This window comes from Cavia porcellus, unplaced genomic scaffold (genome assembly GCF_034190915.1).
Source record: "Cavia porcellus strain 051 isolate PalLab524CR breed Dunkin Hartley unplaced genomic scaffold, mCavPor4.1 scaffold_22, whole genome shotgun sequence".
In the NCBI taxonomy this organism is placed as follows: domain Eukaryota; kingdom Metazoa; phylum Chordata; class Mammalia; order Rodentia; family Caviidae; genus Cavia; species Cavia porcellus.
The window spans coordinates 64237954-64382132 of NW_026947505.1; the positions used below are offsets into that span (position 1 = coordinate 64237954).

The 144179-nt window shown below is 36.7% G+C and overlaps 1 protein-coding gene and 2 long non-coding RNA genes across 6 annotated transcripts in view; 1 reads left to right on the plus strand and 2 right to left on the minus strand.

The window, feature by feature from the left end:
- Positions 1-11026: 11026 nt before the first annotated feature.
- On the minus strand, positions 11027-104844 carry Fbxl4 (F-box and leucine rich repeat protein 4). Of its 4 annotated transcripts, none has more exons than XM_063233282.1 (10): positions 104704-104844; positions 97606-97674; positions 93097-93214; positions 91895-92476; positions 86304-86649; positions 66854-67098; positions 59175-59388; positions 34456-34527; positions 29414-29726; positions 11027-19632 (listed from the first exon to the last, which is right to left on the minus strand). In XM_063233282.1, the coding sequence occupies exons 4-10, from the start codon at positions 92404-92406 to the stop codon at positions 19469-19471; spliced, it is 1866 nt and encodes a 621-aa protein (XP_063089352.1). In that variant the 5' UTR covers positions 92407-92476; positions 93097-93214; positions 97606-97674; positions 104704-104844; the 3' UTR covers positions 11027-19468. The 4 variants fall into 4 exon arrangements, 3 of the variants coding, with proteins under 3 accessions (XP_063089352.1, XP_005002684.2, XP_063089353.1); XR_010042027.1 differs by lacking the exon at positions 97606-97674 and adding an exon at positions 19997-20116 and having other exon boundaries at positions 19487-19632; positions 104704-104836; XM_005002627.4 differs by lacking the exon at positions 97606-97674 and having other exon boundaries at positions 104704-104836.
- On the minus strand, positions 60318-66847 carry LOC134472145 (uncharacterized). Its single transcript, XR_010042028.1, has 2 exons — positions 63459-66847; positions 60318-62570 (listed from the first exon to the last, which is right to left on the minus strand). It is a non-coding gene; the product is annotated as an uncharacterized LOC134472145 (long non-coding RNA).
- A 33557-nt stretch (positions 104845-138401) lies between the features above and the next one.
- The window catches only part of LOC134472146 (uncharacterized), a 16839-nt gene continuing 11061 nt past the window's right edge, over positions 138402-144179 (plus strand). The window contains exons 1-2 of the long non-coding RNA XR_010042029.1: positions 138402-138470; positions 141685-141819. This is a non-coding gene — a long non-coding RNA (uncharacterized LOC134472146). The remainder of the gene's footprint in view (positions 138471-141684; positions 141820-144179) is intronic.

The window sequence follows — 144179 nt, forward strand, 5'->3', positions numbered from 1 at the left end:
TCAACCTGTCAGCTTGGTGCATGCAACTACCTGGTCAAGGTAGCTTGCATGAGAAAAGCAGAACTGCCCAAATCACAGAATCATGCCAAGTAGTAAGCCATTATTAGGTAACAACACACTGTTGACGTGTCTACAATGCAGCAATAAATAACTGTAATAAGCAGTAAAATGTGAATGAGTTTGTGCTATAGGTTTGGCTCAAGGCAAAATCATAAGAAAATTTTCACAGAAAGATTTTACTGGTTAAGCATCAGTAAAACTCAACACTTAAAGATTCTTGGAGTGTCACTGCCACCCAACTTAGTCCTTTGAGGTATGTCAAATAACAGTGAAGGGATGAAAAATTTCAAATGCCAAATTATTTTAATGCTTACTTGTAAATGTATGGAAGATCTGAAATATACCAATATGAATTTATAAGGATTTTATAATCCATAAATGCAATTATATACCAATTTCCAAAATGTAAGCATATGAATAGTATGAAACTCTAACTGTATTAAAGTTTTTAGTTGGAAAAGAACCCAAAGGGAGGAGAAATGACATAAGAAAAACTTACTAGAATTTAGTAAAAGGAGAAGTCCAGTAAGAAATAGGTGAGATGCACTTTGTGTAGGGAAGAACTAGAAACAATGAAAGGAATTTCCTCTTTATGAGGAATCACTGTGAGGAGGTATTATTTTAAAAATATTTCCTTTTAAAACAATAATACGTGAGTGTTAAGGTCTATTATTTGCAAAAAACTGAAATCCAATCAAACAGACTTAACAAATAGATAATTAGTTGGATTATAAAACATAGGCTTCTAGGGGCTGGGGATTTAGCTCAGCGGCATAAGCACCTGCCTTGCAAGCAGGCGGTTGTGAGTTCGATCCCCGGTACGGATAAAAATGAAAAAGACAAAAAAAAACAAAAAAAAACAAAAAAACAACAACAACAAAAAAAAAACATAGGCTTCTGAAATGAATTGATACAGGGGTCAATGGATTCATCAGAACCGAGTCTGGCTCTCTTTGTCTCCTGGCTGATGAACTCACTGGTGCCACACTGCCAGCAGACCCAGACTGCATGAAGAATTCCACTTGAGATCCAGAATTAATTGTACTGACCATCTATTTAAATAATCACTTTGTTTGTATGGAGCAGCAGGTTGCAAAGCTCTAACTGGCCAGTCAGTTCACATGCCAGCCCTTAAAGTCAAAGAGTCAGCCTCACCCAACCCTTATGTCTTGAGAGACTAAAAGGAGTTTTTACCCAGAGAAAGAATGGCAGACAAGGAGGGTTAAAACGTGGCTGAACAGGAGAAAAACAGCAAAAAGTTTGTTTTAAAAAACTATAATTGATGTACTTTTAATATGCTAATTATGATATTTTAAACATCTCTATGCTAAGACCTAACAGTAAAGAACATGTGTGTCAACTTAGCAATTTAAATAAATATGCTATACCTATATGTAAGTTACAAAAGGGAAGATTATTAGCAGTCATCAACCTACAGTTTCCTATTTCTAACTGTTGAAGTAATAAACCTTTTATGAAACTAGTCTTAGAGAACTAAAAATAATTTTATCTAAAACGTACTTATTAGAAACTCCACAACATTCTTAATGAAAAAAATATTATCTGCATAATTGTATTAAATGGCTTCTGGAATACATTACCACTAATGATGCTAATAGATTTAGGCCAGATGTAAACTATAAAAATATCCATTATCTTTTGTCCTTGAAGGAACTTTAAAAATTGCATTTCTTCTTGTAAGAAGCTTACTAATGCTATACTTAATTTATTTTGTAAACTGCTCTTCAGTCTCAATATCTCACAAAAGTTTCATAAATGATTCTAAAAATATTTCCCATCATTATGTACTTTTTCCAGTGTTGCAGTTTCATACATGATTGGTTTAATAAACATAGTAGCCAAGGTATTTAAATCTGATCTTTATTTTTTCCCTCGCTTATATGCAGCTAACAAATGTTAATTTGGTAGCACCATATACAACAAAAATATATTCTAAAAGAAATTAAGGTTTCATTATTGGTAATACATAAAATTTGAAAATAGATTTTATTGTGTATCAGTATTATGCTAGCTCATAAAGTTAAAATAACTGCAATGATAAAGTATTTAATTGAAATATTCTAAGTTTTAAGTTAATAAAAAAGCAAAATTCCTATACAAGTGTTTATTAAAAATAGTTGTGAGTAGGCAAAGGCACAGTGACAGGAAAGTGCACACAAACCTCAGGGACGACTAGGTCTCGAAAATAAATATAATGCAAACTTCTGTTAAATGACTGTATGATGGGTATTTGTGGACATGGAAAATTGAGTCCAGTTTCCAAATGTCCTTATTTTTCTGTGTATAATTTGTAGGACACAAGCTGTTGGGACTTTCCCTGGAAATATGTAAGCTAGGGTTCTTCAGAGCAGGAGAATTAGTGGGATGTATATATTAGAGAAAGATTTATTGCCCAGAATTGACTCCCATGACTGTGATGCGGACAAGCCACAGATCTGCAGGGTAGGATGGCAGGATGCAGATCCACGAGAGCTGTAGCTGCCATTTGAAGGCCCGCAGGCTGGAAGGGCAGGGCTCCAACTGGAGTCCTGGGCTCCTACTGGACAGTTAGCAGATGAAGTTTAAAGGCAGTCTGCCGGAGAATTCTGTCTTGCTGAAGATGCCCATCTTTTTGTTTTCTGTGAGCCTTCAAATGATTGGAAGAGGTATACCACAACAATCCATTTTATTCAAACTCCACTGATTTGAATTTTATTTGTGTTGTGATACTGTGTGTGTGTGTGTGTGTGTGTGTGTGTGTGTGTGTGTGTGTGTCTATGTTTCCCAGGCTGGTCACACACTCCAGAGCTCAAGCAATCCTCTAGTGGAATATACCATCAAGCACAGTTCACTTTAAATGTGAATCTTACCAAAATAGTCCCCAGTGAAACACCCTAAATAATATTTGGCCAGATATCTGGACATTATGTGCTTCAACCAAATTACAAAATAGAATTGAGCACCACAAGTCCACTCCTTGCCACGCTGCAGGCAAAACTTTTGTTGATTCACTGAAGTTAATGGTGAATGGTGCCATTGTAAGTGCTATCCCTGGGCTCCTAGACCCATAAAAACCAGCACCATATATCAGAGGCAGATTCAGAACATGCCCTTCAGAATCTTGCCTTAATTCTATCAGGTACACAGCCTCACTGGTGCTTCAACTGAATCTTCAGAAGGCCACACCACCGTTCTGCCAAACCAGCTGCTTCAGAATCATAAGACCAGTAGACTACATCACCCTGGACCCATGTGCTGTGCAATGAGTTCCTTGATCGGCAGCAGTGCTCTGAGGAAGTTATGATGGTGTACAGGCCTTTATAACCATACATGGTGATTTGGCAGAAGCATTACATAAAGGAAGACAAAATGTCCATTTAAGAAAGAAACAAAATGACACATTTTTGATGATGGAAGTAGCCCAATATGATCACCCTGTTACCAGATAGGCTTACATAACAGCTGGGATCTTACAGGCCTTTACATGTCCAGGGCCTAGAAAATGGCAAAAGAATCAATAAGATTTGGGAGAAGAGTTGATTTTTCAATTTGCTAAACACAGGAGATTCTATAAACCAATATAATTGTACTCTGAATAAATTATACATCATTTAGAGAAACTTCTGAGCCTGATTCTTACCTTAAAAGTTTGGTGTTAAGTTCCTAGCCCAGGTGTTTGCCAAACAAATCTGTCCACTGTGGGTCTGGTACTGTACATGTGGCTCTCTTAGGCACTAGACCAGGTCGGAAGCAATAGGCAGGAAGTTATAGGCCTGTAATGGGGAAAAGCTCAAATAATGGGCTGTTTCCACCTGCTTTAACCTTCTTCCCCACACACAAAAGCTTTTATACATTTCAAAAGCTCCATTTTCCCTTCTTGTTTTTGAAGTCTTTTGGATCTACTGTCTAAATAACCTCAATTCTGCTCTAGGCCGACAGATTCACATGGCATAGCCTCTGCCTGTCCATCTGGTCCTATCGGGCATGTATCAAGAAAGCTGAGGGAAAAAATGCTCCCCTAAGTTTTTTAAACTACAGGATTCCTAACTTTCGAGGAAATCCTAAATGTAACTACCGTTTGCATACCTGGTCAAGCTATGTATATCATGAAGGCCAATGCCAGTTTAATGAGAACATAAATCTGGTGCCTTTCCTAACATTGAATTCATAGTAGGGGTTTCATATTTCAATTAATTAAAATTTGTTGAAATGCAATATCAACTTTAAATTTCCATAACTCAAAATACAGTGCCATACATAATTAAAAAATAGCCTAGGAAAAGATGGGAAACTAACATTTGTGAAGGAGATGATAAATTTGAAAGTAGTAAAATGACTTCCAATAGATGGAGAAATGAAAGAAAATAAAACTGCCTTTAGAAAGATTGCCTAATTTATAAAATATGGATCTTTACGGTCTTGTCTTACAGGGGAGACAGACCATGCTCAGCATAATCGCCAACAATTATTTGACATATATTTATTGAGTATTTACTATGTGCCAGGTACTATTAAAAGTCCTGGCAGTATAACAGTGTACAAAACAAAATTTGTGTGCTTATACAGCTTAAAATTATAGAGGGAGATATAAATGAATACGTAATTTGTCAAATAGTCCTAAGTGCTATAAATAAAAAATACAGCAAGTTATTGATGGGTAGAAGGAAATCTCTTATTTGATTCTGGATGATCAGTATGGGCTTTCCAGTACTGAAATGGTTAAGGATATACTGGGCAAAGAGTTCTAGGCAGAATGTTTCAGTAAGAAGCCTGGTGCAGAAATCTGCAGCCTGGGATGAGATAGAATAGTTGGGGAGATAAAATCCTACACGTAGTCTGGACACTGGCCTTGGTTTTTATTCTGAAGCATTTTAATCATAAGGACAGACGTGATCTGATCTGACTATTTTGAAGGACACTACACCAGCAGAGACTAGATTGTAAGGAAACAGGGTAGAATAGTTCCATAGTAGTTATTTTTTGGTATTTTATTCGGTGGATCTACTATGTATACTGAAAGAATACTAACCAAAGCACTTTCACTTCAAAATAACACTCAGATATTCAGGATTCCACATTTTTGAAGTGTGTAGGCTGTGGCAGTTAGCTTTTCATCACCATAAAAAAACACTCGAGATAATTAAAGGGCTTAACTCATAGTGTTAGAGGTCCCAGTCTATGACCATCGACACACGCTGTGGGCTTGTGGTGAGGAAGTGCACCATGCTGGGAGAACATGACAAGCAAAGCCACTTAGCAAAGGAAGCAGAGAGAGGAGGGCACAGGGGATCCCACGTCCTCCTGTTAGGGTGTGCCTTGTTGTGATCTGGATAAAAATGTCCCCCCAAAACACTCAAGTGTTCAGAGGCGGCGCTTTTGGAAGGTGACTAAATCACGAAGGTACTACCCTCACCAACCGGTTAACCCGTTAACGAGTTCATAGCTGAGTGTACTCTGGGGAGACAGGGCCTGGCTGGAAGAAGTCAGCCCCTGGAAGAGGAAGAGTGACCTGGAAGGCTACATTTTGTCCCCGGCTCCTTCTTCTCTCCCTAGCTCTGTGTCCTCTGCATTCTGGATGCCAAGAGGTGAAGATGTGTATTCCCTCATGCCCTTCCACTACTATATTTCTATCTTGGAGCCAGATGACCATGGACTGAAATCTCTAAAACTGTGAGCCAATAAATCTTTTCTCCTTTAAAATGTGTATCTCGGAGGCTGGAGGTTTTGCTCAGCAGCATAACTGCCTGCTGGGCAACTGCGAGATAGTGAGTTCAATCCTAGGTACCAAAAAATAAAATGAAATGAAATGTATATGTCAGGTGTTTTGTCACACCAATAGAAAAATGAGTAATACAGATTATTACTACTTGAGAAATGGGGTCATTGCTGTGACTGTACCTGACTATGAGACCAAGAAACTTCTGGAAATGGTTTGTGGAGGAGTTTGGAAAGGTTTGGAGGTACAGGCAAGCGTTACAGTAAGTCTGGCACATTGGGTGATTCTAGTCTAGGCTCAGAAGACCACAATATTTATTTGAATTAGCAGAGTAAAAACTGCTCCAGATAGGTATGAAGTCTTTATTAGTTAATGGACGAGAGGAAATGTCTATTACATGCAGTCAAGGACATATTTACACTCTGTGTCCGAATATTGTCTGAGTCTAAATTTAAAGACACTAGACCGGTTAATCTGGTGAAGGAAATTTCAAGGCAATGCAGTGTTGAATCTATGGAATGTAGGTATTGCAGGCTGCATTTAGTCAGATTTACAGTGAGAATTAGGAACAAAAGCTAGAGCTGAAACATCTGAAAAGTTGTGGTTTAGCCAGAAAAGAAGCACACTTAAAGTTGATGTGGTTGCTACAGAGATTAACAACATTAAAAACTTTTCACCAGACAATGAGAAAGATACCTTTAAGTCATCTCGAAAATCAACAAGACTCCACCCATTGTAGGCTCAATCAAGGGTGTACAAAGGCTCCTTTGAAAAACTTTGAATAGATATTCCCACAACAGCCTGCTCACTGAGGGCCACTCATGAAAGTGATCTCTATGTTCAACCATTCAGAGACGCAGAGAGGGCTGCAGCTGTGGTCCATGGGGCTAGGCTGCAGTTCAAGCTGCTAGAAGACTTTGGCACCTTGCAGGTAATGCTGGTTTTGCAGGCATGCAAGATGCAAGAATTACAGAATCATAGCAATATTCAACCTGACTTCAGAGGCCATCCTGGGAAGCCAGATGATACGTGGCAAAGTCAAAATCTCTGCTAGAAGTCTCTGAGAGGGTTATAAATGGTCCTGTGAGTGAAACCAGAGCTGCAATGGAGACATCAGAAGTTGGAGAGGCCAGCAAAGTGAACCAGCTGAGCTGCAGCGTAAAGCTGAGAGATTGTGTGGGCTGCAGCATGGGCAAAGGCAGAGCTACCCAGACCCTTGGGAGCATTCACCGTGCTGCCACGTGTCCTGGATGCAGAACAGGGGGCACCAGGACTGTACCCTTGCTCTGCTGAATTCCGGTCTGATTTCTATTTCCCTATTCCTCCCTCTTGGAATGGAAATGTTTACTCAATGCTATTATAACCCTGGAAGTGTACAACTTGTTTATTTTTACAAGGACTCACAGCTAAGAGTTGCCTCAGAAAAGACTGGATTTTTGAGAGATGCTGAAACATTCCAGACTGTAGGAACTCTTCCAGTTGGAGCGAATGGATTTTTCACTATAAGATACACATTAACTGTTGGGGCTGGAGCAGAATGTAATGGCTTCAATCAAAAATGACCCTGAAAGGCTCATGTGTTCAGAGGTGGGGATGCTGGAAGGTAATTAGATCACAGAACACTAAAATCATCAACTATTGATCAGTTCATAGCTGAATATGCTCATTTTTGTCTCTGATGCTTTCCTTTCGTCGAGGCCTCTACCTTCTGCTTTGTGGCTACCTTGAGGCTGTTGGCTGCCAGGCCTCCTATTAACAATGTTTCTGTTTTACAGCCAGGTGACTATGGACTGAATCTTCTGAAACTATGACCAAACTAAACCTTCCCTTCTTAAGGTACTTTGTTTTAGCAAAAGAAAGGTGAGTGATATAACCGCCATGACCTAAAGGCTTCATAATAGGACCCAACTTTTAAAAGATCTATCATCTCTCAAAATTGCAATCATGAGACCAGCCCCGGTCTTCTGTTATATCCAAATCATAGTATGCACAAACATAATTTTATCACTTACAGAGTTCTAATCCATTCAACATTGAAATAACTTCAAAAGACAAAGTAGAAGCACTAAACAATATATAATTGTAAAAGGTATTAGCTAATTTAAAATTATACTAAGAATATAGTACCCCCATCTTTTCTCTTTTCCTTATTTGTGCTGCTCAGACTACTTTGGCTATCTGAGGAACTTGCTTACAGTTTTATGGTTCTCTCAATCAAGAGACTAGACATTTCTCCAAGAGTTTGGGGACTAGAAATTTACGTTTAAATAATCTCCCATGTTATTTTCACATATAATGATTCAACCAAATCTCAGAGTAGCCAAAGAATATTCTAAAGATTTGAGACAAAAAAAAAAAGAATGTTTTAAAGTCAAATTAGGTTGACAATATTAAAAACAGAGAATCACACTCTTAGTTTATCTAAAATCCTTTTTAATAAGGTGGGGTGCTGTATTAGTTTTCCCATTGCTGGGACATAATACCCTATACTCACAACATAGAAAGTTTATTTTGCTCACAGTTTCAGAGGATTCAGTCCACAGCTGGTTGGCTCCAAAGCAGGAATATCGTGACAGAGGTGTGAGGCATAAGAAATATACTTAGTTCACGGTGGCCGGGAAGCAGGCAGGGGAAGGGCACCACAGAGGACGGGGTGATGGGCCCAAGGTCACACTTCCGGGACCCACCCAAACACACCTGAAAGTGTGCTGTGTCAACTACCTCAGCAGCTCCCACATCAATCACGTGGATACAAGCTTAGCCACCAGAGAGAGGAGTAAAGGAACATTAAAAGTTAAACTGTAGTAAAAAGAGACAGACATACTTTCTAATTAAATGACAATCTGCTTTATAATGAGAACTTTATAATGGCAATGACCTCAGAAGGCTTGGGGAACAATTTTCTTATTTACAGCTGAGGAAACAGACTTTAAACCATGGTTAAAAAGCAGCACAATCCAGACTGTAGACCTCTCACAATCCTGTAGCCCTTTTATCACTTCGATTGCTATACTATCAATGATCTAGGAACATTCAACTAATTTAGTCTATTTTTTTTATTTCCTACAGAATTAGATAATAGTGGTATTGAGAAAATGTTTATTTTGAAAAAATACACAGAATAGAGACCATTCTAAAAATTCTTAACTGAAACCAATGTAGTCAATAATACATTTCTCTTATAAAAATTAAGATGTTACTTCCTGTTACTTTGGCATATTGTGGTTCATTATAATAAGCTCAGATATTTGTAATACATTATGATAGAATTATTGGTTCCCAACACCTTTTGATGACATCTATATGGCTCCCTATAGGTTTATCAATCTTGCTGTTCAATGACCGGATTTAGCCACAGAACATGAACACATTACATAAGTACCATATCCCAGAGGGAGTCAATGCATTTCATACTGCTGCCAGGTCTACTGCAGTCCCCTCTGCCATCAGAGGTGCAAGGTGTCTGCCAGTTAGTATCTTCTTATTCAGACTATGTCTTGGCAGAGTAAACCAGAATCAGAACCACACTCTGCCACGAGACCATAGCAGCGTCACGCCACCATCAGGGAGAGACACATGTTGCTGAATGTCACTAAAATTTTTGAGGTTGTTACTCATTTTAGCCCAACAAAAGCTAACATATAAACACATAACTGAGCTTAAATCTGGAGCAAAAATCTGGTAACTGCAGTAGAAAGATATCAAAAGTAAAATCTCTGCGGTCTCCAGATGAATTTTCTAAAATGTTTAAATATCTTATCAGTGTACCTGCAAAGACATTAATACTAGAATGTTCTTTAGAGCTTGGTATATGATAGGCATATATTTGAATTATGGTTATTTTTGTTTAGAAAATAGGTGTAATGAATCTAAATGACAATTTCATTATATAAACTTGCACCAACATCTAAAAAGGAAATGTCACAATTTATCTGGGTGTACAATTTTTAAGGACCATAGAAAATGGGAATTTTTAAAAATACGGAAAGCCCACAAACCTGTGATTCATATCAGCTTTACATCAGCAAAACAAATTTGATTCGTTATAAAGTTTTTGAAAGCTTTTAATATTCATTACTTTCCTGCCTAGATTATTAAATGTTTACAAAATTTCCTTTTAATTTTATTCTTGGATGCATCAAAAGGCAAACAAGAATTTTGAAGGACTACATGACTGCAGAAAATACCAGTTCTGGAGGAAAGCTAACTCTACCTTATTATGTCCTTTTTTAGAAATTATAATCAATGTTTAACAACTTCACCTAGCAGTGATGACTGGAAGCCAATTCATATTTGCTTGAAAAAGCAAAACATGTGAATCTCATCTCAACTCAGCATTAAGTGACTTCACACCGACAGTTTGAAATCAGCCATAGTGGGAGCATTTACAGGGCAAAACTGGAAAGGAACATGAATCAGGGCTGTTTTCTCCCAGAAAGATGGCTAAATGTTTATCTATGTACCGTCAGACAAGAAATTCACCTTTGGTCCTTTAATGTTTAAAATATTTGAACAACAGTCCAGGTTTGTTATGATGAGAGATGGAAGGCTACAGAATTACAACAAAGCTAATGCTACCAAAACGTTAGATCTCGAAGTACCTAGGAAGGGGGTCTGTGGTGCTCCTGGAGCACTTTCCACTGACTCTAGACCCTGATGGACCTGGAGCAGGAAACAAGACAGAGAAGGGAAACCACAAGACATTTTGAGAGACAGAAGTCATCTAACACCCGAATAGTTTTCTTTTCTGGATAACTGTGTATGGCCATACATACACTCTATGAGGAAGATAACATATGGTAGATACATGTTGTAAGTTCTTTCAATTTCGCACGTATTTCTGATTATAAGGACTCAGGGGTATTTCCTTTGGGTTTTACTGAGTAGAACTATGTTTAGCACTTTTTTTAAAATTTTATTTAAGAGGAAAAAGAGAAAAACACAAAACAAAACAAAGCGGTGTAAGGGTACACATAATACAGAACTACAAAAAAAAAAAACATAACAGTAAGAAATCACCTGTTAATAGATTACATATTATCATCTTGGAAATAGTTGCTCAAATCACAGTATCAAAGAATACAAAGTGGACATTCAAACAGAGAGACTGCAAACAGCTGTGTTCAATGATCCAAAAACATTAATATAGTCAGCTATTTAACACCCCTAAACACACTTGCTGTTATATCCGTTAGAGCTCTTTTTTTTCCCCTCTCTGTGTTTAGCACTTTTAAACAAACATACCAGGGCTTAAACAATATCAATTCTTTATTTGGGGTATCAGTAAACTAAAACATCTCAAGTAAGAATGATGTGCTAGAATTTATGTGACTATTAACAATTCTTAGTCTTCATCATAATCTTAGCAGCAATTTTTAAAATACAGTAAGCATTACAGAAATGTAACTTCCCACATAAGAAATATTTAGCAAAATAAACACATACTTAAATGGAAGTTAGGTACATATATAGAAGTATATTAAACTACACATATAAAATTCACATAAAGTATTTTAGAAAAATGATTTTTATAGTAAATTACCCATTTCCTTCATTCATAGCTTTTGGCAAAACAGATATTAGAAGTATACTTTTTTTTTTGGTACCGAGGATTGAACTCATGATTTTGCGCTTGCCAGCCAAGGTGCTTATGCCGCTGAACTAAATCCCCGGCACTTTTACAAAGCATATTACATATTAAACATTTTTAGAAGTCACTGATCAGTTTAACATAAAATTTCTACTTTTTTCTACTACTATACAATTAATAAAGTGGTTTATGGAATAGCACAGCATGTAAATATTTGACATAATGGTAAAATTTACAAATACTAACAATCATCACATGATACAGCAGTTACTTTTAATTTCCCAATTATGAGACCATAATTCTTTTTCATATCATTTTAGCATAGCAAAAGCAAATACATATCCTAAAAATCAAATGCATGAATAAAATTGATCTTAGCTAATAACTCAAAATAAAACACAATCATGCTCAGATGTATTCTGTGTATGTAGGGTATGTATGGTCTTGTACATGCTAGGCAAATGTTCTACTAGCTATACATTCATTCCAGGAACAATTAGTCCACTTTTTCCTAAGTAACAAATAGAAAACAATTATTGGACTGGGGATTAGCTCAGGGGCATATATGCCTGCTTGGCAAAAACAAGGTAGTGAGTTTTAGCCCTAGTACTAAAAAAAAAAAAAAAAAAAAAAAAAGAATTATTAAACTACAATGCATAATCTTTTCACGTTTTTTTCACGTTTGTTATACGTTAACCTGGTAAATATATTTTCATAATATTCCATATAGTGCTTTACTGGCATTTCCCAAACTGTGAAAAACAAGTTTCCAAAATATATTGACAAGTATTACACAGAAGATATAAATCCTAATTACCTGAACATTATAGTGTCCATTGCAAATAGGGCCCATAGTTCAGCACACAAAAGATACCTAATTTTGCTTAACCTATTTTATTTGAAGTTTATTTTATTACAGAATTTTTTCTAGGCACACACAATTTTGAAAATTGCTCTATGATTTATATGCATTCTCTATACCCAAGCTCCCCATGCTTGGCACAAAGCTGTCAACTTACAAACTAAATGGGAGGATCAATGCCTTTCCATGTGGCATTCACTCCCTCCTAGCTCACCAATAGTTTGGGGATGACTAAGAACTGTAGAACAATTTAAGAGCTGATCAGTAATGAGACGATTGGTTTTTACAAAAATCAAATACTTCCTTTGTCAGTAAAAGAGGAAAACACTGTATCAAGTTTTGGTTTAAGTAACAAAACAGCTTTTAAGTAAATACATTTTAGTTTGGCAAAATAACGAAGAAGGCATAAAGAAGTGACAGTGTTAACTTATTGTAATGTTCATTTAATTGTAGAGTCATGTAATTTCAGAGTTTAAAATGCACATATGCTAATGTAATTTCAGTGTGTGGGTAGATTGTTAAATGTTCTGTACATATCAGATGATTCTCATTTAATTTATATGGGCTTTTATATACATCTACTGACCTAAACTTTCCATTATATTTAGCAGCATCCTAAAATGACAAGTATTAGAAGTGACTTATGCTAACAAAATAATTTTTATTCTAAAGCACAGAATAATATAAATAAGTCATTACCCACTAAACATTTTTATTCAAATAAAATTTAAAACATTTCAGTCAGTTGTCTCTACACGTTTTGTCTTTGGTGTATTTTACTTGATTTATCAGACCATATGATTGCAATGATTTTATATTTTTCTTTAAATGTTTAGCCATTTCACTATTTTACATTACTTTATAAAACAGATTTAAATAACACTGAAAATATCAATTTTGAGAAAACTATCCTTATCCTTTCAAAATACAGTCAAACCACTTAAACAATTTGTGTTTCATTCTGTTTTGTTTTGTCTTGCAGTACCAGGGCTTGAACCGGGGGTGCCCTACTACTGAGGCTGTATTTCCCATCCCTTACACTTTTGGAGTAGAGTCTCACTAAGTTTGACCAAACCAGACTTGAATTTGAGATCCACAGCCTCCATACTAGCTGGTTTTATACATGTGTACCACTGCACCAACTACTAATAGTATTTATATATATAAAAGTTTAAGCCCAAAGTTCACACTTATAGACAAATATCACAAACATATTTTCGGCTGTGCCAAGGAAAAATCTTGGCTTTGACTACATTTACAAAAAGTATATAATAAATCATAAACTATGAATAAAGTAAATGACTCCTAACAGAACACTAACTATTGCCAAAAAAAACCCTAAATTATTCTAATAGCTATGGTTTTATTTATAATCTAGAATTGTAGCAGTGTGTTGTCAATATGCAAATGAGGTGACAACTGACAGATATGGATCACTGCCCAAATTTTCAGGGTGGTTAAAAAGTTCCTCTGAGGTACCAATATTAAATGTGCTAAAAGAGAAGAAAAGTAAATGCAATTAATAATAAAAGTGTGATAAATAGCTTTTAAAATAAAAATAGATTAGTAATAGGCATCTCCTAATAACTTCAAGAAAAAATGAAGAGCCAAATACTCATTATTAATATTCATGGTAGCCAAATGTAACTTTCACTGACTTTTCTTGCTTAGAATTATTACACATGCAAATATGAATTTTTGGCTGTAGTTTATGAAAAAATAAAACCTTTTTTAAAATTATTTTTTATTTTGTACCAGGGATCAAAGTCACAACCACGCGCTTGCAAGGCAGGTGATTATGCCACTGAGCTAAATCCCAGGCCAATAAAAGTACTTTTGCAATCAGCTTTTACTATCAATGTATTGGTTCACATCTAGGTTCTCCGCAGAAAAGGAAAGATATCAACTGTCTAAAGCGTATGTTTTTAAGATACTTCAGAACAACTCACATGGGAGATCATTTATTCTCTCAAGCAGGGTCAGGGACATGTCTTTGTTACTAGCCTCTGACAGAATAGGAAAATTTATCTTAGCAAAATTCTAATATATAATAATACAAAATTTCAAGTAGTTGTAAAAGCTAACCAAATCATTTGGATTCAAATTCTAATGAACTGTGATTCTCCATAAATTCTTACTGAATCTAAGACAATAAAATGTTGCTCTTTATTTTAAAATATAAGTAGTAAAATGAAAAAGATAACTTTAAGAACAACTGAGTGCAGCTTATAGAATCAAAAATGGACAAACCACAATTTCCTAACTTGAGAATACCCTAGGACAGGGATTAAGTTGCAAATACAATCCCTGAGCCAAATCCACCCTGTTCCATTACTGCAATTTTCTAATGGCTGGAGGAAAGAAGTACTTTAAAAGGATAATGCCATTTCATAACCCACAAAACTATGTAAAATCAACTTTCAGTGTCTGTAGGAAAATTTTATTGGAAGAGGGCCACATTCATTCGTGTTATCTGTGACTGCTTTCACACCTCAATGGCGGACTTGAACAGGTGGCAGACTTACTGGGCACTCTCTTCATTCTGCACTGCTGCTTGGCACACTCCAAACTGCAATGATGCAGTTACTGCTACCAACATTTTGAGTAACAAACATAGTGTAAAACCACACTTTAAAAAACTGTTTTCTTTTTTTTTTTTTTTTTTTTTTTTGTCTCTTTCCTTTTTATTGGTACCAAGGATCGAACTCACAACTGCCTGCTTGCAAGGTAGGCGCTTATGCCGCTGAGCTAAATCCCCAGCCCCTAAAAAAGTTTTTATACCACTGTTTATCCATAATGCTAAGAGAAGAATAAAGGAGAAATGTGAACTTCAAATGGCATGGTTTTGGGATATAATACAGTAAGGATGATTTTATTAAGAAATTCGGCAATGAAGTATGGTGCTGAACATACAATGACACAATGGTTATCCCAAATGAACACTTTCTATGTTAGAACTACCAGACTAAACATATTATATCACAATATTCTCAATTCACAGGAATGCAGTATTTATAAAAATTAGAAAATTTAAAATAACTCATCATAGAAGATTTAGTTGGAAAAAAATGAAAATAAAGCTACAATCAAAGTAAGTAACTGGTGTGCCACACAAGGAAAGCCTTTTACCAAAGTAAGTTAATTAACTTGTATTTAACTGCATCAGCTGAAGAAATGTGTACAGAGCAAACTAGCTAAGACTATTAAATTGGCCTTTTGGCAAGAACAGTTGCTTGCGGAATGAAGAACACAGATAGCAACATCAACAGTCAACAGGAAAACAAGGCAAATGACTCCACATGGTTTTTCTTGGCTTCTGATGAGTCAACAGACACTACTGATACTGCCTGGCTATTGTTTATGTGATGGGTCAGTGCCAGAGTAGAAGTAATAGTTAATCTCTATAAATAGTCTGTGTAGCACAATTATATGTAAGAATGTTTTCTAAGAAGAAAATACAAATTCTGCAGAACCTGCAATAGACTCTAAGACATGTTACAAATGTTGGTAGTAAAAATCTGAGTACAGGTTTATAAAAAAGCAAAGCCTGTGAAAATGTAAAATGTTTAAAACCTGTGATTATTTATTTTATTAGTCATTACAAATACTCTCAGATGTGTCTCACTCCATTTTTTGTTACTGAATTCACAGTGTCAATAGAAATTGAGACTAAAATCAACACAAAGGATCAATGAATCAAATAATTGGTTCTCTAAAAGAATAAACAAGATTGATAGACCCTCAGCCAGACTTACTGAAAAACTGGGAAAAAATTCAATTAGAAATGAGGAAGGCAAAAATCACAACTGATACTGCCGAAATCCAGAGAACTGTAAGAAAACTACTTTGAAGATGCCCCAACCCTTGGGAAACCTAGAGGAAATGGAGAGCTTCCTAGAATACAGATGCATTAACAAAACTGAGCCAAGAAGAAACAAAAACTTAAATAGACCAATAAAAGGAAATGAAATACAGGCAGTATAAAAATGCTACCGACAAAGACAAGCTCAAGGCTCAGTGGATTTACAGAGAATTCTATGAGAACTTCCAGGAAGATCTAACATCAATATTCCTCAAACTCTTCATTGAAACTGAAAGAGAAGGAGTACCATCAAACTCATTCCTGGAAGCCAGCATTACCCTGACAGCAAAATTGCACAAAGATTTAACAAAAACAGAAAAATATGGGCCAATCTTCTTAAGGAACACAAGTACAAACATCCTCAACAAGATGTTGGCAAACATCAAAAACCCTGACCAATGACCTTAATCTCAACCTGATAAAATGCACTTAAGTCAAAAAGATTGCCAACATTATACCGAATGGGGAAAAAGCTGAAAGTTTTTTCTCTAAAATCAGGAATAAAAAAAGTATGTCCACCATTACCACTGCTGCTCAATATAGTACAGTGGTACCTCAGTTCACAAACTTAATTTTTTCCACAACTCTGGGTACAACCAGATTTGCAAGCATATGCATACTATACTTCAGCGACAGCAGTAAGAAATTTTTAAAAAATACATGTAAGAAATGAATAAGTCCTATTCCTAGATGACATAATCCTTTACACAGAAGATCCAAAAACTCAACAAAATACTCACAGAATTAATAAATTTAAAAAAGTAGCAGAATTCAAAGTCAAATATAAAGACCAACAATGAATCCACCAACAAAGAAATTATGATCTTAATTCCATTCATAACAGCTTTAAAATTTAAATACTTATGAATTAGCCTAACCAAGGAAGAGATCTCTATATGGAATTTATAATGCTCCAAGCTACATCTTAAGCCCTTAAGGTCAACTTAGATGATAGGAAACACCAACACTGAATCCCAATTAAGTGAAATGTTATCTTCCAAAGCATTTAATTCTTCCCATTACTATAGCCATAGTCCAAAAGTTCTCAATTATATCTTGAATTTATCAACCAAAATTTGTGAAACTTTGTTTTATTTAAGTAGCTACAAAATAATCTCAGCTTTGTCTCTTCGCTCATAAACACTCCTTTTACAGAAAAGAATTTCTGACCTCTGCTGGGTCCATCTCTAGCCAGCTCTTTGCTCAGAAGCAAATGCCTCAATCTTCTTTTGCTCTAGTTTCCTCATCTGCAGCTTAATGGATGTATTTTACAGGGTTAGCAGGAGGATTAGATAAGTCAGTAAATGTACAACAGGGAACAGTGCCTGGAGCTAAGTAATTATTCACCTAATTGGGAGCTGCTAGTGTAAGATAAAAGTAGACTTAACACATAGATGTCTTTTTATATGCAGAAGATTAATCCTTTCCTATTTCAAAATTCATATAACATTCTTCATATTCTATAGTATAAATACATCATTATTAGCAATACTTTGTAACACTTTAAAAATACATGCCAACTTAATAATGTATATAAATATTATATTCTTAGTCACTCAATAAATAGGTACTTGAGTTTAATATTTGCCATATGTATAAATTTGCTAGCTTAAGAATTTTTAGGGAGGGGCTGGGGATTTAGCTCAGCAGCATAAGCACCTGCCTTGCAAGCAGGCAGTCGTGAGTTTGATCCCCAGTACCGATAGAAAAAGACAAAAAAAAATTTTTTTAGGGAAAAAGTGGATTTGTATACGTACCTTCAAAAACTGCTGATACACATTAACTGCTAAGGTGCTTTTTCTTAAATAATAACAAAAGAAATCTGAAAGCACTGCTACCCAAGCAAACTCCCTGCAATAATGGAAATATTCTACATTCATGTGTCTAACAAACTATTAGCTAGCCTCATATGACTACTGAAAAACTGAAATGTGGCTTGGTATAAACTGGGCAACTATATTCTAAATTAAATTGAGCTGAAGTTAAATAGCCAGTTAGCACAGTTCTGCAGAGTCACCATATTGCATGTGAAGATTGGAATATATTTTATCATAATAGAAAAATACATTCTGGAATACTGTACAGTTAATATTAGTTTCTATTCAAAACAGCCCTGCTCTTTCATGCCACACATACTTTACCCTCTTGTTTTGTTTTGTGGTGCTGGAGACTGAAGTTTGGGCCATGAACAGACCAGGCAAGTGCTCTACCACTGAACTATATATACTCAGTTTTTTTTATTTGATTTTTATTCATTTATTTTTTGAGACAAGGTCTTGCTAGGCTACCCTTGGATAACCACAAACTAGTGATCCTCCTATTCAGCCTCCTGTGTAGCTAGGATTATAGATGTGCACCACCATACTTGGCCTGTCTATATTCTTTTTGTTTTGTTTCTTTTTTGAGACGACGTCTTGCTCTGTAGTCCCAGTTAGTGATGAACTTACCATGTAGCCCACACTAGCTGTGAACTCACAGCAATCCTCCTGCCTCAGCCTCTCGTGTCCTGGAATTACAGGTATGGACTACCATCCCTGGCTACTACAGTCTATACTCATAATAGCAGAATTAAATCAATTCATGCCTTAACAAAGCAATGTTTTTAAAATTTTTTCTCTCCTCTCCTATCATCCATTAACTATGGCTACATTTTAACTATTTAAAGTATTGAGGCACATGCAAAAACACATACACATACATATATACATACAAATGAAATCTCTATATATGATTTTCTACATGTAAACAAAATCCACATATAATGCAGAATCCTTAAACCTTTTCCTTTGGCAAACTTTTAAGGCATTAAGTTAATATGAAATTAATTCAATTAGTGGCTTTACTTTTCATACTTGATTATGCTTATGTTCTTATAATAGCCTGATATAGCAGTAAACTAGATAAATCTATTAGAAGTGGAAAAACTATTAATTTTCCCAATTAGCTGTGACAATTGTTATACCAAAAAACATTTGTCAGATCATAAGGCTGAATAAGGTACCCTTACATTGAAGTGTGAAAAATCAACTTTATTTTTCCATAAATATCATGATATTAAATTGTTCAATGTTCATTTAAAAATAAGTTAAAGTGCTCCTGTATTACTCTTATAACACATAATTACTGATTAAAGCATAATACCACAGGTTAACATAAGGCAAAAATATCAGCAACTCATTTATTTCTGAAAAACAGTTCCAATATTTTAGGAGAACATTTCTTTACATTTTACTTAATTCAATGGGGAATTTCATATTTTTCCTTTAAAATCTGCAAATTTCTCAATTGTCATCACTATAAAAATTAAAGAAAGAAACCAAACCCAAAATAAAACTCTACAAAAAAAAACATTTTTAAAATTACAGAACATATACGAGGTCACTGAGTAAAGCTCTTTTTTATAAATACTTTTGGAAAGCTTGCATTCAGTTCCAGCACAGCTCTGTTATCAATCTGTGAGCAGAAGGACACGTCAAGCAAGGAAAGATCTTTACAGGATTCCAGGAGCTTTCTTAAGGATGCCGGACTTACCATTCTTGTTCCTGTTTTTTAAAAAAAACAAACAAAACATCTTAAGTATAGCATTCATCAAATATCTTAATAATCCTTTTATTGTTTATTTCAAAAACACAACATAAATGACCTTTTAAAAATTAAAAGCAATTGTTTTCAAACAAGAAACTTCCTATTGGAGGGCTGTGGATGTGAGTACCTCAGTAGCAGAGCACGAGCGTGCTGGGGAACCAAGACCAGCATCTGTTCAGTCCACGCACTACCCCAAAACCAAACCAAACCAAAGCTTCACGCTGAAATGGCTCTGTTTAATAAAAGGAAGCCTGAATGTTCCCAAGCACCTATGACTTAAATGCGGTCAATCCTCTGCCCACCACCTTCATTCCTACTTACGATCTTTTCCAATTGGCTCTTACAGAGAGTCCTGCTTCTACTGTCCAGCTGTTTTATCTCTGCAAAACGGTTTTCACATCTCATTTGCCTTGACCTATGGGTCAAATGTGGCAGCCATACCTACAATAATTCAACCGTGCAAAGTAATCACTGAGTAACTATTTAACTAATGGTTGTGAGTATCTGTATTAGGCACTGGAAATGCCAAGATAAACAAGACAACCTTTGCCTTAAGAACGCAATGACCAGGGTTGAAAACAAATAAATACAACACCATTTGGTAAATTTTACACTGAGATGTTATGCAATAATACTACTAGAAAATAAATGGATGATGAGTTAGTTTAGCCAATGTTAAACTCGAAGTGAATATGGTTTATTTGATTGAAAAATAAATTATGTAAAGCATCTGACACATGTCAGGTACTTAATAAAGGTAAAATATAACTTGAGTCTAAGCAGTTATCTGCTGCTTTAATTACAACTTTCCTGGGGAGAAACAATCACAGTTATACCATATATGCACATCTACTGAGAGATGCTCTTGGATTTCTTAAATACCAACCTAAGCTTACTGTCTGAGGATGTCTTCCTATTCCCCTTTCCATCATGGACTCCAGAGCTATAAATACACAGTCATGCTACCTGTGACTACCCAGGAGTTGAAGCCATCTGGATTCCCCTGGAAATTTAAAATTGGAATTCAGCAAACCTTAAGAAATAAAGATCCATAGATCTTTATTTCTAAAAACATACAAAGCTGGATGGATCTGCTGTATTTAGCGATTTGTGCCCAGAGGAGCACAGACTGCTAGCCTGACGAGAAAAGAGCAAGACAAAACCAAGGAGGAAGAGCCAGCAGGGCTTCTGTGAATGTACCGTGGCAGAGGCTGGGGAGGGTACAAGTGCTGGAGCACACAGGATAGGAAAAGTGGACCAGAGAGAAAACAGCCTGCCTGCCTTTCACGGTTTCCAGTTCTGAGATCTCTTCAGAGCTTCTACTCATGGGATTCAAGAGATACAAGTGCATCTTCATAATAACTTTCTTTTCTTATGCTTAAATTATCTCCAGTGGCCTTCTTTTATGTAAGATCAGAGAATCTCAACCTTGGCTCTTACCTAGGTAGGGTTTTTGTGCCTACTGTTATGACTGGTTTCTATTTGCTACTGAGTACCCTAATAAATGAGTTCCCGAAGCCTAACAGTGTGTCTGTGAAGGGATTCATGGATTTATTACAAATCACCTATCCTTCCACATGACTGCACTTTTGTCCACAGTTATTTGTCAGCTTACGCCATCAGGTAAGATATGGCAGGAGCCGCATCTACCTTGATCACTGTGATATCTGCAATACTGAAAACAATGCCTCAGATCGTGCATGATGAACAGATGTGTGCTGAATGGAGGCGGTTGACTAATTTTCTAACATCAGCTTTGGATCGTCTGGACTATGAAAAAAATTTCTGATTTTAATTTCTTCCTTCTCCAATCTATCTGTTACCTGTTTATAGATTAATAGTCCTAAAATACGTCATATATATCACACATACCCGATCAAAATCCTGTAGTAGTTATTCCTTGGTTAATTTTGTAAATTGCTTACTGCAATGTGCAAAATTTTCCACGAAACTCTCCATTTTACTAACATGGTAAGTCAAATTAGACTGTCTATCCTGTGAAGATACAATGTATTTTCAAATTCTATACTTTTGTCCCATGCTGTTTCTTCTGCTTAGAATGCCCTGTTCCTATTTTATATTCCTTCACAAAGATATCTTTAAAATATCTATTAATCTTTTAAATCAATCGTTTCCTTAATTTTGGAATTTTACATATATATTCTTTCTTTTCTCAGCCCCATCAAAATGGACTTGCCTCTTTCTTGCATTTCATTTGTGGTTGTTTTTCTTCTTCTTCCTATGTTAAGAACTCTTTGAAGGGGATTCGAGCAAAGATGGCAGATAGATAACAGCAGGCTACTGAGGCTCCCTGAGATAGTCGACTTAGAATTCAACATAATACAGTGCCGGGAACCCGAACAGAGGGAGATGAATTCTCTCGTTCCAAGAAGAAACTAAGGTGAGAAGAACCAATCAAACATACAGCCCCAGTGCTATTATTGGAACAGCTAAAGGTTCAGGGCTCCCACCTCAGCGGGCGAATTGCGAGCGGTCCAAGGTCCCGGTGATTTGACTCACTGGAGGCACAGTCACACTGAGGTCAGGGGTCAGCCAGCCAAATGGAGAAATGAGCTGGCGAGGAGCCTGCATCGACCTGTGGTGAGTGACAAGTGGAACCATTCCACAAAAAGGGGTGCTCCGGCAGACGACATTCTGAGACTGGGTAGGACTGGCAAGTAAAAGGGGCAGCAGTGACTTCAGTCAGTTGTTCCCGTCCCAAACGGGATTGGTGGAGTGAGCTAAGCCTGGGTCACATGACCTGGCTGAGACCCAATAGGTTATCTGAAATCAAGTCCCTACAGCGGTGGTGCACATTAACCACACTAAAGCAGTGAAGCCTCAGAAGTTTGACTGACCCGGAGGGGAGGTGGCACAAAGTAATACAGTACAGGCCTCAGCAGCTTGACTGATCTGGAGGGAAGGGCCAGCATATGATGCCCCTGCTTGTAATTCACTAGCATACTGCATTGGGAAGGGTCACCTAGCCAGCATGTTTCAGAAGAACTGTAACCAACAAAGAAAGAAACTGGGGCCTCATGGAAGAAACAAAAAAGATAGGAAGAGGAAGCAACAACAAAAAGTCCCCAGGTCCCAAACCTGAGAACACTGACCCAGGACAGGTAAATACAAAGGAGAATGAGGACAGCTAACATGCAACATCAGACACAGCACCAGTAGACATAAGGAGATATCTTCAGGACCTCATAGATGAGTTCAAAAGGGAAATATTTAGCCAAGTAAAGCAAGATATAAGAAGATTAATAAAAGAGATGCTAAGTACCCCTCAAGAAGACACAGACGGAAGAAGGGAGGAACTCAAACAAAGGAGAGAACCATTTGATAAAGAATGTAAAGAAAATAAAGAATACATGAAGCAGATTCAAAGAAATTAAAAACTCTATGGAAAGATGGAAATTCAGGAAATTCAAGAAATTAAAAACTATGGAAAGATGGAAAATCTGCTTGAAAGAAACTAAGGATAGATTATTCAAACTGGAGGACAGTTTTGCAATGTGGGATTATGAAGGAAAAAATTTTAAAAGTAACAAGGAAACAAGCAGTAACAATACAAAGGCTAGAAGATGACAAAAGGATCTATAAGTTGAGAATAAAGAATGTGAATGAAGAAGCAGGAGTACCAACAAAAGAACTACAAAGGCTAGTCACAGAAATAATTAAGGAAAACTTCCCAAACATAGGAAAAGGAAATGATATTCTGATATATGAGGCATACAGAACTCCAGCCACCTACAACCAAAACAAAGCTACATCCAGGCATATAATAATCAAGATCCCAGAAATTCAACTTAAGAACAAAATATTAAAAGCTGTTAGAGACAAGAAACAGACAACCTACAAAAGAAGGCCCATCAGAATAACGACAGACTTCTGGACACAAACCATCAAATCAAGAAGAGCCTGGAGCGAAATATTCCAAGCCCTGAAAGAAAATAACCTCCAGCCTAGATTGATACACCCTGCTGAACTATCTCTAGCAATCAATGGAGAAACAAGATGCTTCCAAGACAAAGAGGAACTTGGGAAATTCACAACCACCAATCCAAATCTACAGAAAATACTGCAGGGCATCCTAGAGAGAAAGAAAAGCACTAGGATTCCAGGAACAGTGGCAGAGAGGCCTCAGTGAATGGAGCAGAAAACAGAGTGAAGAAGATAAGCAGACAACTGATGGCAAAAAAAGGATATAACAAAATGAGGCAGAGAAGGTTGGTTATAATCTCCAATATAGATGGCCTTGATACACTAAATTAGAAAAAAAAAAAAAAAAAAAAAGAACCACACGTGGAGTAGATCAGGAGGCAGAGTCTACCCAGACACTATTTACAGGAAATATAATTAACATGAAAAAGAGTACATGGACTGAAAATCAAATATGAGAAAACAATGTTCTATGTGACAAAGAACCAGAGAGTAATAGGGGCAACTAGACCAGTACTTGTGGATAGGTTAGAAAGACAGGCTTTAATAGGTAAAGAAACACAATTAGAGATAAGTCCAGGAGAGAAAAGGTTCAGGACCACTTAGGTAAATAGCAGGTTGCGCCCCCACCCCCCCCCCCCATTTAAAAGCAAGGCTCTTGGTCAGACCCCAAAATGCACAGTGTACCCTGGGGAAGTGAAAGGGGAGGGAGAGTGTTAAAAAAGAGGGCAGAAGATATTGTTTAAAACCCACATTACTCGCACCACTCTGCTTAGATTTTATTCTGTCCCAGTTTGTATACTTGCATTAGGGTTGAGGGCACAGACAGCTATCCCAAAAACATTACGATATAGCACAGTAATCATCTTTAATTTCCTATTAACCTAATCTGGAGCCCTGTATGACTTATACTGTTTTATCATGACTTATTTTAGTTAACTCTGCTTTGTTTGATTGCTGTTTGGTATCGACAGATTTTATTCAAAACTGATATGATTGATAGTATTAAGTCTGAGAGTATAGGCAACTACACTGAAGATGACAAGATTCTATGATACACAATCTGGTTTGATAACTGCCTGTTTTTGAAGTTTTATACTATATACAAAGTTGTATTTTTATTAATAGTTATGTACTAATATATTCAATTATACTATGTCTGATGATATAGCCAATTCTATTGAAGATAACAAGAGACAACACAGGAACCATGGTACAACTCCTTGTACAACAGTCTTATATGTCTTTTTTGTTTCATGTGTTTGTAGGAATATGTTTTGTTTTGCCTTGCTTTGTTTTGTTTCTCCCTCTAATATAGGAAGGATGTTAAGACTCATGCATGTGTAGAATCTATAAATAAGTTTATGAGAACCGATCTTATAACACATGATGAAATGAACAGAAACTCTGAAGAAAAAGAGACACTTAAAGCACCCAGTGCTGATCCTGGAGTGTCATAATGTAAAACCCAGCAATAGTATCTTTCTTTGTTCAGAGTGATATTAGCCTGCTTGGGTTTGCTCAATCTCAACATAAATGAAGATATGGATAACTGCACGTATGCTAAGTGTATAGGATTGATGACCATATTTCTAAATTTTGTTGGATAGTTGAACAGAACTGGTTGCAGTCTCACCGAATCCCCACTTTATATGCTCCACTTTAGTATCTTGAATAACTATTTGTAAGAGGACAATCTGTAATCATCAACTAGTGATTTCTTACTGTTTACTTTTTTCTTTGAATGTATTATTTCTACCCATTTTCTATTTTGTTTAGTCTTTCTTTAAATAAAATTTTAAAAAAGAACTCTTTGAAGGTAAAAATATACACAGTGTCTTACTTAGTTTTACGGTGATAAGCACTATTTTCATAATTTTTATGTGAGAAAAGACAGAAAAGCACAACAAAAAGCAAAAGAGACAAAGAAGAACAACCCCAGAACAGTAACAGTATAAGTTTTCAAAACAAGATAATCGGAATTTAACAATGGTTGCAACATTACATATTGTTACCTTCAAAAGGGTACAGACATGTAAAAGTGATCTAACCATGTAAGTATTAACTATTCTTTTCCAAGAACTAATACAATTAGCAGTATAGTCCTTTTAGCTGTCTTATCTATAACTATACATATTTATGTCTTTTTCCTTTTCCTTTCCTTCTTTCCACAATGTGAATGAAGTAGGACTGCCACTTAGTACTCATGTAAAACAATGACTACAAACTAAGGACTACTGGTTTTGTTGAATGAAAAATCTGTATTTAAAAAAAAAAAAAACTCTAACACATAAGGATTAAAGAGAGCAAAGAAAACACACTTCAGTGATTAGGAGATGAGAGTTTGGTTCAAATCTAAATTGTACCATTACTAGCTATGACACTGAGCAAATCAGTTAATTTGTTTGTGCCTGTTTCCTCATGTATGGCTAAAAATAACTACCCTACTAGGCTGTGAGGATTAATCTGGTTACTATCGCCCATTAACAATATACAGCACACAATTATGGTTATTATTATTAATCATTTATTATTGTTTACTGTGCTCTTTAGATTTAAGAAATATATTCAGATATATTCATATGGTGGCTGTCTTTCATCAATTTTTATGGTACAATAAATGAAACTTCCTTGCTTTATGTTCATGAAAGTTAAAGGTGCTAAATGTTAAAAATGTTTTCATTATACCTCTTATATTTTTATGGTATAATAAATGAAACTTCCTTGTTTTATACCCATGAAAGTTAAAGGTGCTAAATGTTAAAAATGTTTTCATTATACGCCTTTTTATCTTATGTGAAGTCATTTGTGCATTCACTAGGTCAACATTAGGCCACCCCAAAACTGACCCTACCTTCACCCCGTGGGCACTGGTTCAGGACCAGTGCTCCTGCCTGCTTTGTGGCCCTGTAGCATCTCTTCCAGTTGTTGGAACTGCTCATATCTAGTGCTGTATATGACATTTTTATTTAAGGAGGGTACTGTAAAACAGATTTTAAGCAGCAATAGCATTATCTTATGCAGTGAAACGTGTATCCATTTTTAAAGACCTTTGCTGCTTTTCCTTGTTCTTATAAATTCATGACTTCTTCTTAAGCTTCTCAAAATATTTATCTCATAACAGGTTTACAACAGTGCAAGTGGGAAGATATGTAGAAAGGAGGGAAAAAAGTTAGTGGGTGTGGGGTATGACTCCCCAGGGCACAAAACGTTACATATCAGAAACCAAAGCAACAGCCTCCAAAGTTTCTGCATCTCAAAAGAAATCTCCAGCATAGTGAAAAGAAAACCCCACACTGGGAAAAAATCATAGTGAACTGTCCCTTAGACAAAGGTCTTCTGTCTAAAACATAAAGAATTAAAAAATCAGATCCCCGAAATTCAAAGATCCAATCCAAAAATGGGCATCTGAGATGAATACACAGTTCTCAGATGAAGAAATACAAATGGAAAATAAATACATGAAAAAATGTTCGGCATCGTTAGTCATTACAGAAATGCAAATTAAAACAACACTGAGATTCCATCTCACTCCAGAGAGAATGGCCAGGATCAAGGAAACTACCAACAAATGCTGGAAAGGCTGTGGGGGAAAAGGAACTCTCCTGCAATGTTGGTGAGAGTGTAGACTGGTGCAGCCACTGTGGAGGTCAGTCTGGAGATTCCTCAAAAAGCTGGGATTAGAGGTCCCATTCAACCCAGCTATTCCACTTCTGGGCAAGATTCCCATAAGAACTGAAAATATCATACCACAGTGATATACGTGCAACCATGTTTATAGCAGCACAATTTATAATAGCCAGATCTTGGAAACAACCTAAGTGTCCATCAAATGAGGAATGGATAAAAAAGCTGTGGTATTTTTATATAATGGAGTACTACTCAGCTATAAAGAATGATCACATTGAGATATTTACTAATAAATGGGCACAACTTGAGACCATACTCATAAGCGAAATCACTCCAACTCACATGTATAAATACCGTATAGTCTCCCTAGCGTAAGAAATAGTAAGAGTACATAAGAGTTTATGGTAATCATGATTCCCCTTACATTGTTTTTAAACCTTACAATGATCACATTGGTTAGCTGTAATGGGTTTGTCCTTGTTTGTTTGATTTTATTATCTGTGAGGTATGAACAGCTAATTTGAGGGAAACAAGTCATTATAACAGCCAGTACTGGTATAATATCATCTTACTATGAAGTCTTACCATGCTTTTGTTCTTCTGTTTCCATTGGCTCTATCATGTTGTACCTTATTGGATTGTATTATGTAATGGAAGTATAAACAAATTTTCTATGGAAAATGAGATAATATAGTAGCCATTGTTTGTTTTCTGCTATTTGGTTCTGAATACTCTGTGATACTCTTATTCTCTTGAATGTTTTTATGCTATTTTTTTTATGTTTGATACTATTGTATATGAAGTTATACTCAACTATTTTAAAGGAAGAGACATTGTGGTAGTTACTGTTAATTACGAGTTGTCTTCTAGTGAAATTCTGTGTTGCTTACATTGTACTGTTCTGATCTGCTTTGTTATGTCCTGTTTTGTCTTAATCTCTTTAAAATTAAAAATTCAGTTGCTACCTTAATTATGCAAGTTGATCCTTCTGCATATCCTTATCTCTGTATTTTGCAGAGATATTTTCCCCCTACCTAGCTAGCTAGCTCACGTTACTTATATAATTCCTACCCACCCCCACTCCCATACCCTCTCCCCCCATCCTCACTGTCACTCATCCTCAAGCCACCCCCCTTCTTCACATTTGTCCACACATCTTCAGGGGGACTGGACTACGACCCTTTGACTGCCCTTCATTTGGAATATGTTTTGGTGTCTTTACTCTCGCCATGGATTGCATTGGAGGTGGTAGATTAAAATTAACTTGCTAGGATTCCAATAATGTCTCAATAGGATTGTAAATAGAACTTTTTGGATTGTGAGGAAAACTAAAAAAGGGATTATAATATTGGATAACTATACTCAACATTTTGGATTACAATATTAGTCATTAAAAAAGAGGAAAGAATATATAAGTACCTTATAGACTAATCTGTTAGCACCTACATTACCAGGAAGCACAGTTCAAGTGTCACATGAGTTCACCAACTGTGTGGGCAAGGATGACACCTCTGCTAAGGGAGGAAAAAGGTAATCAAATATCAAAGGGTTCCTCACTGATGAATTAGTTAAGAACACAAGGAATTCCAAAGGTGGAAAGAATTTTTGAGATAACTGCCTTGGGACTGGGGATTTAGCTCAGCGGCGTAAGTGCCTACCTTGCAAGCAGGCAGTCGTGAGTTTGATCCCCAGTACCGATAAAAATGAAAAAGCCAAAAAAAAAGAGAGATAACTGCCTTGAGGTAGAACTAGTCGGAAAAACTAGAATTATCAGGGATGGAAATTTCACAATATCCCATAATCAAAAGTTCAACATTAAGAAGATAAAAAAAAGTCCAGCTTGAATTTATTATACAAATGAATTCATTTCTTTCTTTTTGTCACCAACATACAGAGAACATGGGTCATGTGAATTCTCACTCTTCTAAGTAGATCAACAATTCACAGTTATTCAGAGCTTTTGCCAGTTGTGAGGGTAAAATTATGTTACTGTCCTATTATACTGAAGTACATATATAACTGTTCTCTATAAATCTATCTTACACAATCAAATTAAGCAGTATTATCTGAACAAAATTTAAATTTTTTTCTTCCTTGCAAAAAGTCCTAGATGAGATTTCATGTCAAGGAACCAGGTTTTAAAATGTTCGTATGCAGCATTCCTACCTAGTATGTCCAGTTGCCGTAGTCGCGTACAATTAGATGCCAGTTCTTGTATGTCTGTATCACACACAGACCTGTTAGCAGTAAGGAAGAGTTTCTGCAAGTTTGGGAGCTGGCGTGCCAATTTCGCGAAGCACCCGGTGCTGCTCTGTAGAGTAGGACACCAGCCAAGATCAAGTTCTTCCAGAAGTGGACACCCAGAAGCCAGTTCTGCTATTCCATTCTCAGTAATATTTTTACATCTCCACAGATCCAGCGTCTTGAGTTTTTTACACTTGGCTCCTATCATGCTTGCTATCACATCATAATCTTCAATCTGAAAATCAAATAAATGCAACCTTTTGTATGTTTTGCTCAGAAATGTAAGTGATTTATAGCTAGTCAGAACATCCTTAATCATCTCTTACTGTTTGCTTCCACTTAAACATATTCATATCCTGGTTAATACAAATCTGTCTATATATCTCAGAGATCTATCACTTTTTCATGAAATAGCAAGAGAAATCACTCACTTTTTAATGTACCCTGCAGCAGTCTGAAGTCTTCAGTCTCTCAAGAAGAACTTGAGGATTATGTGTTATTTTGTTTAAGCTTACAGTTTTGACCTTGTTGCTGTTACTTGGTGGAGTCTAGCTTCTGCTATTTTACTTATGATTAATATACTCAGATAGGTATACAATATTTCTCTGATGAAGCTATGTACTTGGTAGGCTCAAACTGTCTAATGTCAACAGTGCTATTTAGGAAAATTTTAGATTAAGTGGGACATTTATGGACTGAACATAAACATGAAAATAACGTACATTATACAGTAATATGTTAATCATTATTGTTATCAGAGTTATCCAATATTTTTCTTATAATTACAGGTTAAGTGTCTACTAATACATGCTTAAATGTTCAATGTTGGGATTTATGTATTTTAATAATATTTCTTTAAGTAGGTTCTTCTAAGAGCTTTGATTTTGTTATAATCAAGCATTTAAGTTACCACCAGTAGTCAAAAGGAAACAAAATAATGAACATTTACAATGATTACTTCTTTTGTTAATTTGTTTATTCTATTTCCAATAAATTCTTATGCCCTTACTATGTGCTGGCACCACTCTAGATCACAGGCACAGTGGTAAACTGAAAAGCAGGCATTTTGTTCATGTTTTTGGAAATGACAGAGACAAACAAGTGAGTGAAATTATCCAGAGAGTGGTACATGGTGGAAAATGATGAAAGAGGATGATGTGAGCAGACTTCAGGAGTTGAGGGAGGGCTTGGACGTCGCTGGGCTTTCTAGGGATGAGCTCAGTGCATTCATGGCTAAGTGAATCAGTACAGCTCAAGGGTGGTAAGAGAGAAGACAGGACAGTTTAGGCCAGGTCCCACAGTTCAGCCCTGACGGGCTGGATTTGTAAGTACAGTACTAAGGAAGGCAATGGGAGACTAAAACACTGTGCCCCAAACACTAAAGCAGCACGTGATTTACACTAAAACAAACATTCCTCTGACTTCTGTCTGAAGGATAGCTTACCTATGATCGTTTGAGAATGAAGGGAGGAAATCCAGTGAAGACAAATGCGAGGGTTTAGAAGCGCTGTGAGGGGAACCTGGATTAAAGTAGTAATGGGAACTGGAGACAGGGGACAGACTTGGGCTATAGTTTTTCGTCAGAACCAAAGGCTGCTAGATGAAATAGAGTGGTGATAACTTCTAATGTTCTGGTCTTCAACAATACATCTTGATGGAATCACGTAGAAGTCCAAGTGAAACAGGTTGGAGGAACATAACTATTTCTATAAGAAAGTGTACCTGAACAACACAAAACTGCAGCTTTGATAACTAGTGCAATAAGCATCCTTAAAAAGAATTAATTAAACTTTCTGAACCAAGGATTTTGATTGTGCTGAATTTGTACCAGAGCACTCAGTGGCATATGAATTAATTCCCTCTCACTGTAACATTCCTCCAAGTGCTTTTTGTTGGTGATTTTTCACAGCATTATTAAACACATTGAACATAAACGAATCCAGGGGTGGGAAAATTAAGAATTTTACTTCATACCTTTACTGGACTGAAGGCAACCTACACTTAGTGGCTAATTATGAAGTCAGAGTATTATTTATGTTGTCCACAACACTTTCTCTTAACCTACTACTAAAAATTTGTTTCTCCCTCTTCCTGGAAGTGATTGAGGAAAAAAAGAAATACAAAATTCATTAAGTTATTTATTTTGAAGCTTGCTTGAGCATATGGATGCTCAGAATAAAAACTGAGTTTCCCAGTTTTCCATGCTATAAATGTATCACATAATTAAATTGTGGGTAGTAAGAAGGAAGTCTCAAAAGGCATATAGCTTCTAGGAAGGGTCCTCAAGAGAAAGTGGTAAGCCTTCTTCCCCTCTAAGAGTACAGCTAGGAAGTTTGCCTGAATTATCCACCTTTACCACTTCATTCACAAGAAAGAAAAATAACCTATCTTGTTTATGCATAGTCATTGGGAGATTTTCCATCCCTGGCAGTTGAAACATGCTTAACCAATATGCTTGTTCACAAACTTGTTGAAAGATTCTGGTAGATAAGGGATTGGAACTAATAGTTAAAACAAACTTCTGATTACTTTAGGGTTTTGTTATCTATTTGTTAACTGTTTTCTATTATTATGGATAATAAAATTTTACATTGTAGAGATGATCAGCTATTCCAGAATATATTTTTAAAATTCTCTTTCTCAATCAGAGGAAAAACTTAAATTTCCAGAGTCCCAAAAACATATTTATGACAGTGATCAAAATTATCTAGGTGTTCCACTGCCAACATGTTACTTTTCAGTTCTTGTCATTACAAATGTGTCAAACTGGCATTTGTGGTACAAAAATTAGCTTTAGGAAAAAAGTGACATAACTAATTCAGTGCTACATTATATTCCACACAGAGGAAGTGGGCCATTAGGAGAGCATTGTGAGAAGGCAGACTATAAATCCTTATTGCTGTGCAAAACCAGCCTGGTGCACTAAGAGGATAACAGCTTCACAAATAACACAAATCCAAAACATTACTATTTTGATAGTAGAAATTACATACTAAATAAATCATCTTGTCAGTCAACTGATAAAAAAACAAATATATGGTATGAGACTACCAACCACGGGCTGTCTGTGTCACTGTCCCAGTGAATGCTGCACTTGCTGTGAAACAAAAGTGTTTCTGTGACATATGTGAATGTCACAATCATGACTTGAGTAGTAATGTTAGAAGCACTACAATTATTTCTTAATTTCTCTAATTTGTTTTCCTGGAAAACAAATATCAATTATAACAACAATATATTACTGGTAACTGCATACTTTGATGAAAAAAATATCCTATTTATCTAAAGCAGCATTTCCCATAGCATATTACATATTAATAGATGTAATATGGAAAAAGTGGGTTCAGTAATCAGGTAAGATTAGAAAGCACTGGCTTAAGCAAAGGTAAACTATTCCTTTCTTTTAGCATATATCAAGGTAAAACTCCAAGAAGAAGACCAATAGCATCATTTTCTTATTTTGGTCAGGAACCCTCACTGTGCCCTAACACAAACTTTTTATAATTGATGTCCTTCAGGAATAACTTCTATGAATTAATTTGGGAAAATATTGACAAAATACATGCCATTTCAATATATATGTTATAATTATATTGGTTCAACTTGTTAAGGGTGCCTATGGCCAGAGGCCTGGTCTCACAGGGAATGCTGCTCCAATTTAAACAGAAGTAAGTAACAAGCAGAATAAGGTGCCTATAACATTACACAGGGTCCTTATCAATCTAACAAGGGCAAGTAACATGCAAAGATCCAAGCAACTGCTTTGTGGTCACATAAGCTCTCATCTACTATCACTGGGTTCATGCAGAATATCCACGAGAGGGACCCAAGGAACCTTCAAAAAGGCTTGCAAAAGGGAGAATTAGACTAGAAATAAAGAGAATCTAATGGGCTCATAAGATTGAATGGGACAGCCTGGGCCGATAGTTGCAGTTTAACAAGTCCTGACCACCAGTGTTAACGCCGGTGAGGACACAGAGATAAACATGTCACTCTAAGAGAATACTAGCTAGCTTACCTTTTCAAACCATTAGGCATCTCTGAAGCTACTGCTAAACTCCAAAACTGTTCAAGTGGGAGCTCTTTTAAGTCACAGACCCTGCTGCTTAAACCCAAGCCTGGGATACCAGAACATACTGGGAATATTGTAACCATCTTATTATTAGTGTCTTTTTACTAAGGTAGTGCAAAATCAGAACGGTTTGGGATTCCTGAATCTGTTCTTGTTGGCACTGTTTGAAGAAATGAAGAGGATGGAATGTTTCACCAGAAAATTAGTTTCTAATGAGTATGGTCCTAGCCTTTTGGATTTCACAAACCAGTAAAAATCAATTCCAGCAAAGTATTACTCTTCTCATTTTTCCAACTAAGAACAGTTTGAAAATAAAACCATGAAAACAAACCACGAGGGCAAGGTGGTGAGCATTTAAAATCCCAACTCTCTGTAAGGCTGTGGCAGGAAGGCTACAAGTTTGCCACACAGTGACTCAGTAAGATGCTGTCTGAAACCAACTAAGGGCGGTGAATGTAGCTCAAGGCCAATGATTCAGTTCCCAGTACCGAAAAACAACATCAGCCTATCCGCTATCATTTCCAGGAAACAATTTCAGAATTTAACAACTAAAGTCAGCTTTGTAAAAAGCATACCACAACTACTGACATTTGGGTATGGCTGACCCTTTATTTTGCAAAGCAATCCAGAGAGGTAAATGGCTTGTCCAAGCTAACCTCTGGGGGTGGCAAACGGAACTCATTCTAGCACCCTGCTTTCTTTGATTTTGTAGACAGGTACCAATGCTTCCAAAACATACTCTCCACCTTAGGGAAAATGTTTGAAAGTGGGGTACGAAGTAGTTAACCATAAACTGTGGGAAGATACAGGGTGGGGAAGCTCAGGATAAAATTCACTCACGGGAGGAAAAAGAGAACACGCAGTTGACACTAAGGAACTTTCAAGTCCTTACCATTACACAGCTGCCCAAACTGAGGTGCTGAAGCTCTGAACAGAAGTTCAATATGCTGAGCAGTGCTGTTTGCTGCCATCAGGGACCACAGCAGAGACAAACATGGAAAGTGAAAGGAAATGAAACAAAGAGAAGAGGTCAATTAGACATTAAAGGCTGTCACTGCTTTTCTGAAATACAGCTCAAACCTAGGTTACAGATTCCACAAATGCCATTTAATGAGTCCCCAGGTGCTCCAACCATTGATTGGCTTAGAGTCAAAGTAATCATTATTAATCTCCATCTAAATCATCACTTTGTATATGGTTTTGCATGCCTTAAGGATACTTATAGTTCCTGTGGCCTGTTAGTTTATTTCTCAGAGGTAAGCAATTTCAAAGTTTGGTTAAAAGAAGTACTACTATTACTACTACTACTACTACTACTACTACTACACCACACACACACACACACACACACACACACACACACACACACACAACCTACAGAGGCTGGTGACAATCATGAAATGCAGCAGCAGCACTGACATTCACTGATCAGCTGCAGCCTGATAGAAGTGCCAATAGAGTCACCCCAAATCAGGACTGAGCTGGTGACTTTAATGTCAAAGGACTGTCTTTACTGACAAGGATACCAACAACCATTGAGCACCTGTCAATGAAACATGCTGACTGAAATACATCTAACACTAGTATTTTCTAGTCATGTTCCTGCCATTTAAGCCTAAATAGCTTGTGCAACGAAAACACTCCCATCACTAAAGAAACTCAAAAATATGTGAGACCTCTAAATAATTACAGCACCTAAAATATTTTTAAAGTTCTAATATAATTTCATGATAATCGACTATGAAAAATTATAAAAAATAAAGCAAAGTAAATACTCAAATTTCTAGTTTTTCTTTTATAAATTAAGGAGAACATGAAACTTCATAGTAAAATTTCTTTCAAAACATCTGAACTAAATCACATCCAACAAAATAAACTATTACACAACCTCAGTCACATTTTTAGAAATTGAAAGGCAGACGTAAAAACAATGTTTATGACAATACAAAACATTTGGTAAATTCCCAGGTAAGACTTGCATTTTCACTGCCCTATTAAGCATTTCTTTAAATTTAAGCAATAAATAGTTTTTAGGGATTTTGTTTGTTACAACATAACATTTACAGGATAATCCTATGTAGCTCTCAGAATGTTAAGATTAGAAAGAATATATAAAGATTAATTAATTTTGAAGTCCTCCAAAATACACAGTCATTTTCTACTGCTATACAGGTATATCACATTGTTTGTTTTTATTAAAGTAACAGATCTTTACAATCAAGCTTACAAGATGTCCTTTCCCATGGATGATCTAGAACATGTTAGTTAATTGTGAAAATGGACCCAATATATCCTTGTGGGTAAGAAACTTTAAATTTTAAAAAAATAGAGATCTGAGGAAGATGGTGGAATAGTAAGCAGCAGAATGAACAGCCTCTCTGAGAGAAACAGTCTAGATGCTGAAATATATCATGGGGAAGACAGGAAGGAAGGAAGTGGATCCCCTTTAGGTCCAGGAAGGACCTAAAGTGATAATCAAAGCCCACAGAGAGAATAAAAACAAGAAAACTTAAACAGAAGAAGGCAGTAGCTGGCAGCATTTTCACCCAGAGCCGGAACCACCATGCGAGAGAAGCTGTTGAAACCTGGGGACGCACGGTTACAGTGAAGCTGGTGGCCGGCAACCCTGAAGGCCTCTCCAGGGAGACGCAATGGCAGAGGGGAGCAGTGGACCAGGAACTGCACTGGCTGGCAGTGAGTGTGGGGGACTCAGTCCTCTTGCGGGAGTGGGCAATTGGCCAGGGACCATTTTGAAGTTGGGCAGGATAAGCCTGGTGCCAGAACTGTAGCAGGCTTCAGTCACTCTTAGCTCGGAGCAGATTGGTGGAAATTACTTGGATTGAGTCCCACCCTTGTAGGCACTCCAACAGCCATCTCTGAGGTTTCCCTAAAACTATCGCCAATCAGATCTACCCTGCTGCACGTACTATATGTGGTAAGGGCTCCCTGCTTTTACTCTGCCCAGGAAGGAGGTGGCAGCCTGCTCTGGCCCTGCTTGCACTCCAGTAGTCACCAGCAGGCTGGGAAAAGCCCTACACCAGCGCACCCAATGGTCACCATCAGATATCCCTACCCAGCATGGACTAGAAAAAAGTAGTCTCACTTCAGAGACATTGTAGCCAACACAGCTGAAATGCTGGGGGCCCACTACCCACTTTCCAGAAGAAACCAGGAACATGACAAGAGGAAGAAAAGGCAGTCTCTGGCCTCCAACCCAAGCAGGACTGGTCCAGGAGATATAAACATGGAGATCAGCAGTTGCACACCTGAAGTTTCTGAAGTAACAGTAACTGAAGTAAAGAAACTTCATGAGGCTATAAAGGAACTGAGAACAGAAATACTATTACAGGTAAAAGAAGAGATGAGAAACATAATAAGACTTGATGAGCACCTCTAAAGAAGACATGGGTTGAACAATAAAGGAGCATAGAAAAATGAGGGAAACCTTCAATGAGGAATACAAAAGATTTAGAATACATGAAATAGATTCAAAGAGATTACCAGGAAATTAAAACCTCCACTGAAAGCTGGCAAAACAGCTTGAAAGGAACTAGAGACAGACTATCAAATCTTGAAGACAGGTTTGCAATGTGTGATCATGAAAGGAAAGATCTCTTAAAAATAACAAGGAATCAGGAAGTAACAATACACAGGCTAGAAGATGTCAAGAGGATCTATAACTTAAGAATAAAAAAATGAAACACAAATGAAATACAAAGGCTATTTACAGAAATAATTTAAAAAAATTTCCCAGGCATAGGAAAAGGAAATGATATTCAGATAAGTAAGGCATACAGAACTCCAGTCAGCTATAACCAAAATAGATCTACTACACCCAGATATATAATAATCAAGATGCCAGAAATTCATCTCAAAAACAGAATATTAAAAGTGTTCAGAAAAAAGAAATAGATCACCTATAAAGGAAAATCCATCAGAATCACAACAGACTTCTTGACATAAACCATCAAACCAAAAAGGGCTTGGAGTGAAGTACTTCAAGTCCTGAAAGAAAATAACCTCCAACCAGATTGATGTATCCTACAAAACATTCTTTCAAAATTGATGGAGAAACAAGATACTTCCATGACAAAGAATCAGGAAGTAACAATACACAGGCTAGAAGATGTCAAGAGGATCTATAACTTAAGAATAAAAAAATGAAACACAAATGAAATACAAAGGCTATTTACAGAAATAATTTAAAAAAATTTCCCAGGCATAGGAAAAGGAAATGATATTCAGATAAGTAAGGCATACAGAACTCCAGTCAGCTATAACCAAAATAGATCTACTACACCCAGATATATAATAATCAAGATGCCAGAAATTCATCTCAAAAACAGAATATTAAAAGTGTTCAGAAAAAAGAAATAGATCACCTATAAAGGAAAATCCATCAGAATCACAACAGACTTCTTGACATAAACCATCAAACCAAAAAGGGCTTGGAGTGAAGTACTTCAAGTCCTGAAAGAAAATAACCTCCAACCAGATTGATGTATCCTACAAAACATTCTTTCAAAATTGATGGAGAAACAAGATACTTCCATGACAAAGAATAACTGAAGGAATTCATGACCACCAAAGCAATCTGAAGGAATTCATAACCACCAAAAATTACTGGAGGACATTCTAGAAAAAAAAAAGATATCACGGTTTCAGGAACAGCGCCAGAGGGGGCTCACTGAATGGGGCAGACAGTAGAATGAAGGGGAAAAGTAGGCAAACAACAGCAGGGAAATCACATGGCAGAGAAGGTTGACCATAATCACTAATATAGATGGCCTCAACTCACCAATAAAAAGAAACACAGAGTGGATCAGGAGACAGGGTCTATCAATATGCTTTATATAAGAAATACATTTAACCCAAAAGGGGGTTTACAGACTGACAGTCAAAGACAAGGAAACAATGCTCTATATGACAGGGAACCAGAAACAAAGTGGAAGTAGCTTGCCCATCAGCTGCAGACTGGTTAGAAAGCCATGACACTTTTATACAATGGAAGATTACTCGGCTATTAAGAAAGAAAACCTTGAGGCTTTTGTAGACAAATGGATACAACTTGAGATCATGTTCAGGGGTAAAAAGTTTCAGAGTCCTTAGGTGAATAGCGGGTTGCCTCCCTAATATAAAAACTAAAGGAGTTAGTGGGATCCAAAATGTACAATACATCCTGTGAAAGTGAAAGGAGTTGTCTAAAAAGGGAAGGCAGTGGCCATTATTAACCTATTATGATTTGAAACCCATATTGTTTTCATTGTTCTGTTTAGTTTGGTTTTATTCAGTTTCAGTTTGTCTACTTATATTTAATGGCATGGACAGCTATTCCAAAGATAGTAGGATATATTATGGTAACCATTTTTTATTTCCTATTAGCTTCATTTGAAGCCATGTTTTGCTTTCACTGTTTTGTTTCAACTGATTTCATTTTATTCTGTTTTGTTTGATAGTATCAAGACTGATGGTATAGGCAACTACTTTGAAGACAATAAGATGTACTATGATACCCATTGTGGTTGGACTATTAACTTCTTTAGAAGTCCTATAATGTCTCACTGTTTTATTTTTTATTGGCTTTATTCTGTACTGTTTTGTTCAACTTTATTATGCCTGATGATATTAATTCTTTTGAAGAATTCTTTTGAAGAAGAGGCACTATAATAGCCATTGTTGATCTCCTTGTATTTTGTTTTTAAGTCATGTACCATGTTCAACCTTTTGTTTTGATTGACTCTATTCTGTTTTGTCTTATTTGGTTTTATTCTCTTCAAAGTAAAAATAAATAAATAAATATTAAAAATATTTTACACACATACAAACAAGACATGAAAACTGTTTGGTAATTTATTTTTAAATTATTTATTCTGAAAAATTCTAGCGTTCAGTATAATACCCATGTAGCCAGCACTCATATTTACCAACACTTCACATTTGGATTTTGCTTCTGTCTCTATTTTTGCATCCCTCCACTCATTTATATAAATCCTTAGAGGTAACTTTTATCATGGCTTTTATCACAGTTTTAAATATTGGTGTTTCCTGAAAAGTTACATAAATCTACTCTACATAAATGGTATTTAATACTGTTCTACATGTCTTTAAATAAAGAGAAAAGCAGTATGCATACATATACTTCATCTTCTACATCAGTTTTGTGAGACATTTCTCTAACATTGAAACTGTATGTAATTTCAGTTCATTAATTTTCACTACTATACAACATTCCATTATGTAACTATATTACAACATATATTCTCATTTAATGGGTATTTATTTGTTTATAATAATTTTCACCATTACAAATAATATTTAAAAAAAAGGTTTTATGCCAATACAAGGGACTGAATGTAGGGTTGTACTAGGCAAGTTCTCTATCACTAATCTATACTGGTCCCCTACACTTTTCATTTTAAGACAAGGTCTCACCTAAGTTGCCAGGCTGAATGTCCTGCCTCAGCAAACTCAGCACACTGAGAAGTATTACAAGGATGTGCTACCATGCCTGGTTTTTTAAAAATATTCTTATATATGTTTCTTGTGAATTTACATGAGAGTATTTCTCTATAACATACACATAGCAAGAATTTCCAGGAGTTTAGATATGCTTTGACTATTAGATTTTGCAAAAATAGTTCTCTCGAGTCCCTGAATTTTTCTCCCACCAGTAGTGGGCTAGGTCATCATATCCTTGTCAACGTATCTTCTTTTTGTCCTGGTTAACATATATCCACCTGGTGAGTACAAAATGGTATAAGACGACTGGTTAAGAGTATTAGTAAAGATGAGTACCATTTCATATGTTTATTGGCCACTCACATTTCTTGTTCTGTAAATCTCTTAGTTATATCCTTTGTTGATTTTTCCATTGGGTTTTTTCTTCCTTTTTGACTGACAGAAATACTTTAAGTATGTTGGACATCAATCTTTACCAATATTATCCCCTAGAAATATCTTTTCTAAATTTGAGAATTGTTTTTCACTTTGTATATACAATCTTTTAAAATATAACATTTTAAATTTCTGCTATAATCACTCTAGTCATTTCCTCTTATTTTTCTGTTGTCTTTTCTTTAAAATTCCTTCCCTACCCAAGAAAGAATATTCTCTTTACTTTTTTTTAGCTAACAGCCTTAAAACCTTCATTTTTCAATGAAGTTTTTAAACCAACGGATTATATATATATATATATATATATATATATGTATATATATATGACAGCACATCACTATTCATTTCTTCGCTTGCTCAAGTTTAATTTATTATTAGAGATTACCTCATCCATTGATTTGTGATTCTTTTCGTCACATGGAAAGTTGCATGTAGGTGTGAATGCATTGTTTGGTTACTTTGTTTTATTTGGCCTTCCTTGCACCAGTGCTAACCCTAAGCCTAACCTTTTCCTTTTTTTTTTTATCGGTACCAGGGATCAAACTCATGACTGCATGCTTGCAAGGCAGGCACTTATGCCACTGAACTAAATCTCCAGCCCCAACCCTGACTTTCAATCTTCACAGTTTATAGTATGTCTTAAACGTTTAGTAGGTTAAACACCCTATTCTCACCCTTCAAACTCTATTTTCTTGACTCTTTGTTCTTTAATATGAATTTTGATATCATCTATAAGGTTTTGGGTTTAATTTTTTAAAATGATACACAAAGATTAGTGGGTTTTTTTCACCATTCCCAAGCTCAATATTTAATTTACTGGTATTTTGTCAATTTCTATAATTGGTCATTATAGCTGATACTTTTTTTTTTTTAAATTGGTACCAGGGATCAAACTCATGACTGCCTGCTTGCAAGGCAGGCGCTTATGCCGCTGAGCTAAATCCCTAGCCCCTATAGCTGATACTTCTTCATTGAGTTTTTCTTTCTGTTAAGTATTTTAAATAGATCTTTTAATAAACTATCATAAGTGATACAATCTTAACAATTTAATTCATTTATTGAATGTAAATTAACATGTCAGGCAATACTGTAAATTCTTTATATATTTCAATCTTCACAACAGCCGCACTGGTTACATGATTAATTCTTGCAACAACACTATTTAGTCATTTTTTCAGTGACTAAATGCGTTTTATCTTCTCAGCATTTGGGATACATCATTGAACAAATGATAACTTATGAGATAAATATTATATTGCCCTTTATAGATGACGAATCTGAGTCACAAAATTTAAATAACTTATATGGTGTTCTATTTATCTTCAATATTGAATGAAAGTTTAACCAGGCTTAAAATGGTAAAATGATAGTCATATTTTTTTCAACACTTTGAAAGTACTGTTCCTTGTTATTTGGTAAGAAATCTACCAGCATTCTATTGTCTTCTCTTGTGGGCAGTGTCTTTTTTCCTTGATAACCTTGTACCTTCATTTTTGATTATCACAATTTTGTTACAATGTATTTTGGTAAGATCTATTTTTATTTATTTTGTTTGAAAGATGAAAACCAAACCAAATATTTTGTTGATAATCTGAGTGTACATTTGATTTGAAGACTCACAAATTTCTACATGAAAAATTCTTACTAATTTTCTCTTCTAATATTACTTCTCTACCATTCCTTTCATTATTTTCTTCTGGAATTTTTATTCAATGAACAACGGAATCTCCAAGATATCAATTTCACAATGGTTTAGAAAATATGCCTATATATTATTTCAGATAACATACAGCAAATGTGATGGCACCCCATTATTAATATAAGGTTATTACAATAGTTAATTTTATACATCAATCTGACTGGTCCATAAGGTTCACTAATATCTGGTCAAATATTATTCTGAATGTTTCTGTACAAGTGTTTTCTGGAGAAGATTAATATTTAAATCAATACAATGAGTAAAGCAGATTGCCATTCTCTAATGTGGTTGAGCCTTATCCAGTTAAAAGCCTATATAAATTTTAAAAGGCTGACTTTCCCTATTTGAGAGATTTCTTTTTGCCTGATGGCTCTCAAACTGGACTCTGGCCTTTCCCTGGCTTGAACTGTAAACAGATCGTGAGTTTTTCCTGATAATTAGGCCCACTGCCTTTCAGGCTGGAATTACACTATCAGCTCTCCTTTACCTCCAGCTTGTCAACTCAGAATTTGCTAGCCTCGGTTACATAAGCCAATCCATACAATAATCCTCTTACTATGTCTTCTGTTGTTTTATTTTCTAGAGAACCCTAACTGACCTAGTTACACAGGGGCTGTGGCTCCTACTTTGGCCTCCCATCCTCTTCCTTGCTTACTTGGTCAGCTGTCACATCAGGAGGACAATCAGGCAGTCTACAGAGACTCCCATGTAGAAAAAAACCAGAGGCCTCTGGCCAATAGCCATGCAAGTTTGGAAGCTGAGCCTTCAGCTACGGTCAAATTTGTAAATGACTGGTACCTAAGCTAACAGCTTGACGATAAGCCCTTAGAGGAATTGATTTTTGGTCTGCGTAGAGCCAGAACTACACAGCTAAAATATTCCCAAGGTTCTAGACCTGTAGAAACTGAGAATAATAAATGTAAGGTTTCTTTATTTTTTGTGGTGTTAGGAACTGAACCCATTTAGCTGTATCTATGGCTCTATAGGTTGTTTTAAATCACTAAGCCTCAGAGTAACTGATATGTAACAAGACATAGACAACACAACAATTAATACAGTTAGTATAACATATATTAAATGAACGAACAGTGCTGCTTTGAAAATTAAGTGCTTATGTACATATATGATATATAAATAAGTTACAGCAATGCCTGATATTCACCTTTTACAATCACAAGTATACTCCTCAAATTTCTAATGTAGCAAATCTTTGTGTCCAGTTTAGAATTTATCTCACCTACTGATTGTTTAAATTCCAATGAGTACAATTTATTTTCTAGATTTCAAATCAGTTCTTTTTAGAACTATTTGTTTTAGATTTACTTGTGTGCCCTAATTTCTAGTCTTTTAAAATGTTTTCTACTTGAACACCAACCCCTGAGCCTACATTTTTCTTATTCCTCTTTGTCTTAATACTTTTGTAGATTTCTTCCAGAATCAGGACTTCTATAAAGTATAAAGGTCCTGCTCTGAGAAGCAGAGGCACAATGGAAGAACCAGTAGAATTTGGTTCAGTTTTAATCCTGAGGTGTGGCCAATGCCAACTTCTTGGTATCTGCTGTTATGGTTTGTGTCTGGATGTCCCCCAAAGCCTCATGCAGTCATGGGGGGCAGGTTTTTCTGGAGGCAGCTGAATTGAGAGTTTGTACACAGTTCATTGTCTAGTGCTGCAATCAGAGGTGTGAGTGCTACACCTGCCTTGGGCGGGTAGCCTGCGTACAATGTAAGGGAGAAAAATAGGCTTACTCTTCTTCTTTGCTCTTGTTGCTTGTGGCATGTTCCACCAACACGAACTGTTACCCCTCAGCCATGCTGCCCTGCCTTGGAGCCAGCTGATTACGAACTGAAAAAAACCTCCACAAACTGTGAACTAAATAAACTTTCCGCCCCTAACTTTGGGCGTTAGGCATTTTGTCTTAGCAAGAACAGAACAGTAACTAAGACATCTGCCTAAGTCAGACTCCCTCCTTTCTCTAGGACACCCATTCAAATGTTCAAATACATCCATGCAGAGCTATCACCTAGTTCTCATTATTCATACTTAGGCCAGATAAAAATAATAAAATTCTCTTGATATAATTTGAGTCAATTCCTTGGTGAATCTCTTCTTTGTCTAAAAAGAGTAAAATAATTTTTTTCTTTTTTTTTTTTTTTGGTCAGAGACAATGTTATTAACTTGGGCTATTTCTTAGTGACACTGTACTTATTAATGCTTTTTTAAAAATCTTAACTTTAAGTCACAGACCTAACACTTTTTGGAGTAAGAATCGCAGCATACAGTAACTAGAAAACATCCTGGGATAGGGTAGATGCATTCTTTTCTCTAGGAAAATTTTAAGTCATAGTAAAGGAATTCATGGCAAATACCTTATAAAAACAACCAGTCTACACATTAAATAGGGAATTAGAAGATCATTTAATAGTAGAGAGCTATCATTTTTTTTTAAATCCTCATTTTTGGAACTAACAGAACAAAAGAAGATTCATGTTAATGATTTCACTCATCTTTGCTAAATAAAAGATGTGATATCAAATGCTGAAACTGAAGTAAGTGGAGACAGGGTGATGGTTAAAGGAAGAGATGCTGTGAGAAATGTAACAAGGAGTTAAATTAAGATTTAAAAAAGGCTGACAGGTATCACCGACATGAGAAAGCACAAATTACCACAGTTTCATGGCCTTCTCTGCAGAGCTAATCAGTAATAAACCAGAGACTGTGAGAAGACTAGGTTAACAGAACACATCTATGAAATCAATTTGTAATATCTCAATATCATTAACCTATTTCCTCCTGGAATATATTAAGAATTTTCTTTATGCTATTAATTCCCAGAATTAAAATATTGCTACTGATGTCAAAACAAAGAAGAAAACTATTAAAAAATGAACTCATCTTTCCAGGTACAAAGTAGCATGCTTTTATAGAGGTAACAGACTCAATACTTTGGAGCAGGAGTGGCCAAATTACAGTCCATAGGCCAAATCGAGTCCACTACGTATTTTCATCAAGTTTTAGCAAGCACAAACACTGTATTGTACTCATTACTGTATTGTCTGTGGCTAGTTTCTGTACCTCAACCATAAAGAAGAATAGTTGCGACAGCGACCATATGGCCAAAAGGTATAAAATATTTACCATCTGGCCACGAACAGGAATGAGTCTGCAGACCACTATTTAAGAGAACACAACAATTCTATCATAATGACTACATATTTATATATGTGAAATGTACATACTGACAAAACAAAATTATTAAGTGCATTATAGAAAAAGCATTCAAAAATAAAAATAATGCATAAACTCCTTGTATAAAACTTAAATTATTTTAATTTCCCAAGTCCACAAATTCTACTGGTTAGTTATACAAAACTCATTGATAGAAGAGTAGGTTACAAAATTAAAATATAAATATGTAGCACTTTTAAAATAATGAAGGCAGGGTATTCGTTTTCAAATTAGTTTGTAATTTTCAAACAAAAAACAACCTAATTTAAATCACATGGAAGGGAATTTGCCGCAGTGTGACTGGATTAAAGATAATTTCTTCTACAGAATCACCAAAATGCACTCTTGGTAAAAGCTGTCACCTAATAGACTACATGAACATAATCATATCCTCATATAAAAGCTACCTATACCACTTTAAAATCTACAGATAACTATTAGTAATATATTAATAACTCCCCATATCCATATGAAGACCCACATATAGGTACTTAACATAGAAATACACTGTAAAAAGTGTAAATACATAATTAAATGGTCAAGTAAACCACATGAAAATCCTGTCCAATAATGATGCCAAAGAAATTATTAAATGGCAGTTTTTTAAAAAAGAGTATGAAGCACAGAGTGAACAATTAGGCAAAAACAACTGAATAACATGCTCACAGGTTCCAGGCTCCTAATAATTCCCTGCAATTCAGAAAATAACTACCAAGAAAAGGCTCACAAACACCATATTCCCATGATAACAACAGGAGAAAGATCATTCCTCTTTCCTTTCACAATTGCTCTCCCCACAAACTTTGTAATTACTCATTCTCTAGGCTTCTCAAATACTAACCTAAATACTTAATAAAAATGATCACTGATGTTTATTATACTCACATATAACTTATAGACAATCTAGATGTCAAAAATTAATTGTTGTTGATCATTAATATAGAATACAATAAATTAGTATTGTTCAATATGATTCTTAGGAAGTATATTGATAAAGGAATATACAAGAAGTTTATATATCACAGGCACAGCCTACACAACATAGACTTATAACATCACATTATCAGAAATAAACGTAACCTCACTAATACTAATACATTTAGAACTCCAGAGAAACAACTCCAAATGATAGAGGGATTTTTTGTAAGTGTGTTCACTAAATTAAAACTCATAATTTTGTACAAAAAAAAGTCTTCATGGAATCCTAAAAGTCACTTAATTATTAGAATATAAAACACACACCTATATGTAAACCTTAGTTTTTCTAATTTTAAACTTTTCCCCCATCACTCCAACGTATTTGGAGAAAAGGAATATAGATTAAAAGTTTAAACATTTTATGAACTATTTAAACTATCTGGAACTAACTATATGTAGAAATCATTTCAGAATATTCAGATTGAATTATTTTATAAAATTTGCAATGAACCACTACAAATTCACATTACTACGTAAGTATATAATGTGATATAGATTATATACTTATAAATAATCACAACTTGAAAATAATATTATTTTTGCAAAGTTATACTATAATATCAACATTGTGGTAGAAAAATTAGAATTCTAACTGACATCTAAAAGAAAAAAGTTTCCTAAAAATAGCACAAATGCTATAAAGCTTTTACACATGCCTTTGGGGGAAATAAGGAACATTCTCTAAATTTAACTATAGATGTTTCCCATCTGTCCATTAGAGTTTAGGTTACAATGTCTCCCCAAAGTTTCATGTGCCTGAAGGTGGGGCCTGCTTGGAAAGGTGGTCCCCAGGGTGACCTAGAAGGGTTCCTGTCTCTGCCTGTTCACCCTCTCTGCTTCCTCTGCATTTGGTGAGCAGCTCCACTATACCCCACGGTTCTACCATGCCAGTTCTGTCTAGGAGCCTACCAACCAGACTCAGTCCTCTGAAACCTATGAGCCAAAATAAATCTTTAAATGGTAAGTCTCGGCTACTTTATCCTAGGAAGGGGACAGTAACTAATACACTATCCTGGCCACAGAGTCAGAATTTTAGCTTGAAGGACTAAATTCAGTATAAGGTTCAGATGACTTGTCAAACTACAATAATATAGGTGTGTGATGAAACAAAATCTAGACTAACTGTTCATAGACCTTTTGCCCTGCAGTTTCATTTCAGAACTTATTTTCACCACTATAGTAATGCGATCTACAATACTTCCGTTGAATACATCTGTTCCCACAAATGTCTAACTGATCAATTTTCATAATAATCTATAGCAAATGACAGCAGAGATTGGCAGTCAAAAATACTCAGTAGGTTGTACACCAGTGTGACTTGTTAGTAACCTTACTGATTGCATAAAGAAAATCTTTTCACCAAATGGGCAAGGATTAGGCAGTTATAGTCATACAGGAGTCTCAAGTATACGTTGCTGTTCACTTAAATGATGCCAAGAAAACAAAGTGCTGTGATTCAAAGATTATCTATCTTCTTCCAATACGACTTGTTTCTGGTTAAGATGCTTCCTCTTCTGTGCTGATGCCTGTAAGCACTGAAGTCACATAATTAATTCTCATGTTCTCACTGCATGTTCACTAAACAAGCCCTACAACTATAAAATGGATGCCCTTGGGACATGGGCTTGTCAGTGAGAAAATAGGCTTATCAGTCACCTCTAATGGACAGCACCCTCTCAACAACAGTTGACAAGTATGGCCTCCAAGAGTGACTCCCCACTTACCGCACAGTAGGACTTGTGACCTGACTTGATCTCAATAAACCTATGGTCACACAGACACTACGACCAAAAGCTGCATCTGTATCTCCTTTGGAACTTCTGCAAGGTCAATCAAAAGACAGAAGGATACATTCTTGCCCAAAAATATATGCCACGGACTTTAAGAAAGTCTGGTTTATTATAACTCCTGATTCTGTTTAAGAAAAAAGTAATTATTAATATTCTTCGATTTTATAAATTATCTAGCTAAACGGATCTATTTAGATGACAGCTAATGACAGCTAGTATTAGTGTGTCTAGGTGACCGAAGTAGGTGGTTCTTTAACAAATTCACATAGGGGCTGTAATCTGTATGTCTTGCTCCTAGGAAGCCTGAACTATCAGTGGACATACACAACTGTCCTAATGCATGACAGTACAACTTATACCAAAAGTGGTATAAGCCACGCAATGGAACAGTCATACGTGTATCACGTGGTTAAAGCTGATGGAAATATGTTAAGTATTCCCTGAGTCCTAGTTGTCTGCATTGGATCTGTTAAGTCAGAGCCTATTCCTTTTATTTGCCATATTGTTTGTCTTAATGTTGCACTGCCCCTGTCAAAGGAAGCGCCTTTCCTGCCGTTGTATAAGAATGAGCTCTTTAAATGAAATAAGAATGCAGTAAGTAGACTACCTCATCTACCTGGCAGAAAGCAAATTCATGACACTGAATCAAATTGTACTCTTTTTAAAAAGACAATTATATACTGTTGTGGAAAAGTTTGGATGCTTTCATCAACAGTGTGGTATAATGTGAATAAACATTTTCTTTCTTTCTTACTTTCTTTCTGTCTTTCTGTCTTGGTTCATGAACTTGATTCTTTAGACGATTCTGGTCCCAAACTGAGTTGGATGAGAAGTGAATCAAACTGAATGGTTAGGCTCAATGCTGGCCTTCTGACCTTATTTTTATTTGGTTTTCATTCCATTTGGTATGTAACTAGAATTTTGAAAAGAATTAAGTTTGTGAACGGAGGTACGTGTGTGTGTGTGTGTGTGTGCTGAATCAACTGACACAGAAAAAAAGAAACCAGAAGAGTTAATGTTAAAAAGCAGTAAAGGTCAGCTACTTTTGATTCCTTCGAGTTCATGAAGACAAAGGCAGAGGGGTCCTTGAAACTGTCGACAAAGCCTGGCAGGGCACGTAAACAGGTGCCGAACCACACTTGAGGGTTACTGTCATATACTAGTCCCCCATAATACCTGCAATCAGTTTTTTCACTTCTTCAGATTCTTTCAATTTATGCTCTATCATTCTTGAAGTGAGGCAATCAAAACTGGATGCAGGTGTTCCATTTATAACTCTAACTTTTAAAAAACACTCTTGTGCTGCTAAGCAACAGAATGACATTCTTACTGAGCTACCTGTCATGCCCTTAGTTGCCACTTCAGATGGGATTTTTTCCAAACAAAGAAAAGGTAAACAAGCTCAAAGTTCTAGCACTAACGCATAGTGTTTCAGTAAATGTCTTGACACTTTTTATGCACTATATTAAAAAGTTATTCTCATGCCTTCCTTTACAGGTTGTATTAGTTTGCTAGGGCAGCCGCAACAGGGTAAATAGGTTAAAAGAAACTTATCTTCTTATGATTCTGAAGGCTGCAAATGTGAGCTTGAAGTATTTGAGACCTCTGTCATCTTCTGCTGGTGTCTTCACATAGCCCGCCCATTATCCATGTCTGTGGACTACTCATAGGGACTGGTGATACTCAATCAAGAACTGCCCCAATGACCTCACTTAATGTTAATGACCTTTTTGTGAGTATACTGTCTCCAAATAAACTCATTCTAGAGGATAATGCGTTAGGACTTCAATAAATGAATTTTTGGGAGATACAATTCTGTCTAATAGTCAAGAGAAGATTTCGTATACACACACACACACACACATACACACACACACAACCTATATATATATTCATTTTTTTCAGGGTAAATTATTTTATGTCTTTACTTGTAATGCCCCAGTAGAATTAAAGGATCATTGTGTTTTCAACTTCTTTTCAAACTATTAGAAAGACAAACACATATAGGGAGGAATCTTAGTGAAAATATATGAAAGATCTTTTCTTTTTCTCTCATAAAAAGTCAACTTTTTTTCTGAACAAAACTTTTATTTTTTAGGTATTTAAAAGTCTATGAATTAAATTTTTTACAACCCTATCCTTATACAAATGTATCATTATGAATGGCTAAAGAAGTGTTTAAAATCAATACTTCTTATATTGAAGACTACTATAAATGGAGAAGGAAAGAAACAAAAGAATTAAACCAAATACTTTCATTCATTTTATATATAACTCTAACTATTTCCTTGCCATAAATAGTAGGAGAAACAAAGTAGTTTCTTTCTTGTCTGCTCTAACTGTGCATATTTAGCCTAAACTTTTTCTTTTAAATTTTATTTAAAGACAAAACAAAACAGAAAATGGGTAGGAATAATACACACTTTAACAGAAAAAAACACAGTAATAAATCACTTATTGATGTTTACATATTGTCCTCTTACAAAGAGTTGTTCAACATACAAAAGTGGAACATATAAATGGGAATTCAAACAGCGAGACTGCAAATAGTTCTGTTCAACTATCTAATAAAAACTTAGTACTATGGTTGTCAATCCTATACTCTTAAACATACGTGCATTTATCCATATCTTCATTTATGTTGAGTTTAAACAGACCAAAGCAGGCTAAAATCACTCTGAACTAAGAATAATAGTATTGCTGGATTTCACGTCATGACACTCCGGAATCAGCACTGGGTACTGTAGTGCCTTTTCTTCCTTCAAAGTATTTGTTCATTTCATCACGTGTCATAAGATCAGTTCTCATAAACTGTTTATAGATTTTACGCAAGCACGAGTCTTAACATGTATTTCTTTCCTTTCTATATTAGAGGGAGAAACAGACAAAGCAAGACAGAACAAAACATATTCCTATAGACACATAAAACTAAAAAGACATATAAAACTGCTGCACAAGGAGTTCTATCATGGTTACCGTGTTGTCTCTTGTTATCATCAATAGAATTGGCCTTATCATCAGATATAGTATAATTGAATATATCAGTACATAACAGTATTAATAGAAATATAACTTTGTACATAGTGTAGAACTACAAAAACAGGTAGTAATCAAACCAGAATGGTTATCATAGTGAATGTCATTTTCAGTATAGTTGTCTATACTCTCAGACTTGATACTATCAACCTTAACAGTTTTGAATAAAATCTGTCAATAACAAACAGCAATCAAACAAATCAGATTTAACTAACATCAGTCATGATATAACAGTATAAATTATACAGAGATCCAGATTAAGTTAATAGGAAATTAAAGATGATTACTGTGCTATATCCTGATATTTTTGGGATAGCTGTCTGTGCCCTCAGAACTAGTGCTTGTATACAAACTGGGACAGAGTAAGTTCTATCTAAGCAGAGTGGTGCAAGTAATATGGGTTTTAATTCCTGATACACTATTAGCAATATCTTCTGCTGTCTAAAAATATTATTCCTCCCCTTTCACTCCCCCAGGGTGTACTGTGCATTTTTGGGTCTCCCCAATACCCTCAGTTTTATATGGGGGGGGGCAACCTGTTATTTACCTAAGTGATTCTGAACCTTCTCACTCCTGGACTTGATCTTGAGTTGTATTTCTTTACCTATTAAAGCCTGTCTTTTCAACCTATCCATAAATACTGGTCCAGTTGCCCCTATTACTCTCTGGTTCCCTATCACATAGAGTACTGTTTTCTCATATTTGATTCTTGGCCCATATACCCTTCTTCAGGTTAATTATGTTTCCTATAAAGAGCATCTCGGTGGACCCTACCGCTTGACCCACTCCACATTTAACTCTCTCTTGTTTTTCCTTAATGTAGCATATCTAGGCCATCTATGTTAGAAATTATATCCAATCTTCTCTGCCTCATTTCTGTTGTGCTCTTTTTCCATCGTTAGTTGTCTGTTTGTCTTCATTTCGCTTTCTGCTCCATTCATTGAGGCCTCTCTGCCACTGTTCCTGAAATCCTGGTACTTTTCTTTCTCTTTAGAATATCCTGCAGTATTCTTCGTAGAGTTGGATTGGTGGTTGTGAATTCCCCCAGTTCCTCTTCATCTTGGAAGCATCCTGTTTCTCCGTTAATTTCTAGAGACAATTTTTCAGAATACATCAATCTGGGCTGGAGGTTATTTTCTTTCAGGACTTGGAATACTTCGCTCTTCTCGATTTGATGGTGTGTGCTGAGAGGTGTTTCGTAATTCTGACAGGCTTTCCTTCGTAAGTAATCTGTTTCTTGTCTCTGACAGCTTTTAATATTCTGTTCTTATATTGGATTTCTGGGATCTTGATTATTATATGCCTGGTGTAGCTCTGTTTTGGTTGTAGGTGGCTGGAGTTCTGTGTGCCTCAGACATCATTTCCTTTTCCTATGTTTGGGAAGTTTTCCTTAATTATTCCTGTGAATATCCTTTGTAGTTCCTGTGTTTATACCCCTACTTCTTCATTCACATTCTTTATTCTTAAGTTATAGATCCTCTTGTCATCTTCTAGCCTTTGTATTGTTACTGCTTGTCTCCTTGTTATTTTAAAGAAATTTTTCCTTGCATGATCCCACATTGCAAACCTGTCCTCCAGTTCAGATAATTTATCCTTAGTTTCTTTCAAGCAGTTCTGCCAGCTTTTAATGGAGTTTTCAATTTCCTGGTAATCTCTTTGAATCTGCTTCATATATTCTATGTTTTTTTATATTCTCCATCAAATGGTTCTCCCCTTTTTTTTTTTTTTTGGTTCCTCCATTCTTCCACCTGTATCTTCTTGAGAGGTGCTTACCATTTCTTTTATTATCCTATTTATATTTTGCTTTACTTGGTTAAATATTTCACTTTTGAACTCGTCTGTGAGGTCCTGAAGATATCTCTTTATGTCCACTGGTGCCGTGTGTAATACTGCATGTTTGCTGTCCTCAATCTCCTTTGCATTTACCTTTCCTGGATCAATGTTCTCAGGGTTGGGGCTGGGCACCCTTTCTTCTTGCTTCCTCCTCTCATATTTTTTCCCCTTCCATACAGGTGTATATATGAGGCCTCACTTCCTTTCTTTGTTGGTTACAGTTCATCTGAAGCGCGCTGACTAGGTGCTCCTGCCTACTGCAGTGCACTATGGAGGTACAAACAGGGGTAGCGTATGCTGGGCCCTCCTCTCTGGGTCAGTCAACCTGCTGAGGACTTCACTGCATTAGGGTGCGCTGCCAGGCGTAGAGACTTGGTTTGGGCTAACCTATTGGGTCTCAGCCTGGGGCATGATCCAGGCCAAGCATACCCCACCAATCCCGATTGTGAAGGGAGCAGCTGACTGAAGTCACCACTGCTCCTTGTTCCTGCCAGTGTGCCCATCCCCAGAATGTCATCTGTTGGAGCCCCTTTTTCTGTGGATTGGTTTTATTCCTGTCACTCACCGCAGATCAATGCAAGCCCCCCCCCTCCCCAGCTCAGCTCTCAGTTTGGCTCACCGAGCACCAACCTCAGTGTGAGTGTGTCTCCAGTGAGTTGAAGCAGTGGGCTTTCAGTAGCTCGGTAAGCCTCAGCTGCACGAGTTCAAGTGCTGCAGTGGGAGCATCAAGCCTTTAGCTCTTCCAAGAGTAGCACCAGGACTGTACGTTTAATTGGTTTCTCTCAGCTTAGGTTGTTCCTGGGTCAGGTGGATCCATCTCCTTCTGTTTGGGACTCCTCACGCTGTATTATTTTTGGAATCTAAGTTGACTATCTCAGGGAACCTCTGTAGCCTGCTGTTATCTATCCACCTCTTTACCCTAGCCTAAACTTTTATCTACTCAACTCTAAAAGATTTACAAAATTCAGTTAAAAATTACTGTATCTACTAATCTATTTCACTAATTATTCTGAGGTCACACTTACGTAAATCTCACCTGGGGGGTATTTTTTCTAAAATGTCTCTTCCACATAGCACACCTTCTAGACAAGCACAACCAGATGCACCACAGGCAGCACTGGGCTTACAACACCCTTCTACTCTATATAACAGTACCTTGTTCTTCACTAGACACATATTTACTCTTCTGCACCTACTGCAACTCAAAAACATATGCCACTGGTCCTCTAAATAGCATATAGCTTATTTTGTGATTTTTTTGGTTGTTATAAGAAGACATTTATTATTTCTTTAATGAAGCAATTGGTCACTGCAATCCTAAACACGTGTGAAGAAATAAAAAGACCTCATGAAATAAATTGAGGAAACAAACAGAACAATATTTTACCATGCTCTATGGCTAAAAATGTTTTTTTGTTTGTTTGTTTTTTTGTTTTTTGGTACCATGGATTTTGGTACCTTGCAGTTGGCCAGGCAGGTGCTTATGCCACTGAGCTAAATCCCTAGCCCTTATGGCTAAAAATTTTGAAGAGTCATTTGTGGAATGGTGGCATCCCAGGATTTACCTACAAGCATATCAGGCAATTCTAGCAACACCACCTTTATTCTCCTGAGTTTTCATTGAGCAGTCAGGCTTGTAGCATGTCTGGCTATTACACCACTTAGTTATCACAACACATAATTTCATGTGCCTAAATTATTTCGACGATTATCTATTTTAATGCTGTTCATTACCAAAGTTCTTTACCATAGTTTAAAATCAAGAGCAGGCTTAAATCAGTCATTCTCTTGAAGTAGTTCATTCTGTATTGATTCTATAAACTTTCACTTAAATGTTTCTAAATGTAATTTGACTTTCAAAAATCAAGGCTTCAGACTAGAGTTGTTAATAATAACAACAAAGGACAAAAATTCCATTTCCCTGCAGAAGTTATCTGGGATTAGAAGATATTTATAAAATAGTACTTAACAGTTTATATTTTAGACTGAATTATAATGTATACATTAGTTACAATGTTATACTTCCTTAATTGCAAATAAGAAAAGGAATAAGTACTAAACAAATCACTGTTTTAGACAGAGGCATACAAGTTATTAGAATAACTTTTTCTAATAGTTATTAGAATAACTATTGATATTAGGTATCTTAGAATTTTACAATTTTTAATTACATCACTGAAACCAGAAGACCTGTAAATTCTTACTCCAAATATTGCTCTGTTCTGCTGCCCAACATGTTAATCTTTTGGCACATTAATTTTCATCTGTAAGATGGGAATACTATCTACTCTCACCGGCATAAATAATTTAATAATGCAAAATGTCTAGAACAGCAAACATATTCAGTAAGTCTCAAACTTTGAGCCCAAAATTTGGGTCTTAAAAATCCTCCAAAGTGCTTTTCACTATGTAAATGGACCTACTTACATCTTACAAAGGAACATGCCTGTACTATGTTTATTAATATAAGTTATATATACCCACATAAAATGTAACTATCATATAAATGTGACTTCTATGAGGGTAATATTCTACAATGCATGAATATTTTGTAATATAATTTTTGCTTATTCTGAACTTTTGTAGGGTTTAGGAAAAATGAGTAATCTGTAATTCTTTTAAAATACTCTCACCCACGAAGTTCAAATTCACATCTTTTTCTCTTCATATATTTTCTTAGAGCAATCAAAGACATCTGAAACCAACTGCTATGCTTTCTTTCAACAGAGTCTTTGACATCTGAACATACTTCCAATGGTTATCTGAAAGGTTTACAGAGAAATCAGTCTTCTAAATCTTATCTTCTCATTCTATTTGATCCTACAGACAACATCATTAAGTGCAGGATTCAAGGGGTGTGAGTATGAAAGGAAAAAGGAATATTTATGCTTATTTTGTTTTCCATGATTGACTTAGCTAAGGCACAAGGTGAGTGTTATAGACTGACATGAATGTTTTCACTCTTCTCTAAGTTATGTTGGTGAATTTTTCTCAATTTGAATTTGTTATTTATGCTATATAATAATTTTTTTTATTTTATTGTAAGTCAAGTATAGATCAATGCAAATTAATTTTATAGATTTTTCTACATATCTAATACCAGAAAAAACTGTACAGCATATGATTTTTACATTGTTTTGGTTTAATAAGAACTGAGGAAATAACAGAGTAGTACCCAAGTTTCATTTAACCCATCTGTATAATTACTCTATATCTATATGTAACTAACTGAGGGACATTACAGTTGATGCTATCCAGACTTAGACACCTGTGTATAAACTTTCCACTTGGCATGTGAAATCTCACCCTCATCAATCACACTGCTTAAAATGTACTGTCATATCCTGTCAATCTCTTAAGGCAAACATAAGCAAACTATAGATTAACGATTCTCTAATAATTAGATAATGTGTAACATTTCAGAAACATCTGATAGGATATATTTTCACAAATTATCACAAATGTAAGATGTCTAGCAAGATTGGTTTTTATCTATTTTTCTTCTCAAGAATTCACATAATTATGTTGTACTTCACCTTAAAGTTCAACTATCAAAAAAACTAAAAATGAGGTGTTATCTTAGTCACTATAAACACCAACAAGACAGTAAGGTACCAATGAAAAACAAGTGCAGTATAATTTAGAACAGACACCAAGAAAAGCAGCTAACAATTTTACACCTAGACAAATAGTGAATCATTTCAAAACAGATCAATGAAAACACTGGCAATCTTTAAAATAGTATTCGAGGATTGAAGTTCTTTCATTTTACAAATAAAAACTGAGAATCTGAGACTATATCATAACCTAGATTACTAAACGGGCTCTAACTAGAATCGTGGTCTTCTTTCCAGGTTTCCCTCTTTACCATTTTACCTATTAAGCTAAACATTTTTCCCCAAATTGAGAATAATGTATTTGTTACAACCTCTCATATTCACACACTTTCAGTTTTCTGTAGATTAGAACAAAAGCTACATGCTTTAAAAAAAAAAAGGCTAAATGTCCTTAGCTTTCTGTAAGTGAATGTATCTAACAGATAATTTCTACTTATTTAAGTTATTGTAATATAGTTATTGCCCTCAATTCACCCTGCTAACCTCTCATAACCCCAGTCCCAAACCTAATAAAATAGAACAAAAAAGAAAACCATAGCTCAGTATCATCAAAAATAGCAAATGTAAAAAATACAAGTATAAACCCTGATTCAGTTTTTTACTATGAAGCATGTACCGTTATAGATATTTTATATATATTAAATCATTAATACTCACAATAACCCCTCAAAAATGTACCATCATTGTCCTTACTTGATAGAGGAAAAATTACAGGGAGCTAGAAAACTTCCTCAAGCTAACCCAATTAGTAACAGATAATGGTAGCAGACATATCCAAGCAGTTTGGCTCCAAAATATCAGGAAATCAATTTAGTTATGCATTAAACTAAAAACATACAGAAATTGGGGGTTGGCTGTACATAGCTTTGTGATAGGTACATGCTTTATATGAGCAAGGCCCTGGTTCTATAATACCAAAAATAAAACAACAAACAAACCCATATAGGGATTACTCAGCAATGCAAGGACTGTATATCAAAGAAGACTTTAAATTTAATGTGATATAGAACTTTTAGAAAATATTCTTCATTAAATAAGGCTTTTATAGACTACTTATTAGAAAGTAACACCAAATAACATTTTAAATAAACATTTAATAAGGTACACAGATGCTAAATGAACACATTTTTAAAAATCTGGATTTTTCTTTACACTAACAATAACTAGTTAAAATTAAATGGAAAAACAGTAACAACTGAAAGCATAACATTCAATGAACAATTTAACCCAAAAAACTTAGTATCTCAGTGAAGAAAATTGCAACAGGTCCTTAGATGTAAAAAACGACCTTCATGAACAGATGAGAAGCCTTACTAGAGAGCAAAATGAAATATAATGAATGTACTTCTAATAAAATCCCTGCTGAAAGATATATCTGGAAGAATAAATACACTGCACAAGGATTTACACCAAAAGTGTTTGCAAAAAACAGAGAGGATGATCTTCCCCTCCAGATAATAAAACACACCGCAAATCACCATATTCATTGTTACTATCACTACCTACAACCTTCACAAGCAACATTATATACATGTATACATATATATAATATATATATTCCTTGCAAAAATTCAATGAGATCTATATTTTTACTATCTGGACTTTAGAAATAAGGAAACTGATGTACTTAGAAGCTAGTACTTTTAACATTAAAAACAGGCAATGGCACTAGATGCGGAAGTCACTCATGTACAATCTGGAAGCCATCTTTAAAATATTAATGAGCTAAAAAAATATTAAAATGTTTCAGAAGCTGGAAAAACATTCAAGAACAGAAAGCAAGCCAACATGCCTGTAACAGAGGAGAAAAGAATATATAACAGAAAATGGACATTTACTGCAGGGTCCTAAGCACATGCTCTTCGAACTCAACAATACTACTTTGAGGACTCTATGCTGCAGCAGTAGCAGCGTATATTTAAACCACATACAGAAGAAGGTTACCGCTAGATAGTGTGTGAGAGAAAAACTGCTGGAAAAACCAGATGCTCATCACTCGGATGATACCAACTAGACAGTGGACAGCACAGAGTCCAGCAGTACACGTACTTATCTGGGAAGATGTACTACAGATACTGAGTGAAAAAAGCAAGGCAACTAATATATATGACATGATTTCATTTTTTAAAAATGAGACTTGTGAACCATGGTATGAGGAATTTAAACCTCTGAATCTAATTTCCAATTTGTTTTCTCCCTTCCCAAGTAGATGTCATCCAATGTATTAAACCCCCTTCTTTCTATAATTGTCTCTGCCAGCATTTCAGCTCACCTCAACCCACCCCTACTTTCTTTACCTAAACACAGCACAGTACCTCAAACATTTTAAGAGTGCAAACAAGAACATTTCCTTGTAATTTAAAAACATAACAGATTCTAGCATTAAAATGACCAAATTAGCTCTGAGGATCTTAGAGTAGTAAGATGGTGCCAAAATTTTTACCTTAAAATCAGAAATCACATTATTATAACAATTAAGGAAACTATAATATTCAGTGGACTACCACGCTAGGAAAGACATAAATGAGTTATTCTTACCTCTATTTTTGTTCGATACAGAACAAGTCGTTTAAGACTGCATAATTTGGCAATGTGGTTGAAAGCTTGAGGTGGTAATTTATCACAGGATGAGAGATTTAACTCTTGCAGATTTGGACACATCTCAGAAATAACCTCCAAGCATGTTTCATTAAGGAAATGACTGCAAGATAATTCAAGGCGTACTAATTCAGATCCACAAACCTTCAGAAATCTGTAAAAACAATGTACCATGAGTTTTATAAAATTAAAAAAATCTTATTACAACAATTTTAAAACTGTATCAACTCTAAGAAGACATACTTAAAAGAACAGAATTCTATTAGAGAAAATACAGAAAAACTGTGTCTCTTAAATTCTCACTCATTGCATGCTGAAATATGAATGGTTAGGCTAAAATAAATCAACTGGAGAAGATAAAGTAAAATCATATAATAGAAAAAGTCAGCTAAGGCCATATTGAAAGCTAAGAAAATAGAAAGTATATTTCTCCCACTTACCTGTTATTCACATCTGAGTTTGTAAAGCCCCAAACAAAACATAAAACTTAATACTCTTGGAAGATACAACCACCTTAATCATATGCAGTACTGAGTAATACATTTTGTACAGTAAACACAAAATGACAGCCTTAACTGAATATTCTCAAGACAAATCAAACCAACCCTTTCAAGTCAGAACATTTCTAGGTTGGTTTAACTCCACTGTTGTGTAATATGCTCCTTTACCTGTTACTAATATTTAATAACTGGACTGCTCTAGAAATAATCTACGGTGATGGACATGAAATATTTTATCACAGTAAAAATAACTGTATTAATCTTAGTTATACTGCCGTTGGGGAAAAACCAGTCTATAACAATTGAAAATAACTTAGAAGCATGAATCTAGGCCTATGTGACTATGAAGTTTTATCAACTAAGGAACTTGAACCCCTAAATAATACAACAATTATCCTTGTCTCATTCTCTTGATGATAATCTTGCCCATCAGTGTCACATGAACAATGTTAGCACTATTAATTTACGTCTGTTTTTTGCTAAATAATTTAAAAACTGACAAATAGGCATATCAAGTAAAACTGAACTCAGGTTATCTGTGTAAATAAAAGAATTAACACTGTGCTGGAAGTCAAAAGATGAATTTCCTTTTCCTTCCCTCCTCTTTTTTTCCCGTGTTCTATTACTTTCTAGCAGTGACCTGGTACAGCACACTTACTTAAGTCTCAGCATTTCCTCAGCTCTAACAGGCAGACTGAACAATACTTACAATGCTGCTTCATGGTTCCAAAAGTCAGTAATACATGAAAGTTGGCAAAGATCAAAGCAGCTCAAAAGTATTAAGATACAAGTTAAATCTCAGCTACCTCACATTTAAAAAACAACAAAATTCAATTACTACAGAGTTAAATACTGCAAATAACCCCACTGCCCACACATTTTACTTACACTTGAACACCCATTTAGTTTTAATCCACTGCAGTGTGCGTTCCGCTCGCCCTAAATGCACTCTCCTTTTAACTGCTCTGTCACCACATGTATCACATGACTTATCTGTGACATCTCACACAGTTACGCACTCTTTTCTTCAGTTTCTGAGGCTGTGATCCCTCTCCTGGATCTTCTTCACTGCAAACAGTAGTTCTCACAACTGTTTCCTTTGCTACTTGTATTAGCTAAGCTGCAGTCTGCATTAAACAATCATCAGTCACTCACTCAGCCAAGTGTTTACCGGGTTTCCACTATGACCCAGGCAGCAGCCTCAGCACCGAAGAAACGAAATCCCTGCTCTCAGCACGCAAAGCTTACTTTGGTTAGTGCTGGAGACTAGAAACAAAGAAATGAGTAAAATAAATAGCATAGTAAGGAATGAAAGCTGCCATCAGGGAAATCAAAGCACGGAAGGCCAACAGGAAATGTGTCAGCGGAGCCTCGTGTGGGGATCTGTGTGAAGGAAATGAGAGCACGTGTGGAGTAGGGCAGGGCATTTCAGGCAACAGGAACACCAGGCACTTTAGTACGGGGGACGTTGCCAAGAGTGAAACAGCAGTATGGAAGGTGATGGAAGAGTGTGAGAGGAGGGAGAAATGAGCAGACCAGAGAGGCAGGACAGCAGTTCACATAACATACATCACTATCAAGACTTGGCTTTTGAGAGAGACGGAATTCTCAGTCATCAGAAGTTTGTGTTTCACCAGGATGACTGTGGATTTTGTACAAAGATTGAGAGTAACAGGAGTAAAAACCATCAAAATACCACTGCAACATTCAAGAAAGAGAAGACAGTGCAACAGATCCAAATGACAGTCCCAAATTTGCAGATAAAATACTCAGATTCTGGACCTATTTCAAAGATAGACAATGTGTGCTAAATGATGACATATCTCCAACAACAATGAACGAAGCTCTAACATCATCTATTTCCTACCCATTATCTTTCTCATAAACATAATTTCCTTATTATTTTTTATACAGAGTTGGGGGGGTTGCTTTGTTTTGTTTTGTTTTGTTTTGTTTTGTGTACCTGGGATTGAACTTACAACCTTGCACTTAAGAGGCAGGCATTCGTGCCACTGAGCTATATCCCCTGCATATGGAGTTTAAAAGTTATCTCAACTCTTGTGGCAACCGAAACAGATCCTTGGAGTATGCAGTACTGAGTACAACATCAGGCACATAAAAACATTTAATAAGAGTTAACTGAATGACTCTTCTAACTATAAAAAATACACTGCATAAACATAATCCTCCTTTATTCTTGAACTAAGTTCCAGTGACTAACAGTATTTTACCTATAGTAGGGGCAAACTACCTCTGGAAAACATGATGACATTAACATTTGACCTTACCTGACAGTAAACAAGTAGTTTTGCAGTTTCTCATTTATAAGCTAGCAATATAAAAAGATACAGCATTTCAGATAATTAAAAAAATACCTAATTTTATAACTAAAAGTAGTTGCTGACTTTAAAAGTGAACATATAAACTCTCAGAATTAGAAGATTTAGAGATCTTATCTCTTTGCGGGCTTCACTATTGGGGTGAAGCATTCTAATCTGCACTTCTTTTTCGTATTTCACTTAAAGTGACTTGACATTCCTTTTGCTCTTTACTCTCATGTATGAACCTTTCCTCTCCAAAGAATTTACACTGCTATCCATTCAATCATTAGAAAGCCAACATTAATAGAGTAGAAAACTTCAGACAGATTTAATGTTAGAATTTGAAAACACAGTAAAGACAATAATCATACTATACTAGTAAGAATTATTTTTCTTTGTTGAGGTTCTTACATTGTGTATTTTCCCTCTGAGTGGATTATTTGCCCAATACACTTATATTCTTTCTTCTTTACTTGATAAGATGTATACCACCTTCTTTTTATAATATCTGCATCCTAAGAAAGCAGAAGCAGCAGCAGACTCAGTTAGCCGAACATACTTGTTTCTTTAATGCACCGCATGGAAGTTTTATTTTAATATAAAGTTAGATATGTTTTCGTCTTGGTCACTATTTATCCATCTCAACTGTGACATGCATTGCTTGAAAGGAAAACTACAGCTTTCCTGCAGCTACTCATGCTACATTGTGAATTCTCATAAAGCACTTCTTGATACTGAGGTTTTTATGAGGAGACCTACGTTCAGATGAACAATTCTGACTGGTGTCTCCAGATCTGATAAAAAGAGTCTCTGGAGGGAGAAATACAATGATACCTTAGGAGCTAACTGATTTGTCCAGAGGAATACAAGTATGTAAGAAATAATTTACTAACTGGTAACTTGCAGCCTAAAATAATTAACATCACACAAATGAACAATTTAATCTGGTTTTACTCAATCTCAAAATGAAAGACTAATCCTCACACCTGCCTGATGCATAAAGCTAACAGGAAACTTGAACATAAATATCCATGACCTCTGATTGTTAATCTTCTGTTTTTTTAGCTTCCCCTCACTGAATCTTTAAGAAAGTGTATTTAAGGTAAGATTAATTTCAAATAATCTGCTCCAAAATAATGCCATTAAAAACCTTCCTGATCATAGTGTGTAGTCTACTTTTTAGGATTTGACAATCTAAGACCAAGTGTACAGAATATAGTCAAGCAATTGAAAAAACACATGAATGGAAAAATAGCTCTTTGTGCTATGAAACTACAACTGTTTGAAAATGTCTACCAAGGTTCTTGAATCTACAAAGTTATCCAAGAATGTTTCCTGAAGTAACAAATATAAACTACTTAGAATAAGTAATAGGTTAGAAAAATGGTAATAGGAAAATCTACCTTTTGGACAGTATGATGTGATTAAACTTTAAAACACAAACAGGCAGGCAGGCAAAGAAATATCCAAGACTTTGGAGAACTATATTACAAAAGAAAAGAGTAATTATAACAGATAAGATTTTAGTAAGTAGTGATATGCCTGAGCATTACCCCACATTGCAAATTACAAATCTATGGCTGCAGTAGAATCATGACAACTGATTAAGAGTTTTATGTTCTCTTTATTCCAATTTAATGTTTCTCTGCTATTTTGAATACAAACTGCTAAAAAGTTCTTAAAATCTGGTGAAATATATCTAATCTTCATAAGGTTTTCAGTTAATAAAAATAAGCTTCATGAAATTTTACCCAAAGACTTGCTCAAAAAGCAGCTCATCACCACTGGTTTCTAGTTTTAAAACATATCTTTTTTTTCTTTAAAGTATTATAAATAAGTCTTGTTCACAGTAATAAGCATAAATAGACCATACTTATTCATAGATTACTCATTAATAATCAAGCCATGAATATGTATTATTTATTCTGGGAATGCACCTTCAAGCCAGAATGACTGTCAATTCAGCAGTTAAGTCAAGGGGGGTCAACAGCAATCACCAAATGAAACTCCCATCTGCCTCCACCTCCCCAATTTTTCCTGTTTCTGTTATTTAAACTTTTTCTTAATGAGAACATTTGCTATGTAAAGGAATGCTAGCAAAATGCATTGTTTTTCTGGCTAAAAATTTGGCAAATTAAATTTACATATATAGTTTTGTTTATCACGCCCACAGTAACTGCCCTGGTGTGAACTGAAAAACAGAAGAACTTATGAGAAAGTAGACTGGAACTCTCACTCTGCAAAAGATACTTGCTCATTATAATCTATAATTTTAAAAATACCACAGAGTTTTCCTCTCACAACTGATGCATCTTCTCTTGGACCCAAGAAAACCACACAAAGAGTTTTAAAAATGCAATACTACCTTTACATTTTACTCATCACCACAATCCTATGTAGCACATTATGAAAGAAGCTGGATGCCAGCCATTTATTACCAGTATTTTCCTTAACTTCTACAATCATTAGTTGCTGCCTTATTTGATTTCTAGAAACATTGCAAAGGATATGTTTACATATTTGTCTTTATATTTTTAGCTTCTCTATAGAAGGAACTGTATCATGTATTTCACATATCTACATCGTCTGAATACCATCTCTTGCACTCAAATGGTGAAAACACTTAGTATTAATTCCTAATGATAAACACTGGAAATAGAGCTGCAAGAATAACTGAATACCCTGAAGGTCTTTATAATGTAAAATAATGTTTACTGGCACAATTCTTCTACCTGTCTCACATTCAGTTGGTCTCAGTTTATGATCAATAGCGTTCTACTCAGCCATCATTAGCTTCAGGTCTTCATGGTCCTATTAGCAGAGAGGAAAATGTGCACATGAAGTATGTGTGCTTGCAGCAGAGAGAAGTGGAAAAAAGGACAACATAATCGGGGAGGGGTTAGGCAATGACCTCAAAGTCTAGAGTGTTGGCATGCCGTGTACTTTGAGCTAAAGCACAAGAGACTGTCTTGAACCCAAGGCAGTCTTGAACCCAAGGTTTCTTTTTCCTCTCCTTTTGTCTCTTACCTCTTGTTCTCCCCTAAAGCAAATCACAAAAACAGAATTATTCTTCTCTAAGACAGGTCATAAAAACCAGAACTTCTTTTCCCCAAACCAAGTCGTAAACTCTAAACATATTACTCTAAATTTCCCCTGCCTTTCTTCCTAGGAGCTGGCTATAAAGAAATTCTATGACCTACCCCATAGGAGGTTTTAAAACTCCCAATCCAGAGAGGTCCCGCTCTACACTCAGGAGGAAGAAATGCTACAACACAGATGCAAGAAGGACCTAATCAGGTGAGCCCTCCTCCATTCACTGTGTCACAATTAGGTCACACATGCTTTGTTCAGCCGTATTGCTACATGCCTGCCTGGCCCTGCTTCTTCAAACCTAGACATAAAACCAGATGGTTTCTCCTACATCTGTAAGTCTTTTTTGTGAAAGCTCTCGTACCATCCATAACTGCGATTAAGCAAAATTGTTAACCTATTTCTTGGTAACTTGTCTTTTAATATAGGGGGTACCAGTTGTACCCTTTATGATGGAGAGAAAAGGGATCACCCTCTCTCTGTCTCTACAATTTGTTCCACTGGATAGCCACCGTATGTCCAGCAATAAGCCTTTCCCCTGGACCTATCTCTGGGAGAAAAAAAAAAAAAAAACCCAGTGCACGCATGCTTTTAACATGTGCTGTGGACCATTATTGTTTGTATTTATCTTTAGATTTGATGCATAAATTATCAGAATTAGCATTCTGAGCATACTGTCACTATTTCACACACTTTGATGTCATTCCAATCTAATGATATCAAATCTTTCCTTCTGGAACATCTGTATTATAGTACATCTGTATTATAATCTGTGGCAAAGGAAAATAAGGAACTATATATAAACTTCTAACTCATAAACCACTATACAACAATGTACCCACTACAGGGTACCCAGATGTAGGGATAGGCACAGTTCATTTTTAGTTTCTAAAAATATGATAAAGGAGTATTCATTCAGTCTATGCCATCCCATCCTGAACACACTTGATCTCGTCTGATCTCAAAAGGAGTACTCATTCATTAAAAGGTATTTTCCCCAAACTTTATTCTCCTTTATTTAACCTCTGAAAATGATGAGCTTACATGTACCATAAAATGGAAACAACTCTTACCAAGGTTAAGAGAAAAACACCTGTTTGTATCACAAGAAAAATTACTATGGCATTACTAAATGATTATACACTTGCACAAGATTTCAAATGTTTAACAGGTGACATTTAATAGTAAGGAGACTAAATGCTTAAATAGAAAGGAGCAGAAACACCTGGGAAGGTCTGCAAGTGTGGTCGTCTCGTTAGCATGCAATTGCATTTTCAACATCATTAGTTCAAATGAGCTTCTAAATTTGGGTGATGTATTGCACATGTAATTAAGATTTAATTAAAAATGCTCCATAATAAATTGTTTTCCATTTCTGACAAATCACATTAGAGAGGTAGATTTTGATTTGGAAATAGTTTTTTAAATGTGTTAATCATCCGTGCTGAAAATAAGAGAAACAAAAAAAGGAGTTCTTTAGAAAGTCACTTGGGATTTAAAAAAGTAAGAGGTACAGGATACAATTCCCTTAAGAAGTTTAGCTGAAAAGGATGGTAAAATTCCCCCATTATTTATAAATAAGTAGCACCATTCTGAATACAAATTATATTTCTTTATTTCTGTAAGATACAGTATGTAACTTTAAACTTTTATTATGAAAATTATTATTTAAAAAATTATTAAAACCTTAACCAGTCTTTGCACTAACCTGCTAAACCCTGAAACAGAGATGAAGCCCCTATTTCCAGTCCAAGATAAATTAAGCCATTGGACAAGAGTGCATCGAGCCTGTAGAAACTCTAACGAAGTATCATTTAGTTTCGCCCAGTATGGCTGCAGGTTGAGGTGGATGTATTGCAGAGGATCGCAGCAATGCTGGTTCAGTAGTTTGCAAGTCTGTGCTAATCTACACAGGTCTGGTAGTGTAAGATGATTCACAATCAGCTGAATGAGCTACACAAAGCAGAAACCAAGAACAAGAGTGAAAACAGTATCACTGTAGTATAATAAAGGACAGTGTTATTCTTATTGTTTACTAGTACATTTTAATTATACATAATGATCAGTTTCATCATAGGGACTTTGTACTTGTAGGTTACTTATCTCATTTCCTTCCCCCCACCCATATCCTTAACCTCACCTTCAAACCCCTCTTCCCCTCCTTATTTACGAAAACTTTATTTCCTTTATCTTTAAATAGTAAATAAATCAAAATTCAACAAAAATATCCCAGTGGGGAAGAAACCACACATACAGAACTACGTTTCAAACTGTTAAAGTTCTTGGCTCAGTTGACAGTTTATTTTCTTGTGCACAACATATTTTGGTAATCTATTGAATAAAAGAATTTTTCATACACTCAGCATTTACTACATTCCAGGAACTGGTGATATATAAGACAGTTTCCACTCCCAAGTTTCTCACAGTAGAGAGAAATTAATAGGTACAATGACGTGTTTTAATAGAGTTGGTAGACGTATACAATCCTAGTATAGCCTAAAAGTATACAAGACACAGACCTAACTCCAAAGTGAAAGTGTACTTGTACCATGAAGGTCCAGCTTTGAAGGATGAGAGAAAAGGTGAAAACAGAGGAGCTTGGATTTACCATAAAAGCAATGAGGAGAGCTGAAAAGATTAACCATGCGGTAGAAGATGAGACTTCTGTTTCAGAAAGATCATCATAGGAGTGCTATAGAACAAAAGTAGGCAGAAAGAGAAACCAGCCAGAAAACTCATGCAAAATTGCAGGAAAGAAAAAAAAAATGTCTGTTTAAAGCAGCTACAGTAATGACAAAGTAATAAATATATGTAAAAATTATTAACAAGATGGAATCAAAAAGATCTTTATGTCTGACCAAAATGGTCTCCTGGAACTAGTCCAAAATCTGTTTTCTTTTCAAAGGAGAACAGCTGCATTTTTCTTTTTTTAACTAGTTTTCAAACAACTGTTGGCAGGCAGGGCAAACAAAGAAACACAGGAAAAAGACAGGGAACCAGCAAAAGGAAAATAACTTGAAAAAGGTAAGCCAATACATAACCATTACAACCATCATGTAAACAGTCTCAACTCTCCAATCAAAGAAACAGATTGGCACAATGGATCAAAATGAACATCCAACAATATGCTGCATTCAAGAAACACATTTAAATCAAAACAAAATTCACAGACTAAACGTTAAAAGACGGAAAACAATTCTCAAACAATGCCACAGAAAACCAGAAAAAAGCAGTGGTAGCTACTCGATTTGCAGACAATGTAAACTTTAAACCAAACTGATCAAAAGAGACAAAGATACATATAGGAAAACTCCAAGAAGAGATAGCAATAATAAATATATAGGCAGCAACCCTTGGTATACCCAACCCCATAACAAATATTAACAAACATAAAAACCAAATAAGCATTAACACAATTGTAGTGGGGACCCTTAATATCCCACTCTCACAAATAGATAGGTCAACTAGAAAAAAAAAAAGAAATATCAGAATTAAACCAAGCCTGTGAACAAATGGACTCATAGATGTCTACATTCTTCTCAGCTGCACACGGGATGTTTTCCAAAATAGAACACATAAAACATGCACACTATCTGATCATAGCACAATGAAACTGGAAATCAGCAAAAGGAATCACAAAAACTACACAAACACATGGAAATTAAATAACATCTTTCTGAACAACCAATGGGTCACGAAAGAAATTAAAGATAAAATTAAACAGTATATACAATTAAATGATAATGTATACAACATACTGAAACTTACATGATGCAATGAAAACGGTCCTATGAGGGAAATTTACAGCAAGGAACTTTCACATCAGGAAAATAGAATGAACTCAAATAAACAACTTAATATTGAACCTCAAGCTTATAGAAAGAGAAGAATAAATCAAACCCAAAGATAAAGAAATTAATACAGTTGAGACTAAGAAAATAATACAAAGAATCAATAAGTCAATGAACCAAAAAGTTGATTTTTTGAAAGAATAAATAAAATTGATAAAACCATTAGCCAACCTCATCAAAAAGAGGAAGGAGCAAACACAAATTCAAGCAATTAGGAATGAAAAATAGGGAAATCACAATGGATCCTATAGAAATCCAGAAGACTATTAACATCTACTATAAGAATCTGTATTCTAATAAGATGGAAAACAAATGAAATGGATAGATTCCTAGACAAAATCAAATTACCTAAACTAAATCAAGATATTAAAAATTTTAAATCAGTGAGGTTGAAAATGTAACAAAATACCTACTAAAAAAGAAAAGCTCAAGACCTGACAAATTCACTGTTAAATTATACAAGAAATTTAGAAAAGAATTAATGTCACTAATGCTGAAACTCTTAAAGGAAACTAAAGGGAAGCAAGACTTCCAAAAACATTCCTGGAAACAAGTACTGTAGATTCTAAAAACAGAGAAGAACCCAACCAAAAAAAACCCACTACAGGTGAATCTCCCTAATGAATATAGATACAAAAATCCTTACTTTGTTACTGACAAATAGAATGCACTAAATCATCAAGATTATGTACATTATGACCAAGTAGGATTCATCCCAGGGATACAGGGATGGCTCAACAAATGTAAATCAATAAATATAGTATACTATATTAACAGAGCCAAAGACAAAAATCACTTGATCTTCTCAATAGATGTAGAAAAAGCTTTTGATAAAGTCCACACCCATTCATGATAAAAAAAAAACTATTGAGAATTGGAATATATGGTCTTTACCTCAATCTGATAAAAGCTATCTACAACAAATCAATAGCTAACATCATACTAAATGGTCAAAAACTGGAAGCTTTCACTCTAAAATCAGGAACAAGACAAGGATGTCCACTACTACACTCCTACTCAAAATAGTTCTAGAAATACTACTAGAGCAACTGGTGAGAATACGCAAGTAAAGGAATAGGATAGGAAAACAAGAAATTAAATTACCATTATTTGCAGGTGACATGATATTCTACATAGAAGACCCAAAAAATCCACCAAAAGACTTGTAGACTTAATAACCAAATTCAGTAGTATAGCTGGATAAAAGTCAACACTCACAAATTAGTAGTATTCCTATACACAAGTAACAAGCAAAGTCACACAGAGAGAAATTACCCTTTACAGTAGCAGCCAAAAAAATGCATTCAAAAAATGCAATACTTAGGACTCAGTTTAACAAAGGATGTAAAATAGCCATATATTGAAAATTATAATACTCTGAAAAAGGAGATAGAAGAGGCTATCAGAAAATGGAAAGGTATTTCCTGCTCATGGATAGGAAGAACCAACATAATGAAAATGACCCTACTACCAAAACTGTTACACATATTTAATTCAATTCCAATCAAAATACTATTAGCTTGCCTCAGAGAACTAGAGAAACCATTCCTAAAATTCATTTAGAACTAGAAGAAATCTAGAACAGCAAAGCAATCCTGGGCAACAAAAGCAAATTAGAGGAGAATCATAATCCCTGACCTGAAATTATACCAAAAAACTACTGTGATAAAATCAGCATGGGACTGGCAAAAAAAAAACAAACCCAGACCCGAGAATTAGAGGAACAGAATGGAAGATGGAGCTCCATTTCTAAACACTCAGTCACCTGATCTTTAACAAAGGAGCCAAACAAGCCAAGAAAGACTGATACTTCAATAAACGGTGCTAGAAAAACTCTTTTCACATGCCAATGAATAAAATCAGACCTATGTCTATCACCATGCTGTAAACTAAACTCAAAATGCATCAAACATTTAAATATTAAAACAGAAACACTAAATCTACTGGAAGAGAAAACAGCAATCTGGAAGACACAGGTGGAGGCAGAAACTTCATGAACAAAAGCCAGACAGCACAGAAAACACATCAAAGAATCAACACTTAGGATCTCATTAAAGTTTTGCACAACAAAAGAAATCATCAGTAGAGTGAAAACACAACATACAGAGTGGGAAATAAAGTACAGCCAGATGTTCTTCAAAGAATTTAAATCTAAAACATATAAAGAATTGAAAAGAATCAGGACCCACAAATTCAAAGACCTAATCCAAAAATGGGCATCTGCATGCGAGGAACTGGGCTGCCAGAGGTGAATTCAAGCACACCAGCTTGGGCCCCGTGAGAGTACTCAAGGATTTCAAAGAAAGAGACAATATGGTAACTACTTTTAGGTTAGGATTATCTGGTGGTGAAACACTATTCTGCTTAAATGGTTATGTTTTGATCTGCGCTGTTTCGTTGTTATGCCCTCTTTTATCTCAATCTCCACTCCATTATTTACTTTTTTATCTTTATCCTTTTAATTAAAGGAAAAAAATAGCAGGATATATTATAGTAACCCACTTTGACTTTTCATTACCTTGATTTAAAGCCCTGTATTACTCTCACCATCTGGTTTTTAACTGATGTTCCCCTATTCTGTTTTGCTGGATAGTATCAGGTTCGAAAGTTTAGGCATCAGCTGTGAAGATAATGAGATTCATTATGACGCCCATTCTTGTTGACTTTTATCTACTTTTGAAGACCTACAATGTCTCCAATGTTTTGGTTTTGTCGGTTTTATTCTTTACTGTTTTGTTCAATTATATTATAACTAACGATATAGGCAATTCTATTAGAGATAGCGGGAGGCATTATGGTAACCATTGTTGATCACCTTGTATTATGTTTTTACATTATCTATTATGTCCACCCTTTTGACTTGACCAATTCTGTTCTGTTATGTCACATTTGGTTTTACTCTCTTCCAAAAAAGTAATAAGAACCGTGGGAGCAATGAAACCCAAAATGTGTAATAGTCATGGTACAAAAGAGAGGAAAAGAAAGTGCTCCAAACTATATAACTGCATGTATATTTAAGTGTATAAGATAGAAAATGATATCACAGAGTTTTATTGGATCAATGAACAGAACTGTTTGCAGTATCATTGATGGAATGTCCACTTTACAAGCTTTAATTTTGTGACTTGAACAATTATTTCTAAGATGACAATATGTAATCCATTAACTAGTGATTTCCTACTGTTCATTTTTTTTCTGTAAATCTGTATAACTTGTACTCTTTCCCTGCTTTTTTTTCTTTTCTCCTTAAATAAAATTTTTTTAAAAAGATAAAAAAAAAAAAAAAAAAGAACACCACTGGGAGCAGTTAAGGACCCACCCAGCTTCCAGCAACTCTACACTGGGCTCAGCAGGTTTCCAGGCCTCAACCAGTGACCTTCTTTCAATTCAAGTAACTGAGGCTGCCAAAAGTAAATTGTAGCACAACAGCACCAGCCTGGGGAGAGTTTCACATCAAAACTCCCAGTGGTTAAGTGCCCACCCAGCTTCCAGTCACACTAGACTAGGCTTGGGAGGTTTGGCAGCCCAACTAGACCACACCAAGCAACCTTCTTCAATCAGGGGAGGCTGAGGGGCATGTGAAATGAGTTTCAGCTTATTGGTGCTTGCCTGAGGAGCATGTTGGACCACCACCCACAGTGGTTAGGAGCCCACCCAGCTTCCTGGAGCACTGGAGGTGGCACAGGAGGTCCTGTGGGCCTCACTGGAACACACTCAGCAACCTCCATTCAGTCCCAGGGGCTGAAGGCATGGGATACGATTTCTAACACACCCAAGGGAAGCTTTGGAACATGACTTGAACCACTAAAATATAGGAAAATGACAAGATGAAAGGACAAAATGTCAGCCCAACCCAAGAAATGCTAGGAGCTATGCACACAGAAGAAAATATATGCCATACACCTGAAATACCAGAAATAATAGCAAATGAAATAAAGAAGCAACTCCAAGAAGCTTTAAAGGAATTCAAACTAGAAATCATCTCCCAGGAAAAAGAAGAAATGATAAAAGTAATGAAGAGATGCTGAACACACCTAAAGAAGACACAGTTAAAAAATCAGAGGAACAAAACAAAACGATAGAAACCCTGGATGAACAGTTTAAGAAACAAACAGAATACATGAAGCAGATTCAAAGCAATATACAAGAAATCAAAAATTCCATTGAAAGTTGTCAAAACCACCTCAATGAAAGTGAAGATAGAATTTCAGACCTCAAAGACAAGATTGCAGCTAGTGAACAGGAAAGAAAAGATCTTTTAAAAATAACAAGGAATCAGGAAATAACAATCAACAGCTGCAAGATGATGCAAAGAAAAGCAATGTAAGATTGATAGGGATAAATGAAAAAGAAGGGGACAACTCAAATGATATCAACAGGCTATTTACAAAATTAATAGCTGAAAATTTCCCAAACATGAGAATAGAAATGGACATACAGATTAGTAAAGCATATAGAACTTCAAATAGTCATAACCAAAATAAAACTACATCCAAATATACAATAATCACCATCTCAGAAATACAACATAAGAATTAGAATATCAAAAGCTGTAAGAGAGAAAAGACAGATCACCCATAAAGGAAAACCTATCAGAATGACAACAGACTTCTCAACACAAACAATAAAGTCAAGAAGAGCACAGAGCAAAATATTTCAGATCATAAAAGAACATGAGTTCCACCCTAGACTGATGTACCCTGAAAAACTGTATTTCAAAATGGAAGGAGAAATAAGATACTTCCATGACAAAGAACAGCTGAAGAACTTCATGATCACCAAAGCAACCCTGTAAAGAATACTGGCAGACAGTCTAGCTATACATAGGAAAAAAAGCACTAAGCAAGGCAGACAAAACAAAATAGAAAGATAAAGATGCAACAGCAGAAAGATAACATGTCAACAATAAATCCATATATAAAAGTTATAACCATTAATGTAAATGCTCTCAATTGACGAATTAAAAGAAACAGACTGGCAGAATGGATCAAGTAACAACATATACTGTCTTCAAGAAATGCATCTAACCAAAAAGGAAACTCATAGACTGAAAATCAAAGGATGAAAAACAATACTTCATGCAAAGGAACCCCCCAAAAAAGCAGGGGTGGCTATTCTGTTTGCAGACAATGTGAACTTCAAACCAAGAACGATTCGAAGAGATAAAGAAGGTCACTACATACTAGTTAGGGGAAAACTTAAAAAGAGGAAGAGATAACAATCTTAAATACATATGCACCAAATTCCAGAGCACCCAGTTATACAAAGCAAGTATTAACAGAAATGAATAATCAAATAAGCAATAACACAATTATAACAGGAGACCTTAACACACCACTGACACCAAGGGACAGATCAACCAGACAGAAAATCAGCAAAGAAATAACAGAACTGAATCACACCTGTGAACAAATGGACCTGATAGACATATACAGTGTGTTCCATCCAACAACATCCGAATATACATTCTTCTCAGCAGTACATGTGACAGTCTCTAAAACAGACCATATACTAGCCCACAGAACATATTTAAATAAATGCAAAAGAGATGAAATTATCCCATGCATGTTATCAGATCATAGTGCCATGAAACTAGAAATTAATAATAAAAGAAACTGCAAAAACCCCACAAACACATGGAAATTGAATAATACACTCTTGAACAATCAGTGGGTCACAAGGGAAATTAAAGAAGAAATTAAACAATACTTACAAGCAAATAATACTACAAATACAACTTACTGGAATCTGTGCGATGCAATGAAAGCTGTCCTTAGAGGAAAATTTATTGCACTGAGTTCCCACATCAGGAAAGCAGAACCAAAGCAAACCTGCTGCTACACCTCAAACATCTAGAAAAAGAAGAGCAAGTCAAGCCCAAAGCCAGGGAGGAAATTATAAAAATCAGAGCAGAAATTAATGCAATAGAGACTAAGGAAACAATCCAAAGAATCAATGAATAAAAGCATTGGTTCTTTGAAAGAATAAAATTGATAAGCCCCTAGCCAACCTTATTAAAAAAAGAAAAGAAAAAGCTCGAATTCATGCAATAAGGAATTAAAAAGGTGAAATCACTACAGACTCTGTGGAAATACAGAAGCTCATCAATATCTATTTCAAAAACCTCTAGTCTCATATGTTCGATACACAGAAGAAATAGACAGATTCCTAGAAACATATGAAGTACCAAAGCTGGGTCAAGAAGATGTAAACTGCTGAATAGCCCAAATTGTACTAATGAAATTGAAAATGTAATTAAGTCCTTACCTACAAAGAAGAGCCCAGACCCAGATGGATTCACTGCAGAATTCTACAAGAAATACAAAGAAGACCTAATGCCGACACTCCTCAAACTATTCAATGAAACTGAAAGGGAAGCAATCCTTCCTAAGTCATTCCTGGAAGCAAATATTACTGTATTACCAAAACCTGAGAAAGAATCAACTAGAAAAGAGAACTATAGTCCAATCTCCCTAATGAACACAGATGTAAAAATCCTCAATAAAATATTGGCAAATACGATGCAGCAAATCATCAAGAAGATTATACACCATGACCAAGTGGGATTCATCCCAGGAATGGTTCAACAGGGATGGTTCAACATATGTTAAATCAATAAATATAATCAACCATATCAATAAAGCCAAAAGTAAGAATCACATGATCATTTTCTATAGATGCAAAAAAAGATCTTGATAAAGTCCAACACTCATTCATGATAAGAACCTTACAAAAAATTGGAATAGATGGTCTTTACCTCAATATGGTAAAGGCTGTCTATGACAAACCAACGGCCAGCATCATATTAAATGGCCAAAAACTGAAGGCCTTTTTCTTAAATCAGGCACAAGACAAGGATGTCTCTTATCACCACTCCTATTCAACATAGTGCTGGAAATATTAGCCAGAGCAATTAGACAAGAGAGAAATAAAAGGAGTAAAGATAAGAAAATAAGGGGGCTGGGGATTTAGCTCAGCGGCATAAGCGCCTGCCTTGCAAGCAGGCAGTCGTGAGTTCGATCCCCGGTACTGATAAAAAGGAAAAAGACAAAAAAAAAAAAAAAAAAAAAAAAAAAAGATAGGAAAATAGGAAGTTAAATTATCATCATTTGCAGATGACATGATACTCTACATAGAAGACCCCCAAAACTCCATTGAAAGACTCCTAGATATAATAAATAAATTCAGCAATGTAGCTGGATACAAAATTACTAGCATTCCTGTACACTAACAACAAAATCACTGAGACAGAAATAAGAGAAGCCACCCTCTTCACACTAGCATACAAAAAAATGAAATACTTAGGAATTAATCTAACGAAAGAAGTGAAAGATCTATACAGGGAAAATTATAATACCCTGGAAAAAGTAATCGAAGAGGACCTCAGAAAACACAAAGACATTCCTTGTTCATGGATAGGAAGAATAAATATCGTGAAAATGGCCATTCTCCCAAACCTGTTATACAGATTCAATGCAATCCCAATGAAAATACCATCAACATACCTCCTAGATCTAGAGATATCACTCCTACAATTCATCTGGAACCAGAAGAGATCTAGAATAGCAAAGGCAATTCTAAGCAGCAAAGGCAAGGCAGGAGGCATCACAATCCCTGACTTAAAGTTATACTACAAAGCTACCTGTAATAAAATCAACATGGTACTGGAATAAACACAGATCTGAAGATCACTGGTATAGATTACACGATACAACCACAACTACCGACACAATCAAGTACGTTATCTTTGATAAAGGGGCCAAACGTTCACTGGAAGAATGACGGTCTCTTTAATAAATGGTTTTAGAAATACTGGCTCTACATATGCCAAAAACTAAAACTAGACCCATGCCTATCACCATGCACTAAACTATAATCTAAATGGATCAAACATCTGAATATTAAAACAGAAAAAATAAAATCTGCTGGAAGACAAATTAGGTAAAAATCTTGAAGTCACAGGGGCAGGTAGAGAATTCATGAACAAGACTCAAACCATATGGGAAATTCTTCCCAGAATTAATAACTGGGATCACCTCTTATTAAAAAGTTTCTGCATGTCAAAGAAATCTCCATCACAGTGAAAACAAAACCCACAAACTGGGAAAAACTCTTAGTAAACTGTTCCTCAGACAAAGGACTTCTGTCTAAAACATATAAAGAATTTTTTAAAAAATCAGACCCCCAAAATTCAAAGACCCAATCCAAAAATGGGCATCTGTGATGAATACACAGTTCTCAGATTAAGAAATACAAATGGAGGGCTGGGGATTTAGCTCAGCAGCATAAGCACCTGCCTTGCAAGCAGGTGGTCATGAATTTGATCCCCAGTACCGATAAAAAAGAAAAAGACCAAAAAAAAAAAATACAAATGGAAAATAAATACATGAAAAAATGTTCACCATCATTACTCATTAGAGAAATACAAATTAAAACAACACTGAGATTCCATCTCACTCCAGAGAGAATGGCCAGGATCAAGAAAACTACCAACAACAAATGCTGGAAAGGCTGTGGGGAAAAAGGAACTCTCTTGTACTGTTGGTGGGAGTGCAGACCACTGTGAAGGTCAGTCTGGATATTCCTCAAAAAGCGGGGATTGGAAGTCCCATTTGACACAGCTATTCTACTTGTAGGTATATTCCCAGAAGACCTGAAAACATCATACCACAATGATACATGTGCACCCATGTTGATAGCAGCACAATTTGCAATAGCCAGATCTTGGAAACAACCTAAGTGTCCATCAACTGAGGAATGGATAAAAAAGTTGTGGTATTTTTATATAATGGAGTACTACTCAGCTATAAAGAATGATCACATTGAGATATTTATAAATAAATGGACGCAACTTGAGACCATGCTCATAAGCAAAATAAATCAAACTCACGCGTATAAATACCATGTAGTCTCCCTAGTGTAAGAAATGGTAAGAGTACATAAGATTTTATGGTAATCCTGATTCCCCATTACACCACTTAGCAGCCTTATAATGTTTTCATTCATTAGTTGGAATGGTTTTATTCTGTTTTATTTTTATTATGTGTGATGGTATGAAAAGCTATTTTGAAGAAAACAAGAGATTATAATAGCCAGTGCTGATATAGTAGCATCTTGCTTCAAAATCCTACTATGCTTTTTTCCTTCTGTTTCCATTGGTTCTATCTTGTTTTATCCTACTGAATTTTATTATATGTGATAGTATGAACAAATTTTTTATGGAAAATGAGATAATATAGCAGCCATTGTTTGTTTCAGTTATTTGGTTCTGAATCCCCTGTGATACTTTCATTCTCTTGAATGGTCTTATACTATTTTGTTATGTTTGATACTATTGTATGTGAAGGTATGCTCAACTGTATCAGCGAAAGATGGTAGCTACTGTTAATATCGGGTTGTCTTGTGGTGAAGTGCTGTGTTGCTTACATTCTTCTTTTCTGATCTGCTTTGTTCTGCCTTCTTTTGTCTTAACCTCTTTAAAATAAAAAAAATTAAAAATGGGCATCTGACATGAACATGTGCTTCTCAGATGAAATACAAATGGGAAATAAGTATATGAAAAATGTTTATCATCACTGGTTATTCAAAAGATGCAATTAAAACATCTGAGATTTCATTTCACTCCAGAAAGAGTGACTATTATCAAGAAGTCAACCAATAACAAATGCTACAGGGGTTGCTTGGGAAAAGGAACCCTTCTCTACTATTGTTAAGAGTGTAGACTGGCGCAACCATTGTAGAAATCAGTGTGGAAAATTCTTTAAAAACTAGGATTGGAGGTCCCATTTGACTCTGCTATTGCCCTTGTGAATATCTTCCAGAAGACTTTAAAAACATTACATCACAGCAATATATGTGCATCTAAGTTTATAGCAGCATAATTTGTAATCACTAAATCTTGGAAACAATTCAAATGCCCTTCAACCAAGAAAGGAATTTTTTAATATGTGGTTTTTAAACAATTCAGTCATAATGAAGGACAAACTGGAGACTGCAGGGGGATGGGCACATACCTGAGATCAAACTCACGACCTTGCGCTTGTCAGGTAGGTACTTTGCCATGGAGCTATATTTCCAGCCCCAAGACTTTCATAGGTAAACAGATGCAATTTGAGATCATATTCATAAGTGAATTCAATCAGACCCACATGTGTACAAAGTGTCTCACTAGAGTGAGAAGGTGAACAAGTAAATAAGATCCAAAAGGTACAATAGATATTGTGAATTGGGAAGAAATTGTTCAAAAAAAAGAGACACTTACGGGAGAAAGATAAAAAGAAAGGAAAAGGGAAATGTGTGTGCGCGTATGTGTGTGTGCGTATGTGTGTGTGAGTGTGTGTATCACCTATAGTAAGGCTTGAGGTATCCTTGCTTATTTACTTTTAACCTTTGAACTAGGCTACACACACACACACACACACACACACAAGACAGGTAAGACAATTATATAGCGAGTTTCTCTTAGTTCATGGGAAAAAAAGATCTGTGCTAATATTGTTTCGATGCTATTTTATGCCTATATTTTGTACTCCGAGTAACTACTATGAAGATAACAATGCACACTGTGCATCAATTACTGTTACGTTCCTGTTAGCCTGATTTGAAAGTTTTATACTTTTCTTCTTAAAAAAAAAAAAAAAGCTGTTTAAACTGGCCCTGATGGCACATGCCTAGAATCCTAGCACTTGGGAGACTGATGTAGGATTGTGACCTGAGTGCAACTTGTACTACATAGCAAGACCCTCTCTAATAAAACAAAACTAATCTAACTGAGCGAGGAATTATAAAGAAAAACATTACATATTTACTAAATGTCAAAAATTCAAATAAGGTGGAGTTTTCCACCTACCTAAAATTTTTGTATTTGGCTAAATTCTTTTTTTGTAATTATTCCCTTTAATATAAATGTTGTCTTCAATTTACTGTCTAGGCTCAGTGTTAGTTTCAGGCAAAATATTTCAAAATACAGAAATAGAAACTTTAAAATAAGTTTAAGTTTTCAAAACCGTGTGTGCGTGTGTGTGTGTGTGTGTGTGTGTGTGTGTGTGTGTGTGTGTGTGATGGTGCTAGGGATTGGACAAAGGGCCTTTTGCATTAAGTTATACCCAGGGCCCTTTTTCATTTTTTTATTTTAAGACAGGGTCTTATTGTGATGCTCCTGCCTCAGCCTTCCAGAGTACTAAGATTAAGAGCTTGTGCCTCCACTTGAAAGATTTTTATAAAATATGAGCATCAGCTGCCTAATACATATATCATCTATAGTAAGACTTGAGGTATTCTTGCTATTGACTTGTAACCTTTGAACTAGGCTTTTATAACTTTAGGAGGATTTGTATTTCATATCTGCGGTGAAAACAGGCACTATAAAGATAACAATAATTAGTCCAAAGACTGGCAAAGATTTCCTGCAAAAATTTACTAATGTGTCTGAACTTTCTCCTAGTCCCCCATCCATATACTTTCTTATAAAACCCAGTTTTAAGCAAACAACAAACAAAAACCCTGCTAAGTCAATTTAGCAAAATCCTCAGCCTCTGCCATTCCCTACATAATGCCTGATCACTTGCCTTTAGCAAGAGTCCTGTAAATTCAGTTTTGTCCAAATTCCCCCTGCTTCTTGGACATCTTCTTGGTAATAACCACTCACTAGTTATAAATTCCCACTAGCCCATGGTGTTTGTAGTTGAGCCCAATCTCTCTCCTCCATTATAAAATCCCACTGCAGTGGTCTTGTCATGGTTTATGTCTGTGTCCCCCAGGCCTCATGAGTTTGCACTGTGCATTTGTGATGGCTCATTGTCTAGTGCTTGGATTGATGGTGTCAGTGCTCTACCCATATAGGGGTGGAGTCAGGATGTGATGTAATGGCAGGAAGAAGGTGTGTCTTGCTCTTTGCTGGTTCCTGCTTGCTGTCTGCAGCCGCCATGAACTGGGCCCTGCCATGCCTGCCTGCCTGGGAGCCAACTGAGTGTGGACTGAAACCTCCAAAAACTGTAAGAAATAAACCTTTCCTTTCCCAACTTGGGCTTCACGTATTTTGTCTCAGCAACAAGTAAAAAGTAACTAAGACAGGTCTCTATCCTGATCACAGAAGAATATTTGCTTTAACAAAATCTCTACATCTAGATAGCCCTTTTGACATATAAAGTATACAAACAAACCAAAAAGGTAGAAAATGAGAAATTTATTCCTCTTTACTTTCAACAATTCTAATAATCCCTTCTACCTTAGAGAAAGGTATTTTTAAGTTTTCCTGATCTTCTGATAAATGTGTATGAAATTCTATTCTTGGGTATCCACTGATGGTATTGTAAATACAGTTTAGTACCTTGTTTTTCTCATTTACTGATATACCCTATAGATAGTCCCCAACTGTACAAACAGGACCAAGTGTTTGTTTCAAACATGTGACATAATAACTGAACTGATTATTAGTATATTACCTGCTTTTTCCTGTTGAAAATAATCTTGCAGTGTCACTTTGTATGTTTAATAGGTAAGTTAATGTTGGCAAACTCTGTATGTATATCCTCAAAGTAAGCTACCTGCATTTAAAAGTCTTGCTATATACACAAACTAGCCCTTCTAAAATGTTCAGATTTTATGTATACACAGTAATTTAGTATCCATCCACCTGAATCTTAGCAGTACTGGTATCAAAACTTTATCATCCAAAAGGCAAAAGAAAGAAAATAACATGGGCTGTTTTATTTGTGCTATGGTGAATTCTGCTGCTACTCTTCTATTTATTTAAATTATTCATTTTGTAAATTATATAAATTTAATAGAAAATTTATCCTTTGTCAAAGAAGTTGCTGGTATTTTCTCCCCTCTTTCTGGCCTTTTCTTATCTCTAGATTTTATTATGTATCCATTATTTTTCCCATTTCAGTCATCTTCTACACCAAGTAGGTTTTCATCTAAAATTTTAAAAGTGTATATAGGTAGATGCATTGGATTTCTTGGTTGCAGATTAGAAACAAGATAAATCATTTTCCTTTTCCAGGATTTTCCTGATTATTTTTTGCTTACTTAGATGAATTTTTCATTTAAAAGTTCTAGTTGCATTCTAATTGAAATTTCATTAAACATATCACTACTTTAAGAAAAAATTGACATTTTAGCTTTAATCTTATTTTCCTACTCAAGGGCATGGTATGACTTAACAATTAATGCTCCTAGAGTTCCTAAAGTTATTGCTTTTTGTCTATTAATTTTCCAACCTGCCAACTTATTGTTCCAAGTAGTTATTGGTTTATCCTCCTGAGCATTCTAAAATATAATCATTTTGTCTGTAAATGATGACTTTATAGCTACCATTACAAAATTATGCCTTTTTTTCCTTTCTCATATCCACCAGTATCGGCCAATTCTCCCAGAACAACGCTGCTGTAATTTTGGCTTTAATTCAAATATGAGCCATGAATATGAGCTATATGTATATATAATTTCAAATTTTTTACTAATTAGATTTTTAAAAGTAAAAAGAAACAGACAAAATTAATTTTATTTTAGTTTATGCAACCTATAAAACTATCATGATAACTTATAATCAATGTGAAAATCGTGAGATGTCTGGCATTTGTAAATAAAAGTATTTAAAATCCTTTATGTTTTACACTTTTAGCACACACTAGTGTTAGTTGAAACTCACACTAGTCACATTTTGAGTGTTTACTAGTGCATATAGCTAGTGGCTACCATGCTAGACAATGCATTTCTTGTGTTTGATAATCAAATATGATTATTAGCTTTTGGTTTACATCTACAAGACTGATAAAGTAATTGTTAACAGAAACAGACACAAATATTGGTATTTATTTAGCTGTCATTTGTCAACTAGTTTTGTACATCTACTGAGATGATCTTAGAAATTTTTTCTTTTAACCTAATATGGTATTATTATAGAAATTATCTATGACAAAATCTGTAAATTCCAGTAGTAAATCCTGAATGTTATTGTTATAGTATCCTTTAAAGATAATTTTACTTGCCACTATTTTATCAATGTGTTCACATAAGTGAAATTGGTCCACAGTTTTTTTATGTGCTAATCCCTGTTACTTCTTCTTTATGATTTGAAAATTTAAGTAATAAAGGAATTATACATTCTTAAATGTCCAAAAGCAACTATGCAACTATGAATCACCTGAGCTTGGTAACAGCAGTACTTTAAAATTTGTGGAATTAATATTTTGCTTTAATTATAACACTCAAAGTATTTCACTAGAACTTTTGAGCAGTTACCACTGAGTCGTCATCCTGTATCAGAAGTATTTATTTTTCACAGATGATTTGTTATTTAAATAACAGCCAGCATGCCCTGGTTCCAAATAAAAGTCACCACATTAAATGGTGGAAACATTTTAAAACTTAGTATTTTTTTTTTTTTTTTTTTTTTTTTTGGTACTGGGGATTGAATTCACAACCTCATGCTTGCCAGGCAGGTGCTTGTGCCACTGAGCTAAATCCCCAGCCCCAGCATTAAATCTTAAACAAATATGAAAGTATAAAAAACACTGAAGTCACCAAAATCATGATAGTGACATATGAACACACCTGAATTTTGACTATACAAAGATAGCAGTTTTTAGGCTTAGAAGACAATACCCATTAATCACTATTCAACTAATATCTAGTATCTGTCAAAACCTGTGATTGTATAGGGGAATCCTAGCATAAAGTACCTTGGGTAGTATAATGAATACACAATTATGGTCAGGAAGGCCTCCCAAAACAAAACTGATCTATCTGTCCTCAAAATTCAATATACTGTGTGTGTTTTCCAGCATTAACTCTTTACATGGTGTTCTTTCATCATCGCTAATAGCTCTCCAGGAATAGTGGCTCTATCTTTTGGTTTCTTCTACAGAAGTTTGTTGTACGGATTAAATGTTTTTATATGCATTTGATGCTCTCTGTACTGTTTCCTTCCTTTCTATATAAATATACTGAATTTTCTGCATCATAAACAGATGCATCTCCACCACTTACCATATCTCTTTCCCTTAAATGTAAGTTAGAGGAGATTATATCTACAATTTCGCACTCTCTCATTTTGATAATTTGGAGGGTAACACAAAGAGGTGGCATGTTAGCTAGAAGGCAACAGTCTTGGTGGATAGTCTTATCCATGTTACGGTCTATAATCAAAAGTTTATTACAGAAGTGTTTTTCTGCTTATTCTGAGAGATTAAATACTTTCTGTTTCTGCCAGAAAGCCCTGTGAGGTGCAGCAGAGAAGGCTCTATATTGCTATGGCTAGGGTGTCCCAACAAGTACTATCCATGTGAATTGAGCTGTGTACTGAGGAAGCCCTAAGTTATCCAATTTTATTTCTTGCAGTTTTCTCTGTTAAATCCCAGACTCCAGTCATACAGAAATATTGGAGTTTTCCAACAAGTCACACAATTTATTCTCTTCCTTCTACTAGAAATCCTCTCATATCATTCACTTGAATGCTACATGAAAGGCATTTTATTAGGACTGAATAAAATTTAATAAACTATCTAAAATACATATTTATTGAACCAAATTTCTGTTTGAAATCTTAGGAAATGGATAAATCACAAAGAAGTTATTCCCTTGCCTCCCAACGAACCACCTCCACTGCTGCCATGGCAGATGTCCTCAGAGCTCCGAGGAAAGGCACCATCGGTGCCTCATGTCCTCACTCAGAGTTCAACTCTTCCTTCACCTTTCCTCCCTTCTCACAGTAGAGGCGAGGTGGTCTTTTCCAGTCTAGGAAGCTTCCTTTCCAAAACGCAAGTCTTGGCTTAGCCTGGGGGTGATCTTGATCCTGCTCTTAATTAAATTCATCTATGTTTAGCAATTTTACCTATTGCACAGGGAGTACCACATTTGAAGTGTAAAACATTGTACAGGTATCATGGTTACTATTACAATCAAGCATCTGACAGGCTCTTATCATCCCATGAATGTTAAACTGCTATTGTTTTTATAATGGAATCTGAAATACCACTTTGGAAGGGAGACTTCTAATTTGGTTAAAACTTTAGTATATAAATTTGTCTTTTTAGAAAGTTGATTATATTATTTTTAACCACACACAAATGTTTTCAGTGGGTGACATGGGTGACATAAATCCTTAGCCAAACTTTCTCCACACCTCTGTTCCACTCCCTAAGGATATTTGGTAACAGGTGGGGAATTTTGGTGTCATATGGCTGTGGAACGTACTGGAATTTGATGCTGGGGAGGCAGGCTAAATATATTACAGAAGTACTCCTGTGGGGACACAGTGAAAACAAATTTCAAACTAGAAAGTGCAGTGGTACCATGGTTCACGAACCCAATTCTCTCCACAATTCTGGTTGCAAACTAAACTGGATGAGAACTCAATCAAATTTCCCCATAAGATCAACACTGAACTGAACTACTGAATTTGATTCAGTTCTCATCCACCTCAGTTTGTGACCAGAATTGTGGAAAGAATCAAGTTCATGAACCAAGGTATGGCACTCTATCTGCCTAGACCAAAAATAATGGTACAAAAATACAGAGTTAGTACAGAAGAACAAGTAACATTTAAGGAAATGATAGTTATAAAATAAGCATTCATTTCACATTTTATTATACTATCTCTAACAGCAAATAATCTTTGACATTGTGTAGTTATGAATTAAAGTGGTAATATTTTACTGGTCTATGTTTTTGTTTAATGTTACTTAGTAATACAAGAATATGTAATTAACAACTTATGCACAATCACTAAAATAAGTCTAACAAATGAGGCACAATTAACTAATATAATTTTGTCTAGTTTCTCTACAATTAACATATACAACACCAGCTTAAACACTGCATTTTTTTTCTCCTATATAAGAAACTAAAATTATGGGCTTGGAATTTAGCTCACTGGCACAAGTGCCTGCCTGGCAAATGCAAGGTCGTGATTTCAATCCCCAGTACCAAAAAACTCTATATCGATATCGATATATATGTATGATAAAATAAACGATAATAGGAAGTAGGGAAACAGATCTTTCTCAAACTGGAAAGCATGAAGAGATAGAGGAGTTAGGAGGGGGGAGACGAAAATGGGATAAAAAAAGGAATTAAGATGCTTAATATACATGTTCCAAATTCATACAAGAAAAGCAAACATTATGTACTGTAAATATGTTCTAATAAACAGAATAACTGAAAAAAATTTACAACACATCAGAGTATATGCTCCTTACCAATGCCTCTATTTCTCTGATTAACAGCAAAATAAACATTAATAGCCAAGCATTAAAAAGTCAGTGTTATATTCAATATTGCTACTGAATATTTTTGGCTTACCTCATATGGCAGCTTATCAAAATATCCATTATTTGGACCTTCCCTGAGGGCAGCACTGCTAAACTTTTTGTTAAGATTGTCTATTCCACAACTATCCTTTTCTTCATAATCATCGTCTTCTAGATCATTCATGTCAATAAGTGAAGTCTTGAGAGAAAGCACTGGCTTGTCTTTTGTACCATGTAGCACAACCGCATCTAATTCAGTGTAATAATCCAGGAGAGAACTATTTACTTCCAGTCGTATAAGATTTGTGGGAAAATTTATCTGCTTAATACAAGGTTTAAATTGGCGAGCCTGGGAAGCATTCACCTTCGTAGGCTTCTCTGACCAAAGAATCTCCCATCTGCCAAAGAAAGAAACTTCCCTTATAATATAGTTTGGAATGAGATCTACTTTAACGCAATACAGTATAAGAGACAGGTGTCACATAAATTAACGGGAAAAAACACATGAATTGTTTCTAGGACATGAGAAAATGTTTTAAACTAAATTTTATAGATATACATTGTAACCTATTTTACATTGGTCCATGTAAAGAAATAAACAAACCCTAAGTAAGGTGTAAAGCTGTTCTGTTATGTTAAACTAGCTGTAGAAACTAAACTGATTATCTTACTTCACAAAGGTTTCCTTCTATAGCTTTTCATTCCTTTTACTAACCTCATACAAACTCAAAACATACATGATTATTGATTTTTTTCTCTTAAACATAGTTCTTAAGTTTTGTTAACTGTTTCAGAAAATTGTCTTTTATATATGCATTTCTCTTGAATTTCTGTTTTTGTCAACTGGTCATTCCTGCACCGCCAGTAACTAGTAAGTATCTAACACATTAAAGGTCAATAACATTCTTTCTTATCCCTTTAAATGAACTACTAGCCATACAAATTAGTCGCTACTTTCTATCAAGTAAGTTTTATTTCCCCATTTGTATCTTTTGTTCATGTTGTCTTGCCCCAGTGAATGCCCAACCTGCTCGTATTATTTGCCCATCTACTCTTCAAGGGTTACCTAACTAATATCCCGTGTCCGTGTAAGTCTTCTCATAAAATTATTTTCCAAAATGATATGCAGGTTCTTCATAACATACTATCATTCATCAGGTGTTTAAAATTCTCACGTCATAGTCAACATTGTTCTCTAATACAGCAGAGAAAATTAGAAACAAAAATACTTCAATAAACATTTGTCTTCTATTTCTCCTTAATTTGGTTAACAGACTTTTTTTCAAACTAAAAAGTGTAGCTTGATACTACAAAATGCTTTCCAAAATACATAAAAATAATCACTGAAAGCATTATATATTTTTAAAATAATCTCTAACTTGATAAGTGAGGCATATCTCCTTCTGATGTCATTTATAATTCACTGATAACAATTAAAATGTTTACTAATCATAAAAGACTATTACTCACCCCCTAAAAAAACCTGTTGGTTCATTTCCTTAGCACAATGATCTAGTGATAAGTGGTAAGTAAATGAAAGTAAAAAGTGATTAACCACTATATAGGAAATTAAATTCAACAAGAGTGTCAATCTCACAGAAGAAATTTAAAACATGGAAACTATTGGCATAGAAAGACCCTAACAGTCTATAGACCAAGAAGGGGCCACACTCTTTGAAGAATAACAAAGGAGCATTGCATAATCTCTACTTTCAGGAATAAAAACATAAGATAGAATTTCAATGGGAATTCATTTTAAAATTTACTTTTAATAAATTACTTTTTATTAACATCACATTAATTATACATATTAAAAAGGTTCAATGTGATAATTCCAAATATGCAAAGCATTGATCAAATCCAATCTCCTTGGATTTGGAGGAGTAGAAATACTCCTGCCCCTACATTCTTCCCAATCTCTAGCAGTTACTTTTCTACGTATGGGATTGACTTTTATTGGCTTCCACATATGAGAAAAATACTATATGGTATCTTCCTCTGTCTGGCTTATTTCACTTTACAAAATATTCTCCAGTTTACTGTAAATGATAGGATTTCGTTTTTTTAACCACTGAATAATACTTCATTAAACATATATATCCTGGTTTTTTTATTCATTCATCTGTTGATGGGCATGTAGGCTGATTCTATATCTTAGCCAGTATGAGTAGCACCATCACAATTATGAGAATTCAGGCATCTCTTCAGGATATGGCTTTCACTGTTTTGGATATATACCCAGAAGTTTAATATTCAATAGGAATTCTATTAAACATCACTCTGGGAATGAATAACCACAGAACAGAGAACTGTAACAGTAGGAATCTTTATAATTTCTAGACTCTTTATAGCTACCCTATATTTGCTAATTTTACAGATTTTTCTCCTGAAAAGAATAAAATTCATCAAACACAAAGAGCCTGAGTATCTGTATTCAGAGACAACAACCCAGCCCATCTGCAATTGGCAACTAACACACTACCATTCTGTGTGAAAGGCCTGATCAATTTTAACTTAAATGACAAAATCATGTTTCTTGGTCCACAATGTCAAAGTGACTAGATCATTACAAATTTGTGAAACTATTGCTTAAGCAACGTTTTTTGGCAGCTAATTCTCTCTAGGACAGTCACTTTCTTTCTCCCTGTTCTCTTAACTTCATTATATAAAGTGCTTTCAACATTAAAAAAAAAAAAATTCATGCCACCAATTTTCATTCCCACACAATGTAATTCCAATCTTTAATATGATTTCAATTTGTCATTTTTTTTCCCTAACTTTTCCTTCCCAACTGTAACCCTGAGCTAGCCGATTTTCTGACTTAAACATGCATCCACTGAGATGCTATACTTAGGATCAGATCACTCACAATTGTTTTCCTTTACTCAAGGAACTGGTGAGAAGTAAGCAAAGATATATCTTGTAGAACTACCTAGAAGTTGAATGAAATAGGTGAAAGCCGCTTTTACATTTTGAGTGGTTGGGATTATGAGGTCCACTTCCAACAAAGAAATACTCCAACGCGTGTTTACCCATTCTTAAGGTGGGCACAGAGTCTTGTGCTAAGTCACAAAGATCTCTGAAAGGGCTTTCCTTCTTCCCTTTCTCAGCCACACAGCAGCCTCCTGCTCAGGTCATTCACTTCCTAAAGGAAGTGATTTTTGAGCCCTCTAGCTTAGGTTCTGGCCTCTGCCAAGTCCCTGTGAGTCCCTGATCCCCTTCCAGGCTGGCTTGGGAGCTCTGAGAACAGCCACTTTTTGTCTGGCCCTTTGTCCTGTGCCAAGAAGTGAATGGGAAAAAAGGGCGTTGGTCCATGAATGTGTCTCACTGCCTAAAGAAATTCACCAAAACCTTAAGAGGTACTGAATTGGGGCGGCAGAATTACAGGTATTTTCTCTGTGCTGCTTTTGCTTTTTGAATTTTCCAACTATATTTTTACTGAAATATTCTGATTTCATAATCAGTAAAATTTTAAAATGGCTTTTCTTATAATCAAATTCCTTTTCTCTTAAAAATTTCATGGTATTTTCTGAGGGATAAAGTTAAATACCAGTAAAACAAGTTAGAGACATATCTGTAAATATACTGAACTTTAATCAAAATTACATGCCAGGACTTTCAGGATAAGGAAATGATTTGTACTCAAAATCAGTTATACAGCCATGAGGTTTTAGATTGGAGAAAACATACTACAGATTTCATAGATCTCATACCCAAACTCATTCAGTTTTTTAGAAAAGAATGTGGATAATGCTGTAGGAAAGAGGCAGAGTGACAGCTTGATAACAACAATTCTCACATAAGAAAGGATCTTGCCTAAATTTGTACATTTTTTCCTTCTCAAGGGGAAATAAAACCATTGTATTAAAGGATGCTGGTTTTCTGTGTTTTTAATGACTCACTAATAATGCTGTACATAATGAATAATCAAAATAGTTCTGAAAACAAAAAGATTATCCTGGCAGGCTCTGATCCAAGCTGAGCTGAGCTTTGTTTTGTGGTGGGTTGAAGAAGAGCTCCCTTCAGAATGAAAGGGACAGCCAGGAGGCAGCGGGTCGCAGGAGTGGCAGCTGACACCAGCTCTCTCCTACAGCACCTGATCTGGAGCCTACAAGTTTAACAGGTACCCAGGAGCCACTTCAGACTAGAAAAAACCCATAAGGGCCGGGAGTTTTGTCATTTTGCACATTGTTCACTGTGTATCCTTAATACCTAGAACAATATCTAGCACATGGGAGACACTAAAATATTTAATGAAGAAGAGAACTAGTGGTGATCTAAGGACCTAAACACTGGTAATATCACCAATAGAAAAATGGGCAAATAATATAATCAGGGAGTTCAAACAAAAAGAAATATAAACATCTCAAATATTTAAAAAGGTACTTCAACCTTAGAGACAATACTGTAAAAGAATTTTAATAAATTTAACATGAAAGAACATTTTTTATCTACTAAACTGCAAAAATAAGTTTATTAACATATTCTATAGGTGTAACTTTGTTAAAACCTGCATATTTGTAGACTGTAAGTAGAAACATAAATAGGTTCAGAGCATTCAGGGGAAATTTGGCCCTCTATATCAAAGTTACAAATATGTGTATCTTTGGCCAAGCAACTCTTCTGGGAAGCTAATTCCACAGATATACTAGAACTTAGGTGAAACAACTTATGATAGGGTCATTCTTTGCTCTAATGTTAATAATAGCAAGACTTTCTACAAACAACTAACTGTTCATCGATTGGGGACGTTAATAAATTGGGGTACATCCACACTCAGCATTACTTACAGACATAAGAAAGAGGAAAAGGCACATGTCTGAATATGTTCAATATATCAGTGAATCAAGATACAAAACAATAATGTTCATTTTTGTAAATTAAGAAAATAAAAATATACTTGTAGTTCTTGTATCTACAGAAAATAACTTAAAAAAAGTATGGTAAATAAGTGTTTGCTTTTGAAGAAAGGTTGGTTCACAGGCACATGGAGAACAGGATATATGTAAGGCTGCATTATATGCTCTTTTAGATTATTGGACTATGTGATTAACCACCTACTCAAACAGCTACGTTTTTAAAAAAATCAAAAGGTTGAACTGCAAAAATAGTTAAAGGAACTGCTAAGCAAATTAATCACATCAATAGGCTTGCAAAGAGAATGTACTACCTAAAGGAGCAGTTATTTTTAAACAAATATGCTTATTACAAAAACATCTACTAAACATTAAGTTTAATCCTCCAAAGATTTTCTCTAAAGTATCAGTATATAAGCATATTTTGAGTTACTCAAAATATTTTAAAACAATGCTTATGTGAAAACATTTTAGATGGCATATTACCTAATAATCTCTAGATTAGTTCATGTTCATAACAGTTCAAATTGTTCTTTTTAGTTAGATTAAATTTTATGACAAGTAAGTATTATGATCTATGAATATTACACTGTGAGGTTAGAGGAGAAAGCATTTACTAAATCTTTATGCATCTGATCTCTCATGCCTATCAGGATATCAAGGAATATTTTCAAAATCATTTGTTTAAATTACCTATAAGAATGCTCCCAATAAAAAAAGACCTCCAATGTTGAAACAACGAATACTTTTCAGTCACAAAGTATAGGCAATTAAAAATGAGTCTTACCTTACTTCAGCAGACGGATTTGGGGAATAAGGATTTGCAGAACATGCCAGAATTCTGATGACTGCTCCAGGATGATAGGTTTCCAGAATATGAACAGCTATAGGATATACTTGTTGTTCAAAAGCAAGTTCCACATAGTCGTGGCTCTGAAAATTAGGTGGTGTCCTCTTGAATGGCAAGGAAGCACTAGGACACTGATCCCACCATGTTCCATAAGTTCGAAACACAGCAGTCTGAGTAAAGTCACCAGAACTTGGGAATACATTTGGTACACCTGCCAAATTCCACATGGTATAGGACATGCTATTCTCACTTCCATAATGAGAACTGAAATCCACTACTTCTTTGGCATATTGGACCACCTCTGCATTGAGAGGTGAAGCCCGGCTGTTTGATACTACAGTTCTATGGCTGTTCATCATTTCTCCTCTTGCAGCTGTCCTGGCTCGGCGCCGAAGGCACATATAATAAAACATAGTCAGAACTGTTAACATGGGAAAGACTGGTGACATCTAGATGTGAATTATGAAGCTTCAAAAGGTCAGGTGTCCTCAGTAAGATGCATGAACTCTGAAGGATGTTCTAAAAAATGAATGGCTTGGTGAAGTAAAAAATTTAAATAAGAAGAAAAATGCATGGATAAGGTAACAAATAGGCTTTACCCTCAATGTAATTTCCCATAATGAAACTTTGAGAAAGTAAGTTTTAAATTGTAAATGTGAATATCAGGTATAAATAATTTATCTAATGTATCTGTAAGAAACTTAAACATTTTAAATGTATAAAACATTTATAAAACTGATACTGTAAAACAATGGAAGATGTATGTTCCTCAAAGCCCAATTTTATATAAAATTATAAGCATCACTCATGAAATAACAAGTTCTTGAGCTTTTAAAATTGAAATTATTGAAAATACTTATGCAAATCAAAGTAATCTTAGGCACTTCTATCATTTAATTTTTAACAAATAATTTCCTACCTTTTTATTATTCTTTTCCAAGCATGCTAAGTACAAGTTTCAAATTGTGCAAATACGGTTTTTGGGAGCAGACCGTTAATTCAGACCAACTAAATTAACTGCCTTCCACATCACAGATCACCAGAGTGTTTAATTTATAACTCTAGCATTATTTGTTAGGGCAGCCCCTGGCTGGCTGGCACCTAAGTTGTTGCCAACTATATACTTAGAAATCACTCACCCCAGTTACAATGGTCACAGGATACGCAAGGAAAATGCAGAAGTTGGCACTCATCCATGTGGCCTGAAATTTGTATGATGCTTTCAGATACAAATGCTGAAATTCGACATTTTTTTACCTGTAAAATAACAGTTTTGGAAAACATTTTTATTTCTAAGTCAGGAAGTCAAATATTCCAAAAACATTATTATTACAAATAAACAGCTACTAGGCATACAACTTTAAAATCAAATATGCTACATTTTTCTGAATTTTGTCAGCAACTCTGCATTATTATTTAAATAATTTATGACAAAGTAAAATAAGAAACATAGTAATGGACCTCATTTATCCAAAGATTACAGATCCAGTTTTCCTTCAGATACACCTGTACACATATTTTACTGGGATCAAAACACCAAAAAACAACAAGTGTTTGGTGTGGTGGCACATGCCTATAATTCCAGCAATCTGGAAGAATGAGGTAGAAAGATCTTAAACTCAAACCCAGAAGGGTAACTTAGTGAATCAGGAAAACAATTTCAAAAAAAATGTGGGGAAGGACTCAGTGTATAGGCCCTAGGTTCAATCCCCAGTGCCTCCAAAAAAAAAAAGTTTAGTCTACATGCCAGCCATGGTGATACATGCCTGTAATCTTAGCATCTGAAGAAAGAGGATCCCAAGTTCAAGACCAGCACGGGCCTTGAACAGCAAGTGTGAAGTCAGCCTCCATGGACTACATCACCTGACTTTACCTTAAAAATCCTTTGAGGAGAAAAGATCCAATTTAATCATAAGAAGTCCATAAGAAGCCAGGGGTCTCCCAGAGGCCACTCTTGTTCCTAGTCGGCTCCTACCTGAGAGCACAGGACTGTCCTCAGTCCTCACAGAGTGGCAACCTCTGTCCCATAGTTGTTTTGCTACCCACAAAGTCCTAAGTAAAACTCCTCCTAAGTAAAAGGACAATATACTAATTTCTGTTTAGAAGAATGTGCTCACTTTCCAAAACTAGCACTAAGATTATCAGACACTCCTGCTCAAAGCGTCCAATGATTTTGTGTGTGTGTGTGTGTGTGTGTGTGTGTGTGTGTGTGTGTGTGTGTGTGTGTGTGCTATACAGCATAGAATTTAAAATCCTTGGTTTGGTATTTTAAGGTTCTCCTCAGCTAGCCAGATCTCTTCCAGAAAATCCGATCAAATTCTAACTACCCCTCATATTTTAAATCCCAACTGTCCTATTATTTCTTTCCTAAGCATCTTATTCCTTGTTAGTAAGCACACTCCCACTGCCTTTGTATTAGACCTATCTCCATGAATCCATTTTAGATGTAAGTTTTTTTAAGGTCTTCATTCTTAAAGCACTCAGTACATATGTAGGCAGAGAACGCTTGACATGTTGATAGAAAGGTCATGAGAAAACAAAGGAAAGATTTTATAGAAGTCTAATTTTTTTTTAAGTTATACAACAGAGGGGCTGGGGGTTTAGCTCAGCAGCATAAGCGCCTGCCTTGAAAGCAGGCAGTCGTGAGTTCCACGGTACCGACAAAAAGGAAAAAGTTATACAACAGCATCCTTCTCTTAATATGATCTGGGTCCAAACACTCTAAAATACTTGATGAAATAGAACAAGGAAAACAATGAACAAAGAGATGAACTTAAAGTGTGGAGAATTCACAGCTGTGAAAAACAGGAAACTGAAGGGCAGAGGTCAGGACCTGCAGCTAACCTGACTCCCGAGACTGGTTACTGGCCATCATACAAAAAGGACTTCTACCACTCCTTCAGGAAGATTATCTCAAGACACCGGTCACATCTGAATGGACTTTCCTAAAGCCAAAACTCAAAAAGATTGATCCTATGCGGGGCGTGGTGGCGCGCGCCTGTAGTCCCAGCTGCTCGGGAGGCTGAGGTGGGAGGCTCGCCCGAGTCCAGGAGTTCTGGGCTGCAGTGCGCTATGCCGATCGGGTGTCCACATTAAGTTCGGCATCAATATGGTGACCTCCTGGGAGCGGGGACCACCAGGTTGTCTAAGGAGGGGTGAACCGGCCCAGGTCGGAAACGGAGCAGGTCAAAACTCCCGTGCTGATCAGTAGTGGGATCGCGCCTGCACTCCAGCCGGGGCAATATAGTGAGACCCTGTCTCTAAAAAAAATAAAAATAAAAAAAGATTGATCCTAAACATAAAACCAGGACTGCGAAAGCTTGGGTGCCTGGTCAAAGGCATGAGTAGACATGACATCACCTGATGCTGACAGAGGAAGTCACCAGAGGGAAACAGAGCCCTATAAGCATTTGACTTGCATCAGGCCTACATTCACACTACTTCACTGTTTATAATCCCACCTTACCCTAAGTCAAAAAAGAAAAAAGTAACCACAAACTGGAAATCTTTTAGGATGTGGTAAGCACTGATGTGAATCCTCTTTGTAAAGATGCTTCCACACAGAACAAACCAAATCCATATAGGAGATGCATCACAGTAAAAAATTACAGACCACTATAAAAATGAGCTGAGTGAGGATCAGTCAGTAAACTCAGGGTAGAAGCTTGCATTCCCAAGAATAAGATATTTTTCAGAGAACGGGAGTCAAACGTTTACTAAAACAGTCCTGTAGTGCATGACATTTTGGTCAACCTGGACGGTATGACCTTTGATATCATTTTTCATTCTATAAGCTCCTTCTACTTTCACTTAAAAACTGTTTATCAGAAAGCAAGACAGTTTTATAAAACCAAAGAAGCTTCATGCAAAGGAAGACATCATTCACGTGAACCTTCACAAATATTCTTGGCAAAAAGAGAATTGAGACAAATTGTGAAAGTCAATTTTGGTTGATATATCAAGCCACAAACTTTAAAATTGCCTCTTCGTTAAGTTTTTATCACTGTAGATTATAGGATAATGTCAAAATCAGCAAGATTGTCATGTGGGCAATATTATTTTTAAGCTGTGTTAAAGTTAAATAAAATTTGCATTGCAGCAACATATGTAAAAATGAGTTATAAACTGTAAATATGTGTTCAAGCTTCTTCAGTATTGAAATGTAAAATAGTTGAGTTTTTCTAACACTGTATAAAAGCAGTCTTTTAATTTTTGTGAATAAAGCTAATTTTGGTGAAATAAAGTTAATTTTTATTAAATAGATCTAAAAAAGACAAAAACTTTGAAAGATGAAAAAAAACAGTATATGGAACTGAAAAAGCAAATATTCTTTCCCTATCAATGGTATTCTACTGATGCCATACCAGTTAAAACCTGCTTTTGAAAATAAATAAAACCTATAAATAAAAAGTGAAAACATATAAACCTTTTGCTAATTCCCTTCACTGATTCTAAACTCCTTTTCAGCCTACTAAGATGACACACAAAGGTGGCTTAGGCATGCAGAAGACTGTGTGGAGAAGAAAGGACATCTTCTACTTTTCCCTGAAATGGAATGAAAAGAGGAATACAGCCGTTTTCTTGGGACTCATGTGGGTGCAACAACCAATGTGGAAATCCACGTTGTCCAGGCACGACTGGGCTTCTGCCAAGGCAGAAGTAATCAGCGATAACCAGTGAATATCCCAAAGGGAATGAACCAAGTGCAAAAGGTATAAAACCCTATTTAATGAGCATGGAATTCAAAGACAAAATAATTTTCCTCATCTGGAGCAAATACATAAATATTAGTCTGGAACACTAGATTTTCCTTAATAATCTTTAATTTTTAGGACTCCCAAAACACATATTATTTGCATTTAACAAGAAGTCAGAATTAGAAATAGAATGGTCTTCATTTTATTTGGGGCTTAATTCAATCACTTATGAACAATGATTATAAGAAATTCTCTGAAACACACTGAACTTTTATACAGTACTAACACAACCAAGGAATACAAACAACAGCCATTTTAATTTGTGTCTTACGACTTTCATATTTCTTGGGAAACAACTTGCTTCATAACGACATGATTTTATTATAATACAACTTTATTTTCAACCACATCTTTCCTATTATAAAATGTTTGAGAAAGTTAAACAATGCAATTACAGAGAGATCAGTAACAGTGGAAAAGAGAAATTAAAAGGTATACACACAGGAGAACATGTTTACCACTGAGATCTGAAGTGAGATGGGGATCGATGAGGCAGAGAGAAACAGGATGGCAGGAACTGCCAAGAAGTGAGCCTGTGCTTCAGCAGGGAAGAGGAGGAAGAAAGTGAGCTTCACACAAAATAAAAAGAGGCAACAGAATGACCTAGAGCTACACTCACGAGGTGATGGATGAACCCAGAAAACAAGTTCAATGTTCAACAGACTATTCTCAATTTATATTAGAGTGAAAAAGATACGGAAAATGATTAAAATGACAGAAAACAAGGCACAGTCACATACGGACAGTGGGTCATAACACAACACTTACTTGTGAATATTCTGCAGTAATGTCAATGAAATAATAGAAAAAAGGACTTAGGCAGCTTTGCAGTACAGTACCAAAATGCAGTACAATATACGATGTGTTGGTAAGTCAAGAAAGTGGACAAACCTTAAATGTTTATCATTTCTTAGAAACTGGTCAAGAGTGCCCATTGAAGGAAAGTTTCGCAGGTTGAATCTAGAATAGGAGAAATAAGAGAAAGCATCAAGAAAGAAAAGAATGGAATTATATTTGAATGTGGTGCAGTACTCACCAAATTATACTTGTACTTGCCCCCACACAGAGCATCAGCCCTCTTTCCTGGCCTGCTTCTTTTCCAGCCCTAAAATAACACATGTTCCTATATCCCTTACTGTCTCTCCAAAGCAAGCCTGTCTCCTCCCTCGCTTGTCATCTTCCTCATTCTTCTCAAACGCAGAAAGGCGCCTTTCAAAAAAGATGGTCTTTTTGATAACAGGACATACAAGAAAGCCCCACTCCCCTTTGCACCTGTCTGCACCTTCTCCTTCTCACTTCCGCATACCTGCCACCCTTGCTACAGACCCACCAGAACCCTCACCATCATCAGCCAGACCTGTGCTTTAAGTCTTCAAGTGAAAACAGCAAAACTCCCCCCAGTCCTCTGCTTAGCATTCTCTCAAAGTCCATTTCAAACTTCCTCACCACCCACATATCTTTTGTGTGCTACATATCATTATATGTTACACATCACTTGCTGAAATATTATTCTATCCAATATATGAATTCTACAAATCCAGGGAATGTATCTTAATTATAACTAAACCCTTAGGGCCTGAAGTATGCTGATATATGTTCAAAAAATATTTCTTGTTTAATGGAGATTGGCAGAGTAGATGACGTAAAATTAAAATTTTTTAAAAGTTTAAAATAAACACAGTCAGTGACATGTCAAGTTAAGATACATATGGGAAAAAAAGTTCCATATCTTCATATAGAGAAAAAGGAAAAATGAATAATAAAAACTGAAACACAATAGGTAAGAATCGAATGCATGACCTTCTTTGAAGGAATCCAAAAAGGAATAGTATACATATTGAAATTTTACTGTTCAAAGAAAATGTAAAAAAGTAGTAACTTTTGTTAGTATAAAAGCACCCACTGAATACATAAAAGAGACTTGACTCTGGCCCCAAAGAAACTCTGATTGAAATTAAAGAAAGATTCATGAAAGAGATGACTGGAGAGGTAAAAGAAAGCTATTTTCTCAACTGTAATGACGTCTTTTATAACACCTTAAATCTATGTTAAACCCTTAGTTGATTACAGAGAACTGGAAGAAGTATGGGTGAAAAAGGCAGTGCCTAAAAAAAAGGGAGAATTTAAGAGCCAAGAAAAGAGACAGAACACGAAAGGCAAGAACATAAAACATGTAAAATGGCAGGTTAAAATTGTTACAACAAATGGATATACATTGGAGAATCAGGCTAAGCGTTAGCAAAAGCATCCCTTTTCCTTCATTATAATTATTTACATTCCAATTGTGTTATATGCTTAAAACTTACTAAAAATAACAGTACAGTAAGGAGTCTACTGTAGAGATATTGTAAGACTTTACGTACCTCTCTTCCCTAGGTAAATTCTTCTCTAGTTAAGACATTTTCACTTTAATATTTTTTTTAATAAAAAGGCCTGCCGTGCCTTAAATAAGTACCACATACTTGGTCCTCAGCTTGGGGTGGTAGAACCTTTAGGAGAGCGGGCCCAGTGGGAAGAAGTTCAGTCATCGTGGGCATGCTCTTGAAAGGGATGCGGTACCCCAGGCCCAACGCCTCTCTATCTTTGCCTCCCACCTGCCCTGAAACACATGGACCTCTTCTACCACCTCTCCTGTGATGATATACCCGCTGCTAGAAACCCAAGTCAACAGGGCCAAGTGATCAAGAACTCAAGTTTCTAAAAATATGAGCCTAATAAGCCTTTTTAAAAGTTCATTAGGAACTTTGCTATCGTTCAGTTTATAGTAGCAAGAAAAGTAGAAAAAAAAGAATGAAAGGCATCAATGACTTAAAAAAAAAGCTTTATGATAAATGGAATGCTGATTTTCTGATACAACAGACCTGCAAACCTTCTTCTTACCCAAGACACTATTTCATAGTGACAAGGAAGGACACATTCCTAATTACACAGGGATGATAGTATAAGGTATCCTCAACAGAGATATCATTACGCTATTTATACATTACCTTTCTCTTCATGGCTTCGTAACAGGTAACAGTAAAACATGATTAGGAAGAACGGTGAATTCAGAAGAACCCTAAACCTTTAAAGCACACAAACACACGACAAGCATTTACCCAACACTGAAAAGCAGGAGTACACGGTCACGTTGGTTAGATTTACTGACAACATGCCTGACACAGACAAATGAAAGTCCTAGTTTGACACTTCAGACCAGGTTAGCTGCTTTCATTGCTATAGGTCTGCAGTGGGAAAACATCACAGCAGAAGCACCTGATAGCGCAAAGCTGCTCACTGCAGGGACACAGACAGGGAAACAGGCTGTGGGGAAGAGCAGCAACAAAGTGTGTACCTGCAAGGGAGCTCCCCTGAGCCACCTCCTCCAAAGGTCCCCACCTCCAGAGAGCTCACTGGGCTATGCACATCAGGGGATCGGATTCATTGTTAAGTATAACAACCTGTGGCCTAATTACCTCTCCAGGAGTCTCTTAATACAGTCAGACAATTAAGATTAACCAATAGCTGGGCCTAGAGAGGTTAAGGCAAGAGGACTTGAAAATTCAAGCCCAGCTCAAAATCAAAAATGAAAAAGGCTGGAGATGTAGCTCAGAGCAAACGTCTTAGGTTTTATTCCCAGTATGGAAAGAAAAAGAAGATTAACTTAGTTAATCTTGGTTGAAGAGAGAAAAATGTCATTTGTAAATATTAAAACTGTACTAATTATATTTAGACAAATATTACCTATATATGTTTTAACTGCAAATTTTGTAAGTGAAATAAAGAACATTATACCTAATAAAATAGAGTGGATTCACAGTTATCCTGCCTAACAAAAATCCAAGCACAGTACAAGATTTGTCCTGGGTAGACATTATAGCTAAAAGAGTAACTATAATGATGTAATATTGTTGAACCAATTTGTGGTACCCTTTGCAATTCAAAAGATGTACCTCATTTTAAAAAATGTGTAGTTTGATAAATTTTAACAAAAACATATAATCTTCAAATTTTATACAGCAAAAGCTCTCAGAACATCAAATGAAAAATATACTATGAGAAAGTATTAATAAATAGTATTTCAAGTTGTTAGTAGTCACAATAGCTACTACAAATCAACAAGAAAATGAAACACACTTCAACAGAAAAAAAACAGTCTTATTAGGTTACGAGAATATAAATACCAATAAGCATGTATAGATAGTATCATGAAAATACTTTCAATAAAGAAATGTAAACATTTTTCATCCATAAAATTACTAAATGTAAAAAGTCACATCTCAGCTATAGTTATGACAACATTTTACATGTACATCAGTTTATATATATTTATAAACAAAGACAGAGAGGACTTTTGTTTCAGATTACATCTTATAATTGTGTTTACAGAACACAGGGCCTTGGTGGATAAGAAGGCCTCCTTCTCTAAGAGGACAGTTTGCTTACTGTCAGAAATATAATGTCTCCCTCCAGGACAAAGGAGGCATGTTTACCGACAGCCTACTGTGAGCAGCTCAGTTTCCCTAAACTCAGGACTCCTTTCCTTTAACACAACCTGTTGCATTTACCAATACCCTCTGGCCCTTGTCACATCAAACTATGCAAACTGCAGGAGAGGGTGATACTCTGTGGCTACTGTCAATTGCTGTGCTTTGTTTCTGACCCAGGAGTCTTGTGTCTTCTGCCAGCACCCACAAAATTCTTGGGTTTGCCAGAAACGCATAAATAATAGCAATTGACAATGACATGGCCAAAAAAAAAAAAAACATTCTTATAGAATGTATAATTTGATTCTTACCATCTACTTTTCTGAAAAGGACTATGGCACTTTCTCTGTGAATTTAGAATGTATATATACCCTCTGGCCCAGAAATTTAAGTATTTACACTAGAGAAATAAACAAGCCTGCAAACATATATAAATTGTTTCCCTTATTTACATGGCATTTTTCTCGCTGGATGCCTAAAATCATGCATAATAAGGAAATCTATATATGCAACGTGTTTTTCTATACATATATACCTGTGATAAATTTTATAGTCATTTTCCTTCATAGAAGCAATTGGTGGCTTCTCTTTGGCATACCCAATTTCCAGTATTACCACCCTTGCTTGGCCTATGGGGCCGTGATTAAACAAAATAAGGATTACTTAAATCCAAGCACTGTGAAACCATGACAGCTAATCTGGAAATCATACAGGCTAACAAATGACTAAGAGGCAGGTGGTAGATTCAGCATGGATATACATGATTCATGAAGCAGAGAAGCATGAGATTTCATCACACTATTCACAACAGTGCCCAATCTAAAACTTATCAATTGTTTAGTTCTGGAATTTTCCATTTAATAGTTTTGGGCTGAGACTGACTGTAGGTAACAAACTATGGAAATGAAACTGAAGGTAACGGCAGACATACAAAAATGAATTTTTAATTTTGGGGTGGTTTTTGCTTTTTTGGTTTTTCGAGACAGGGTCTCACTTATGTAGTATAGGTTACCTTGAACTCACTATGTGGCACTGGTTGGCCTGGAACTCGCAGTGATTCTCTTGCCTCAGCCGCCTGAGTATCGGGGATTACAGGTGTACACCAACACACCCGAGTGTAATTTGGTTCATATAGAAATAAATTTGGAATAGTCTTTGTATTAACAGGAGACAGGTTAAATTTTGAATTAGTCCTACAATGAAATATCGAAAAAACTTTTTAAGATGTTATATGCACTGACACAAAACGATACACATCAATTATTACTAAGTAGAAGCTGCAGAAAATTCTATATGGCACACTGCCAGTTATGAAACTACTACACACTTACAAACATTTTTAAATCTAGATGGCGTGAGAACAAATTTTTATACAACAATAATCTTTGTGAAACAAGGTTACTGATAGGAGTACACTTTTCCTCCTGCTAATTCTATACTGTTTGATTACTTTTAAAGAATGATTATATCACTTTATGGTCTACTGGGTATCAGAGTAATACAAGAAAATTTACTATATTTAGGATGTCCGGTTGGGATGGTAAAATACAAATGGACATAAGCTTATCTCAGGAATCACATTTATACCTCATAACTGCTGAAACGAGGTACAGAAGATCCTTCAACAGCTTGCAAAGACAGACACTAAACATAAGACAACATAATGCAAAGTCAAAAGACACGCAACCGCTTCTCTACATACAACTCTGGAAAGCAGCTCTACGTAGTGGTGGTGATTACGGAATAAGCAACAGAAGGCATTTATTTAACAACAGTTACTAATCTAACTGAACATAGGAAAGACAAACTAAAAAATTAACTTCAAGAAGAGCCTAGAAACTTTAAGAGGCGTAAGACATACAGAGAAGCAGTCAGCTTGCTCCCAGTAAAAGTATTTAGTGATGGCTACCAAATGCATTCTATATGCAGATACTAAAAAACAGCAAAAAGCTAGAATGACCAGAGCAACAAGGCAGTAACCACAGGCAGGCCGAGATCAACACTCAAAAAGAGTTCCACATACATGTAGGAATCAACGTCCACAACACATACACAGGGAGATTTTTTAAATGGTATAAAAATCTAAAAATTCATTACAGTAAAAACACATTACCACTAATCCCCCTCAAAACACTAGCGACTCCTCCTTTCTTTGAACATATTTATCCCATGTTTTTGGGAATACGTCTGTAAAAAGTTTTCACTATGAAAAGTTTTTTTTAAAAATTAAACATTCGCTGTATTAAAACAACACATGACGATGAAGTCACCAGCTAACAAGACTTTTACTTCCTACCTCACATTAAGACATTAAAAAAAAAGACTATTAAAAGCACTAGAAATGAGAGGTGTATTTATAATACAATTCATGTGGTGAAAGGCATTCTTAAAAGGACACCAAAATTAGATCTATGAAGCTAAGATGATGAATACTGACTACAACAAAATTAAAGAGGAGAGAGAGGAGGAGACAATGAAACTAACAGTTAACAAAGCGGTAGTTTTTGTTAGCTGACAATACACAGAAATTAAAGATAGGCTGTTACTAACGTTATTTACTACCTCATTGCTTAAAAACAGTTTGGGGCAGCAGTTACAAAAAAAAAAGTTGGTACTTGAAAGTGCGCAAAGAATCTGATGAACCCTTAAGAGTGCTTTCAATGGGTTATCCACATTGCCACCAGAAAGACAAAGACACTGTTCCTCTTCCACAAGAATTTAAGATCTGCTAAAGAACTATAGAAGCTTTGAAGTATTTGGAAAATGTCCCTCTTTTCAAACATCAGGTACAACGTGCAGTACATGACGACGATGCATGAACTAAGCTTAAAACGGAAACTGTACACTCAAGAAACCTCAAGGACCTCAAGAAACCAAGGAGTGCACAGAGAATGCAAATAAGGGAACCCTCTAGGGCAAAGGGCTGGACACTGTATTCTGCCAACCCCAATACCACACGTTTAGATTACCGCAACTTTCTGATTATTTGTGTATCTCAGTTAGTGAACGCATCCGTTGGCTTTGTTACGGGGGGCTTCGTCAAACCAAGGAAACCCAAAACCACCCCCCGCTGCCAACAAGTTGTCAAGCAGGCCAAGTGGACATCATCAGCTGGGGCGGGCCTACACACAGAAACAAGAATGCAGTCCGCATCTTGTGGTAGTGCTAAAGGAAGAGGGCGGGGCCTGCGTGGGCAGCGGGACCGCGGGTGGTCGCCGCGCAGCAGAGCCGCCCGCAGCAGGCGCCGCGCCAGGTGAGCAGGCGCGCAGGTCCGGACGTCAACAACCTCGGCCCACCGACTGCCAGCGCCGCAGCGGCGCCCGACGGGCCGAGGCCGCGTCCCAGGTCCCCGGAGAGCCCCAGGAGCCCCAGAGCCACGGGCGGCGGCGAGAACGAGCGGGGCCTCTCCCGCGCCCACGGCCACGGCCACGGCCCGAGACGCAGCGCCCCGCCCAGGCCCCGCCCCAGCGACGACGGAGGAGCCGGAGACCCGCCGGAGGAGGAAGCAGGGGAAGGGCCGTACCCTGCAGGGTCCGGGAGAGGCGCGCCCGGCGGTGCGGGAAGGCCTGGGTGCGGGGCGGCTCCCGGCGTTGGCACTGTGGCACCGCGGCGGCGGCGGCGAGGGCGGCCCGGCGCGACCCGGAAGGAAGACGCGGAGGCCGCGGGGAGGGGCGGGGCCGGAGGGCGGTGGGCGGGGCTTCCCCAAGGCCGGGGGCGGGGCTTCCTGCGGACTCCCCCGCCGAGTGGTGGTGCTGTGTGAATGGCCCAGTACTCCCTCGCCCACACCGGTTAGGACCCGGTGTTGGAATCCCTCTGGTTGCTCACCCGTCCAAGCACCAGCCCAGCATCTGTAGTATGGTCTTGCTAGTGCTTTCCAGTCCAGAATTAGTGGCTCAGGTGGTGGTGCTTAGGTATTAGGCGCACAACACAACCGCAGGGAAGTGCAATGTGTGTTAAAAGTGCTCTGAGGCAGAAGTCACCAAGTTCATAAATCTGGGCAGCCCCAGATGCAAATCCTTCTCGCAAGCTCATTTCCACCGTAACGTGCAGAAGCCCATGACCACTAGTTCTCATGAAGAAACATACTTTCTTGGTCTCACCTTGTCATTTTCCTGGACAGTATTTTCAATAGCTACAATATAACCCTTTCTGTATTTTGTATATTTATCTTGTTCAAGATTTTCATTAAAATGGAAAAATTTTAATAGGTTGTAATACGCGTTCCTAAACAGATAAAGTGATAAGGATATTTATAAGCTATACATAAAACTGAGCCAATATAAGATGTGCAGTGCAAATTGAATACCAAAAGGAACATTTAAAAAGGAATTAAAGGGCGAGGGGCGGTGTATAGCTCAGCGGCACAGCACGACTTGCCAAGCGCAAGATAGTGAGTTCAATTCCCTGAACCGAAAACAAACAAAAAAACCCAAGAATCAAAGCTTAATCCACACACCAACCTTATGTGTAGCCTGTGCCAAGTGACTTGCTCCTTAAGAACAGAGCATTAGAAAAATAACTGCTTGGGGAGCCTGACAAACATTGCATAGATCAGATAAAGGTTAACACCACTGGCGATCAGTTTTTTGAAACAGGATCTCGGTAGGTAGTTCAGGCTAGTGTTGAACTCACTGTGTTGTCTAGGCTGGTCTCAAACTCACGATGATCCTCCTGCCTCGTTGCCAGAGTGATGGAATCACATCCAGCTCTCTACCATTTTAGAAGCCCTCCACTTGTCCCTCTGATCTGTTCCTATTACTCCTTCCCAAAGGAAACCATTACCCTAATTTATAATACTGGAGATTAATTCACCTGATTCTTAGGTAGGCCGAATTAAACATTAGCCACACTTTTGGGTCTGTTATCTTTCTTGTGATGTTAGATTTGTAAAAGCTATTCATGTTGGTAAATGTAGCAATAATTTCTATAATATAAATATACCATAATTCAACTGTCTCTTCTACTCTTGATAAACATTGAACTGTTTTTAGTTCTGATTATTACAAATAATACTGCTATTAACATTATCCCTTTATCTTTTTAGTGCATGTGTTTTTCATGCCCTTCTGTTCATATTCATGTCCTCAAAGTCTGAGATATAGTCTTTGCTGTTACTTTGTTTAGAGTTTTTCATGTTTAGTGTTGGTTTGGTGTTTAATGTTGTTTTTGCCGTCTTTGTATGGCATGCTGGGGACTAAATGAAGGGCTTTCCATGATCTTGTTTAAAATGGTATTTAAAGTACTTTTTGGGAAATAGGCAAGTTCACTAGGAACTTAAAAGGCAGGGAAAAAAAGCCTCAGAGAAGGTGTTACTGTGTTACTGTGACTAGATGGAATTTTGATCATTAATACTCAATTAACCCTTCTTCCCACCTTCTCATTTCAAGGGCTACGCTCAGGCATATTTGATTTTCTGAGCCAAGCAGGCCAAAGAAAAGAGCGATGTTTATCTGTTAGCGATGGCCTAATTTAACAGCTGAACTAATGTCTAGTTATTAAATGGGATGTTGTTTGGAGCTGAATAGCATCCCACACTGTAACAGCACTATTACAAATACAGAAAGCCCTAACAAGGCTTAATTGTGCATAAAGTGACCAGCTCAGCAAGCCAGTTATGTTCTATTCTATGTTAGCTTCAAAAGTTACAATGTACTGCTCAAGTGGGAAGGCGGGCAAGAAGCAGCGAGTTCAAAACTCTTCATTGTCCCAAACTGTAGAAATACTCACCATCAGTGCCCTGCATCATTTTCATTATAATGAAATGTCTAAGCTTTCAACACCACAAGAATGCATAACAATAAAACACTAGGTCGTCGAGGTAGAGATAGCACTGAAAACAGTTTTCACTGATTGCAGAGAGGGTTGAAAAAATGCATTGGTTTTCTATCGGTAGTTCCCAAGAAAGTTCTTTCTAGTTGTGAGCACTCAGAAAATGCAACTCCATACATTTTATACATAACTCAGCCAAACAATCTGTCCATCTGCGAAATCTTACATTGACTAATTTGTTGGGAAGTGGAGTTCAGTCAGTAATACTAATATAAGGTTTTTAATACACCAATGTCCAAAGAGCATAAATAATAAGTAGTAGGAATAAACTTTGAGCTTACCTTTTTAACTTCTTATAGACAATGAAAGTTTTCATTAATTATTCTTTCACCATACTAAAATTTGTCACAGCATTAATAAAAAGTCAGAATTTTAATTTTTTTCATTTTTATTTTTATTAGTACATGTTTGCAGTACATAATGATTATATTCATCATAGAAGTTGATATACGTACACAACACCTCTTAATTCATATGGAGTCCAAACTCCCTTTTTACAGATAAGGAAAATGAGGATTAAAGAAATTAATGGGATTCTGCAAATCATGGTGTCAGAGCTGTCAATGAAATCTACTTAACTTTAAATTCAGACATTCTTTTTTTTATGGTACGTCATTACTTTGTGATTCAAGAAGAACTTAATTAATCATGCTCTTATGTTACCTTAACCTTGAAACAGCTGAATTCAGATGGAAATTCAGATGGGAAACCTGTCTCCAGTCCTGCCATGTTAGTAACTTACTAAGTAAGTTACAGTTTATCTGAGCTTGTTTGAATTTCTATGAAATGTGCCTGACTCACAGGAAAGATTTAAGGGAGCTCATATATGTAAAAAGATTTTGTGAGTGACAAAATAATATGAAAATGTATGAATATTATTAATATTTATTAAAACATTTTGACGATCAGTAATTGAGGCTTTCAAGTCCAAAACATCAGAGTAGAACTTTCGAGTTCATTCTGTCCCAGCCCTTTCAAATATCACCAGAGGAGACAAAAGCCTAAAAAGACAGCGAGGTCTCCCTACTGATTTATGACAAGTTGCTTGCAAGGTCAAGACTCAAGGCTTCCCCTCTCTCAACTTGCAGCTTCCGTGAGTAATTTCTGACATCATCACTAAGTGAATACAGACAAAAGTCAATTAGATGATTTAATCTGATAAAAACTTACACCGATTTTGCACAGGTCAATATATATATATATTGTTCTGTTTGTAAAATTTTTTAATTTGACTTTCTTTTAATGTAACTTAAGTCATACACTTAAAACTTAGCATCCATAAAGATGTTAGTGTTTGGGATTAGTGTGGGAGAAATGTCTTGTGGAGGCAAATATCTGTCTGTTTGTCTCTCTTTCTCTCTCCTTTCCTCTTCCCAAGTTTCTCTTTCAGGTAACTTTTCCCCTGTGGTTTTATAATGAGTGAAAGCCACTGCTGGAAAAACAAAGCTGCCAGAAACAGGGAAGCCCTGCTGGGGCTTCACTGCATCACTGCCTTTTGGAAATGCCTTTTCCAAGAGGTCCTATGTATCTGAATTAGGCGAGTCATTAAGATCTGTTCAGAATGACATGAGAGTCAAAAGAAAGAAAAACAAAGTATTTTATGTCCGTATGGGTAGAATGAAAGTGGTAAGTAATGATATAAGAATTTCAATATGAATGTTTCACATAATTCAAGATTTTCAAACTTTCCCAACTATTAAAAGAAAAAAAAGCAGAAAAATCAAGAAGCAAACAATCAAAAAGCAACAACAACAAAAGCAAAATGACAACAGAAAAAAACTATTAGTAGTATAGGATTTCAAAAGAAGATGATAGGAATTTAACAACGGTGGTTATATTGCATATTGTTATCTTTAGCTGCTGATTGCAAGATTGTTCAAACAATATATAGTTTCCCTTTGAGCAGTTTCTTTCCCTTCTACTGTATTTCCCAACCATTTTGTCTTCAGAAGGAGATTTGAGGGAGCTCAATTAACCAGGTAAACTCTGAGTATTCTCCCGTTTACCTGTACCTTTCCATAACTCTTAATATCACTTTTCCTTGTTAGCACAACCTGTGTATGTAGAGCAAAAACGGAAAAGATAATTTTCTGTTTCCCTTTTGAAATACGAAGAAATGTATCTTGTTTTTGTTATAAGCTATAAGTGTTTTCCCCATTTTCAGAATTTGGGTCAAAAATATCCTTCAAAAGGCTTATGGGTTCAGAAATGAGCTTTTAGAAGATGATTAGATCATGATTTGCTAACTTCATCAGTGAAATTTGTAGCTGAAGTTATCCTTGGGAGCTGGAGCCTTGATAGAACAGGTAGTAGTTCATCCATGGCATGCACTTGAAGGGTCTCCCCCCCCCCCTCTCTTTTCTCTCTCTGTCTTTCTCTGTCTCTTTGTCTGTCCCTCTCTTTTTCCAACATGCTCTGCTTCCTGGTCTCCAGGAGTTGATCATCTTTCCTCCACCCCACTCTCTTGCCATGATGACTATGCCTGTAGCCAGTGGACCAGGGACTAAAACCTCACAACCCAAAAGAAAATACTCCTCCATTAAGTGTCAGGTGTCAGGTATTTCATCCCAGCAATGGAAAGCTGACCAATACAGCATATACTTAAAATAAGCAATACAATTTATATCATAAATGCAAATGAGTCAAGAACAATTAAATATAATTTAAAATGAAATCGTTACAATTGATGAACCTTTATTGTAAGATTTCCCCTAAACCCAATAACTTTTGAAAATACAGTTTCTTCATCCAGTGACCTGTAGCTCTTCTGAATAGTTTGTGGAATAATAAGAATAGTCTTGACTATAAGCTCCTGAGAAAAGTATTTTTAAATATCATTCTTTGTGATACCGTAATTGTTTGAGTTTCTTGGTTAGATTCTTCACTGCCTTGTTTAAAAAAAAAAAAAAACTACTGTATTTCAAAGTCACTTAAAAATAAATAAAATGATTTTTAAAAATAAACTTTCCTTTTTATTTTTCTTTTTGGTTATAAATTGGTAGAAACTTTACAGAATTTTGAGGAGAAATTAGCTTTGCCTCTTTAATGGGTTGATCAAAATGTTACCAAGGAGAAATGCTATTGCTATTTTTTTCTGTTGCTTATCATTTCAGCATTTAATGGTCTTAGAGTTGATTGCTTTCAAGTAAGAATTCTTTTTCCTCCCAACCAAATGACTCACAGAACCAGCTACTAAAACAAGAAAAGGTTAAGAAGCCAGAATGGGATGTGGGCAGCGCTCCCACCTCCGCCTGCCTCCTGGCCTCCTGCCCCTGAGAATGTCTGCAGCTGCCAGGACAGCGCAGGCGACTTGGAGACAGGCCAGGCAAGGCTTCACAGTGGTCAGCTGGGATCGATCCATTACGGAACCAAGCATTTTATTTACTAAGCAGATTGCTATTCATATACTGTCAGACCATTTTATAGGATGAGAGATCTTGAGCTAATTTTATATATGTATGTCCTGTTTTCATAATAATGAGAATTTCCATAGCCTTTAATGCTGTTAGAAGGCGACCTTAATGCAATCATTCAAAAGTACCTCTTCAGGAAAACAACACAAGTATTTAAATTCAGAATACATTTTTAAACTACTTTCTTTGAAGGTCACATTTTGATAATGGGAGGGGCCATTTTTGGTAATCACAATATCAGTAGTTTATTCTCTATTAAAAATTTGCATTCATTTAGAGTTCAAACTCACATACAAATTGTTTTGTATATAATCTATTTCAATTTTGTCTGTGCTTTCAACTACGGAGAGGAGTCTAAGTAGACATCCTGTAACATGAAATGCCTGATGAATACCTTTTGCAGTAAAAATAGTCAAAATCCTACGAGCAACACTTCTCAAACTTTAATGTGCTCATGAATCTTCTGTGGAGCATGTGAAATACGTATTCTAGTTCTTGGTTGGGCATGAGTTATGAATTTATAACAAGGGCCAAAGTGCTACGGATGAGACCAAACTCTGAACCACATCGTGAGCTGAAAGCTTAAGGCCTTTTCACTTGAAGAATACAGTATCTAACCTAAGAAGACTTATCAAGAAAAGGGACTAATACCACACAGCAATGTGTGAACTTTACCTGGAGACTCAAACAAGACAAACATAGATTCTTGTTAAACATTTATGTTGAATCTAAATAAATAAACACTTATTTAGATTTCCTTGGGAATGGGAAGAGGTAATCCATATTCTATTTTCATTTTACTCTGAAGGCATGTATAAGGTAAACATCAGAGGGGTGATGCTACTGGCCCATATTGCCAAGCAACTGGGCAATCTAGCTGCCAGTATTAACAGAATATGAGGGATAGAATTTTAACAGGAACCATGAATACATGCATGTGACAGTGTAACTTTCTATATGTTAAAGTTCTAAATCAGAATTACACACCTCCAGCTGCTGTTCCATTTACCAATTGTGAATGTGGCACAGTGTCTCAGATAAGGGCCTAAGAAAAACATCGTATTTATTATTCACAGTAGCAGCTCCAAGTCCAGACAGCTACAAAGGTAATCTGAGCAAGGACTTGGTGTGGCTTTGTGACCAGAGACTTATATTCTCATACCATTAGTGGGCCCTGGCACTGGGTCAAACCTGTGATACTGACTACTAGTGATGGCTGACTTATGGACAAAATGTTCTCAGCCTTGTTTTCTTCAGGAATCTCATGCAACTTCCCCTTTTGGAAACACGTTGAATCAGTCAGTGCACGCTCTCTATAAGCTTCGCTGTTTACATGTCTAAATAGGACATTTTGTTCTCTTACATGTTGTTGATGATATGACCTTGTGCTACAGTACTTTGCCTCATATTATCTGTTCTTAAAAACACATTTCTGTGCATTCCAGAAGGGAAACTAGCTAAAATATGGCATTTGGGAAATAAGTTTTATTGTTCTAGAATCTTCAAAAACTCTTTAAGTAGATGATTTAGCCAACTGTTCCTTTACTTTTGGGACTGGGGAAAGGTGGAATATCCTGAAGGGAGGGAATGGCGGAGGCAAGCTCTTCACCTCCTGTCAGCCAGGAAGCCAACGCAGCCAGCTGCCGGAGAAGACATACCCCTTGAGGGGCACCCTCCAGGCACCAGCCCTCTGCACTAGCCCCCACCGACTAGATTCCCACTACCTTCCAGTGCCACCCAGTTTTCAACACCTGACCTTTGGGGAGTACATTTAGGATCCAAATATTATAATGGGGTAATTTAATGAGTAGAAAGGATCCTAAAGAACATCTAGACCAGAATGAAGAATGGGTTTTATTTCCACTGTCACAGGGTGAAGGAATGTGGGCAGATTTACCTTTTATTTTCCAATCGAAGCCTAATACCAATCCCAACTTCTAGCCCGTATTTTCCTTATCTGGCACCTCCTACCTAGATACAAGTACCAACCAGACACCAAAATAATGTCTGAGGAAAAATTAGGGTCATGTCAGATTCCCAGGACCACTCTTCTTTTCTCATTTAGCTTTCAAATTTGCTCTACACCTTTCCCATTATTAACCACCACCTGGATCTTCCCAGAACAGCAAAGTCGCCTTTGCTTTCCAAAATTTCCACAAGTTTTTGTTTCACCACTGGGTGGTTTGTACCTGATTTTATGATCAAGAATGTTACAGCAACCCTTGGATCATTCTACAGAATATTTATAACCAGGACACCACTCACAAAGTTGGACACACAGCTCATCTCAGGTTTCAAGCATATTAATTTTCAGAATATGGGCCTTCAGACTCCCACACATGACCTCTTTTTTCACTTTTCACCCTTCCTTATTCATAATGCAACATGGTAGGGAGCTGGTGACAGAACCCTTATATTTGTCAGTATATTTCCGGATTTTGTAGAGCAGTAATTGCAGCCAGGACTTCTACAGTTGACTTAGATCTGTCTCTGACAGTGTGACCTTGTCTGAGTTACTTCACCTTTTTGATATTTTGTCAAGGAGAGATAATGGCATCTGCTCTTAAATGTGACTAATCAAAGAAAATATGCAAAAGAACTGTGCTCTCTCCATGGGAACAGTTCTAGTCTATATGAATACAAGGAATTATTAAGATACTGATATTTTCAGACTGAGTTAAGTGTGATTAAGTCTTGTACCATTAAATGTGCATGTTCAGTGATTCTGTTACTGGTGGGCTGATTCTTGGTATGTTAATGAGGACCTATGTATAGTTTTCTTGATTAACTCATGGCTTAGGACTTGTTACTTGAAACACCAAACATGATTCTGTTTTTGAGACATTGTATCAAATGTCTCGATTATTCATTTTAGGAATTAGTGTAAAATTAGCACAGACTTCTCTTCATATGAAAATAAATGGCTATGTTAATTAGAATGCTGTAGCTGGAAAAAAATCTTGCATAATGAAAAGATTGATATTAATGTCTTTGAATGGAAGATTGTATATCATATTGTTAGTAAGATATAATTCATTCGTGCCTACTTGCTCTAAACAATTATTTTCTGTAGTTTATCTCACTCTCAAAGTAGTAGTTTGATATATCTAGCAAATATTTTGAAATTGCAAGGTACTAATATATTTTTAAGCCTAAAGTAAAAGCTACATTAAAGTATCAATTTTTTGTCTTTCTTGTATTTTTCTCTTTTGGTATTAAGATTTTTGTATTCAGCTATTATAAGTGATTAGTAACTCTAATCAGAACTGAACAGTTAGTGTAAACTTCTACCAACAATGTAGACTAAACACTAGTTGTTGTGTGAATTTTGACAAGATTTCCCTTTGGCATGGCTAGTTAAAGGAGTTGGTATGTTGAACTAGCCAAAAATATAGGCAACATTTTGGGGATTTCCAGGCAAAGGAAATAGTTCAAACAAAAGAGCATCCAGAGGGGAAAAAGGATAGGAAAGATTTTAGGATTAGTGATGAGAAAGGGTCAGTGATAAATCAAAGTATGTCATCCCTTTTCAACCCACAGTAGTTTGTGCTAATTTTATCTCCCTTTCATTAATGCCATGAAAATATTATTTTTGATTACAGATTGCTACATAAAGGAACTCTAAGGCAGAAAGTGATTTTTCTAAGGAGCACTTACACAGTAATTTAGCTCTCCCGTTGCCCGAGATAACAGGACTATAAGCATTTTCTAACGCTGTAAGCGGTCACCAGAGACCCAAAAGGAATTATCTGGGAACCCTGCATTGGCAGCCATCTGATCACCCCAGCATGCAGGGAAAGTGACTGGAAAGGCACAGGAGGCCCCCAAGGTGAGACTTCAAGTCCAGGCACTAGGTATCTCTTCATACAATGTATTATGTTCGCAAACTGGGTCAGGACTCGGGACACAGCATAATGTGGTCATCTTATCTGTCCTTTTTGTTGTTTCTTCCTCTGGAAGTCTTGAAATTTGATGCCTAGACTTACCTAAAGGTTCATTCGCTCCAGTGTCTTGCAGTTGGAAAAGCTGTCAGTGGAGGGCTCAGTTCTTCTCCATGTGGCCTCTCCCCCCCACCCCACAAAAATTACTGTGACTTCCTTAGAGATCAAAGCACAAACTTCTAATGGAGAAAGCCAAACATAGGCTACTTCTTTTCTGTGACCAGCTTTGGAAGTCATAAATTGTTACTTTTGTCATATTCTCCCTGTAAAAGTGTTAGAAATCCCAGATTTGAGATGAAAAAAAAAAAAAAAAACCTCGTCAAGAGCAGCGAGGTTCTGAGGAATATGTGGAACCAGGGATACTGCTGTAGTTACATTTGGAAAACACAATCTGCCACAGGAGCCTAGAAAACTCACCAAACAAACACTACATGGATCTGTTTCTTCTCCCTTCTTCCCTTTTACTCTTGTTTTTCGAATAAAGGGGGAAGAAGAGGATTTAGCAAAAAGCTTGGCCTTTGCTTAGGGAAATTATTAATAAAGTTTATTATTGGCTTTTCAAAACTCAAACAACATTAAAATTCCTGGAGCACAGAAAGGATAAGTGACGAATGTCTTTGGAGAGGTGGTTTGTGATAAATCGCTGAGGGCTTAAATGCCATGCCGAGAATTTAAGTGTGTACTGGCTCAGGACTTTGTTCTGTGTCAGTGAAGAAATGACCGCATGTCTTTGATCAGTGAATGACATAATCATTTAGGAAATGCCTCATTCTGAAAGCTCCAGGCAAGTGGCAGTTGTAGAAGCAGAGAAAACAGGAAAGCTCCTCTTAACTGACCTCTTTTTAACTGAATGGCCTTATTAAGCCTGGTCTCAGTGTTGTCTAAGTTCCACAGATCAATGATCGGGCACTCTGGGTAAGAGATCCTCTCACACTCCCGGGCATTCCTGCTCCTTCCAAATGAGTCGTGTGCTTACCAAGGCTCAGGATACCTGCTCTCAAATCTGTTTCTAAATATTAATTATAATTATAAAACTTCATTATTTGTGAAAACAATTATGAATGCAGAAGAAGGTGGTTGTTTCGGTACAAACCAAACTACTTGCTTTGGGAAGAATAAATAAGAGTTGGGTAGTTTCTGTATGATTAAAAACGAGACAAGGAGAAAAGTTGAGGGGAAGTGAAAATCAAGTAGGATTCGCTGGTCAGCTTAGTTTCACATTACGTGATGGTTAGTAGCAGTGAGTTAGTGTCTGCAAAGCCAGGCTTAGGGAGCCCATTTCCAGTCCTATCACTGGCTATGCACGTGACTTTGGTAAATCTCTTAATCTTGTGCGCCTCAGTTTCTTTATCTGTAAAACAGCATTTCTAATAGTCCTTACCCTATTTTTAGTGAACATTAACAGGGTTAATTTTTTTTTGAGTGCATAAGAGTGTCTGCTACATAGAAAGCATTTTTGAAGGCTATTGTTTTACAGTATGTCTATGACTTTTGAAAGAAGTTGACAATACCAATAAATAGATCAACAGTCAGGAAAAAGCTATGGCTATAACAAAAGATGAGTGAGAAGATGGACATTTATTTTTAGAAGGTATGTGACTGTTATTATTTTTATAATTTCCTGCTGAAACTGACTTCAAAACAAAATTGACAAGCCACTGATCCTCAGACAAGAGAGGCTTCTCTACTTAGAAGGCTCTTGCTAGATGGGTGATGTTGGGAGTTGAGGGTAAAGATGGGGAGAAAGGCAAGTAAGGGCAAAGATGAGAGCTGTGCTGAGCATAGACAGGCTCAACAGTGTGTTAAAGTATGTGAGACAGAAGGTGGACTAGGTGTTGGAGTAACAGTGCTTGAGTCTGAGTTCTGGAAGATACTCATTCAAAGAGAGGGCCTAGTTTATATAAAGAATGATGAAAATATCTGTGTTTAAATATAGCTGTTTTAAACTTCAGTGTTTCTCAGACTTTGGTCCTGGACTCTTTTCCTCTCTTGACTAAAACACTTTCTAGACAAACTAATTTCACAAGTTAGACTATGGCTACCATATTCTAATCCTGCCAAACTGTATAACCAAGCTTAAATCTTTCCAGTGATTAGTGTATACAACTGTGTATCAAGCAGCTCTTCTTGAAGGTTCCACAGAATATGTAAAATTCAGTTTGTACAAATCTATTTATCACTTTCCTACTAATATGCCTTTTCTAGATTACTTTAATAAATGGATGCCTAATATGCCTTTTCTAGATTACTTTAATGAATGGATGCCATCACTTGCCTAAACATTCCGGTTTTGTGCTTGCTTTCTAATATCCCATATTTCTGACCCAGTTGTATTCATAAATTGTGATGTGTTTCTACTACACAAATGATTAAAAATCTTTAATGGCTTCCAATCTTCTGTAAGATCTGGCCCAATATTCTGTCAATGGCACAAAAATATACTTGACACATTGTGCTCTTGTTCTCTGCCTGTCTCCAGATTCCCCCCTAGGCCTGAATCCTATGACCATCCATGCAGAGTTAGCATAAAAATAATCCCATCATTCAGAATTTATAATTTAATAACTTGCAAAATGGAAAGTTGCAATCAAAAGATTTTCACTGAATCACTGATGATTTCTATTTCCTTCAAGAAATCTTATTAAAAAAAACCAATTTCAATTTAACTTTTGAATTCACTTCAGAAATCTTACCTAGTATAATTCTACAGAGAAAAATTCTTGAGAGGCCAAGTGTGGTGGTGCACTCCTGTAGTCCCAGCACTCAGGAGGCTGAGGCAGGAGGATTGGTGCAAATTCAATACCAGTCTGGGCTACAAAATGAGCTCAAAGCCAGCCTGAACCACATAGTGAGACTGTCTCAAAAGGACAAAAAAAAAAAAAAAATCCTTGAGAGAGCCATCTGTAATCTATATTTTATTATCAAATTTTATTTATGCATTTATAAATATTTCCTTATAGCTAACAAGTACATTTTCTTGCATTTATTTCTATGGTTATTGTTGGTATTAATATAGTATAGTTAAGACCAGAGATCATTGTAACATTTTATCTATAGGGTAAAAAATATTACCTAAACAAGATTTGACTTTTTTTTAATTTTAAAGAGGGTAAAATTAAACATAACAAAACAGATCATAAGAAAGCAATTTAAGAAACACAGATTTCAAAGCAAGACCACCAGAGATCTTCACTGACTATCATATTGTCTCTTGTTTTCTTCCAAACAGTTGGCCATATCGTCACACACAGTAAATTCAAACAGTTGGCCACATCGTCACACACAGTAAATTCATACTAAACAAAATAGTATTAAACTGATCAGAATAGGATGATGAAGACATTTGAGGTCTTCAAGACCAGACAATAGGGAAGTCAACAATGGCTGCCATAATATTGCTCATTCTCTTCAAAATAACTGTCCATATCTTTGTGTATGTTGAAATTAAACAAAAGAGAACACATTAATATCACTCTGAACAGAGAATAATAGTATTGCTAGATTTTATATCATGACACTACAGAATTAGCACTGGGTATCTTTTTTTTTCTTTTTTTTTGGGGGGGGGTCTTTTTCATTTTTATCAGTACCAGGGATCGAACTCACAACTGCCTGCTTGCAAGGCAGGCGCTTATGCCGCTGAGCTAAATCCCCAGCCCCAGCACTGAGTATCTTAATGTCTCTTTTCCTTTAGAGTATCTGTTCATTACATAGTGCATTATGTAATCAATTCTGGTAAACTGTTTAGAAATTCTATGCATGCGTGAATCTCTACATCTCTACATGGATACCTATCCTTTTTGTATTAGAGGGAAAAATAAATCAAAACAAGACAACAAAACAAATTCCTAGAAAAACACAAAATGAAAAAGACATATAAAACCATAATAGTAGGTGACCTACAATAATTACTATGATGTCTCTTGTTATTTTCAATAGAATTGTCTATGTCTTCAGGTATAATATAATTGAACATAGTGGTACATAGCAACATTAATAAAAACAAAACATTGGAGACATTATAGGACTTCAAAAGCAGTTAATAATCAAACCAGAATGAGTATTCTATTGCATTTTGTTATCTTCAGAGTAGTTGCCTCTACTCTCAGACTTAACATTATCAAGCATACCAGATTCAAATAAACTCAGCCAAGACAAAACAGCAATCTAACAAACCAGATTCAAATAAGATCAGTCATAGTAAGACAATGTAAGTAATACAGGGCTTTAGTTTAAGTTCATAGGTCCTGCTATTTTTGAGTTAGCTATCTGTGCCCTCAAATCTAGTATGAGTAGACAGACTGGAACAAAATAAAATCAAACTAAATAGAGTGATAAGAATAATGTGACTTTTAAATCCTGATACACTATTAAAAATGTCCTTTGCCTTCCTTTTTTAGACAATTGCTCCCTTTTCCCTTTCTCAGAGTGCTTTGTACATTTTGGGTCCCACTAATTCCCTTAGTTTTTAGAATAGGGAGGCAACCCATTACCTACCTACATGGTTCTGAACCTTTTTACCCCTGGACTTGACCTTGAACTGTATTCCTTCACCTTCTAAAGCCTCAAGGTTTTCCTTCCTTATAGCTGAGTAGTTCTGCACTGCACAAAAATGTCATGTCTTTCCAACCTATCTGCAGCTGCTGAATGAGCTGCCCCTATTTCTCTCTGGTTCCCTGTCACATAGAGCATTGTTTTCTCATCTTTGACTTTTGGTTCATTAACTCTCTTTCAGGTTGATTATATTTCCTATTCAGAGCATCTTGATGGACTGTATATCCTGATTTACTCTGCCTGTGTTTCTTTTTGCTAGTGTATCAAGGCCATCTGTGTTAGAGATTATAGCCAATTTTCTCTGCCTCATCTCTGCTATGCTATTTCTCTGCTATTGGTTGTCTACTTTTCTTCTTCATTCCACTGTCTGCCCTGTTCGTTGAGTCCTCTCTGCCACTATTTCAGGAATCCTGGTGATTTTTCTCTCTTTCTCTAGAATGTCCTTCAGTATTTTTTGTAAGGTTGGATTGGTGGTCACAAACTCCCCCAGTTCCTCTTTGTCATGGAAATATCTTGTTTCTCTATTAATTTTGAGAGATAGTTTTGCAGCATACATCAATCTGGGTTGGAGGTTATTTTCTTTCAGGGGTCAGAATCCTTTGCTTCAAGCTTTTCTTGATTTGATAGTTTGTGTCAAGAAGTCTGTTGTGATTTTGATGAGTTTTCCTTTATAGGTGATCTGTTTCTTTTCTCTGACCACTTTTAATATTCTGTTCTTGTGATGAATTTCTGGACCCTTGATGATTATATGCCTGGGTGTACATATGTTTTGGTTGTAACTGGCTGGAGTTCTGTATGCCTCATATATCTGAATATCATTTCCTTTTCCTATGCTTGGGAAGTTTTCCTTAATTATTTCTGGGAATAGCCTTTGTATTTCATTTGTGTTTACCCCAGCTTCTTCACTCACATTTTTTATTCTTAATTTATAGATCTTCTTGTCATCTTCTAGCCTTTGTATTGTTACTTCCTGCTTCCTTGTTATTTTTAAGAGATCTTTCCTTTCATGATCACACATTGCAAATCTATCTTTAAGTTTTGAAAGTCTAACTTTAGTAAGCAATTTTACCAGCTTTCAATGGAGTTTTTAATTTTCTGGTAATCTCTTTGGATCTATTTCATGTATTCTAGATTTTGTTTATATTCTTCATCAAAGGTTTATCTCCTTTTTGGGGTTCCTCCATTCTTCCATCTGTGTCTTCTTGAGAAGCGCTTAGCATTTCTTTTATTAATCTTCTCGTATCTTGCTTCACTTGAATTAGAATTTCAGTTTTAAGTTCATCTAGGAGGTGATGAAGGTATTTCTTTATGTTTGCTGATGCTGGGTCCAATATTGCTTGTTTGCTGCCCTTGATCGCTTCTGTATTTACCTCTCCTGGACTTATTCCCTGGGCCAGTGGCTGGAGGCTTTTTCTTATTTCTTTCTCTTGTCATGTTTCTGGTTTCTTTCAGATAGGTGTGTGGTGGAGGTCTCAGGTCCTTTCCATATTGCTTATAGTTTTTCTGCAGCATGCTGGCTAGGGGATCGTCCTTCTCCAGTTTCCTGTTGATCTGTGAGGTGCATGCAGGGGCAATGTGGGCTGGCCCTTTCTCCTCTGAGCCAGTCAACCAGGGAGTGCTTTCACCATATTAGTCTGTGCCATGCAGACATCACAGGTTTGGGGACAGTTTCATCCCTGGCTCCTGGGTCCCCACCAGGGATGTGACCCAGCCCAAGAAGATCCCACCAGTCTGCTTTGGGCCAGGAGCAGCTGACTGATGCCACCATGGTTGCAGGTTCAGGCCCATCTAATATGTCATCCAGCGGGTCACTCCCTCCATGGGACCAAATACCTAGCAGTCACCATGGGTTAGTGTAGAACTGCATGCTGGTTCTGCTCTCTGTTGTGGCACATCCTCCCACCAAGGGCCTTGGGCTCACCAATCCCCAATTTCAGCACAACCATGACTTCAACATGACCGTGAATCATCTGACTCCAAGGCGCACCCAGCACAGCACAGGACCGACTCTGTCCACATTTTTTCTTTCTTTCCTTCTTTCTTTCTTTTTTCTTTTTCCTCAGTTTCTTCCTGGGTCATAGAATCCTTCTCCTTTCATTTGGTCTTCTCCATGGTGTTAAATTCTAGCATCTGAGTTGTTTTTCTCAGAGAGGCTCTCTACCATGCTTTCTATCAATCTGCCATCTTCAATATCTTCCGTGATTTGACTTTTAACTAGATACAAGAACCAATTATGCTATCATAATGCCCCATAAGCAAAGTTAGAAATAAAATGGGAAAAGAAAAGATATTAAAAATGTTTCAAAAACACTTTTTATAACTATATTAATAAAATCTGAAAGAAATAAACAGTAAAGAAAATATGAATTACCAAAATTGGCCTTTGAAAATTTAAATAAATCAATTTTCATGAAAAAATAAAGTTGTCATAGAAGAACTCCTCAAAAATGTGCAAGATCCAGATGGTTCTGCAAATGATGCATTTCAAACTTTCCAGGAACAATTTGTTTCCATGCTATCTAAACTTGTTCAGGATATAGATAAAGAAAGAAGTTGTCTCTACTCCATATATGAAGTCAGCATCCACCTAACAAAATGAAAACAAACTTCAAACTCCTTGTCCTTAAAAGAACTGACACAAAGCTCCTAAGTAAAAGATAAATTCAATGACTTTAAATATTTTAAGCATAGATTAATTTCAGAAGTGCAAATATAGTTCGGTACCAGAAAACTTATTAATAGATGAGAAAAGGAAGACCAAGAGAGGAAAAATCACATCATAACCCTATAATGCAATAGTAAAAGCAAAATTTAAACTAAGAAAATGCATGCACATTCTGTGTTTGACATAACCATCACCTTCTTTAAAATGGGCATAAGATGGAAACAAATAATATGCTGAGTCATCTCAATGCATGGAACTCCATGCATTCTGTACTGTGGTTGAATGCATTTCAGTGAAATGCATGCCCATCTTTCCTCCCAGAAATGCAGAGTGAGATGCATAGTGCTACCCTCTGTACTGCCCTGAGCAGAAAGGTTTTAGTGTACATGAGCACAAGGCAGGGAGCAGACTGCACTGCACAGATATAAAAACTCCACTCCCAGGAAGTCAAGAAACCACAGAAGGCATTTTGCCAAGCATACTGACAGGGAGAAATACAACTGATATAATAGCAAGTGATGATGGCGAGGCGCTCATGCTCTGGAATTGACATTAACTGCTGTAGAGTGAAGAGGTGATCACAAAACATAGACGACAGGGAATTTGAACAGTGTGACAAAGAAAACAAATCATTGATCCAGTTCTATACAAGAAGAGCAACTAATTGGGGCAGAAAAGAAATTACTGCCTTAACTGAGCCTGAATGCATACTGGTTTGGACCAGAATGCTTGGATATTTATTTCTAGTTGAGTTCATTGTACAAAGTTCAGGGTAAAGAAGGAGGCATACATTAGTCCATTTGGAGCTAAGGGCCTGTGAGCACACAGCCACATTTTAAGGACAGCTTCCCAAACTGTGCTCTCCCTTGCTTTAGAAGTTGGCAACACACATGCCTCCAGCTTTGGGCAAAAACATCTCTTCCCTTTAACCACTGCCAAGGAGATTGGCACATGTACCCAGTTTTCAAAAGCTCATTCCTGTAGGCTGCTGACAAACTCACACAGTCAGTCACCTCTCGTGAGAGCAAAGTTGTACTGATCATGGGCAAGATGCATTTCTGCTTATGGACAGAGCAAGGCCAGATCTGAAATATGAGGATACACTCTTGAATATCGTTGCCATACATTTCCCTGGTCACACACCTTCCCTCACTCTGCTGCTCTTTGCTTCTCCCACCACTTTACCCTCATACTTTGCTTTTAGAAGAAAAAAACAGAGTTCACCAGAGTGAACAGCCACCAAAGCAGAAGAAAGAGCCACAATCTCTAAATAGGTGTATATGGCAAGAGACTGTATCACAAAAGGTAGCATGGAATAAGCAACGATAACCAAGAAACTTAGGGTAGTGAATTGTAAAGAGACAAAATAATTGCCAGAGAGAGAGAGATACAGCCAGAGACAGAGACAGAAATATTGAGAGATCTTAAACAAGGGAGTGAAAAGCTCTTAAAAATTTCAGGCTAAAGAATAGGAGAGAAGGCAGATTGAGGATGAGATGATGTATATTTCCCTGACCACATTCTAAAACAAACTTAAATGACGGTCACAATCTTGACTGGATTACATATATCACAATGCGATATGTATATAGTAAGTGTTTTTAAAAGGTAAAATAGGCTTTATGCTAAGATCTAAGAGCACTAAGTATTGGGATATAGTAGTAAAAACCCAATTCTTGATTTATTCAACTCCTGTAGCCTTGGATCAGCATTAATATACCTTGGTCAAGCTACTCAGCTATTTTTGCCTTCAGTCTGTTCATCTGTAAATGAGAAGATTCAGCCATGTGATCAGTGTAGAGTTGAAGTCACTTAAGATTCTAAAGTTCTGTATGACATAGATAACAGGATGTCTGTTTAATGTTGATATGAGATGTAGACTAACTAGTAGGAAATGCACTAGGCATATTTTCTTGTTTGCGGGCATACATCAGGGATATAGGCAAATGTAGGCAATGATAAGATAGAAAAAGTGAGTCTGGGTCTTCATAAACCAGTATTTCTAGCTGAGATAAAAATAAAACTAAAATATGATAAAACCTCCAAAACCTGAATCCCAGATATGCTTTCAAATGTATACTGTAACCAGTTTCTAAGAGACAGTCTATAAACTATATATAGAAACACACATACATTCAAATATGCCCTAAATTTATTGCTCAAAGTTTAATAACAGAAATTTCAGTGTGAATTTACTGGGCCTCCCTCTTATTGTTCCTGAAGAATAATCTGTTCTCCACCACCTACAAATCAGAAGCATAAGTTGTTTTGATTTCTACATAGACAGATGAGCAATAGATTCAAGCATGTTTATCAATTTCTAAAGATTCCCTTGTATGTAATTCCTATGAACTACCTGTTAGCAAAGTATTTCAATAATCACATTGAGAAGCTGCTGCTTTAGGTACTGCTACAATGATTTCTAGTCTTTTTTCCTTGCCAAAAATCATTACCCTTTGCTAGTACAGCACTTGTACTTTCCTTGGGGGGGGGGGCGGGATTTCTCACATTCTTAGCTAGTGTGGCTGAGGTGGGGCTGACTTCATCCCTATAGCATGAGAATTGTACCATCCTGCAATCAGGACGGGCCCAGCAGAGTACTATGGCCCCTGCCCAGTGATTGACTCATCAGAATCAGTGAGGACTGCACTTAGGTGTCTCATTGGATTCATTGGTAAGCAGATACTGTCTTGTTCACTTAAGTTGTTAAATAGGAGGTTACACACACTGAATTAGCCACTAAATGAAGTTTGAGTATGAGTTCCACCAGGAGTCCCTGTGCCCTGACCTCTCAGCAGTAGAATAGTTTAAAATACTATAAACTTGGAAAAGATGATGTTTGAAATCTTTGATTGTTTACTGCTCTTCTTCCTGAATCTTACTCCTTGTCTTCCACATCATGCATAAGCCAAACACAGATACCTCTCTCCATATCTACCTATTGTATTCATAGCATCGGAATTACCCTAAAAATTCCTCTACTATCTCCTTCTCTCTCTCTCTGTAGCCAAAATGTAGATATTCTCTAAGCTTCTTCCTCTGGTCTCGAGTTCTATTCCTTTCTGGTTCATCTTCCATTCAATTCAGTAACATTATTCTGCTCTATCTTGCCAAGCATGATAGAGCAAATAATAATATGAATATTAACACATGTTTTTGAGGATTTGAGTAACAAATAAAGAGATGTGCCAAACAGGAGAGCCTGAGAAAGCTCAGAGAAGTGAAACAGTGAGTTACATGTAGGGAACTATAAAGAACTGGAATTGCTAAAAAATAAGGCTCATAGGAAAGCACATATTCCATCCGATAAGGTGTTAGATTTGCCTTTTTCATTATGTGCGGTACAGCAGCTTGTCCTTGTAAGAATAGAGTAAATTTTGAATTTGTTTTCCTATTATGCCTTTGCTGTTAACTATTTCCAATGACTCTTTGAATACCTTATAGTCTTCTTTCTTCCTTCAAAACATTCTCTCCAATCAAGACACTCACTTCACATAAATAGCATTCATGAGAGTCATGCACTGACCCAACATCCTGAAGAAGTTGCTCATGTAGAGTAGGATTGTGGACTCTCAGCTGGTTGTGACTCTGGGAATAATGCCCAAGGAAGGTGTCACTTTCTAATGATATTTTGACTTTTTGATCTGACTATCCTCGCTAAGGCAAATAAAGTCTATGTAGTGGTTGGCTGATGGTATCAACTTGAGAAGTTTAGAAGCTTAACTAAATCAGTTTAGCAAATGAACACCCTAAGGTATAGAAGGCCCATTCTAGAGTGTTTATTGATGGTATGAAAGGGAAACAGGATGGGATTCCATTCTTTAGAGGAGCTTCAGTCTTACCTTCAGCTTGGATGTCATCTCCTGGCTTCCAGCACAGACTCTTAAGCTTCTGCCTTGGATTCTGGAGCCTTCTGGGTATAGACTCTTCACCCTTCCATTGCAGACCCATCAGTCTCCTGATATGGACTTGCTCAGGACACTGAAGTAAGCTCCACACCTTAGACTGAATCCTTCAGCCTCCAGCATGCACACATCCTCTGCACACTTGCTCATCTGACTCTGTGGCTGACCATCATAAGCCAATCTTGTAATTTTTTATGCATTTGTATATCTTGTGTTATATCTGTTTCTCTAGTAAAACCCTGACTAATACAGCTTATATAGCATTAAGCTAATAGATGATAGAATAGTTTAAAATACTATAAACTTGGAAAAGATGATGTTTGAAATCTAAATATATGATTATCTTTATAAATATAATTTGATGGTTGGTATACATAGATACCTGTGTCAGGTGTCAAAAAGCTGCTATTCTCATGGTTATGTTCAATTACAGTCAGAAGGTAGAAGGAAAAAAAATGTATGGGGAAATATTGAAGAAATTCCAAGCACAAGCTTCTGGTTGTTCCCTCCTAGTGGAGCTGCAGAGGGCTTAGTTAAATGTTCCAGCAATAATGTTTGACAAAAACATACAAAGTACTGCCAAACATACAACTTGATGAGGTCTTGAGGTCCACAAGTTTTATTGGTAATCAGTCTTAATCTGTTTGGATTGCTATAATAGAATACCATAAACTGAGTGGCTTATAAACAACAGAAATTTGGGTCTCACAGATGGGGAGGCTGATAAGCCCAAGACTGAGAAACTACAAATTTTGCTTCTTGAAAGGATTAAAAAAAGAAAATGGAGATTTAGCTCAGTGGTATAAGTGCCTGCGTGACAAGCACAAGACCATGAGTTCGATCCCTGGTACCAAAAATTAAAAAAATGTTTAAACTAAATGAAAAATAAAATAAATTTAATAATTTAAAATAAAAGGGTTTACAAATGACACCTTCTCACACTAAACTCCATAGCACAAGCTTATTGAAGTCTTTATCATATGACGACTAGCATTGTGAATGAAGACTCTACTGTTAGAATCAAATCATCTCCCAAAGGCAGTTATCCCAAATAATATCACATTAGGAATTAAGTTTCTATGCATGAATTTTGGGGAGAATACAATCAGTGCATAATCATATGGGTATGCATTATCACACAATTGATTTTAGCTATTCAGACCCCACCCATCTGTTCTGAGCAGAAAAAGGCATTCATCATAAATCACATTTTTAGAGTAAACTTATCTGGTCAAAATAATATAGTTTAGGCTAAAACCTAAAATGAACCCCCCTTCCTGCCAGTAAACTTTAGTTTGTTAGTTGCCTACATAATAGCTTCAGTTATAGCTCCTGTTACTTTTGTTTCTTATAGAAATGGCTGGTCACTGTGATATACAGCTGGTCACTATGATGTATATTGTAAGAACCAATCCCAGTTGACAGGCCATTCTGCCTCTATACTTCCTGCTTGTTTATCTCATGTAAGCCCTAGACCACCAGAGATCAGGACCTGATATTTTGGGGTTGATCTCGGTCATTACCCATTGATGTAAATAAATCTGCCTCTAAGTCCTGGGTATCATTTTGGTGTTTCTACTTGCAACCTCATGCACACAATCCAATCTTATCAGGCAGAGTATACCAAACTCTCAGACTATAGCTCCCAATCCTAAAGACAGATTTTTCTTTGGAATATGGAAGATTTGAGCAACCAGGTCCCGAGAGCCCAGCTGAGGCAAGCTCTTAGTAAGAACCTCTTTCATATCAAATAAGCACCCCAAAAAATGGAGTGGACTAAGACTGTGACTCAGGCAGCTGGTGGTAGCAGGAAATACCCAGTGACTGCCTTGCTGATCCTTCTGTGCGTGGACCAGGGGTCTTCATCATTTTCTTGGGTAATATCACTCCGGGCTCTGATTTCCATCTATACTCTACTTCATTGTGCTTGCAGGATAAACACTGAAGTCCAGAGATGGCAGATAGATAACAACTGGCTACAGAGGCTACCTGAAATAGTCAACTTAGAATTCAAAATAATACAAAGTGCGGAGCCCCAAAGAGAGGGAGATGAATTCTCTCGTCCTAAGAAGACATTAAGGTGAGAAGAACCAACCAAACATACATTCCTGGTGCTGTTAGTGGAACAGCTAAAGGTTCAGTGTTCCCACCACAGCAGGCGACTTGCTGACCATCTGAGGTCCCACCGTGACTTGCCGAGGTCTGGCTGCAACTTGCTGAGCAATCTGATGTCCTGCTGCTTCGAATCACTGGAGGTGCAGTTCCATTGAGTTCAGGCGTTGGTGAGCCAATGGAGAGCTGAGTTGACAGGGTACCTACATCGACCTGTGGTGAGTGACAGGAGTGGAGCCATTCCATAGAAATGGGGGCTCCGGCGGATGACATTCTGGGACCTGGCAGGACTGGCAAGTACAAGGGGCAGTGAGTTCAGTCAGTTGTTCCCTTCCCAAATGGGATTGGTGTAGTGAGTTGGCCTGGGTCACGTGACCTGGCTGAGACCCAATGGGTTATCTGAAATCAAGTCCCTGCAGCAGTGGCACACACTAACCACACTAACCCAGTGATGTCTCAGAAGTTTGACTGACCCGGAGGGGAGGCGGCACAAAGTAATACAGTCCAGGCCACAGCAGCTTGACTGATCCAGAGAGGATGGGCCAGCATATGCTGTCCCTGTCTGCAATTCACTAGCACACAACAGTGGGAAGGGTCATCTATCCAGCATGCTATCCAGGGTCATCTATCCAGAAGAATTGTAACCAACAAAGAAAGAAACTGAGGCCTGGAGGAAGAAGCAAAAAAGATAGGAAGAGGAAGCAAAAACAAAAAGTCCCCAGGTCCCAACCCTGAGAATGTTGACCCAGGACAGATAAATACAAAAGAGAATGAGAACAGCAAACATGCAATAGACATGGCACCAGTGGACACAAAGAGATACATCTGGGACCTCATAGATGAGTTCAAAAGTGAAATATTTAGCAAAGTAAAGCAAGATATAAGAAGATTAATAAAAGAGATACTAAGCACCCCTCAGGCAGACACAGACAGAAGAAAGGAGGAACTCAAACAAAGGAGAGAACCATTTGATGAAGAATATAAAAAAAAAAAATAGAATACATGAAGCAGAATCAAAGAGATTACCAGGAAATTAAAAACTCTATGGAAAGATGGAAAAGTCAGCTTGAAAGATTATTCAAACTCCAGATTATTCAAACTGGAGGGCAATTTTGCAAAGTGGGATTATGAAAGGGAAAAGTTTTTAAAAATAACAAGGAAACAAGCAGTAATAATACAAAGGCTAGAAGATGACAAGAGGATCTATAACTTAAGAATAAAGAATGTGAATGAAGAAGCAGGGGTACAAACAAAGGAACCACAAAAGCTATTCACAGAAATAATTAAGGAAAACTTCCCAAACATAGGAAAAGGAAATGATATTCTGATATATGAGGCATACAGAACTCCAGGCACCTACAACCAAAACAGAGCTACACCCAGGCATATAATAATCAAGATCCCAGAAATTCAGTATGAGAACAGAATATTAAAAGCTGTTAGAGACAAGAAACAGATAACCTATAAAGGAAGGCCCATCAGAATAATAGCACACTTCTTGACACAAACCATCAAGTCAAGAAGAGCCTGGAGCAAAATATTCCAAGCCCTGAAAGAAAATAACCTCCATCCCAGATTGATATACCCTGCTAAACTGTCTCGAGAAATTAATGGAGAATCAAGATGCTTCCAAGGAAAAGAGGTAGTTGGGAAATACACAACCACAAATCCAACTCTACAGAGAATACTGCAGGGCATTTTAGAGAGAGAAAAAAGTACTAGGATTCCAGGAACAGTGGCAGAGAGGCCTCAATGAATGGAGCAGAAAACAGAGTGAAGAAGATAAGCAGACAACTGATAGCAAAAAAGAGCATAACAGAAATAAGGCAGAAAAGATTTTATTCAAAACTGATATGATTGATAGTATCAAGTCTGAGAGTACAGGCAACTACACTGAAGATGACAAGACACTACAATATACAGTCTGGTTTGATAACTGCCAGTTTTTGAAGTTCTATACTATACACAAAGTTGTGTTTTTATTAATACTGTTATGTACTAATATATTCAATTATACTATGTCTGATGATATGGCCAATTCTATTAGAAATAACAAGAGACAACACAGGAACCATGGTAGAACTCTTTGTACAACAGTCTTATATGTTTTTTTCATTTCATGTGTTTATATGTTTTATTTTGTCTTACTTTGTTTTGTTTCTTCCTCTAATATAGAAAGGATAGAAATACATGTTAGGACTCATGCATGTGTAGAATCTATAAACAGTTTATGAGAACTGATCTTATGACACATGATGAAATGAACAGATACTTTGAAGACAAAAAGACACTAAAATATCCAGTGCTGATCCTGGAGTGTCATAATGTGAAACCCAGCAAAGTACTATTCTTTGTTCAGAGTGATATTAGCCTGCTTGGTTTATTCAATGTCAACATAATTGAAGATATGGATGACTGCATGTATTATTTAAGTGATTAGGATTGATAACCATATTTCTAAGCTTTTGTTGGATAGTTGAACAGAACTGGTTGCAGTCTCATTGTTTCAATCCCCACTTTATATGCTCCACTTTAGTATCCTGAACAACTATTTGTAAAATGACAATATGTAAACATCAACTAGTGATTTCTTACTGTTAATTTTTTTCTCTGAATGTATGTATTATTTCTACCTACTTTCTGTTTTGTTTAGTCTTTCTTTAAATAAATTTTTTTGAAAACCTTGATGTCCATTGTTCTTCTTTGGGCTAGAAATGTCACCCTTCTCCACACTCCTGGCCCAGTGGAGGATGGCAGAAGGTAGTACCCTGCCTAGATTTGATCTAGAATTAGTGAGCCTGAGTCCTTATAAAATGTTACATTTGGTTAGAGGAAAAGACCCCAGAGAAGAGATACAAAAGAGAAAGTCTCAGTTCCTTGTTTGGAACTTAAGACAACCCAGGAGATAATCCTTTGCAGGGCTGGGATGCTTCCCTCTTGAGTGAAGCACGTGTTTCAGCACTTCTCCACCTCTCTAGTCACCATGCTTACGTCTGCGGCTCAGAAGGTGGAGGTGTGAGTGAGTGTCCCAATGACACTAAAAGGCCCATTTTAGTATTTCAGCTTCAGACAAGGCCAGATCAGGGAACATTATATGTACCATGTTAATGAAGCTGAACTTTATCCTGGAGGTGATAGGAAGCTATTGAAGAATCTGTGTGGGCCAAGGAAGCCTCAGATTTATATTTTTAAAAAATATTCTCAGAATACAAACAAGCAATGTAGGAGGTTACCATGTTCACTGAGGAAAAGCTGACTGAACCAAAACAGTATTAGTACAAATGGAAGGGAACTTAGATCAAAATACATTCAGAGAATAAAAATCATACACTCTGGAAAGAATCTAACGTAACACCTATAATGTGTTTAGATGAGAGGACAGAGAAGCCATTGTCAAGCGTCTACAGCACGGATCCCACAGGAAGGAGTAACACTTAGCATGGTTGACAACACATGCAAGTGGTTAATACATCTTTATTAGGAAATGGAGGAGGAATTTTAAAAGATTATTTTGAATACAATATATCATAGACCCTGGATAAGGGAAATGCAAAAAACAGAAACCTGACACTGAATGGAGACATGACAAAGAAAATAGAAAAGGCGTAAGCACTGTGAATTTTCAAAAAGCAAATCTATAAACTCTGATGACTGAATCATAGACTGTAATGTGGTAAGTAGAAAAAAATGAGTTAAAGATGGCTTCTGAGTCTCAACATATAATTGCACTGAAATCAAATGACTAGCGTTCCACAGATAAATAATATCACTAATTGTAGTAAGAAACTTGTACTGGAATTTTTAGTATATGCCTCAACTATCTCTGTTTGGCACAAAAGTCTCATTATATTTAGAGCCATTATCCCATGGAGAAAAGAAGTGTCTTGCCCAGGATTAAACTGTTTGCCAAGTTACCATTTGTCTGTCAATGTTTAAGTGCCGTTGCTTTTGTCTAAGTTACTCTTGCTTTCTTATGGTGATTTAGTTTGTGTAACTGTTTAACACAGAGAGATTTAAAGCCTGATTCTAACTTTTAGTTCAGAATGTTTGACCTTTTACCCACATTTAAATATCTGAGAAGCACTTGGAAACCTTAGCTAAAAGATCAGACAAAATTCTATCACCAAGGTTCCTGACCTTTCTACATTTTTGAGAAAAGGAATTAAGACTTCAAGCTTTCTTAATATACATTTGAAACCAAATTCATTGATTGAGGGCTTTCTGTTCTGAATTTGCCTTCTCTCTTTCAACCAGTGTCGAGGCTCTCTACCCATTAATTTCTCTTCTTTGCTGTAAGCTCTGTACACTTCAAAAGTGAACTCTCGTGCCGTAAATGAATTTAAAAAAATACAGATCCAGATTCTGCTTAGGTTAAATATGTATTACCAATCTGTGAAATAAAAACATCAATAATCTTAATGCCGTGTGGGAGAGGATTTTCTTAAACTTCACCCTTGTTTTCATAGTAAAAGTGAATTTTTTTCTATTTCTTCAGTTTTTTCATTGAACGACTGTTTTCTGAGGCCTACCATGTGCCAAGTCTTTTGGGGGAACTGTCATGAACAAAACCAAGTCCTTTCACTCAAGGTCAAGCCTTACAGTAGAGGGGAGGTACACAACTATAAGTACAACAAATAGTAAATCTATGGTGTGTGAAGAGGTGAACAGAGCTCAGAGCAAAAGGCAGTGCAAGGAGGCATGGCAGGCTAGAGGAGCTGCTGTATGAAATGTGGAAAGCAAGCAAATTTCATGGAGAAGATGACCTAGGAAAATGAACCTGAGGGAAACCTGAAAGAAATCATCAGCTATATAGGGCTGGTTCTGTCAGCATGATCACTTGGGGTTTGACCAGGATCCACCAGGCTGACCTTGTAAAGAGTTCATAACTGCTATACTACATAACATGACTTCTATGAGGCCCATTAGATTAGCTCTCTGGAGAAGGCCCCTGACTGTGGTTTCCTCTATTGATCCTTCTCAGCTCAAAGCAGCTATATAGAAACTACAACACTACTCCTTTAACTACAGTTAGGGATACCTCTGCAGATGGGGGTACCTTTTTCAGATGGGGGAATATTATAGACAGTTAAATTAAGTAGAAATATAATAGGCAGTCATACAGGGATGGGCCCTTAGGGAGTCAGTGCAGAAGATGAAAACACATCAAAACTGGATGGAGGCCCATCTGAAGAAGATTAAAGTTACAATGGCCAGATTTACATATTTCTGAAAGTTTGAGATTATTGGCATCACCCTGCTGAGATTTCCTATTATCTCATTAGGGTTGGTCATCATCTCCCCACCCCCTAAGACTAAGACTAAAGATAAGACTCCAGATTATTAACCAAGGTTAATGATGTCACCCACATACTCTTGCTACAGTTGGATTAATATTACTGAAAGAGTTTTGGCCCAGACAGGACACTGTAGCTGGTGAAGCCTTAGAGGCGGAACCAAGGAGCTCCATCTCCCCCACCCTTAGGAATTTACCTAGGGTGCCAAACAAAGACCAATGGGCTACCTGTGCATCCTTAATGCCCCCTTAGGTTCTACCCCAAACCTAGGCTACTTATATGCCTCCACTCCACGTGTTTCACAGAGAGATCGCCGACCCTGGGGGGAGATGCTGTGCCCCAGGGGATTAGGGGTGTCTCTCCCCACACTCTCAAAATAAAGGTCATTTATATTTCATACTTCTTATCTTTTCAGCCGCCGCTGGTCCCCTACAGTTCTATCAATTACCTAAGTGACTATCCTTGCAATCTTATTGATTGATCATAATTTTTTTAAATTTTTTTTTATTTAAGGAGAAAAGAAAAAAAAACAGTGAAGGGGTACAAGTTATACAGATTTACAGAAGAAAAAAATGAGCAGTAGGAAATCACTAGTTAATGGATTACATATTGCCATCTTAGAAATAATTGTTCAAGTCACAAAATTAAAGCTTGTAGAGTGGACATTTCAACAATGATACTGCAAACAGTTCTGTTCAATGATCCAATAAAACTCTGTGATATCATTTTCTACCTTATACACTTAAATATACATTGACCCACACTGTACTTGCTTCATGATTTTGCTCTATAAAATTCTTTTGAGAGGTGGACTCATTGGCAACCCGTTTGGGACCCTTCTGTCTCTCCGGAGCTATTCCTATTCCCCATTCCTAGTCCTCATTCCCTTTGTCCAATAAATTTTTCTACTTTAAAAAATGATAAAAGATATACAGGGAAAGAGCATGCCAACCAGAAAAACAGGAAGAGCAAAGTACTATGGAGGTCTGTGAGTGGGGCTGATTTAGCCAGAGGATAGTGATAGGAAGTGGGGTCAGAGTGGGTATAGATCTAAAAGACATAGACCAGCAAGGCATCATGAGCCACTCTAAGCCACTCTAAGCTTTATTCTTTCCTTCTATTTTTGTTTTATTGGACTTTATTTTGGGGGAGGAGTGTTTTTGCTTTGGCTTAACAGAAGATATAGGCTGTTGCAAGCATCAACATTTACGTACTCAGATACACCTGTTGACAAAGTCAAGACCACTCTTAATCTAACCGTGATTGTGCCGTCTATTTTTTCTCATTCCCAAAAGGATTTTCTGCTAGTTAGGCTTATTTTCATTATCCCTTAAACACTTATCTCTTTCTACTTCTTTGCCTTTACACATTCTTCTTGAATTAGGTTTTGTATTTCCTCCCTGGTAACAAAACTTTCTACTCTGCTCAGGTTTATCTCAACATTCACCTATTCTTTATGTTTTCCTCAAATTTACTTACCCATCTTTTCATTTCCTCAGTACCCAACACTGTGTCATTGATTTTCAGTCTCGGATTTTTTTCCTTTCCTCATTATGTGTGTTGTTCTTTCCTTTTAGAATTAATGCTTCCTGAAGTCTAACACCACATCTCTTACTTCACCTGTATTGACTAACATTTGCAGAGAAAGTCAATTTAGGGAGAAAAATTACTGGCAAATCAGCAGTGCTGACTCTATGCCACCAGTGTACAGCTACGATTCTGACAGTGACTGATAGGATTATTTCCAAAAGATGAGAAGTATAAAACAAAAGAGGCCTTTATTCTGAGAACATAGAGAGAGATAACCAGCACCCCCAACCTCTGGAGTCTGGCTTTCTCTCTGGCAGACACATGGCATCAGGGGTATGTAAATAGCCTCGGTTTGGGGTGGAACTTAAGGGGGCATCAGGGATGCACAGGTAGCCCATTGGTCCTAGGTTTGGCACCATAGGTAAGTTTCCAGGGGCAGGGAAGATGACATCACAGGTAAATCCCTAGGGGCAGGGGAGATAGGAGCTTCCTGGTTCAGTTGAGGCTTTCCTGGCTACAGAGTCCTGTCTGGGCCAAAACCCTTTCATATTCCATCTTATGATTATTATTATGAAAAGGGGTGAAGATTTCTCTCTTTAACTACTTCCTGCTGGCAGAGGGCGCTGCACTGGAGCCTAGGAGAGTTGATGGGATGACAGTTGATGCCCAGGTAGACGCTGGTGCCAAGTGTTTTAGCCAGGACAACTTCACTGGTGAATGCACATACGTTAGACTAGAAAAGCAAAGAGACATGATGTTATGAGGAGACATGGCTCTGTCATATTTAAGGACCCAGGTGAGGTAGAGGGAAAAGTGCCTTTGATTTTAGACATGTCATTATATCAGGATGATGTTGAAGTAGGATCATTGTCTCAGTGAGGTAGAATTCTGAAAACTAAGTGTGAGGTTAGGAGAAATGATGTTATGAGAGGTGATTACTCCCCCATCTGAAAGCATAAAAGTTAAGAGGGTAGGTGTGTAAAACTTGTCTCCAGTCCAGGTGTTGAACTGGAAAAAATAGGGGAAGTGGGAAAGGCCATGGCTGTACCAGTATAGGGAAGGTAAGGGCTTAGGCTTTCAGAGATGTCACATTTAACCAGACAGCTGAGGGTAGAAAGAACTATGATAGTCATCACATAGAACATTATGAAGATTATCTTACACATGATGTGGGAGTCTTTAGGAAATACTGTTGAGAGTCCTGCTATAAAAAGAATAAGAAATTAGAAACCAAATTGGATAACAAAACATGACAGCCTGAGAGTTGTGGCTGTGGGGCCTTGGTAAGGCAGAGATGAGTAGAAAAGGGATGGTCAGATCTAGGGCCTGAATGGCAGTCTAGCAACTTTGATTGCTGTTGAGGTTACCAAGAGTATCAGGTACGGGTCGCTGTGACCTGGTTGTAGTCCTTGGAATGATTTGCTGCAACAGAACTTTAGCAAGTATATGAGCAGTTTCCCTGGTTGTGAGAAAGGCTTTTATGTACCCTGAAAAAGTATAAACAAAGTGAGAAGACAAAATGTATCTGCCAGTCTTGACCAGGGTTACCTGAGAAATTGGTGAATAAGAAAGGAAGGGTGTGGTCTTACATCACTGAGGAGAGGTTTACTAGCAATAACAGGTGGAAGCTGTTGAGGCCTCAGTGTGTCTAAGTCAGCCTGTATAAAAGGCATTTTAAGATTTAGGACTGGGACCTGCATGAAGTAGGCCCTGTTTGTAAATGGCATAGGTTGACCTCCAGTACCCCATCATAGAGATTGAGGACTTAATATAGCAGCCTGAAAACTCAGGAAGAATTCTGTATATATGGCCTCTATGTCCATAAATATAGAGAACATTTTACCTGAGAGTTTAATGTGACTTGGATTGTGAGACGGACACCCACAAAGCAGGCTGTGTTGGGCCTGAGCCCCTCAGTCTTCAGCAGCAATTTCATCTGTCAGCGACAAATCTTGCAGTGTGGACATTTCCTGTGAGGGCTAGCGGTTAGGATGGCTTAGCCACTCTCTGGTGGTTAGGACAGCCCAGCAGCCCTGGAGTAAGATCTCAAAGAATGCCAAGATGGGGCACCCTCTCTTGCCCAATGTCTTCTGCTGCATTTGAGCATGGCCCATGGTGGGGGGACAGACAGCTCTACCTTGTATAGAACTCTGTCAGAACTCTAAATGTTACAAAGTGTTAAAATAGGAAAAACCATATTAAGATTTCTATAGGTTTGAAGGTCAAGTTTTGCCTTTTTGTTTGGGACTTGGATTATAGTAGAATTAAGTAAGTATGTAGGAGTTTAATATATTTAACAGGGTATTTATAACCTTAGTAATGACTTCCCATAAGGAGGACAAGGTCTAGAGAACTTTAGGAACTGCCATATTATTTATGTCATATATATAAGGTTTAAGTTTGGCTTGTGTTGCAGTGTTGGTCCCACTGCCCTCTTTGAGTGGCCTGTTTAGCATTTTAGATAAGAGAGCAGGCTTTTATCTGGATGTCATATGGCTTTTAGGGTGTTGTGTGGAACTATATATTTAACAAAAAAGGCTTTAGTCTGCCATCCTCCTTTTGTAGTATAATCTCATTTTAATGGAAACATTTTGCAGTAAAGGTTTATCAATCTTATGAATAAATCTATCAAAACTGATCTAATACTGTCAAATTTTGAACACATTTACTTTTTTTAACCTGTTATTTGCAGTAGTATGAACCAAGACAAATAAAATTTTGTTTTTAGACAACATTAAAACTTTTAACAAAACCCTTGTCTTGGAACAGAGCTAGTGGTTTCCAGCAAAAAAGAATTTATAACCTTAGTTGTTAAACAGGAGATTGGTGAAGGCTTTGATTGATAAACAAGGCTGGTAAAATTATCAGGTGGCCAATAACCTTGATTAAATGGTTTGAGAATTGTAATTTTAAAAATCGCATCTTTTGAGCAGAGCTGAATTGTAAAAAAAAAAAGCATGTCTGAGCGGAGCCGCTGGGCTGCTGCTTTGCGGTGTGCTGGCAGAGCACGCCCAGCGTGAGGGTGGGGCGAGCATCTGGATGTAGTGCGCAGGGGCAGGCTAGGACTGTCCCTAGAAATGCGTAAGGTGGTGGCGACGGCGCACAGGGGAGGAAGAGGCTGGGAGGCAACCCAACACAGCACGAGAAGCTGGACCTGCTCGTGGGGCACAAGGATTAGAGAGCCAATTTAGGAACACAGCTGGGTTTTGATTAGCCTCCTGGACCTGTTGTAAAAGTTTGTTATAGTTAGTATGTTTGTGAGCAATCTTATTAAGGCCCACAATCAGACACTTAATCATCTTATGTAATTTTGTTGAACCTTGTCCATTTTGATAGTTCCAGTTAAGATCCTGCTCTGGCACAGTAATAGGCCCAGGGTCATTGTCAGCGGTGTTTGCCTTGTGCCTGTGGTCTGCTTCTTTTTGAGCTGCTTGCCACAGCTGATTCCATTCTTGTGAGCTGAGGGTGGTATTTAGAATCACATAAACATCCTAAAATGTAAATCATAACAATTAGTAATAAATTCAAATTGCCTGATATAATTCTGTGGGTCAACAGAGAAGCTAACTAATTTATGGGTAATCTGAGACAGATCAGAAAAGGGAAAAAGGCACATGTATATTAACAATTCCCTCGGGGCCAGCCTGCTCCCAAAGTGGTAGCAGAGCTTGAGGAGAAGATTGCAGAGCAGAGGGCCATTGGGCAGCCATCCGTCTGGTAGACACGTGTGAGCAATTATCTGTAAAGTGGCTACAGAGCGGCTGCCAATCACCCTGGGATGAGGAAACACAGGCAGATGGCATCTCACTGTGTGCCTTGCAGTGAGAAAATTGCTGTCAGCAGCACAATGAAGCGTAATGTGGACTGCAACAGGGCAGCTGTTACTGTTCACAAGAAGAGCTGCAAGGGGGCGCCCATTGACCGTGAGTTCCACCCCAAGATGGCTGCGCCCTGTCACGTGACGGAGGGTTGCAACATGGCGACTGTTCCTGGTGCAAGCTGGAACAATCACGTGGCTTTCTGGAAGGGCAAAACAAACGAGATCAGGTATGGTGAGCGGGCGGCGAAAATGTTGCAGAGGGCAGAGTAGAGCTACGGGGGGGGGGGGGATGGTTCCGGGAAGGCGGAGAGGGAGACAATTGCACAGCAGGGGGTAACTGCAGCACAGAGGGACCAGAGCTGCGGAGACAATCAGGGATAGGGGGAGGGGAGGGTGGCCCAGTGGGAGGTAACAGCAAGGAATGAGTTTGGGGGTAGGCAGGTGGTGACCAGGAAAAGATCAGGGAAATGTCATCAAGCAAATTCTGAGGGCAGGACAGAAAAGTTTGCAGCATGGTAGAGTTAGCTAAAAGTATCTGGGTGTGAGCACAAGACTTAATGAGAGACAAGCGTGTTCTCAGAACAAGGAAGGCTTGAATGTAAGGGAATTCTAATAACTTGTCACCAGCCTGACAGAAATCATACAAGTTTCTGAGAATGCAGGGGTCAAATGTTCCTTCCCTGGGCCAACAATTGCCACTAAGTGGATAGGTTGGCCAGACCTCCTGGCAGTAAAAAGTTAATCATTTAGTCTTTATGGTACTTTTAATCTTGAGTATGTAAATTGGAAATTAGGCATTGTAGAGGCATCTTTTGGGAGTTAGAAAATACGTTTCCTATGACTGATTCAGGCAAGAAATAAGCAGTGGTCCACAGAACAAGCCATCACTCGTTTGTGGCACCACACGGTGGCTAACGTTCCAAAAACTCATATATTCCAGTCATCACTGAGAGATTTATGAGTGGAGTCCATGTGGGGTCAGTAACAGTTTTGCCCATGAAAGCATGAGGCTTTAAGGGAAGTGAGGGTCTTTCAGTGTGGGCGGTCCAAAAATCTCTGCTTTGGGCTATCTGAACCCAAAGAATGTGAGAGATTTTAGAGTGTGGACACAGGTTTGCCCAGAAAAGCCCTGCCCTGGGCTGTCCTATGGATGTGAAAGTGCCACAGACCCACGTGAATGGGGAGAAAACTCAACTGGGTCGGAGCCCAGTGCCAAGAGTTCCCTGGAGAGTGCTCACCTGAAATCAATCTGGCCAGTGGTGAATATGGGTGGCTGGCGACAAGTCAAATGGGTTTTGGGAGAGGAAAAAGCGCAGAATTAATCCAGGTTGTTATCCAGTTCATGAATCGGCTGGGGACTCAACTGGGAACTCAAAATGGGTGTGTCCCAGGAGTCAATCACCTGCTGATCTGAGTCATGGGACCAGATGATAGTATTATTTCCAAAAGATGAGAAGTATAAAACAAAAGAGGCCTTTATTCTGAGAACATGCAGAGAGATAACCAGCACCCCCAGCCGCTGGAGTCCAGCTTTCTATCTGGTGGACACGTGGTGTTGGGGGGTATGTAAGTAGCCTTGGTTTGGGGTGGAATCTAAGGGGTCCACAGGGATGCACAGGTAGCCCATTGGTCCTAGGTTTGGCACCATAGGTAAGTTCCCAGAGGCGGGGAAGATGACATCACAGGTAAATTCCTAGGGGCGGGGGAGATAGGAGCTTCCTGGTTCTGGCTGAGACTTTCCTAGCTACAGAGTCCTGTCTGGGCTAAAACCCTTTCAGTGACAGCATCATGAATGGGGAGGAAAATAGGGAACAGATGTGCATCAGATGACAGTCACAGAGCATATTCACATGATGCCTCAGTTAATCACAATGCTAGCTTGGCAGTTACAAGCTAGAAGTTACAAACTTCACTTTAAAGGATGAAGAAATTGAGGTTCAGAGGTAAAGTGAATTATTCAGGTGGATCTGGTCAGTCTAAAACAGGAACTAGTCTTTTTATTTTTGCCTAACTACACAATTTTTTCTCCCACCTAGTCTTTAGCAGTCCAAAGCACATAGCAATTAGATATTTTTATATCAGCTAAATAAAATAGCTATTTTTCATTTATCTTTATATTTTTTCTCAAATATTAAATCATCCATAGTAAGCATACTTTACTTCATGAATTTCAATCTTGTTGCTTCTAAGATTTTGATTTAATAATATCTAATTATAGCCATATTTTTTCTTATGGGTCTTACGTTTCTTTGATGATCAATTGTGAAACAAAAATGTCAAGTTCAAATTCTAACTTTTATTTTCATTCATTATAAGTTACTCATTTGTTTTAGGTTGTTTCATTTGTAAGACAGAAGTAGTATGAGACCCCTGAAGGAATTGCTGCATTATTTCTTAAACATCTGAGCTGGCAGTGTAGTTTAATGACTAACACGCCCAAGGCCCTGCAGCTTGTCTTGTACGTCTGTCTGTATGTCTGTTTGGTCTAACTGTTCTCCTTTTGGTTACCCAAATCTAACAACGTTCTCTCCTAAAAACCCTTCTACAAGCCCAAAATGGACAAAAGGGATTTTGACCATTATTTTTGTCTCATTGTTGTTCTGTCTCTTCCTCCTAATCTTATCTCTGTCTCTTAGATTTTCCCACAGGAGAGAACTGACATGTTCGCCGGCCATGGAGCAAAGTGAATCTAAATCCAGCACGCCCCTTAGCCTTGTGCTTGATCACTTCAAAGAATTCAAGCAGCAAGTGGAGGGATATGGGGAAAAGGTTTATAAAACCAGATTAACAACTTTTGTCACACAGGAATAGCCGTTAGGGACGCAGGGGGTCTGGCTCCCCTCCAGGTCTTTTAACATGGAAACAGCACAAGCCGCTCACCAGTATGTTTTTGGGCCCGCTGCTCACACTGATCAAATTGTCTATGTTCAGATCTGGATAGACATAATTCATGCTGCCCCTTCCTGGATTAAGTTCTCTAGTGATGGAGCCATTGCGGCCCTCAAACCGAAAGTAAAACTCAAAAAGCCACCTTCTGAACCTACTGCGCCTCCCATCCTGCCCTCCGAAGACCCCCTTGATCCACCAGAGGTACTCCCGCTGCCTCCCCCTTATCCCACCTCTGACCCCCAACCTGATTCCACTGCTCTGTCCCCACCTCCTAGTCCTGTTCACACCTGTTGACACCCTCAACCCAAGGCATCTTCAGAGCAGAACTCTGAGGTGGCTCTGATTTGTCTATTACAGGAGGTCCCTGCTCCAAGCAAGGGTTCAATGTTTGTATATACTCTTTCTCGTTTTCAGACCTTTATAATTGGAAAATGCAGAACCCTCCTTTTTCAAAGGATCCTGAAACTCTGATTAACCTTTTAGAATCTGTATTCTTTACTCATCACCCCAGCTGGGACTATTGTCAATAGATCCTGCGCATCTTCTTCACAGCTGAAGAAAGACTGCGCATCGCACTCTTGGGCAAAAAGGAGCCCGAGACCGGAAGGGTCTGCGTCCACCGATCAGCAGAAGATTGAATGCCTGTTCCCTTCCTCCCGACCTGACTGGACCCCAATACGGATGGAGGTAAGAGGGCTCTCGATGATTATTGCCTGAGGCTTCTAGCTGCGCTCCACACAGCTGCCAAGAAACCCACCAATTTGTCCTGAGTGACTGAAGTAAGACAGTTGGCTGATGAATCTCCTGCTATGTTCTTAGAGCACCTCCTAGAGACATATAGATTGCATACCCCAATTAATCTGATGGCACCTGAGAATGCATGAGCAATTAATATTGCTTTCATGTCCCAGTTGGCCCCCAATGTTAGAAGAACATTACAAAAGCTTGAGGGATTTGAGGGAATGCCCCTCAGCCAATTAATAAAGATAGTGCAGAAGGTTTTTGAAAATAGAGATAATTTACAAGAAGCCACCAACGAGAAGATGACCAAAGTGTTAGAATTACTCTGTGAAAGAGAAACTAAAAAGTCAGCCAATACCAATAAAATGGAAGCCCAGGGACAACGACCGCCTTTAGATAAGAAACAATGTGCATATGCAAAGAGATGGGACGTTGGCGAAAGGATTGCCCAAAGTTAAAGGCTAAACCTGAGAGAGAAGCAAAGGCTTTGTTGTCTCAACAATGAGGAGGTCAGGGCTCATTGCCACCCCTTGAGGCCCAGATAACTCTTCAAGTGTGTGTGGGGGCACCAGGTGGACTTCCTGGCAGAAACAGGAGCCACCTATTCTGCACTAACCCAACCCTTGAGAAAACTGACCAAAGACTCAGTTGTATAATAGGAGCCACAGGGGGATGAAGATCATACCCAAAGGTAGCCGCCAGTTTAGCTTGACTGGGCCACAAGTTGGTCTGGCATGATTTTCTATGGGTACCGGAGTGTCCAGACCCCCTCCTAGGATGAGACCTCCTTCATAAATTTCAAGTGCAAATTGATTTCTTGACAAATGAACCAAGACTAAGATTGGGAACAGGCTTAAACCAAGGTCCTGAAAAGAGTGTTAGGGTTTTAGCCCTTGTCCCAGAAGGAGAAAATTACCGTCTGCTGGAAAATTTGTCTGATTCACCTAAGCCACCACCTACGGACTTAGAACTAGAATTCTTTTTTTTTTTTTTTTTTTTAATTTAAGAGGAAAAAGAGAAAAACACAAAACAAACCAAAGCGGCGTAAGGGTACACGCAATACAGAACTACAAAACAAAACAAAACAAAACAAAACAAAAAAAATAACAGTAAGAAATTACCTGCTAGTAGATTACATACTATTTTCTTGAAAATAGTTCCTCAAATCACAGTATCAAAGAACACAAGGTGGACATTCAAACAGGGAGACTGCAAACAGCTGTGTTCAATGTTCCAAAAACATTGATAAAGTCAGCTATTTAACACCCCCAAACACACTTGCTGTTATATCCGTTAGAGCTCTTTTTCTTTTTCTTTTTTTTTTCCCTCTCTTTTTTACAACAAAATTTACACATCTTGGATTTTATTACTCCTTAGTGCTTATTACTTTCTTTGGCGGGGGGGGGGGGAGAATACAGTCAAATATGGCAAAACAAAGCTGTCAGTCAATACCAAGGATAGACGTAGCACATGGTGTAGAACAGAGTACAAGTTTATCAACAATGGTTATCAACGTTGTCCCTTGTTTCCTTAAAAAGAATTGTCTATCTTATTAGATATTATAAAGTTGGACAAAACAGTAGAGAACAAGACCAATAAAACTTAGGCATTGTAAGCATTACAGGACTTCCAAAGAAGACAATAGTCAAACCAGAATGGGTATCTTAGTGAATCTTATTGTCTTCAAAGTAGTTGCCTATGTCTTCAAACTTGATACTATCATATAGAATGGAACAGAGTCTAATCAGTCAAAACAAGATCATGGGAGTACTACAGGACTTCAAAACAAGTTAATAGGAAATCGAAAAGAGTTACTATTTATATATCCTAATTTTTTTGAATTTTTTCTTTAATTAAGACAAACATAAGAAATGACTAAATAATTTTTTTTGAAACAATAAGGGGGAGATTGAGATAAAACAGGACATAACAATATAACAATAGAGGTCACAGCATGACTGTTTCAACAACCTAGTACTTGACCACCTTATAACCTGACTTAATAGTAGTTACCATAGTGTCTTTTTCCTTGAAATATTTGGGTAAAACTTCATATACTCTAGCTTCAAATATTTTCATATCAAGAAGCCCAGAATAAAGCCTTTCTAATTAATGAGTGAAAACTTCATAAGGCTTCAAGGCCACCTAATGGGGAATCATGATTACCACATATTTTTATATATTTGAATCATTATTTACATTAGGGAAACTATTCGGTATTCACACATGCGAGATTGATTTATTTCACTAATGAGTATGGTCTCAAGCTGCGCCCATTTATTGATAAATATCTCAATGTGATCCTT

What these genes read in the sequence shown, in the direction of transcription:
- Fbxl4 (XM_063233282.1), bottom strand. Translation starts at nt 92,406, where the DNA reads ATGTCACCAGTCTTTCCCATGTTAACAGTTCTGACTATGTTTTATTAT. An exon ending in AATCCGTCTGCTGAAGTAAG is followed by an intron (nt 86,650 to 91,894) that starts GTAAGACTCATT and finishes TTTCTTTGGCAG; the next exon opens with ATGGGAGATTCTTTGGTCAG. An exon ending in TGTATCGAACAAAAATAGAG is followed by an intron (nt 34,528 to 59,174) that starts GTAAGAATAACT and finishes CCCTGATGGCAG; the next exon opens with CAAACAGCACTGCTCAGCAT.